The sequence below is a fragment of the Syngnathus typhle genome, linkage group LG6 (assembly GCF_033458585.1).
Source record: "Syngnathus typhle isolate RoL2023-S1 ecotype Sweden linkage group LG6, RoL_Styp_1.0, whole genome shotgun sequence".
NCBI lineage: Eukaryota > Metazoa > Chordata > Actinopteri > Syngnathiformes > Syngnathidae > Syngnathus > Syngnathus typhle.
In genome coordinates this window covers 12210353-12319320 of record NC_083743.1, presented here as the reverse complement: position 1 = coordinate 12319320, position 108968 = coordinate 12210353, and the positions used below count along the sequence as shown (strand labels likewise).

Genomic DNA, 108968 nt, shown 5'->3' with positions numbered 1-108968 from the left:
TTATTTCCATCCTGGCAGTGAAGAAAGCAAAAAGTAAGTGGTTGCAAAACAGTGAAGTTGGAAGAATCTAATCTGTGAAAGTAATTGGGAAATTGTATAAATTTGTGTGAACCCAAAGGAAGCGGTGGCTAACTGAATTCTTAAAAAAATATATATATTTTACTTAACTTGGTGTGTTGTTGACAATAGGCTCACTTTCCACACAATAACTTGCCGAATCTGCTTTTCTGTTGTTTGCAAACCTAATGAACTTTCATTTTTCTTGTTGGGGTTTGTTCAAGGTTGCATACGGTCGCAAAGATGTTCGACAGACACTCGTCGTGGTCGCAATATTTTTTTTTGTCAACGTTCGCAAACACTCGCAAACCTTTGCCACTCAGTGAGACCTGAACGTATAGTGTCTTGTGTACACCTGATGGTGTCAAGCAACATTGTGCACTATCTTTATGCAGCTCCCTTCCTGAATCTTGTTAGATTGTGCACATGTAACCAATTTTGCAAATGCACTGAATACACAATATGTATATGCAAAAAACTGCAAATTTGCTTCTAAACTTTACAACTTATGGAAAATTGCATGAGCTCACCCTCGTGAGGCCCACCCTTTGTATCAGTGTTGGCAGTTCCTTCCTCAATTTCACGCAGCGAGAAGTATGTTCCAATCTAAAAAAACTAGCAGAATTACCTAATTTACAGTCTTTCAGTATTTACCAAACAAAAATATGCGAACAGAACGGAAATATCAAGATTTGTGATTGTTACTCTTAAATGTGTTTCACACTTACCCTCATAATTGGCCCAAACCAAATTGGAGCATATCGAGGGGAAGAAATACAAATAAAATCATTCTTAACTCACCACACAAAGGCTGATAGGCCTTTTGGTGACTGAGGAATCAAGCTCACTAATGACAGGTTATGTTAATATGTGTGTGTAAATGGCTTACTGTTTTATATGGTACATATTTCTTCTCTTGACAACTCTTGCTGCTTTTTGTTCTGTAATGTGGAAAAACAGAATGGTTTATCTTAGCTTAAATCTGTCCTGACCTGAAAACAAAGAAGAAAAAAAAAGAAAAACAAAAACAATGTCTTAGTGAGCAGCTGTGTTTGGCAGTAAACATTAATTGGTGGATAAGTACAAAAAGCTTTTCAGACTGTTTCAGGAAATATGACCTCCATAGCAGTTTGCAATACAAACAGCTCCAAGCTGAGCAGGTACTCCCCCCACCCCTCGCCTTAATTTTAAGGGTCTGTTCCTTCAGCTCTGCTAGTTCTCTTTGTCCTTCATCATCTCCCGTGTTTAGGGCGTGTGTAGGATATTTAGCAGGCATCACAGCGGTGAGCCCACCAATATCCTGTAACCCCCTCCCACTCCCACCACCTTTTGCATCCTGTAAAAGAACAGCATGTGCAGAATGCTGATTTAGGTGGGACATTCTGACTGCCAAGATGATATCTGATGATTAGGGACCAACATGCCCCCAAGGCCAGTTGCCAAGGATATGAGAGAAACAATAACGGCAACAAACAGTGAGTTCAGACAAATAAAAAAATCCACAGTGCGTCACTGGCTTCTTGAGAGTTAACAGGCGTTGGATTGAACAGGGAGAGTTGACCTACATTGTGTGTACTGTCCCCCAAATCAGCCTCTTTCCATTGATTTGTTATGCTAAAGTCATTGAGCATAAAAGTTTCCAATGTCAGATGCATGAAAGGACAGATGAAACAGTTGAAGAATGAACTAAACTGGTATTTTTGCCCAATACAAATTTAAGATTGATATATCAGAAATCAATATATATTATATAAGAGAATGTCCAACAAAAAGTTTGCGTAGTGTACATTCTCAGTCATTCAGGTTGAATCAAGTGGACTGGCCACTGACCAAGCTCACTCCAGGTCAGGTATGTGATCTACTTCGATTTAGCCGTCGCACTACTTACTTCCAATACAACAAACGTTTTCTACATGCAAAAACATGGCGGTGCCATGGGTTCACCAGTTCAGATGTCAATATTGAGGTCTTCTAAAAATCTACTCCCATCACACACTAGAAAACAAGCTAAGGGTGAACAGAATCGTCAAGGACAAATCAGAGAAAATCCCGACAAGGAGCAGACTCACATCATCCTACTAATTGTGGGTATCCAAATTGGGGCTTTGTCTAATCTGCCAAACAATTGAGACATTTCTCTTAAACCTGATGACGGAAACAGGATATTGTTTTTTCAGAGAAACCCAGAAGGATTTTCTTCAAACATAACCAACCAATGCATTTCAAACCCACTTAACACAGTGAGCAGCTTCTTCAGGCTCAGAGTCTGCTGCTCATCTGCATCTCAAGAATAAGAGACATTCTTTTGAGGACACCAAAGTCCAATTTCTGGATTGGGAGCACCGCTAATTTTAAAAAGCTGTAAATGACGCAATCCATATTTCTCCAAAGAGAGCGAGAGGTTTAAGTATTTGCGTTTGTTGAACGTGTTGGTTGCGATTACATATAAAATAAAAGCATATCATCCATGATGCTCTCTAATACAAGGTGGAGTGCATGAAAGGTGAGTGACAAATTGCCAAGTATGCGACAAAGGTTTACAGGCTGACTGCACAGGGCTGGAATGCATATCTGCTGAGGCTAGTTTAGCTGTGCTGGGCTAAGCTGCATGCTGTTAACTGGGCTGTTCTCTTAAAGGCTCTGTTCTCTGCAATAATAAGGATGAATGGAGAGCAGCTGTTTGGGGTCTAAAGTCAAGCATAGGAAGCCCAGTTTAGAAAAGAATGTGGTTGAAATGAATGGCGAGGAACATGCCCAAGGCCATGTAGCTACAAAAGAAATAGTGCCTGCTGCAAAGGAGCCGCATCATACTGCATATGTGTTCTGTAAAAAAACGCAGGTGTATAAAAGTTTTTTCATGAATCTGGAGCAAAGCTCAAGCATCAATCATTCAGCTCCTCTGAGACGCCTCTGTTGACACTCCATGTGACTCATGTTCCCGCAGCAGTAACATAACGTATCGCAACCAAGTGTGGAGTCAACACGAGAGTTGTCACAGAGGGTTTGACGGCACACAGTGATAATGGCATTGCCTATTCTCCCTTCAAAAGCAATCGGACCTTTTCATGTCATTTGCCAAATCCCGCAAGCTCCCTCCCGCACCCACTTCAGTCGTTTCCATTCTATTTGCTGCACTATCTCAGTTTACAGATCAACCTCGTGCTGTCTATGTGACCACTCCCTCGTACCACACAACCAGTTTGGAGGTTGAGGGAAAGGAGCAGAGGGCACTGAGGAAAAAGTCAGAGAAACGCAAGTGAGACAGGGGAGGGTGGGATGAGTTTCACATCACTGCAATAAGCTCTACACATTCCTCAGGGGCTGTGCATCCTGTTCTCTCAGCCCCTTCCAACCTCCAAGGCTCACACATCATGCCGCACGTACACACGTCTCAAACCCTCCGCCCAAAACGGTGCCCACTCTTCCTCTGACTTTTTCCGCTCTGCCCAGTACGAGTGTTCTTATCACTTTGGCCATTCTGAACTCATTCATGATAAAACACATCAACATATTTGGAGAGGAAAAGTTGTATTTACACAGCCACCTTTAAAAGTCTAATACAATATATTGTAGAACTTTGGATTTTATGGACCAAGTGTTTTCCTCATTAAGCGACATAAACTTTAGTCTGAATCTGAAAATTATTATCCATAAAATATTGGGGCGATCGTTGTAATATTGTCAGAGGTTGGAGTGAGCATAAATAGAGATGTAAACATACATGTTAGCGACGGTCCGTTTTCAGCTATTAGCATTAACATTTACATGTTTCCCACTCCCTACAATCACAGTACAAACGTGGAGGGACATAGTCCATTGGGGTTGGCAACTAAAGAGGCCTTTGATAATCACAGGGCCCCAGCATTTCTTGTGCCCCCTCAAGGTTGAGGTCTGAAGACAAGTCTGTCTTTACTGTACTCATAACTTCTGCTTTTCCTCATCCATTGAATTGGCTGCAGGCCTTTTGGAGCATACAAAGTCCAATGTCATGGCAAATTGTAACTGTCAAAGACAAACCAACTACAAGCTGTCATACATTTTCCACATAAGACATTAAAAAAACGTGTTGTTTTCCCACAGACATATTACAACGACTGGAAGCTGTTCTTTCTGCAGAGAATAAAACGAAGGCATCGTACACGCGAACGTTTCTTGACAACCACAATTGAATGCGATACTCAAATGGCCGCCTATTTTCTTTTTCCCACAGAGTTACTTCCTCGATCACATGGGAGCAGACATGTCTTGGAATAAGGGACTGACCTTTGACCCAGATTCATCATATTAATATTCTGAAGGAATGTGTTGCCTTTTGTTATTTAACTGGCACATTTGTCATGCGCGTCTGCAAAGTAAATGCGGTGTGCTTTATTAAATCTGTACATTTCCTATTGTGTTCATCCTGGTCATATGCTTATCTTTCAGCTCACCCATCACACTAATGAGGTCAAGCACTATGGAAAATGGCTGGCTGGATGGAAACGGATGGGAAGCACTTTTCTTCTCACTATCACAAGTGAGCCCACGTTGCCTCCATGGAAGTCAGGCAAATGAACCTCTACAGTGTAGGGCCTACACCAGGGGTCACCAAACTACGGCCCGCGGGCCGGATACGGCCCGCGGGACCGTTTAATCCGGCCCGCCAACCCTGAATAAATTGTATTATTAAACTTTTTTTTTTTTTTTTTTGCTCATTTTGCCTGCAATGACTGCGTTTCCCCAGTAGATGGGGAAGCGCTCGCCTGCGCATTTACTACCGGAAGCCGTGTCAGAAAGCTCGGTGCACACTCACAAGTGCGTGTACGGACATGGCGCACTCGCGCTCTATTTGTATCAGTCCCGAATTTAGAGCGTGGGCTGTGACGACAGCATTCTTGTAATTTGCGCGCTGAGCTTTCAGATGCAGTTTTGCGCTAAAGCCACCCACAAACCTTCCCCTGGAATCCTTCCGTTAAAATGTCGCCCAAGTAAAGCAGGGTGAACAGTGCCGAGCGTTTAAAAGAGTTGCCAATTTGGCTCGACGTACGCGACGTGACGTTCAGCCACATGAACGTCAACATCTACCCGTCACAGATCGAGGTAAACGGACCAACACCTCGGATCTCGCCTAAGAATTGCCACAACAAATTTTACTCCAGACTATGACGCACTATCAAACTTTAACAAAAAAGACAGCAGTATCTACAAGCCTACTGGAACCTACAAAAGGATTATAAGGAAGGAACACAGGAACTTTAAGAGACTGCTCATGTGTGTCAGAGAGGTTCTGCTCTGACAACTGAGCTGAACTTTTATCTGTTAAGATTGTGCATGGCACAACAGAAAGTTAATGTTCCATGGTTTTTTTTCTATGAAGAACCCAGAGAGAGTTATTTAGTTATTTATTTCCTGTTTTTTCTGTGAAGAACTCAGAGAGGGTTTAGTTATTATTTATTTCATTAATAGTGTTATTATTTGTTTCCTGACTTTTTTTCTGTAAAGAACCTGGAAAGGGTTATTAAATAACCGTTATTTGGTTATGTGTGGCTTTCTGGAAAACAATAATTTTTTTAAGCTCCCCTACGATCGTCACACTTTTTCTGTTACAAACTGCCACCGGCCCGCCATCAGAGAAGGGAAAGGTTATGTGGCCCTCACAGGAAAAAGTTTGGGGACCCCTGGCCTACACCATCAGTGACTCATGCAGTAATGATAGCTTAATAATAATAAAATACTTATCTTCCTGTGGTAAGTCAGCCTAAAGGTATGATCATATACAACAAAGAAGTCATGAGCGATAACTTCAAAATCAGTTGACTGGTTTCCCATTGCATTCTTCTTAGAGATGAGTCATGCAGAAAAGCCTCAAAGTATTACTGGTAATACCAAGCAGCAAAGACAGAAGATAAAACAAGTGCTCATGCTCAAGAAGTAGACTCATATTTGAAATTTATTTTCAATGTCACTGCTCACTTGTAAATTCTCATGAATGCCACCCTTGTCTTGCTTGTTATGACTCAATGTTATGCAAAGTTAGCTTTAGCAAGATGTGACTTGCAGAAATGGAAATCACATATCACCTTATGAAGAGAAACGTGCCTGAATATGGATGGATGGATGGATGGATGGATGGATGGATGGATGGATGGATGGATGGATGGATGGATGGATGGATGGATGGATGGATGGATGGATGGATGGATGGATGGATGGATGGATGGATGGATGGATGGATGGAGTTTTACGAGAGCAAAGCAATATATTAGCGAGAAAAGTCAATGTTTTGAGTAAACCAATTTTATGAGAAAAGGCCTGATTAAAAAGAAATGATTTTTGCAAGCTCAAACTTGAACCATTACAAGTATGATGTCGGGATTATATGAACATATTTGAATATGATAAAAACTATGTCAACAAATAAGTGCTGATTATCATTTTAGTTACACAAGAAAATGACTTCACATTACTTTGTAGAGCATGTTTCTACCTTTGACGTACTGCTTTCGCAACGTCTTCTCATTGATTTACTGATGACACATAATCAGGACATAGATCAACTTGTGACTTAGTGCATTCGTTGCTTAAGTACACAACGTATACTTAATACTTAATATACTTAATACACTTAATACTTATAGGATCAAACCGACAACATTGTGGTTGGGACCAAAAATATTCTTTATATTATCTACTTCATTAAAATGCTTAGAAATTTAATTGTGCACAACAACCGAAATAATACTACAAAATGTCATGTTGAGTCAGATTAATTTGTTTTGGGATGAGTTAGATAAAAGTATTTGTTTTTATTAAGATGTTCTGTTAAGTTTTACTGTGGCAACACACATTGTTAAATGAATACTTCTTTGACTGTGACAATCAGAATTGAACACTTTTTTTTTGTGAAGACGCAATTATTCTTCCAGCTATTAAATGAGATTGTGTAGATTTACCAAATCTTGTTGCCAATTTGGAGTACAACATAAAGTCAAGCACTGAATGACTAAGTGAGAAATGTTACTTTGGCAGTTTCTGCTGCTCTCATGACTGAGGCCGTCGGCGAGAGAGAGGATCATGATGTTTTAACATGTGCTTGTTGAGCTTCAATTATTGAGTCAGGATCCACAGCGCTGCAGCACGACTGACCTTTTCAACTCGGCACAGACGAGCAGAGTTTGCATGCACACTGGCATGCATGCGCCTTCATGCACGCACGCTCCATATGGCACAATTAACCTTTTGAACTTCAAGCAGACACACAGTCTGAAGCACGCACGCATGAACATACAGAGTCGCACATGCTTAGACTTAAACATACAACGCTGCATGCTTATGTTAAAGACTGTCAAATAACTCCTTGATCGGAAGCCTCCTTAAAACGCCACATGACACAAGCTTTGATGGGTGAGGGCGGAAGCGTCGGGATTCTCACGAAAAAGAACAGCTGCAAGCATGGGAGGGGCAAAAAAAGAAAAAGATCAATTGCCTCAAGCTGGATATTTTAAAGATTAGGACTATTAGGACAAACAAAGAGCAGAATGCAATAAAATTGTCATATTAGAACATTGACGACTGTAGATTTGTATTTGTAGCCTCTAACTTTTATGGTCTTTAATTAGAAAAATATTTTTGTTTTAAATGCATATAAAACACACAATATAAAAGTTGTATGCTGTGCATTTTATTGAGTCCTATTTTATTGGATCCGAATGCTGGCTGGTGCCCATGTGCCACACATCTGTCCGTGCACAATCAACTGATTTCTAATGAGCTGAGATCAATCGGTCATGTGAAGAAACCACACTTGTACGAATCCATTTGTTCCACTCCCTTCTCAAAACCACCATGCACATGAGCTGTCCCAAGATGTCAGGCAGGGTATGTGTAATAAAACCATCTGCAAAATGTTTGGGGTTGAGTGGTGACAAGTTGCCTGGTGAATCTAAAGTCCAGGACAGAAAATGAGTATCAACTGACCTCAGTCTGGAGCGCCACATAGATCTGCTTTGTGGAGTGACAATGATTCCAAGGAAGCAAAGGTACCGGCAAGAAGCAATTTGAAATCAACTGGCACTTCAGAAACTACGAGAAAACGTGGTAGTACATTATGCTGTAACAGGATGGAATCTCACAAAGTCCCCCAGTTCAAGAAGGCATGTACAAAAGTATCTTAAGTTTGCCAGTTACCGACCAATTGACGGCTTGGGGAAAAGTGCAATGGTCAGACAAAACCAAAGTTGACCTAGAGTATTTGGCATCCACTCGACTTGTCATGTTTGAAGGAAATAATTAAATCTAAGGATAGCACGAAAAAAATGCATCTGCAAAGACAACCATGGCCGTCGAAAGGCTATGAGGTTCTTGTTTTTCTTTTTACTTAAGAGTTCCTTTATCTCGTAGAGGGACCGATGAAGGGAGCCATGTATTATCAACTTTGAAAATTGTGTCTGTGAGGAAGCATTTTGAGTAGATTGAGTGTGACCGAGTCAGACTCCAAACCTCAACAAAGAGAAAAGCTTCAAGTTACCGATCAGCAGCAAATAACCTTGAAGGATTGAGAGAGTTTCTGCAAAGAGGAATTGTCCAAAATCCTTCCTGAGCTGTGTACAACCTGGTGAACAACTAAAAAAAGTTGCATTGTTTTGCTTGCCAACAAAATTTTATGTATGTTCATCTATGGGATCAAATTTTACTCAGAGAAATGCACATTTCAAAACTTGTACATTGTGTTTTTATGAATTTTGACTGCTATTCTGTCTATTTCCACAAATAAGAAAAAAAAAAAAACATAAAATGTGCATTGTTAATTTCTTCAAAAAGAAGCAATCTTCGAAACGTATCAAACAACTATTCCCCCACTGTTTCAGCTTCAATAAAACAAAAAGCTGATCCCAGCTCTTAGTTTGATCAAACTCTGTCCTGCAGCTTCCACGTAACCAGTGTTCCAGTGGTCTTACCTCACCAAAACATTATCTTACAAACAATTGCATCGTGGGTTTATTTGACTAACTCCACAGTGCAGACCAGTACTCTAAACACATTACCTCAATTTGATTAGAATCTTTCCGCCTGTTGGCCTCCTAGTAGGCCTGCGCCTCAAGTCTCTTTGTCACTCATGTCGCTCTCCCTGCCTCCTCCACATCTAAGGCTCACATCCCGTGAACTCCGGTTATGGAAACCGGAGATGACAGCAGGGCCGGTGGAGCAGAGAGGTGATGGTGAGAGGAGCCATACAAACTGTGGAAGAATTAGATAGGCCTGCGTTTGTATCTGCACAGATAAACAACAGTGAGAGTGAACAAGTGAATGAGTCATTTGATCCCCGTTGGGAGTTCTGGAGTGTGGCGCAGTGGACGTTACAGGACGCAAGTGTCTATCCAGCTCAGGTTAGCTTGCGTTTGAAGATGTCGGAAGGGACAAAAGCAAGACATGGTCGTAGTCAAACTCAAAGCTTTTTGGAAATGCGTCATACAAAATCAGAATTATGATTCATATCCACAATTTATTGTTTTAGAAACCCACTTATATATGTTTTTACTTTACTTTTAAATGTTTTAATTTTTTTCTGCTGATGTTTAATGCTGTCAAAGTACATTTTAGTATATTTTGTAAGATACTTTTTTCTGATTTCCTTTTGAATGTCCTATACAATGTCCTGATAAAACTGCTGTGCCTATAGATGTTGTCGTTACCTGTGTGAAGCACAATGAGTCGCCTTGACGCGTAAATGTAAAACAAGTCCATCGGCAACCAAATGTAAATCCTGAAACTGCGCAAAGACATATTATGCCCCATGAGTGCAAGTCTTACGCCGCTGTGCAAAAAAGTTCCCTCAGTCTCATTTGTGTTGACACAGCCCACAGTAGGCAGCAGAGGTGAACATTGGCGCAATTCCATTTTACAGGACAGCCTACCCTCCCACCAACCTGCCAAAAATTGCTGCTCTAAACATGGCTGTTGGAGTTGATGTTAACTTTGCTTTAATTCCTGATAAATGGGGTATTTTCAAGCAAATCATGTCACACACACAAGACTTCTGGGAACTGTTTTCATTTGTGATAAAATGGCACAATATGTCTCCTCATTAAGGATTGTACCTGCATGTAATTCTTTTTTTGATGGAACTGATTCATTTATTTTCCGTTATTTCCTGTGGGATAAATTGCTTCCGAATCCAATCATCCCAGAACAGATTATATACGGCCTTAGAGATTCTCTTCACTTTTGTTTAATAGCCCAATGTCCCAATACTTTGTCTGCAATGTCCATGTCTGTTCGCTGTTAACTGTCAGGTTGCGCCTGTTTGGAGATTAAAAAACAGCTGACTGGAGGGAACAAACTGGATGCCGAAGTACTCCGTTTCCTATGGTTTCCTTTATTGTACTTAGAGGAAGTATTAAAAGAGCACAGGGCAAAATGAGAACATAAAAAGATGTGTTGGAGATAATTAGGAAGTTCTTTTGAGGATGTCCGAACCGTAAAATGAGTGTAATGGTCAGAGTGGACGGTTCCCTGGCTCTCGTACGCGTACAACACAAGGCTCACACATCGGCCCGAGATACTTTTTTCCGGGCTCGTCCATAATGGTGCCTAAAGCTCAGCCTTAGGCTGGGTCTTCAAGGTCACAATCTGTCTCTTCTGAAGGTCGCTCAAAGTTCATGACATGAGCCTGACCATACTTGGCTGCTGCTTCTCTTAAAGGCTTAGAGCTGAAATTTGAAATGATAGAGAGAAAGGAGGAAGAAGAAAAAACAGCATCTGGAATATTCATTGGTTGCAGCTGGGCATTGTTCGAGCAGTGTTGACCTGGGCTCGCATGTGTGTGAAATATGGATGTGTATGAGGAAAGAGGAACTTGACATTGGGACCACTTTATTGTGTTTGCTCTCAATATGTGACAAGCTACTGGGGCACCATCTGACTGAAAAATAACCTCAGTCGCTAAATATGTGAAAACCTGAGGTTGTCTATTCAATCATTTTCAATATTTTGGTGATTATACTTATTGAGGATGAGTATGGCACAATGCCAGATGTCAGAATGACACTTTGGGCAAAGGTATTGAAACATCTGGTCAGCAGCAACTGAACATGGAAGATAAAATGGAACACACACATACACACACACTTCAGTGCTCGTATCCCTCCTTCCCTTCTTGCACATCATCTCCTGCTTTGCTCTGCTAACCTCAACCAGCAGGTTTACAAAGAAGTGCTTTCTGTGCGCCGGCAGCAATTCCTGGAGGGCATTCAGGCAAACAAACCAGCCAGTGCCCGCTGTATGACTCATGAGAGGCAGCTCCAAAGACAGCAAGCGAGAGAGAGAGAGAGAGAGAGAGAGAGAGAGAGAGAGAGAGAGAGAGAGAGAGAGAGAGAGAGAGAGAGAGAGAGAGAGAGAGAGAGAGAGAGGGGAGGGGTAGAATTGTTAATATGAGAGGGCAAAAAGGAGTTTTAAGCCGTTAATAGCCGATGAGAGGGGGAAGGTCGGGTAGGGAGTTCGAAGGGTGAAGAGAAGGAAGGGCGGGATAAGAGATTAACAGAGGGAGGGGTGAGGCAAGAGAGACTAGGGGATGAGAGCAAAGGAGAGAAGGAGATGGGGGCAAACAGAGGGCAACCTGCGCAAGCTTGCATGCACACGAGAGGAGCAGACAGGCACGCAGCCCAGCGAGAAGGCACGAAGAGAGCAAAATAACTGCTCCCTAACCCCCCACCACTTCATTGCCTCACTCCATTTAGATAGATAGATAGATAGATAGATAGATAGATAGATAGATAGATAGATAGATAGATAGATAGATAGATAGATAGATAGATAGATAGATAGATAGATAGATAGATAGATAGATAGATAGATAGATAGATAGATAGATAGATAGATAGATAGATAGATAGATAGATAGATAGATAGATAGATAGAAATATTTCATTAAATATTGAATTACAAAATTAAATAAAAATAGATAAAGTACTAGTTCTAATTCCATTAAGTAACCAAAACATTGGGAATCCTATCCCAGGGTCTGTACAAAATCATTCTATATTCCATGTTCTACATTCTATATTCTTTTGATTGGTTTTGTCTTTCTGCAAGTCCGCAAAAGTCCACCATGTCAACAAGATGTACTGTTGTGCTGGGACAGACGGCGACGACCCCCCCCCCCCCCCCCCCCCCGCCCCGACCGCATTAGACACGGCACTCACGTCATACCCCACTGGGTACGGCTTTGGGTGGGTAGCCTAAAAGGGTGTGTGATGGGGTGGAGAAGGGTTCTCCCCTGACAGAAAGGAGCCAATAATCACACGATGAATTCTCTCGGCAAGCTCTGAGAGTAGTGTCACAGTGAGGATATTTTAAAGGATTTTAAATAGTTAACATGACAGCTGCATAGCTTATCATAAATAATATAGTACTGTGAAGAGGAGCACGATGGGAAGTTCGTGTGTTTGCCTTCAAAAATATCCAAATACTTTCTTAGTTTGTTTGTCAATGTGCAAAGGCACACAATATGTTATTGAGTGGTGATTTCTTTGAGGTATTCTTGATTCAATCAAGTTCATGTTCTGTCGGAAACATAAAGTTTAGCGACAGCTGTAATCAATCCCCTTATGTACTATCAAATATCTGTTAAAAAAGAAAACCTGAAAAAATAGTTCTGAGCTTTGAGAAATCAAATTCTAGTTGTTTACTTCAATTCTTAAAAGAAAAAAAGGTTTTGGGGGTTTACTGTTAGGCTTGAATTAAGGTGGCCTGTATGAATCTGCCAAAACATTGTGTGCTCAGTAAAATATATAAAAAAAAAAAATTAACAAAATATTTATCACCAACATGTCACATTAAAATAAATCACATTACAGCATAGATGCTTTTACATTTTTTATTCAATCCATGTTACATTAAACTAACATAAATAAACATTTTTTATGAACAAAAGGCACACAAGTTCAAATATAAACAAAGAACGTTTGTACAGTTTGTCTCAATCAAACTTGTCTACAGTCTCTGAACACAAGATAGTGTGTGTGTGAGAGAAAGTGGGAAAGAGTGAGAGCGAGACAGACAGAGGAGAGAGCGAGTGCGAGAGAGAGAGCTAAAGAGTGTGCGAGAGAGCGAGAGAGCTAAAGAGTGTGCAAGAGAGCGAGAGAGCTAAAGAGTGTGCGAGAGAGCGCGAGAGAGAGAGAGAGAGAGATGTTTCATTGCTGCGGCCTCAGCATGAAAACCATACACTTCAATTCCCCCTTTCGGAAACTAAAGCGGTGGGCGCCAAGGCAACAACGCCAACCAGGAACAGTTGCAACTTCGTATGAGTCCTCCGCCTGGAGGTTTACAGTACGTCGATGTCCATTTGGAAAAAGTCTTTCTCAAAACACTCGTCCACTGACCGGGTTGAAGAGGCCCCGCGATTTATGTTCACTAAATAGAAACACGCAACACGTCGACTTGAAACTTGAAAAAAACGTAGAGGCCAGCTGCAGGGAAAACACACAAGGTTTTTTTTTTTTTTATGTTTGTTTTTGTTTTTTTGTTTTAACGAACGGTGTGGTCCGAGTTATTGGAAGCTTTAGTTGCTTGGTGCTTCCTTGAAATACTCAACTCAAAAAAGCCAACCGTCTACTACGGTGTGACTTGCAATGGAACTGTGTTCATTTACAGCCAAACGATTAAGTGAAAAAGATTAAGGGGGATAATATTTGATTTTCTTGAATGATCTAGTTAAGTTTACATGGTTTAAGACTTCAGCCAAGCACGGCTGTTGCCAGCTGGCATCCACCTTTGAATGCTCAGTACGTTTACATGCACACATTCATCAAGTAGTAAGTTCTACTCTCCGTGTACTGGATATACACTCTTGTGAATTTTGTGTAATCCAGTTTTGGGTAGAGTGAATTGGAAAAGGAGCAATAGGGGTTTCAATCCAAATCCAATGTTTACTTGTAATTAGTAATGCAGTCTTAAGGGTGTTCTCTCGTGTATGTCAATGTGACAACGCACTGAGTGACAAACTGTTGCCCCTCAACGGTCCAGTTGTATCCAGTTGAGTCCGGTTTGGACTTGCTTGTGGTTCTTGACAACAGAGCCCAGTCCCGTTGAATCCACTTGACAGCTTTGTTTGAAAGTGTTTTTGCTTTAAGCCGTTAGGTGAAGTTAAAGGAGGCTAACCACCTGAGCAGCCTAAAAGAAAGTGTGCTTAGAGGGCTACCGTGCTGGATACCTCCTCATAATGAATGATGAAGTACGGGTAGCTCTGGTCGTCGTTGAAGATGACATAGATCTGAGGGTCAACCCAGTTGTCCACGCAGGAGTCGTACAAGTCACTGGAGGCGTCGCGGGGGTTGATGGGCGGTGGTCGGCGCATTGAAGGGTTTCCTACGATGTACCTGCACAGAGACGAGGGCACGTGGAGTGCATGTAGACAATTAAGAGCATTACGTGGTTTTCAGACGAACCACTGTCTGGAGAGTTGCGGAATAATTCAACATCTAGAAGGAGACTCGTCTAAATTTAATGATGACACGGCTGCCGCTCTTTTGTGTGCTTAAGGAAGCTTGAATAATACAAGCATCAGAGCATGAATCTTATGCGGTGAACGTATATGAATTGAGTCCATGCAACTACACTATTTGTTTGTGTAGGCCAAAGGAGCCGTAAACCAGAAATCTTGGCGGCGCTCTCTGGGGTTATAAATAAAATAGATTACATTGAGCATATTTACCGCCGTGCACCTTCAAAGCATTAGAGACAATGTCAGTGTACAGTTCTCTTGTTTTGAATGACTTGACTTTGTGCTGGTGGTTCTTTTCACAGGCAGGAAACCTCCTACGTCAATTTAATATTTTCTACCTATTGATAGTTTTGGGTCAGTCTCCATGTGCATCTGCAATTCTTTAAATTACTGACCAATCTAAAGTGTGGAAAATGTGATGGAGATGTGAGGATTGATATGCATTTTGTTATACTACAAATATATTTTGCATTTCAAAATGAATTTTTAGGTGATTGTCCTCTACACCTAACACCAAAGAAAAAAAAATCCACTATTTGGATTTGATGATCCAACACACACCTGCCAGTGAGCACTTTGGCCAGGAACATGCAGTGGACTCCTTTGGCAGAGCGCTTGGAGAAGTTGTGCGAGTAAACGGCCTTCCGGGCGAAGTAGGAGCCCTGACCGAACATGGTGGCGTGTTTGCCGCAGACCCGCGGGTCAAAGTTGTGCTTGCAGATGCCCTCCACCACGTCTGTCGAGGTGCCGTGGAAGAGGTGACGCTCGCTCATCATCATCATCTGGTCCATCCCGGACATACGCCTGGACATGTACTCCTTCTTCCTGTTGGAGTGGACAAAGAAGCTGGGTCACACATTGACATAAAATAATTTGTGTTAAACGTTACATGCAAAAAACATGTTGATAGACAAAAGCAGGTGATAAAGCTTGAATCCCAAAGTTGTCATCACGACCGTGTTTGCTCTAAAACATTCGGCCTAATCCGTTTCTTGAGCAACACACGCACACAATTCGTTTGATGCGAGGGGATCAATCGAGCATGCGCAGGGGAAAGCCAGCTCGGCGGTGACCCTGGCATGACCTGCTGTGATCCCGCAGCTTGGGACCTGACACAGATGGCCACGGCATGCATCCAAACAGCCGGACGTGCACACTCACACACACACACCCTATAGTTTGCTACCATCAGATTTTATAGCGCACTGTGCATTCCAGATTGAGCCTTCACGCCTACCCGACTGCAAATGCACATACACACACATACAATTAGACACACACGCCATGAAGGATTTCTCTGTCAAAACAAGACAGGGGATGTAATCAAGCGATGTTCAGAATGGGGCCTCACTCTCGGAATGACACAATGTCAGTTATTGTGAAACCCTCGCAGTACCAGTCTGAGTGTGTGTTTGTGTCACCGCTGATAGGACCTGCCCTACCACCACAGCGGCTTGCCCACTACGCTCACAAACGGAACATCACAGTCACCCAAACATCACCCCATCCGCTTTATTCGCAACTCCAGCTTGCTCTCACGAAGCCCAACCGGCGCAAGTTCCATTTGTTCTTTCTTCCTCTTCCCCTTTGCAGCGTTTCAAAGCCCGCGCTATGTAATCACGTCTCTGTGAGAATCAAGTTGAGTGTGAAACGCTCGTTCAGCTCAGCAACTAATATGTGGATGACAGGGCTGATGCATTTTATTTCTCTGGTCACAGCAAAAGATGGGATTAAATGCAAGACTGCGTCATTATCATCCTGCACAGGTCAATGACAAAGCAATTTGTTGAATTTGTATATTGTTGCAGCATTTCCCAAATTACTTTCAGTTTGAACCCTCTGTCAATCCAAACTCACGGTAAAAGAAGCATAAGGATAAAAACACAGTGCTTCAGCAAGCCAATAAAAATGCCGATTCATGGTCTCTAAATTTGAGAAACCATAATGTCATATTGACATTTTTTGCTTTGGTTGATTGACAGAGTTCAGCAGTGAAACACACATTTATATTCATCCTTAATCCCGCAACAAATTAAATGGGAACGGCTGAGTGAAAAGGACTGATGGCGGGATCCACAACTCACCTTTTGTACTTCTCCCAGAGGAAGGGGTTTTGTACCCGGAGTATCTTAATGATCCTGAACTTGGTCTCCGCCACCGTTTTGTGGAACAAGCCGTACACGGTCCTGTAGCTGCGGTCGTCGCGGGACACGGGCACCTGTAGGAAGTCTTGGCTCACGGCCATGGGCAACCAGGTCTCAGGGAAAAGGCTTGGCGGGTTGGTGGTTGTCGGGGAGAGTGACTCCGACTCCGGGAGATCCATTAATGAGGTGAATAAAGCAAAGAAGGAAGGACTACACAGTGGAGATGAAGAGATGCCACCCAAAGTCCTAAAACAGAAGATACAGTTTGTTTTGCATCTAATTACATTACGTGCATCATAACGACTAGGCTATATTTTATGACCATCTATATACAAATTGAAAGCGTCGTTGACACCATGCTGCTTATGTTAACAAATGACTGGTTATTCTAATGAACATTCAAGCCCGGCCTTCCACAATATCCCTCTGGCTGTCAACACCGACGCCAGTGTGTAGCTGAGCCGAGAAAACAGCAGAGGAGAAAGCGAGACACAAATTACAGATTGCGGCACGGTCAGAAAAAAAACATTTTGTCTGTCATGTGGGTCACTATTGGCGATTTGTCTGTCAACTTCCAGCTCAGCCACTGAAAATGCAGCCAGAGCCATCAGCCATAAGAACGTGAGCTGGGTTGTGCTGTCAAAAGATTTTGATCAATTTGACTCCAAATCACACCGACAGTTTTCCTCGTCCTGTCTGTCTGGTCTCGATCTTGCGCCGCGATCGGCGTCTCGATCCCCACGGGGCTTTGAAGAATTGACACGAAGCAATTGTGAAATGAAACAATAATAAGGGGCCGGTCGAGTGGAAAGGAGGGAGAGTGTCACTCAAACAAATGACCTCAACCTTTAAGCCTTAAACACACACGCACGCACACACACAAAAACACAAACTTGTTTTGGACACTAAACGCTTGGGACACTGCATTCACTGGAAACTCTCAGGAACAAAATCCCTCAGTTCAAATTCCAGCTCACAGTCACGTTTCACACTCCATTCAACCGGTCTGGAAACCATTTAGCGCCCTGCATCTTTCACTTTCTTGGCCGTACGCCTCGCTTTCTCACTCGCTGCCTCTGCGTGTCCTCTGCACCCACCATCTCATCTTCTTCCCTCCATCTCTGACACTCCTACATTTTCCCTTTTCATAGCTGCCAGGTCCTGAACGAACAGCTCGTTCTAATTCACTCAGTGTGGGATGAGAGCAGATGACTGGCGGGCTGCCGAGGACGTGAAAAACTCCGCAAATGAGGTGAGATGACACTTGTTTTGAATTTGCTATCACATTCTTCTGGACTATCACTGCAGCGAGAGGTGGGAGTCGTACCGCTACGTGAGAAAATGGCTGCAAAGAGAAGTGGGAGCTCTCAAATCAGCTTATTTCTATCCTTGGTTTCCTCTTTTGTGTTGTTTTTTCCAATGAAGATTTTGTTTGAGATATTTTTCTGTTCCCGTCTTACTAAGCCAGTTCCACCTTTGCATTCGGAAAACAGCATTGCACAGGAGAATTTGGTGACCTGATAAAAAACCCTAATTGAAATTGTTTAACAGCGTACACCAAGCAAGTTTTGAGTCTCAATATGGACTTTCGCTGATGTCTGTGACATGGCATTATTTGGATGATAAACACAACAGAAGTTCAATCTTTTACTTACTCTAGGTGGGGTGAGAGCATCACCGAAGACATGAACATAGGCCGCTTCTTGATCTGTCGCCTGAAGCCAAACATGGCGTTCTGCTGGAAGCCCTCCCTGATGTTTAGGATGTACTGGTTCTGGAGCGTAATAAATCGCACCTCCTTGAGACCCCTCAGAGTTGCCTTCTCTATAAGCTTCACCACAGGCTATCGGAAAGGAAGACAAGATGGACATGGAAAAGAAGATCAGTAAGAGTGTTTTTCTTTGCACAAGTCAATAGAGGAAAGGGGGGGGTCATAATAACCTCACACGAGGTTGATTTGTTTGGGAAAAAATGGTTGATAATGGCTGTGTAACAAGTTTCATTGTCGTGTATTGGGATCAGCCTGTATTGATCCTACCACAGCCGCTGGCTAACTGATTGATCGAGGCAGAGTTAATGTGTCTGCCCTCGTGGTCATGAGCGTGCCTCACCTCTGAGTATTCCCTCCAGCCAAAGTTGTCTCTGCAGTAGTACTTCCACACTGTGTGACAGCTAGGCGGGGGGCTTGGGTTCATCGCGGTTATGGCGAGAGGATTGGCGGGACTGGATAGTCGGCGGACACGATCAAACTTCACGTCACAAACCCGCATGGCTCCAAAGTCCAGGGAAAACACAGAGCCCCTGAAACACACAGCAAAAAAAGAAAGATGTTAATGAAGATAAATCTCGATCATTTGAATTCATGGGGCATGCGCCTCTGTTGTTAAATGGTCGCAATTCACAAAGTAGCCTTGACGTGATGCTTAAGAGCAACGTGACTGTGACAGTGAGTCAGTCTGGACAAATACCACTTCTGCATCACGTGGGAGTGAACAAATAGAAACTCATGAGTGCCATAAATAAAACACAAAATATGCACAGCATGTAAAGAGTTTATACACAATGAATCACATGGTGCGATTGATCATGTTGCTTTAGCTTTAATTTTGGTTAAGAAAAAGGTGTTCGCAATGTAAAACACTTCTGCATTGAGTCAAACGTTTTCTTTAGTTATTTGTTTAGCAATGCAGCCTAATTGCGAACACGTGTATAATATGTGGCTTAATTGAATCCAGCATTGCTTTTGGAACGACAAACAAAAGTGATTTCCAGCTCGGTAGAGTCGTTGCTCAAAAATGCATTTAGCCTCGTGGATATTGGAAAAAAAATACTGTAGCTTATGCATAACCTCTCTTAAGCTTGCTCTGTCTCACGAAGTGCGGGTCATCACCTCATATTGTGTGTTTGGGGGGGGGGGGGGGGGGGCAGTCTATCTACACTAGTCTGCCATATGGCCTCTGGCAAATAGCGCTTCTGGGTCAGACAGAACACTTGCATAAATATGGGCAGTATGTACATACTGGCACGCTAAGCCACAGACAGTGCTGACGTGCGCATGGGCGAACCCATACATACGCACGAAAGCATCAAGAAAACAATCACGCTAAATGTCATTTGATTGTCCCATTGATTGACAATGATGGGAGTCTGTCAAGCTAAAAGCAAAAACTGTCTGGTCTACTCGAGATGCATGAGAGGATGAAGGCGCTCGGCCATGTTCTCACTAAAAACAGATGAAACAGCTTTTTCAAACAACACACCTTCTCCATTCATGTGCAAATTCACTGGATCGTGTCCAGTGGGCCTACTTCACAAACTGCATTCCTGGTAAATCCGGTATCTGCCCAACCAACTCTCACAATCAGCAAAACAGGTAAACCTCACACCAGACTTACTGTCATATTTAAATTTCTCGAGCAGGTAAATTTAGGGTTTTCGTAAGCTATAAAATGTAATCACTGAATCAATTATGAAGCAAGGACTTGTTTATAACATTGCATGTATGAGTGTTGTGGTCCAATGGGTTCATTTACCGGCCACTGCACAACAGCATGACAAAACAAGGTGTCGAGTCATGCCTCCACACACTTCTCGATCGACTGTATGCACTGCAAAAACGGCGTATTCTCAGCGCTTCTACTTGGCCATCATGTGACTGAATAAATGTTTGCAAGAGGAAGTAAAACTGGAATGATTACACTAAGAATATGCAGAGTCAAAATAGTAAGAGCTTCATGCAAATTTTCAAACCATGTTCCAGTAATTTCAAAATGTTTGACGATGACATCGAAAGTTGTGACTGTAATTGTGGACTGAGAAAGAGGAAGAAGAAGGAAGCAGCTGGGTAAAAAAACAAGAAATGCGGGAACATGCAAAGCACAGGCGAGTGGATTCAGATAAAAGCACATTCGTAATTGTTTCTGTGTTTTTGATTGACTGCTTCTTTCCTTTTGTTTTGTATGGAAGCCCTCCGGATGCAGCTGCATGTTCCCACCTCGGAACACATACACACAGCTGCCGTTTGAACACGTACAGTATATTCTGTTGAACAACCATATTTTCAAATGTTATTATGGGTACACAGAGTGCACTTTACAGGCAGCGTTCCCGCCTCCCACATTCCCTTTGTGTCTCCCACCGTGTGGCCCTAACAGACAAATATTTGGACAGCAGTCAGTACACTCAGTGATTTTCATCGACGTTCCGCTGAGCTCTAGCTGCCCTCCCTTGCTCCTAACTGGTTTGTAATGTTCCAAAAATAAAATTCCGCCGGTTAAATTAAGTGCACTCAAACGAGGTGCTCGGGACACGGAGGCTAATCAAATGTTGGAATGGGACTTTTTTGGCCCTCACTCTGGCAAGAGCAGCTTGATGAGTTACACCAAATAAAACATCTGCTGACTTGAACCGAGGTGTGCTAAAGGTGTGGAGGCAGGCTTCGAAGAACAACAACAAAAAAATGGCCAAACCTGCTCTCTTACTAAGCGGCTGAATGTTAATTGTACTGCGATACTGTTGTTGGAAAAAGAACAAGCCTTCCCCCCGTGTGAAAAAAAGTTCAAGAAAACTGACAGTATTGGGGGGGGGGGGGGGCGATAAAAAAAAAAAGCTGTTAATTCCCATTCCCACCCCTGCATGAACATATATACCTTCTAATTTTCTCACAGCAACTCACACAGACATACAAACCCACACAAGAACCTGCATACCAGCATCAGTCATGCCAGTGTGAACGTCACAGACAAGCAAAAAAAAGCGCTCACTCCCATGCATTCTTTAGACCGACTCATGTACACACATGCAAGTCTCATCCAGACATGCCCCGATAAAAGAGTGGATAAGATCTGCTGACAAATGCTTCTTTCACACAAATATACACACAATACGCCCACGACACACAAGCACACGCGCACAGACTGACGTCATGCTTTTCAATTTTAAAAACTGACACATTTTTAGAATTTCTACCTATAAGGTGATGTTTGTTTGCTGGCAGAGTGTGTAAATGCCATCTGGCTGTTGACAAAATTTTGGAAGGGCTTGGACAATGATCAACAATCTGCAATGTTTTCATGTTGATTTCGATGGTTAGAACTGCCTCTTTGTTTTCAGGGTGAAGTTTTATTCATATATTGAGGATGTTTTGACTAACACTAGTTCAAAGTGTCTAATATTTCTACGACATTTTGACTCGGCATACCTGAACCGCATTTTTAATTATTTTCAATACTGACTGTTTTCATTGTTGGTCAGTCCAAACATTGTTTATCTGACGGATAGAATCAAAACATGGACATCACAGTTTGTTTCAGTTAACATTAATAAATAATTGCTGTCTTTTGGACATCCATCAAGGACATTAAGACTAACAGAGAGGCTGAGCTACACCTGACCTCACCCTCCTGATCCACGGTGTGCATGTACACACACGCACACACAGCTCATGTTTGCACAATCGCAACAGCATAAACGCAAAAGACAAAACAATCTAGTTTTATATGAAATTTATGACATAAATCAATGTGCCTTGACATAAAAATTGCACACATGCACTCAGACACACACACACACACGCACAGTGTGTGGTGTCAGGTCACTTTGCCCTTAGTCCTCTGCGACTCTTAATGTCAGTTAATGACAACCAAGCCTTTTATCACCTGGCTAACAAAGGAGCCCTATCTCGAGCTCTCATTCGCCCGCAAACACACACACGCAGACACACACACGCTTTGTCACGAGGTCATGCGAGAATTAGCAGGCCGTCTTTCAAGTCTGAAAATATGCCCTTATTACGGCATACTACAGGAAATGGCCTTGAGACATTCTGTTTTCTAAATCTAACATCACATGCTGTGTTCTAATCATGGCTGGAATTACAGAAAGTACAGACACCCTCTCTTGCATATAAATATTCAGATGTTCAGCAGTATAGTGCTGTTAACCAACAACTGGCCTGCCGGGATTAATACAGTGTAACTTGTCCAACCAGAAGTGATGACGTCAACATTCCCGCTCACTGCTGACTTCATGACTTCACGGTGGAATAAGCAAACCCTTGCTTCCAGTTTGTCATATGGCTGGGATTAACCTTTACTGTGGATAATTCACACATGGGAACAGTGTAGCACTCGCACTCGATTTGCGACACTTTATAAGAATCAGAAACGTTGCTATAACGATGGGCAAGCTTATAAACTCAACTACCGCTCTTGACCTGCCTATTGGTCTTATCATTTGACTGAGGTAACCACAGTGACCGACCGTCCAGGGCGTGCGTACGTGCATGATCTAATGAAAAGACCAGTCGAATTGAGCCTTCATAGAACATCATCAAAGAGACGCGGCACCCGGCTAGCGCAGCAAAAAGCTTTGACAGAACTAAGCGCTGAATGCACCAGAACTTTAATAAAGTCACAGGATCAACTTTTAAAAATCGCAAAGCCACAATAAGCACATGATCATAAGACACAATTTACCACCAGTCAAAGGTCAGCCCTGATAATAAATACTACACTTATTAACATAAATGTCAAAAGTCGATATAACCGCATGACAGAGATGATCAACAAATTTCTTGTTTGACTACAACGGACAATAAGAATTTATTGACCACTGACGATAAGAATGTATTGACCACTGAGAAAATAAACACCACATAATTAAACTTTATACGCCTACACAACACAACTTAACAGCTGGGTCAAAAATAATAACAGCAACAGGACTAATTTGGGTCAAAAATTGACTGACCCACTACTTGGGGCAGTTTGATCTAACTTTCTACGATCTAGGTTATCAAGCAACCGCAAAAGTTGGGTCAAATTGACCCAGGTTGATCACAAAGACGTTAAATTAAGATAAAATAAATCAAACAATAACTTTTAAACAGCTTTCTAGATTGTTGGGGTCAGGTCAAATTGACCCGAGTAGGTACATTTTTGACCCATCATTTTTTAGGAGGACTCACTGATGGTGTAGGCATACACTCGCCTGAGTCGTGCGCGCCAAAGTGGCTGAAATAAGCCGTTTTGGGGTTATTTATGGGGTTATGGGTTTATTTTTAGGCCAGAAGTTACTGTGGGCGAACAAACGAGCATTGTGAATGAGCTTGGTTCTTGTACGAATATGTGCTTATAATGACAACGAGGGTCACATGAACTCTCCAACCAGGGATGGGCAAAATACTAAAATATACTAAATAATACTCAAAATCAATTAGGCAGTTCACAGTTTTGATGATTGTGTGGATAATTGATGACTAATTTGAGCTTTAAGCAAATGAGGCAAAATTGGCTGCAAACTGTAAAACAACTTAAGCTACGTTAACGAAGACATTTGCCTCGCAAGTCCTCGGAGGAACAATAATATGCTCACTAAGACGCTGGCATTGAACAGAAAGAAGTGGAAGAAAAACCCACTGAACATTAGTAACCATTTGATGCAAATCATTTTATTTATCAATGTGTTAGAATCACTTCTTGTCTTTTTTTTTTTTTTTTTTTGACATGTTTATATTAAGTGCCAGTGTTCCAGACATTCCATTAACATAAAAATTATAACAAAAAAAGACATATGTGTTTATTACTGAAGAGTGACGGTATTTTCATGGCCGGATGTCGCACAGCTGTCTCCGTCGATTACTACATGGAAATTGATTTTTCACGTGTAGCTGTGCATCTGTTTCTACTTGTGTGTGTCTCTTTCACTGATATTGATAATGGGTATAAGTTTGGAGAGGCAGGAAGTTAGTTGTCAATATTGGTAGGAAAAAAAACATCTTATGTAATATGTAAATATTGGGATCTTTGTGGGGGCGAAATGGAATTTCATTTTAAGACCAACCCTTCTTTCATCCCCTGAAAATGACAAATTGATGTACTACCTGAAGATAACTGCCTAAACAAGCCAGACTTGCTAAGTTGTTGGACTTGGGAGAGGTATTTGTCATGCTTTAGTGAGTGGTCACGTGCATGTGGAATGAATATGTTTCAACTGAGCGTTACGTTTTCACGCTACCGAGTCAAACTTGCTTTATGGAGTTAGGTGATATTTCTATTTGCTGTCAGAACAAAACCCAAACCAGACAACAAATGTACGGCTTAGAAAAGATGTACATATAAAAGCGTACATTTATATGAGCTTGCATGCTCCAATCTTTGTGTCATGTGCAGTTTCTGTCACAGGAGCCAGCTGAGCCTGTCTGGGAGAATGAGGGCGGAAAACATTCACACCGAAGTTGGTTTGACATCAGCAGGTGCATATCCTGTTTGAAGAGCACTTTGCATAAAGCTTTAGTTGGAGCCAACAACTCTTACATAAATCTTTGTGCATACAAGCAGAGCTAAAAATGAACACAATGGATCAAAGTTTCCGTGGGTTCAGATGATGAAGCACTGACTACACTCTTTTGGCTTATAGCGCACCAAACGACGTGGCCAAATCCGACTGAACTGCAAGGTGTGCAGTTTGGCAACTAGTTTTCATCAATGGACGACAGGGGGCCCCTGGCTTGATTGCTGGTGAACTGTGTCGCAATGTCTCAGATTCTAAGAAGTAGCATTCGATTAAAAATGCCAAGTAATTTTTCATCAAATTGTTGTTAGCCACTTTGCTCAGTGTACGGCGGGCCGTTGGGAGACCAAAGGATCTGGCATTTCTATAAAACAATAAACATCTTCGAAGGATTGTGATTGATGAGTAAAATTGACTATAGTGGAGAAAGTACAGTAACCTGTTTATATATTGACAACTAATTTCCCACAACTGCATATCCTGCCTAATACCGCAAATCCAGGGTTGAACCTTAGGATCTTCTCCTAAACTTCAAATCCATCTTTGTGAGACTGGTCCTAAGTAATGTTTGTTAAAGTGTAGAGGACAAAACGAGTACTATGGTAACATAGTAAAATGCCTTGTGAATCGCTGAAGGGGCATTCAACCTTAGTGAAGAAATAAACAAAGAAAACTAGTGGATTTTCCTTTATTTTTCCACCATTGCCTTGAATTAGACTGGTGATAAGCCAGATACCGATAGAACATCGTATTTAGTTTGACTATATAATTCATTTGACATTTTTTTAGTATTCATGTTGTGGTGGGGAAGAACTATGCTAGCTTATGTAGAGTTTTCTGGCACCTCTTGTACTCTGATTGCGGAGGTGCAGCGAAACTTAAGATGTCCTGTTCCTGCTGCATACAGCACACAAAGGAATATTGCTTAAACGGACAAAACTCTTGTAAACAGCTTCTTAGAGGTACTTTTCCCATTTCGAACAAGGTCACTGTGCATGTTCTCATTGTGTGTGACTATGCATGCATACAGTACAGTTCCGCAGGAAACGGCATTCTCCTTTATGTCACCGTAACATTGCTTTGCAAAGTGCTTGTATGTGTGTGCGTTAACTTTGTGGGCGTGTGACAGGAGAGTGAAAGAGAGGTTTATCTCTGTCTGCTAAACGGTATGCGTGTGAGCCACTGAGCTTCCCTCTTCTCGTTCGTGTGAGCATCTGCGTGCCGAGCAGGGAGAAAGAGCGAGGGTGTGTGTGTGTGTGTGTGTGTGTGTACGAGTGTGTGTGTGCATGTGCGTGTGTGCTCCATTGTGTGCATGTCTATGACCGAGGGAGGGATAGAAGCTGCCAAGTGCGGCTGTGTCAGTGACCGCACAGGGGGGTCATAGAAGTTCACCACGCTCTGCCATGAGTGCTCTAAAGTCTGCTTAGGACAGAGCTGCAGCCAAGCAGAGGACTGACTTACAGGAAATGAATCACAAATATCACAGTAGGGAGAGGGGAAGTCATATGGTGAGAAGCCGATAGATTACCTTTGTACACAATAATAGAAAAAACAACCCCGCGCATATAATTAGAGGCTTAAGATGATATTAAAGGATTCAAGTCTTTTTTTTTTTTCCACGTGCATGTATCAAATAAAAGCCACATTTACATCCACTTGCACTTGTGCATAGCAGCCCCCAGTTTGTCAGCACTGGTGAGGCCAAAGAGGAAAGCGTGCAGTGTTTCCAACACAATGAATGAGACGTTGCTTATCAACAAGCAGCATATCAACTTACTGCAGCATTGTCGTCATGACATGGGCACCTATTCATTTACCATGCAGTATCCTTTGGAAATACTTGCAACATGACAGTATCTGGCGCTCGAAATGTGTTATAGACCTCCATTGTGATGCATCTACTCGAACTTATGAAGCTGCAGTGTATCATTTTTCAGTGGCATAACGTCGACATAACTTATTAGAAGACAAAAGACATTACTAATTTGTAAAAATAATCCAGAGCCTTTTGGCATGAGAGCACCTGCATTTCATTCTGACACTTGAACAACTAAGGGAAACTCTGCCTTATCTTGAGAAGAAACAGGATATGGATTAAACGTTAAGCTATTTGGATTCGAAATGAGCACCATTTACATTCCATTACTTGAGCTGCCAAGTTTTGACATGGATGAAACTTATATATGCGCCTAACATAATTTATTTCAACTATAATTTTCATTTGCTCAAGCATCCGGAGTCAACATATTATGCCAGTAACACTGTGGCGACCCGGACTAAAATGAGAGTCAAACAACAAGAAGCTAAATTGTCATAAATTACGGTTGAGCATAAGTTTGATTTAAAGCTTTTGAACTTAAAAAAGGGATAAAAATGAGATGAAACAATATTTTCAGACGGGGTATTGTTTGTTCCTAATAGTTGTGGGTTATCAACAAAACCTTTTCAGTGAGTATAGAGCCATTGTAAAAGAAAAAAACAAAGACTTGTGCCAAGTGACAACACAAGCACAGGTAATGCAGGGGCAGTTAGAGACGATCATTATAAAAGTGAGACACTTACTGATACTTGAGTCTGACTTGGTCATTGTCCGGGTTGCAGTAGAGTCTCTCCAGCTGTTCCTGGGCTTCATCGGCTATGCTTTGCCACGTCTGAGTGTCTCTCCTGCGGATCTGCCAGTGGTAGGGCAGGACGGTGTGGTGGTGGGCGCAGTCACTGCCGTAAACGCACTGTCCTTGGAGGAAATCCACACAAATGTCCACCGAGTCCGACTGGTGTGTGTGATACTGAAGCTGAGTGAGCAGTTCAAACACCAGGTCCAAGGAGGCCTCTTCACTTTTATCCTGAAAAAGCACTCCTTTGTCAGGTAGTTGGGCTTGGGAGTAGGGTAGTAGGGGGTGGGAGTCCTGGAGGGCAGTGAAGTCTTTAACAGGGGGGGGATTTGGGTGAGCTGAGCGGTCTTTACTTTTGATGGTTCCCTCCTGGTGAGACGCTTGGGGTGCGACTATGGGAGGGACATCCCTGCTGGATGACGTTATTGTCCCCGTGCTTCCCGCAGCCCTGAGGGCTGCCTTGGGTCGCTCCCCCCGCCGCTCCGTCTCCTCCAGCTCCGCAGTAGTATCGGCCATCTCCACATCGCCAGTCCCTGCTGCGGCAGCGTCAGCGACCGGCGAGTCTTTGAGGCCACACACTGGGCCGATGCAGTTCTGTTTGGCCGCGACAGCCGCGCAAAGGTTCCCCGGCGTGCGCCCCGCCTGACTCCTCGGCACAAAAACACCATCCCCCGGCATGTCGCCGCTGAGCAGAGACGTCAGGATGGGCTCTTCCAAGGCGCGGTGTAGGCATTTGGTGTCGATTTTCCTTTGCTTCTTTTTGAAATACGGTTTCACCAAAGGTATTTTGTCCGTGAGTCCCACGATCGATTGTTCCGTAAAGTCTTCCCCTTCGTCCACATTTAAGCTCACATCCAGCGAGATCCCAGTCGGTACACCCTCTGCGGATTTCTGGAGAATGTGCAAAGTTTTATCCATGTTGCACACCTAACCCTCGGCTGTCCTGGATGGAAAAAGAAGATAAATAAGGTAGTCATCAAAGGTCACTCGTGTCTATTATGTTTGAAGTCTTTTTCCAATGTGAAATTATCCTGGCGTATAAAGCAATGATTAATAGGTTTCTTCGCTGTTAACTCAAAACTCGCCTTTCCTTTCCTGGAAAGAGAGCCCGCATCGCACCGTCTGTGCGCTGAAACGAAACTTGAAAGTGCATTTAACACCTGCGGCTGCGACCCGACGATGAAACAACCGAGTGGATCGCACAATAACGTCAAAACAACTGCGTCGTACAAGCAATAAATTGGGCAAAACCAGCTATTTGCAAGCAGCACATGAAGCGGAAAATATATGACTTCATCCTAGTGAGGTGGGAGGGGGCAAGAGAATTCACTTCGTTTCTTCTTTTTTTCCTTATCTTGTGATAATTATATGAATCCGCTTTTATTGGAACGTTCTGGGTAACTTGCAAAAATCGGTATTGCTCCACGAAAGATAAAATCACAACTGGAGCACGGAACTACTCCCCACCTCCCCTCTCTCTCTCTCTCCCGGGACGTGGTATTTTTGATCACGAGAGTCCGATACGCAGCTCCGGGTCGGCTACGTGCCGTGCACACACCGCTGCCCCCGCGCAACTTTGCACGTAGCGCACCGCGCGCACGCACACACGCACAGAGACCATATCCACTGCGGCGGAACAGCGACAAAGACCACGCCACACCAGAGCACCAGGCGCTGCCTTCTTTCACCCACCTTGCTCGTAAGCTTGCCCGCATCATTTAAGAAACGTTTCTTCGTTCGAAACGAGGCCTACGTAGGTAGTGACTTGAGTATATTCCTAAATAACATCGGCATCACGTACAGACGTCCTGGGTACACCCACCCCCCACCCTTAGAAAAAGAAAGAAAAATACTCCCCTACCTGTGCGACAAAGTCACTCGATCGGGTCTCGGTGGTCTTTGGTAGGTTAAAACCGACGAGCACATCGGCGTAGCCCGGTCGGAAAGCTCCACAAGATCTGTGCGCGGATAAAACGGTAGTCCGGGTAAACCTCGTCGTGTCTCTCCACTGGCCCCGCCGCTCTCATGCTCTGCCTCTATCTACCGCATGTCCGTCCGTCTCTTTGTATCCTTGATCCGTTTGGCATATCAAAGAGATCAGAAAGCTCAAGGAGAGGAACTCAGCTCAGCTGTGAGAGGAATCGCTGTGCGGTACTGTGCTGAATCTCCTCTGCCGGGACAAGATCCGCCTCCTAACCTGCAGGAGGTGGGACTTGAGATCCGGACTTGAGCAGAAGAGTCCGTCTAGTGGTGGCCGGAAGAAGTTGCACGAGGGTGGGAGCCAGCAGGCGCCTTTGTTCCCTTGGTCCTGCATTAACAATGGCCAATTGTCTGGTCCATGTACTACTGATGCTGAATTTGAAACCTCTTAAAGGTGGCTGCACACATTACTGTGTATGATTGCACACATAAGCACGCACAAAATAGCATACTGCTGGTATTACCAGGCCTAGACACTGAAATAGGACAACAGGTTTAATCAACATTTTTTACATTTATGCAGTCATACGTCTTCAATCAAGAACTGACAAAAGACAAAAAGTTGAATTGGGAAAAGCTAGGGGATTTCGTATCATTTTGTTACTTTGTTGCTTTGTTTGTTATCAACTTGTTACTTTGTTGTTATTTGGAGGACTGATTATAGAAAGACACTTAGTATTTCATTTTAAGTGGTGCTGCAATGTTTACTCCATATATTGCAAGACAGCTTCTATTCACTTTCCGTTTAACCGTAAGTTATTTTTCTTTTCCAGGAACCTGCTGAGCTGCATGGCCTTGTGGCCACAGTTTCATTGTTTGCTGACAAGGCAGTTCCACCAAAGAGCTGCTGTTTAGAAATACAAATTTCTCTTAAGGGTGTTTAATGAGCACTAAATAAATTCTGGAGTAATTACTTTCTGACTATATATTCCGAGAAGACAACCACAGGAATTACGGGTGTTTAAAATTATAGCAAAGAGAAAACATTCCATCTTATACGATAGACTATTTTACTTTAAATAAAGAACCTTTCACGTTCTTCTACATTTTCTTCAGATTTATTTTTTTCACCTTCAAGGAAAAAAGATAGAACCTTTCACAATCCATTTTTTGTCACTTACAGGAAATAAAAATAGAATGAATCTGTTGCATCCTGATACAATTAACATGCAGAGTCTGTATGATAGCATTATACTTGCGTTTTTGAACACGTATTGAAGTGTTAAACTAAGTTAACTTGTTCTAATATGAAAATTAATGCAAATGCTACCTCTGATAAGTGACAGGCTATTTAGTAGCACAAGAACATTTTTCACAGTTTTGATGACGATTAGACTCAACTGTGGCTGAATTCTTGTGAATAAGCTGTTTTAGATGTTCATTGGTTTGTAGTCTGCCTCGGCCGCTATGCTATGAGTTGAACAGTCTTTTAAATTGCACCTATTATAACTCGTAGTTGTTAGAGCTCAAAGACCGCAGTTGGATGGGAGGCAAATCTGTTTGATTAATTGGGTGTTGTTGTTGTTTTAAATATAAACATAATGCACCATCAAACTGTATGCAAAATATTAAATTTTGGGGTGTTGATATTTGGCAATTCTACATCAATGGCCCACATTTGCGAGAGTGTTTTGTAGTACACTATAGAAGGCCGATGCCTTCTAAATAACACTCTGATCACTATTCACACACATTTTTAACCTTCCCACCTAGTAAGTCCATGAACTTTGAAGATAAGGACAAACTTTTAATTTTGTGTGTCACAGTGATTTTGACTTGATTTTGAAGCCAAATGATGTGCAACCATATTCCAGCAAAGTACTGATGCTGTCAAAGCAATAGAAATGAAAGTCGTTCATTGGGAAAGTACAGGCTTGCCCATTATAAACAGGGAGTCGTTCATGTATAAAAGAGTAATTGCCTGAATGCATACCAAGAGATCTGGAGCGGTCTTCCTTGGATGACATGCTTAATACAGACGAGCCATTGTTCAAGCCATAACTTGTCTGAGAGGACGCTTTATCAAAGGCTAACTTGCTGATGTCAAGTAGCACTTTGAGCACATGAAATACAAACAAAATCAAAATAAAGCCTCGCAATGATTCTTTAATACAGAGATATTGTAGTCATAGCAGAGACCGAGCAGTAAGATGAGTTCGGGGTGTGTTTATAGCATGTGCAGACATTTTTATTAGCTGCATCACTGTCTGACAAGGGGGTCAAAGGTCAAGCAGTGAAGAAAAATGAGGTCAGACCACAGCCACAGTGGGTTCACCCTGGAATAAAAAAAAAAGTCAAATTGTTTGGCTTTGCAAATAGCAAAAGTCGCAGGCGTGCCGGAGCCTATCCCAGTAGTCATCAGGCAGTAGGCGGGGGACACCCTGAACCGGTTGCCAAACAATCGCAGGGCACACAGAAACAAACAACCATCCGCACTCGAACGCATACCTAGGGGAAATTTGGAGTGCTCAATCAGCCTACCATACCGGTTTTTGGGATGTGGAAGGGAAACCGGAGTGCCCGGAGAAAACCCACGCAGGCACGGGGAGAACATGCAAACCCCACACAGGGAGGGCCGTAGGTGGAATCGAATCCGCACCCTCCTAACTGTGAAGTAGCGTAGATGTTTTAGCGCTTTGGATCTTATCTGTTCACATGCCTGCACATATAACTGTAGGCATGTTCCAGCCCCTCAGCCTTGACACGTCTTTTATGCTAGATACGGTTCTGTGCTATGGGAAATAATGATGGGTCTTTACTTGAATGAGAAAATGTATTAACCACGCCTCATCGCATTTTGATTAAATACCAACATTTTGACACCATCGGCACCGGGTTTCAAAATAAACGGAAAATAAATTCTTAAGTGAATGGGAAAAACAACATTTATTTTACGCTCAAGCACAATCCATAGCAGTTGAAAACCCTCAAATATCCTTGACCAAAATTAGACCAATGTTAAAGCAATAATGTAAAAATAACAACATAAACCCGATTGATTAACATTTAGGTAGTGTTTAAATTCAGAGCACAGGCTTACGGCTGTGCAAAACACATTAACACACACACCTTCTGTGTGCTTTTAAAAATATATCATTAAAAATGAAAATTATGACGCAATCAATTCATTTACTTGGACCAGAATTCGGAATGTTCAATGTATGTTGTCATATTTATGAATGAATCTGTATACCAGCGCCTGGATCAAAGCTACCAAAGTCACGTTATACAACCTGCCCCGACTTGGACCTGGTTTCATTGTCAGGTGTGCCTGGGGCGTGTAATGGAAAACGGCCTTGATCCACTGGAACACCCAGCAAGGCATAGCGCAATCGGTCAAATTCCAAGATGCGGTAAACTAGAGTTGCCTCAAGTCAAATACTATGCGGCACCGGTTTTTACGTGGAGCGCACATGCTCCTGTCTATGAAAATAGAGCCCTTAGTAAATTTCTATAAAAAAATCCACTTTGATTCAATATTTTATATTTCATTCCCTTTCAAACAGTTAATTGAGACACATTTTACACACCAGCTCTTGTGTTAGTTGCTCCAATTCTTTGCAAATTCGTTGTAGCACACAATCATGATTCTCCCCATTCGTCTATTGGGCGTATTTGTTTTGAAAATAAACTTTCCATAAAGCAAGAGAAGAAGTATCACTTCTTTTATCACATCTGTAAGATGTTCTGGTACGCTGATGTCACTCTGTGCATCTTTTGCATTAGTGTTACTTCCAGCACTGATATAAAGTATTGCGGAACAAATTCTTTTCTAAAGGTTGTCAATCAGAAAGCCATGTTTATTTATATGAATCAGTTGAATAAATGGTCACATATAGCATACAGTTGATTCAAATGAAATCTACTAAAGATGCTGTCAAAGTGAAACCAATGTTTGCTTTTAACGGCTACTTAGATTCGTGGATATTGCCACTCCAAGCCTGATTGCAGCACATAAACTAGTATTGTTCACAACAGTGCTGACATCGACGGGGCTGTCACTAGTGCAACTGACGTTCTTTTGTCAAACACGCTGATGCAGACAGGCCGCATAAGGTCGCTCACACTCTCTGTTCCCTCTGCATCATTCTGATTACAACCAGCAAACCTCCAGAACCAAAGAGAACCCCAGTGAAATCTGTGGAGGGCAGGCATGTGAAACCCAATGCAGAGATACTGAACATCACAGTTCAGCACTCAGAACATTGACACATGAAAACTCAGAGGACATCTTCAGAAACCTCAGCAGCAAACAGACAAAGACAAAGAATTATTCCTGGCCATGTGTTTTGCTCATTCTTTGTTTTGCCCTGTATGACAAAGTAAATGATGGTGGAGCTGCTATGCTACCGTATTTTCTGCACTATAAGGTGTCCATATATAAGGCGCACCGGATTATAAGGCGCACCTTCAATGAATGGCCCATTTTAAAACTTTGTTTATATATAAGGCGCACCTTCAATGAATGGTCCATTTTAAAACTTTGTCCATATATAAGATATATACATTTGGCCCGCGGGCCGGACTTTGGACACGCCTGCTGTAGTGGCTCAATGTTGGTCCATATAGAAGGCGCACCTGATTATCAGGCGCACTGTCGGCTTTTGAGAAGATTTGAGGTTTTTAGGTGCGTCTTATAGTGCGGAAAATACGGTACTCACCTTCATATTGCTGTACTGTACCGTACACCATTTTCATTCAGTTTAAGACTAAGTTTTTTAAGATTGTTTTACAAAGAACTTTTTTTTTGTTTTACACCTGCGTGATGTTTAAGAATCATAAAATATTACTGAAAACACAGCCTGTATCATTAATAACTGTTACTGACGCTTCGACTCTCAATATTCTAATTTACTGTTCATTATTTGCAGTAGGAAACTCTGTTTCAAAATCTGAATAAATCCAATGCTCACCAATATCCCAAAAAACTATTAGAAACTGGAAAATACTTAACTCTGTTTAAACCAGTTGGTATACTTGCAAAGGATGCTCTCCTATTACTTAAAGCAACAATTCTACAGCAAACAGGCTGTTCAAGAGATGTGTGTGGAACCTGCAAGAACAATTAACTAAGTGTTTAGTGTACATTCCTGCAGGTATTGTCTGTGTGCGTGTTATGGAAGGAGTCACATGGAGAAGCATGCGTAATGGGGGTTTTTACAGTTGAAAAAGCAAGGGTCACATTTAGTGCTGATCTCTGCCCAAACTCATGTTGAGCGACCACATGATCTTTATTGCACACCACACTTCAAATGTGCATAAAACAGACGGTGCGACCATCTCGGTGTCCTTTTGTGAAAGAACCCGATGACCTACCCACCCAATCCAAGTTCAAAGCATGCTATCAAGGATTTCTGCTGCTATGGAGACCTTGCAGGAATTTGGGTGAATGAGTGTGTGTGTGAGTGCATGTGTGTGTGCCTGCGTGCGTGTGTGTGCGCATGTGTGTGTGATGATCACTACCAATAGACTAGTGTTGGTTAAGGTTCAAGGGGAGTAGCAAGCGTGAATAAGGAAAAAGCAGAAAGGGTGAAGAGGAGGGGCACAGCGGAGGTTGAGGGTCACCTAAACACAAGGCTCCTTGGCTGAGTTTCCCTGGGTCAGAGCTTTGAGGGCAGGAAGTAGCACAACATTATATCCGGCACTTGAGGTTGGGACCTCCCAACCCCCTCTTGTGCCTCTCTCACACACAGGTCACCCAGTGTGCCTTGACAATGTATGTTGATCAAAGGCATTTTCTGACTTTTGGGTCGAGGTGGGGGTGGGATATAGGAGATTAGCCCTGGAGGGAGTGTGTGGTTGTGTGTGTGGTGTAGTGTGGGTCAGCCGATCTTATTTTACCAAAGCCTGTTGTTTCTAGTTCTAGTGACGTAGTTCATTCTGTCCACTGTTTCGCAATACTCTGGAATTCAACAATTAAGACACTAGTTGAGTGACACAAATCACACACGTGATATGTGTAGTTTCTATTTTTGTGTGCAAAGGAGCTCAGCCTTGGCTTTTATGGGTATGGTGGCACTCAAAATCAGAGAAAACCAAATATGGATCATAGACAGGACCCCCGTGAAAACCTGATGATTCATCACAAGAGGCTATCACATCAATAAATAAATTCACAAATGCGCAAATGTTTCGCCACTTCTTAAACAGGTAGTTTCCAGCCATATAGTGCTTTCTTTTAGCCGATAATAATATATTTATTTCCTTGTAAATTTAAACATGCTTTCCCATGTCACCTTTTGGACATAAGTTGGACATAAGTCAAAATGGCACTACAATAGACAGCAATTATGATATAATCTAAAGTATTGGTTAAAAAAAATCAGATGATTTGTCACAATAGCAATGCAAGAGAAGGATGCAAAACTCAATGCAAACAATCTTATTCTAATGTCATGCTCACAATGTTATGAAACCATGGACTTTATAGTATTTGGCATTTGATGCACGCTGTACTTTTATACATTTCATACTTCTACAGCACATTTACTCACTTGGTTCTCATGTGCATGCATCATGAAGGCAGACAGCAGAGATTTTTTTTCAAACAATCATTTCCCCATGTTGTTGGCACTTAGTTTATTTATTTAGAATAACAAATGTCAGCTCCATTCTTCATCGTATTGTTGTTGTTGTGAGAAAGAATCTGGGCACAGAACTTTGCTTGCCCACTTGCTTATCATACAAGTAACACCAAAGATGATGCGATTTTCATGCTCCAACTGAGTAAGAGACAAAACACACATCGATAAGATAGATAAATGGAATGAAAGGAGATAAAAAAATAAGGGGTGATCAACTTTGGGTGTGGAAACCTAAAGGGGAAATCTTCCATTAGTCAGTAAGTATAACGTGGAAATGGACTATAAACTTTCCAAGACTTACAGAACGCTGTGTTCTCTGGCACAGGGAGATAACAGTGAAGGTGGACTGAGAGGCTGGGCAGGTGGGTGGACATGAGCCAACACGTCGCATGGGGAACAAACAGAGGGTTCCGATAAGCCGAGCGCTGAGAGAACCAAAGGAATTTTAATGACCCACAAACCAGCCCGGCAGGTCTGTACGACTGAAATGCCACACATACCTTGTGTGTTCTTCTCCTCTATACATCCACAATTTCACATAGGCTCTACCAGTTATTGGTCTCCGATAAAAGTGTCATTTTATGGCCAAACAGTACTGTAGCATTATTGTCCACCTTGTTGTGTAATGGGATTACAAAACTCCCATAATCCCGTTTCTGTTCTTGCAACCAGCGGTTCCTGTTTAGTTTTCCCTTCCCTACATCAGCTGATTCCACAAGCTTAACTTTGTTCCAAGAGTGTTGTGTGTGTGTGTGTGTGTTTGTGTCTGCGGATGTGTCACGCACTATGATTCGCTGCTTTCCTTTCTCAGTCAGTGATCCTTTTCGTCATAGGCGCAAGCCACATTCGCTCCGTTTCATTTTGTAAGTAGCTGATTTACACTCGTCATTTGGCTGGCAGCGTGCAGCAGTCGCTTGAAAATTTCCAGGGTCATGTGACTGGTACTTGTGTGAGTTTTCTTATCATTTCTTTTAGCCTGCTGCAATGCTCTGTTTGATTCAAGTACAGTGGACCTTTGGAAGTCCAAACACAGGAACCAGGAGGGCATTCCTCATGCTGCATTCAAGGAAAGTTGGAAGTCGGATTTATCCCACTGGGAATTTGCTAGTTATGACCTCAAAGCGTTTGAAGCACATGTAAACAACAAAGATGACTGATTCCAATTGGTCGTTTTCGTTTATCATAACACACTTTCATCTCCGGCAAGCCTTCTTCATAATTTTTATTTAGATAAATAAGTGAATGTCATATCTTCAAAGCATTTCATTAATTTCACTAAATAACTTTATGCAGGTGGATGCATGTCTTCATGCAATCAGGCTTTTTTTAATAACTACATAATAATGAATAAAAGGGACAAAATATACTATGTTTATAACCCTCAGATTTGTTTCAAGCATTTATTGTCCTCTAAAAGTGTAAAAAGTATCTTAGTATTCTTTCCTTGTTTCACTTCCTGGTCTATCCACAGAATTAACATTGTCAACAAGAATCAGCCGTAGATAATGCACTGCTTCTGATTGTTGCCTTGACCGTAAAATGAAGTCTTTTGTGTTCATTCCCCTTCAAAGATGAGTCATTCCAGGAGTATATTGAATAGGTTTCTAAAAGAAGACGTGAAAATATACTAACCCCTGGCCTTTTGTTCTTCATGTCATCATTCATGAGTTAGATCTCGTGATGTTTGGTGGTGTTTATTTTGCTTGGTATTACGGTAAATTCCGTTCCGCTTCCCCGTTCTGAGTAGCGTCCTGTACTTTTACTGTCTGTATGCACACTGGCTTTTATTCGTTGTGTTATCTATTTCTTTATTATTTATTGTTACTCTTATTATTCATTGTTTGTGCCTTCTTGTTTTTTATATTGCGTCGTTTACTTGTATGTCTATCGTGTAATATGTCTTGTCACCGTGGGATAGGGAAAACGTAATTTCGATCTCTTTGTGTGTCTCGGCATGTGAAGATGTTGACAATAAAGCAGACTTTGACTTTGACTTTGAAAAAAAAAAATGACAAGGTCAGTGTGAAGTTTGATAATTGTGTGTTGCCAGATTCACCAATTGTATATGGAAATAAAAATCAATCAAAAGACATAGCTGATTTTTTGTTTTCGTTTCTGATGACACAATCAGGTGACAAGCTTCCCCAATACACAACATCCATATTGGAGGTGCTTTTTATGTTCCCAAGAAAAGACTTGGCCTTGTGATCTTCAATTTGAAAGTTTTCTTTCAAGTGTTTCAAGAAACCTTGGTCATCCCTTGTCCAGACCATTGCTTCAGCAGGGAATAATGGAATTGGAAACAATACTGTAACCTTTGCCATGCTAAAATGCTCCAATATCTGTACAGACAATGTTATACAGCAAGTAACATTTTAACATTCTTAACTTTACACGTGTAAAACTTTGTACGAGTACTTCTGGTCGATAAAGTACGGCGGCATCTGAGTCGAGGGTGGCGTCAAGTCCCGTGCGATGATGTATTCTTACACTGCTAATAAAGCAAGTTCATTGCGTACTATTTGTAAGATCGAAATCTCATATGTCAAGACCATTGTAAACCAAAGACCTCCTGTTCTCACCATTAATGTGACATGAGGTAGTACAGAAAGAGATTAGTGGTTGCGGCCTGGGAGGTGTGTACAGTACGTGCTGTTCTTTTTTCTTTTTTTTTAATTCTGAGTACTGAGTAGCCAGGAAAGAGACACATGGTTTCACTTTCGTTGATATGCTTCCACAGCCTTGTGACAAACAAGGTCGATTTCCCATTCATGGTAATAATGGCACTTTTGTTTTTGCCATCACTGGTGCTAAGCAATGGTGGTTAAAAAAAAGCTGTGCAAGGCAGCTTCCATGCTATGCGGAAGGAACGTTCATTTGCTTTTCAGCCATGCTCTGAACTTATCCTGCGAGTTCTTCTGGTCTGTGGGTTCATAGGATGTTTAGTCAAAGATAGCTTTGTTTTGGAAGTGCTGCTTAATGTTATTAAAGCCACAGTCTCATAACATATGAGACGCAGCAGGGTTGAGCTGGTTCCTGGAAGAATAGAAAAGTACTGGTCTATTCATTTATTTTGAAATTACTTTTTGATTTGACTTTTAGAATTTTAGAACAAGCCATGCCACATGTCTTCAAAAGCTGCAAATCTCTTACCGTAAATAAATGGTGTGATCGGCTCATTATAGTCATGGGATGACACAACAAGCACTACAGTTGTACTTACTGACAATTGTTGAGTAGTGAGAACACAGTGTGTGACAGCGGTGCACGTGATGGGGGGGGGGGGGGTTGGGGTACCGTCTGTCTGACAATGCATGCTCCTCCATTTCAAGACATCTAAAGGAATTAGGGCCTCTTAAAAAAAATGCTAGACCAGGTTGGGCTGGAATTGACTGACCAATCAGCAGCAAATTTCTCAATTGTCACTTTGCCCCTGAGTGGGGCCAATTCTTAAACCAATTGATTTGAAATTCGTTATCCAAGAGCCAGCAAGCAGGCCTTTGATAATCAGCATTTTCAGTCTTCTGATTGACTGAAGTTATTACGGCTAACTTTGAGGAGTAAAACTGGTTGTCATGTTATTAGAAAAATATTGGTTTCGTTTTGCTCCAGGGAATATAGGCACACGTATCACAGTTGCATTAACGGGGTTCTATAATTTTGACGCGATAGTAGTTGTATTAAGAGGTGCTCACTAAGGCCCAGATACCAACCACTGTCATATTATATTTCTTTCTCTTGCTACCTCCTCATCAAGAGGAGCAAAAAAGCAGAGCAAAAACAAAAGCCTTTGGCTTGAGATTATGTTTCATGTATATCAATTGAAGAAGTGGTGGTGACACTTTAGGTTTGTACCCGGGAAAGACTGGTCCAGTAAACGCATCATTCTATTGCCGGGAAAAGAGGTGATTGACTGCTGTGACACATCAGGTACGTAAATGTGTTTCACACACAGTATGTACTGCAAACATAAACAGAAGATCATGCACAACACCTTTATCGGGTCAGCTGTGTGGAGATACACCAGCGGTCATCCATGATGAACAAAACTAAAACCCGTGCAAACACGTGTGACTGTTCACCTTTTGCTCCATCGCTCTGAGTTAATATCTAACACTGGTTGTCATGCAAGCGCAGACACACATAGAACAATGTCGAGGACAATGCTTGAGTGTGTACACTGCGGCCTTGCTAAGAGACAGAGGGAGGAAGCTATAATCGAACGATCTATCTGTTCTGCATAGCAACAAGAGGTTTTGCAGTCAACACTGGGCTGTATCCTGGAATAGAACAACTGTTATTCAATACAATTCATTAAGGACTGTAACAAATGTGACGTTTCCTGTCACAAGTTCCACAGATGTTACTTCCATAATGTGCTCACAGAAAATGACATATTTTAAGCAGTGATAGTCTTGTGATTTTGTGTGTCATTTTCAAACAATGTGTCAACTGTGAATGTTTTAATTAAGAGGTAAAATCTAGAAGCAGTTCAACGACAGAGAACATGAAATAAAATGAGATGGGTTCAACCAAAATCAAGGACAGACAGCACAAAAGAAGTTAGTGTATCTTTCTAAAGCGTGCCGTAAATGTGAGAGGAGGACTCTGAAATAGAGACGGGAGTGGGAGTAACCTCAGCAATAGGAAGGAAGTGGGCGATAATGTGGAAAATGTTTAGCCTGTTACCGACTTTGTTCAAAGAACCCCATGATTCACTCGAGGGTTACCGACCTCTATGGATAATGTAGAGTATGTGCGGTGGAGCCATTTTCATCCATTGTCATGCATGATATTATACAAGACCACAGTATAGTAGCTCATGTGACGTGCATATTTTCCTTTTACCTCATTTTTTTTAGGTCTCCCTCCGACACTAGTTTCAAAAGAAGAACCAGCCTCAATGAATGGAATTACTGGCTAGAATATACTGTATATTGGACTCATTTAGTTGTTTTTAATGATGTTTTTATCATTCGCTAGATTAGATTGGATACATGAAAATCTTATGAGAGCTATTATCAAGTGTTTATATCATAAAACAGATGAATGGATAGAAAGATGGGTAAGATCCAATGTTGCAACGTTGACCCTCATCTCCCAACCCCAGCTGTCTTTCAGGGAATTACTGGGAGGCTTCCAGGAACATTCAACATTGTATCAGCAAGCTGTCACAGCCTGATACGGGGTTTGAAGAAAAAGAAGGCAACATGACTCTCCTTTGAATGCTCTGCTTACCTAAACATCAATTTGGATGACAACTTTTACTTTCTCTGTTTGTCTATGTTGGGTCTCAACATCAAAAAGTAAAATCGACGTGTAATGGAGTAATGAAATGCTACAAAACATCTTAATATTGTTTCACCCTTACAGATCAATAACAGTATTTTCCACTAAGCCGCTCGGATTGCGAAGCTGCTGCATAGGAACTTTTGGGTGACCTCCAACAGGTGAAATGCAGCAATTGGAAAGGCACATAATCACGCATCAAGTTAGTCAACTGAGCTGTAAACAAAGACCGGTATGTTCTTCTCGGGTCTCCTGTACAGACTTGCAATTGCTGCTACTTGCATTCATCTTAGTGGATTCTGGCTGTGACTCCATAAACTGACATCCACTCATTTTGTCAATAACTTTTCCGTTAAAGATCTGAAAATGATCAAATTTGGCCCAACTGTCAGTATGTGTGGACCCCGTTTTAAGAATGAAGCAATAATGAGGCTAGAGACATGAAGAGTGACAAGGTGCCCTTTCACGAGCCATCAAACTGTATATACTTCCTATGCATAAAATAAAAAAAAGCAAATGTCCTTTACCAAATACCAAATGTCTGTCGCTTCCACAGGAAGTTGTTATTCTCCGGCATTAATGTGCGAATAAGGACAGACACAATGAAACACGCCATGCTTATGCTGGTAACGCTCTCTCGTGCATGTCATAAAGGCTGTCTGCCTTACTGGTGTCAGAGCCGTCTATTCTTCATGCCAGCAGCTTCCTGACCTACTGCCTAGCGTGCTTCTGTCTGCATAAATGTGTGTGCGTATGTCTGAAGGCTCCAGGACTGCCAGCTGTACGAGCAACATGCCCAGGGAGAGCATCGCCTCGCGGGATAGACCGACAGAGGCCGCGACCCACCTCTTTCCACGCTAACACTTCCATGTTAACACAAGCCCTGCGTGCATGTGTGCTTGTGAGACAGCATTCAATGCAGCAGTGCTGGTGTGGTTGGCAGAGGTGACTTGGAGGGCTTTCACATTTCATTAGGACAACTGTTCACACATGTAAACGCACACAAGCAGTTGCACATTTGGCCCACCTTCTCGTCCACTCCTCATTTAGCAGCCCATTCATTCACACGTTTATTGCCTATGTGCTCACTTGCAAACATGCACAGAACTCCTCCCACAAGAGTGTAACCTCTGTCTCAATCACTTACACACAAATCTTCACACTCTGTCATGCAAACATGTCAACTTCTCTTTTGGGACCTGGACATGAACTCTCGATTCTCACATGCATAACATGCAACACATCCTCTAGTTTAGTCCAAGTGGTACACATGCACACCAGCAGATTAAGTCAGTTTAAGGTGTTTGGTAAACATGTGCGTAAAAAGCCTAATGATATTTTTCACTGTGCCTTCTCATTCCATTGGACAATAGAAACAATAGATATCAAAGTCAAATCACGCTGCTTTTCAACTGCATAACACTGGAATGACTTTTTTTAGTTGGCTTTATTTAGGGCCATCTGTTTACTTCTCAGAATGTACGTAACTGCTGGCTGCAGTAAGGAGAGAAATTGTACTCAAGAGGAGACTTAGGTCAGCAAGAAAACAGGCCACTGCGGCAAAATGGTGGCTGGAGTACAAAACTGCAACATCCAAAGCCAAGGAATATATCGGGGTAAGTTTGTTTGGTGCATCCCCAGATGTTTCAGTGTTACGAGGATGATCCATATGCAAAACTAGCAGTGGTCAACATTGCCTAGTTGGTATCACTTCGGCGCACATTGAACTCGGGTGAGACATGGAATTCATTTTTGTCACGTCAACCTCGTGAAAAAAAAAAACTGATCAGAAAACACCCTCTTCTTCCTTTTCGGCATTGTTACCATTTTCCGTTTCTTGCAAATGTTTTAAATGACATTTGTATTTGGAATCATATTGTCAGTACCAAGGTTATAGTTAATGAACACTAATAAAACAAAGCTAAAACTAAATTTGGGAAAAAAATGTTCTATAATAAAAATGAAACTGCTTAAAAAATGAAAAAGTAACTGAAACTACAATTTACATTGATCCAAAACAATCACTTTTTATGTATTTATTTTATATTACCATTTGGTCATACTCACAAAAAAACATCAACCAGTTGACAATTGGTGAATTGTACTTTTCTGTTACTCAAAATGTATCAACCTTTTATTCCCACAAATAACACAGAAATTAAAAAAAGAAACCTAAGTATTTTTAATCATAATAAGAATTATATTTGTGCTCAAAACGAATTATCCCACAAAAAACATCATCTTTATTGAGCATCTGATGTTCAGCTCACTTGGCTAGGCAGAACATCCACGTTGAAGTACTTTACATAGCACAGAGACATGCAGACTACTTTTAAGGAATAACTCAAGAAGAATTGCGTTATCTCACACATGTTCTGCAACTGCAGCATCAGAGGACTACAGAGGCTTCTCCATATGGTGTGCTGCACAAATCAGAGCTCAACACATCACAGGCATGTTGGTAGGTTCACCAGAAATTATAGCCAACAGCACAGCTGCAAACAAACACACATACGAAAAACATCCTTTAATCTGGTACAGGGATGCGGCGCCACGTGTTGTGAAGGCCCACTTCAAATTAAAAATCCAAGCAAGGCTAGTGGGTTGAATCGGAACCAAAAGCTACCATATCAAATTGAATCGTAATCCCACTGAATCAAACCAAATCAAGCGGTTTCGCTTGTACCACTCTTGAAACGTACTCCATGTATGGAGATACATATGCCTCGAGTTATTTCACACCACTGATGAATAGTTACTGAATTGATTGTATCAATAGGGCTTTGATGGTACAGTGTGTTCTGGCAGGGAAATCCAGCAAGTAACCGCACGTTACAGCACACAGGAAAAATGCATGCAGACTTGAAAATGAGATCCCACATGATTTTGAAATGTGACATTTGTAGGACCCAGACAAGTGGATGTTTATCTTTAAACAGTCTCCTATAAATATTTCAATTCCCAGTTCAGTGAAACGAACAACAATGAAATTTCCAAAGTCACTATGACAAACACTGAATAAATATTTGTCGGGAACATTCACCCGGCTGATTCCAGGGTAGTCAACCAATGGCCAAACCATCTCTCCAATAATTTTTTTTAATCACACAACAGTCTCTGAAAGACAGCTGAAAAACATTAGGTCTGAAATTATCACATTCAGAACATTCTCACAAAAAGTTTGTTCTCTGCCCCTGCGGTTGTTGTGTATTCACAGCCAGAGTAAATATTGAAATAATCTAAACAGGTGGGAATGATCTGTTCTTGTTTTTCTCTGATGGAATGGAAAAGGGCAGTACATGAAAGATATTAATAGTGCACACTGTTGTGTAATAATGTTTGCAACTTTGACAGGCACCGAGAGAGACCGAGGTAATCATTTGCATTGGTGTGAAATACATGATCTTATACTGTGGATTCATTCAATTGTGCTACTAGTTTTGATAAATACCGCATCGCCACAATATTTATTAATAAATGAATGCCCATCTGACAATAGAAAGGAAAAGAAAGCATAATTATCTTTGAAAAGTTGTTTAAAAATTTTACTCTTGTATAGAATCTCATTAGGTTGTCATTGGTGAGTATGTGGTGTCTATACCTGAATGCTCCATTTAATTTAATTGTAAAGAATAATATAATAAAGTAAGCGGTGAAAATTTGATTTCTACATTTCATTTGCAATCCAGCCATTTTCTGGGTCGTTTCTCCTTTTTGGGGTTATGGCTGAGCTGGAGCCTATTTTAGCTAAATTTAAACTTGTCAGCCAATCGTAGGGCACGTAGAAACAGATTCAAGATCACACTCACATCCTCATACTATTTTCAAGTCATCAGTCAACCAACATGCATGTTTTGGGAAAGCAGCAGGAAGCCTGAGTACTTGGAGAAAACCCACCCCAGCTCGGGAACAATATGTCAACTTCACACAGATCCTGAGCCTGGAATTGAACTAGCAAACTCAGAATTGCAGACCACTAACTCACTGTTTTGAATACAGCAAATTTTTAATTCTACATTATAGTCTACACACATTCAAATACATCCTGCATGATACGGCACAAGGCAAGTGTGTACTAATATAAATGTGTGTGCGTGCTTGCAGACATGCATGCGTGTGTGTGTGTGTGTGGCATGGACTCCTACTACTTTGTTTGTGCTGTGTCCAGCACTTCCTGCTTCTTTGTTTATAGCCCTCTGCTGCTCTTTTCACACAGAATTGATAAGAAAGACACATTTTAACATTTTTTGGCAGGCAAGTGGACACACACACGCACACACACACACACACAATTCTCTCAAATCCACTGTGATGACCTTTCAGATGCCAAATGCTCCACTGCCAAAATGTCAACATCTTTTGCTGCCGCTTTGCTTCGGATGCAAACTGAGCTGGCAGCAGGTTAGCCCTCATGTCGCTACACATTGTCTACATACACACAACACATTATGTGCAGAGCATCTTCAAGCGTGAACATGAAGAGACTAGGCGGATTGTTTTGATCACTGTTACAAAACGTGACACTTTGTGGCAGGGTGGAACGTGTCAAGTAAGAAACTTTTCAATTTGGGTGAAAATCCCAATAAAGGTTTAAGCATATACACGTCTTCCATTCCAAGGGTGGATTTACGCTGCAAGTCCAAGAGCCCAATTCTGATTTACTTAACTGATTTTGTGACTATTTCATTGATTCTCAAAGTTTTTACACCAAGTACGACCTCAAAAAAAATACTTGCCTTACCAAGTACCATTTCAATGACCAACATCAAAATATAACGGCACAGAAGGCCCATGTGTTAACTGTACTTAAAGATAGGAAAATGAAACCCCCCAAAAATTACTTAGTGATTCAATTCAAATTGCTGAATGAAGTTATATCAAAATTGTCCCCTAATAAAAGTTTGAAAAGAAACAGTTTTAAATGATTAAATAACTTCAAAGAACTTAAAAGTTGAATACAACTGAACTGTGTGTATCATACTGGATAAATAAAAAATAATAATATAGAGGACCGCGAATGGCACCACATTTGTAGAATCACATGTGGGTAACCGCACATCAACATCAGACAGTGAAAACATGTAATGTAAAGCAATACACGAATCACACACTTAATAAACACTGATTTCTTGCCCTGTTAAATCACCAAGGGCAAACTCCACATGACTCCTCTGGCTGCTCTCTTCAATTACTTTGCTTGTTTAAAGATAGACACGCCTCTGGTGGACTGATGTAATTGTCTAAGATGTCTCTGTAACAGCGGGTGTGTTTATTTGTGTTGTTTGGCAAGGTGCAGGTGTGTGTATATCCCATAGATAGGTGTATTTCACTAACGCCAAGCTTGATGAGCTACAGCCAATTTGTGACCTAACGCTGTATTTGCAATGGCCGGTGTCTAGATTCCATCCATCTAAGTATTTACTAGACAGAAATTGTGTACACCACAAACTGGTCCATTCCAATCCATTTTTTTTCCAATTCACATAGCTTTTCATACATATCTAAAATGTCACCAAAACAGAACCTTTTGAATCATACAGTACAGTGTAAATCCAGCTCATTACACATCTCTACAGTGCATTTGCTTTAGAGTTGAGAAGAGCAGTGACAACCATGATCCAGAGTGAAACAGAATGGGTTCTTTACTCTTATTGTTGAAGGCATTCATTTGTAACAAATTGAACTGATGAAGAACTGTGCAAATTGATTGCATGGTCTGCGTTCACATGAAGAAAAACAGAGCAGCCTGTTCTTATCTGCTTATTGTATGAGCACACAGTGAAATCTGAGGTTTATCGAAGCGAAGGAATGAAACCACGTGATGGTTTGTTTTGGGACTGAGCTCTGCCTGGAGGGTCACCATAACTTTGCGGGAAGCTGAGCCTGTGTCATCGCAATCCGGATAGTTTTGTATCTCAGCGCCCGTGTCTGGCTGACCCAATAAATAATCTCTACACCTCCACACGTACAGTGTGAGTCACACCTCTGAAACACGTCTGCACTGCTAAAAGGGGAAAAAAGCATAATTTTGCTTTGCTAAAAATGTATTGCCTCCCAAGAGTACAATTGATTTTTAAAGGACTAATTAGTTGTGCCTGTGTGCGTGTGCGTGTGTGTGTGTGTGGTAATGGAAGAGGGTGGGGCTGCTAAAATAAGTTTACATTTGTTCTCTTTGGTCACGTGTACAAGCACATGTGCGTGCTGGTACACACGCACACAGCTAGGAGGTGAGGAAACATTTTATGGCCAAAGTAGGCACAAAGTGTAAACATATGTCTTTTAAGTATTCCACTCCCTTTTCATCCCTTCATCTCACTAAAAAGAACCCCCTCTAACATCCACATCCTCAACTCCAGCAGATCACGTACTCTTCCGATAGAGTCAACAGAGAGTGGTCATTAATCACAGGACACAAGGACATGCACTACCAATGAGAATTTGCAACCATTTAGGCAAAACTTAACTACGCCAAAGTTGAGGTGGGTTCTTTGGCTAATGTAACATAATCAAAGTGGTTGTCCATTAGCAGCATTGTTGATTATTTAAGATTCTATAGAGATCTGGCACATTTAGCTTTGAATTTCACACCTTAAAAGGGATATAATGTTCTTCACTCTTTTTTGTTTGCGCACTAAATTCAGAATTAGGACTAATTTAGAATAAGAAGTAACCAAAAATGTTTTTGGTATCCCCGCTGAGATTCAAAACCTAAACCTCATAAATGTGAGGCAGATACATTTCTAGGCCTGCTGCCATGAACATTATCTGCGGCAAAATTATAATATAGTAGATCCAAATGTCCCTGTGGTCGCTGGGATTTTTTGTTTTGTTTTTAGTGGTTAGTGGTCATTTCATTTTTTCACAGCTAAATACAGCACCACTGTCCTCAGCTATAACAGAACATATTCTTCTTTCATTGAGCCAACATGAAGAGAGACTTCAGTAATCACACGCAGGACACAAAGGAGGTACACAAATAATCGACAGACATTATGATGTATTCAAGTTGAAAATATCAATCAGCAAACATGCCAGATGCAATCCATTTAAGAAATATGCTTTCACTTCTTTTCCGTCTGTGCCCACATTGCGAAAATCTTTGTGACACGTCTGGGAGAAATAACTGCACAACTGCATTCAACTAAGAGCTGTGCAAATCTGTTGTGTTATTCTGCAATATAAAGTAATTTTAGGTGCTTTCGTGGCGAGACATAAATGCTGCTTGTTCTGATCTAGTTATAGTCTCATTTTATGAGGAAAGTCACAGTCATGGACTCCATTAGCGCCTTTTCAGCTTTAATAAGGAGAAGAAAGCTGTGCACTGTGGAATGCGCCCATTCTTGTGGAGGAAATGAAGGAATACAAAAGACATGCCCATGAGCTCCTTCTCTGTGAGCCGTTTCACTTTGGCCACAAGACACATGTCAGCGATAAAACCTTAATAAAATTATATTTTGCTTCGAACCATCAAATGGAGCATGTGACCACTTGTCTGTGTGCTTGTACTTGAAACCAAATGTATCAAGCAAAATGTTAGTTTTAATGAGTGGTGGCGTGTCGCTTTTTCAGTTCGTTGCTTCTGCTTCTGAAGGGTCAACTCAATACACCTCTGAGATGACGCTTAATATAATACATTATAAGAGACATGCACTAACCAGGGGTACACAATGCCACTCTGAGGTCGTATGCCTCGAGGCTGTACAATTTGGAAGTTGACCAACATTTCAGATAGGCAAACGGTTTGAACTGCTGTCATTTATGAAATAGTGGTCAGTGATCATGTGTCTCTTCAGTTCAGTTCAGTGAGCATCAAAGCGGTTTTACACAAGGGGTTTGCTTTATATTTGACTTTTCGTACTTTTTATGCCTCACATATTCAAAGAGAAGGCCTATTAAAAGAAGCGATAGCAAGCAGTCACACATTTGATATTAAAGTTAAACGGGGAAATGCATCTTCGTCCCAAAATCTTTTGTTTTTTAATATTTGTTAAAAGTGCTGGTATGACCTGACAATATATCAGAAAATCCTCATCCCCAAATCTTTTGTTTTTTAATATTTGATAAAAGTGCTGGTATGAGCTGACAATATATCAGTAAAAAAAAAAAGCAGCCCTGTTTGGCCCCATCTTCCTTCCTAACCACTATGCCTTAGGCAAAACAACCAATCAGACATAATTATTATTATTGATATAAAAATAATAATAATTTGAAAGTAACAGCAATTTTTTTATATTATTGTTGCAAAATCAGAACAAATAAGAGGTTGCCCAACACCCCGTTTCCAATGTAATTTGACATCTACTATTGCCTGAGAAGGCTAATGTCACACCACTATTTACCCTGAAACACTAACACATATACACACGCACACACAGACGTAGTGGCATGCAGATGTAAAGTAGGACTCCCACATCTTAGCTTCAGGCAAGCGTCACAAAGTCATTGAAAAGGAAGACAAGGGCTTTACTTTAGGTGATCTGTCATACACACACTGCAGGCGACATTATTGCCAGACACACTATACTGAGGATGTCTAGCGTGTGCATGTGCGTGCGTGCGTTGGTCAGTGTGCCTGCGGTTTCACCAAAGCCAAAGTAATCAACATGAAGGAGAGTGAGTGAAGCTGGCATTGTGTTGGCAGGCCATTTGGAATCTCTTCCTGCTTCTCCTAGTTTCCTCCCTCTTGCACCCCTGAAGTGCACAGCTAATCCTTAAGCTCTACCCCCATTTAATGACAGGGACATCACGCAAACCTGCCTGGATGCATCACGCTCGCTCTCAAGCTCACACGCACACACGCTGCTTGCTGAAAACAGAGTTAAGAAAGAGAGCAGCGCAGCGGGGGGGCTAAGCTATGATGTGGGGGCAGCAGCAGGTCAAATGTCTGTCTCCTTATTTCCAATTGGTCCACAGCAGCAAACAACATGTCACATCAGTGGCAAGCTTTGGATGACAACATAAGGACGAGAAAAGAGTCGTGCGTAGCTCATGATGACCTCGTGCAAATGGTTACTGGAATGTTCCTGAGTCATTTTCACATTCAAGACTTGAATTTACCTACTACTGGAGAAATCATGAACATTTAATCTATTTTCATTCATATTCTCCACGTAGTCACATTGTAATGGATAGCTCCCATGTATTGTATGCAATGGAGCACTCGGGAAAATTGAAAAGCAGGATGGACGCTTAAAAGGTCAGGCCTTGAAGCATTCCAGATGGAATTAAATTTAAAATTTCGGCTGTCGACCTAAGTAAGGTGTTGCGTAGCTACAGAGATGTGTAAAATGTGCAATTCCATTACATTAAACTATAAATTGCATTTAACAAAGTAGTTTTGATGCACAATGCGTTTGACTTTTACTTGAATGATTTTGTTAAGAAGACTACTTGAACAATTGAGCTACAGTCCACTCGCTACTTTTATTTTCTCTATTAATGCATGCGGAATCAATTTATTTTAGTTTGTCAGAGAGACATGTGTCACATGACTGTGTTTCAGCAATGACGTTTGACCCCATTTGACAAATCTAACGGCCGCGCCAGGCAGTCACATGACCGACCCCACAAAACATCTTCTCAAAACAGTCGGCCCCTCACTGCTGAAGCCAGAGGACAGCTCTTACATTGCCACTGCTGCTGATAAAGTAGTTTATTCTGCTGGAAACATTGTTCTCAGTGCCCATTAAAAAGATAGAAAAGAAACTATGTACAAATCCAAAAATTCTCCAGCGCTGTAGGTGCTGTTAAAATACATAATTGCCAAACTGAAGGTCAAGTATGTGTGATGAATATCAGTGGATCGCACCATTTTTTTATAGATTCTTCAAACAAATAAACAAACAAACTAGCAAATTGTACACTAACAAACAGACCAATAAGACTACTGGATAGTCGTGCAAAAATTGCCTCCTCCTTGACATTGGTATTGCAATGCATAACGCTTATGAGTTTGGTGCTAGTCTAGATGGCACCAAGTTTTACTTTCATAAAACTATCTAAACAAATTATAACATACGAAATATGCTGGAGGCATATCAAATATACTGAAATACACGGCCTTCAGCGGCCTTCAGCTCTCAGTAAATGCAGGCTTTTAATTGACTCGACTCTTGGAGACGATTAGGGCCCCGCAAACTATTGAACGGCCCCCGCTAACTATTGAATGTCAAATTAGGTGCACATGAACGGCTCCCGCAAACTATTGAATGTCAAATTAGGTGCACCGACACCTGGCTCCTAAAACACATAGCCCTGCATATCCCCATCCACAATGGCCACAGCCAGCCAAAATGGCCCCAGCCAGCCAAGATGGCGCCGCCAGCACATTAGCATGTACATTAGCATAACAATACCCCGTCTAAGATAGCGTCAGCCAAAATGGCGCCGTCTCGGCCGGCGCCATCTTGGTGCCGTCTAGACTGGCACCAAACCCATTAGCATACACATTTGCATAACAATTAACCAGAGATGGGGACTCGAGTCGCTGTGACTTGGACTCGAGTCGACTCGAGTCGCTGTTTTGATGACTTGTGACTTGACAAAAAATAAAAAAAACTTGAGACTCGACTTGGACTTGGACTTGGAAGTTAAAGACTCGGGACTTGACTTGAGACACGATGACTTGAATGACTTCAGTGTTATTTAGTTTATGTTTTCAGTTTGAATATAAAATTACTAATAATACATTTAAAATATATAATATCGATAACACAGTAGGAGCGCAGGCTGAAAATGGCGTTGTCATGATTGGATCACTACCCTGTCAATCAATCAGTCGTGCGCTCTCTACGTACCCAACGTGTTTATTCACCTTCGGCTATCGTAATTACCTTTATGACGGCAAAAGACGGACAGCAAAGTGCAAGATATGTAAGCTCTGGTGTCTCCAGATGTTACAGATGAAACATCAAATGTTTCTAATGCTCTTTGATACGTTTCTTCTTTCAGATTTTTTTCAGATTCTTTTATCATATTTGCAACTCAAATGTATCAGACACTGTCGGCAGACGTTGATTTGTTTAGATTGAGCTGTCAATAAATCATTGTATGAGGTAATTTCTTTTCTTTTTTATTCCATGGTGTATCTTGCTGAATATCAGTCATTACAGTGCAAATCCAAATTATTGTCATCTTTTTTAAACAGGTTAGACACATTGGACAATGATGGTTACTTAAAGTTACTTATATCTTGTCTTTTCACATTACTAAAATCAGATTCTGCGGGTAAAATTGCAATAATAAGGTGACTTGACCTATTTAAGGACTTGATTTGACATAATCTGTGACTTGACTTAACTGGCCCAAGAAAAAAATGACTTGACTTGGGACTTACTTGAGACTTTAAGGTTAAGACTTGAGACTTTCTTGAGACTTGCATATGTGTGACTTGGTCCTATCTCTGTAATAGACAAAAAAGTGTTATGCATTGTAATATTGTTGTTTGACTTTAACCTGCATGTTGTTAGTTGTTTCTAAGAAATTCTAGTTTGTAAAATGTGAATAGCAAGAAGTAGAGAGGCACACTTCTCCATTAATTCATAAATTGATGAATGACTCCATGGCTGCTGAAATCATGTGTCATGCAAGCATCAGGTTTATTTTCTGCTCTAAAAGCATCTATTCTGTCCAAGTAATATTGGTGAGGGAGTCCAACAATGCTGATTTTGCAGTAACACAAGTTGGTTTAGCAGAAAAATACGCATGAGTCATGATGAAGTCACATTTCTGCCAAGAAGAGAATTGCTGTGTCATTTTTTAATGTTTGATTTCTTTGTTGGCACTGCCGAAAGAGAAAGTTGATACCACTTTATAGAAGGAGGTTAAGCATCTTTCAAGTCATGAAATCATGTTGTGTGCGTGCGTGTCCTGCATTTTGGATTTTTCATTATAGTTACAGTTTTTATTTGGTCTTAAGGCCGTCACTGACTGTAAGCCACTCATGTAAACTAATTATGAATCCCTAATAAAAATAGAATTACATTAAATAAAAACAATCAATCAAAATTCTTCTAACCACTCTTTTTTTTGATGTAGCTATGCAGGAAATGTCAGATAATTTTAAGATTTACTCAAATAATTTTTACCGGGTGATTACTTCCAATGTTATTTTCTGTTAAAATGCTTGGATTGTTACTAAAGTATCGTTTTCAGGTACTTCACAAGCCTTTTTTTTTTTCTCTTTTTCGACTTTAGGTATTCATATGAAATAAACTATTTTACCTGTAGAGGGCGACACTGTAATTGTACGCTATATCCCGTTCCTGGGCGAAGAATCCAAAGAAGAAAGCGAGTGGTACACTTCCGGATTAATGCTGACGCGTCCCTCTTGAGCTCTCCTAGCGACGTGTCAGTCCTCTTGTGTCTGCAGCCGAGCAGTCAGCTAGGAAGATCAATCGCTCCTCACAGTTATGGCGCCTAAAGTCAACAATAAACAGCAGTCAGAGGAAGATCTTCTTCTCCAGGACTTCAGTAGAAACCTATCGACAAAGTCCACCGCGCTCTTCTACGCAAATGCTTTCATTGTTTCTGCAATCCCCATTTGTGAGTATACTTTGCAGCAGCTAATTGCTAAATGCTACTCCACGACACTGTCAAGCGTCAAATAAATAATCAAAAGACGTCGCACACGATACTAAAACTTTGTACAATTTGTAATTTTCCACAAGTGACTTATAACGCAATGATCAGATAACGTTAGCATAACTGTGTTACTACAGGTAAGCTTTTCCATAGATAACAAAAAGCAAATCACTGAAATGTGTTTGATTTGGTTCTTGTGTGTTCCAAGGGTTGTTCTGGAGGATTTGGCACATGGATCTTGTCCAGTCTGCATTCTTGTACACTGTGATGACTCTGGCCAGCACCTACCTTGTGGCTTTTGCCTACAAGAACGTCAAGTTTGTTCTCAAGCACAAGTAAGATGGACAGAACACCGTATTTCAGTTGGACCAATATAAACAGTGTCCTTAATGTGTGGACACCTAACTGACAAATATTCAATTGGTGTACTGTAGTAACAAAGTATTGTTTCTTCATTATGTGAATTTAATGCAAAAAACACCCATTGGTATCAAGTGTAGAAAACACATTTTTTCCTCTAACCCCAACATCAGCTCTACAGATACCATGTCTACTTTCTATGTGAGACGTGTTGCGTTACCGTCTCCTACCATGACACGTGGTGGTCATGTTTGTTGCAAAGGTCATTAAGTGTCCTGTTGTTTTGAGGCATCTATTTGAAGTCAGGCATAAATTTGGCACTTGTCAAACTTGTTTTGTTGCGATTGGATTGCTTTGATTGCACAAATCACCAGCTACAGCCGTCGTTTCGGAACAATCCTTCTCGCCACTTCTTGTCCAATTTCCTTTGCCGTTCCTTTCAGAGTTGCGCAGAAACGTGAGGATGCTGTTTCCCGGGAGGTCACCAGGAAGCTTTCTGAAGCTGACAATCGCAAGATGTCCCGCAAGGAGAAAGATGAGAGGTAAAATGTGCTGCTGAAAATGAACACATTGTTACTTTCTCACAATATATATCTATTTTTTATTTTCTATTTGCTCAGGATTCTTTGGAAGAAGAATGAGGTAGCCGACTACGAGGCCACCACCTTCTCCATCTTCTACAACAACACCCTCTTCCTGGTGCTTGTCATCGTGGCATCCTTCTTCCTGCTCAAGAACTTCAACCCTGCCGTGTATCCTTTCTTATCATCCTGCACAAAAGTGTTTTATGTCAAACAAACAAGAAGGGGAATTTTTGCCTTAACGCACTATTTCCCTCCCCAGCAACTACATCTTGTCAATCGGCGCTTCCTCGGGACTTATCGCTCTGCTCTCCACCGGATCTAAGTAGATGATGATGGAGGGAGGAAGGGTGGGATATTTGGGTTGAGTACTTTTTACTAAAGTTGGGAATTAGGAACAGTATCACATTTCAACTTCATGAAATTCATGATCAAAAATCTGGAAGCTGTCGCTCCAGGTGTATCTTTTTTTTGTAACAATTAAAAAAAATAACCCATCATATTTGATCACTGTGTGTGTGTTGATGGATCATTTTCTTCATTCTTATTTGGTCAGCCTGCTAGTTTTGATGATACATTTTCAGATACTGTAGGACTACAAAAAATGAGAGACTTTGTTTCCTTTGGCAAAGCCTTTATTCTGCATCTCATTATTTACAGATAAATGCAGGTGGAATAAGATGCTTACGTTTGACGTGGTCTCAATGAAAACCACGTTCCCATTCACAATTAGTGATATCTTTTCAGTATAAACAAGAATGGACATGTGTATTTTAGTTTTAAATGAAATAACCTTTCCTCAGACTACTCAAGTCTCTTCGACTAACATAACATTAACTTTTGTCCCCCCTCATACTAGCATAATTAAACTCCTCATCCTTGGAGGCTCTCAAGGCACACAGTTGAGTGGTTTACACAAACTCTTCTTTCCACAGATAATTATTCTTTCCACACATAATCTGTTTACGTAGGACAGGCCACGTTATCTTTTACAAGTGACATGACCACAGCACATCACAGTAACCCACCTTTTTAAGTGATCTGTTTTTTTCTGCCTAGATTGTCAAAAACTGCATTTGGAACAAAGTGATCCAATACAGTAATGTGCAAACACTGACCACAGTTTAAGAGCCACTGCCATATAAAGACCAATAAATTGTCAGATTTAGGTGGCGCTATATTCTCCACAAGAACAACCGCGAGAGCAGACGTGACAACTTGAGTAACTTGTCAATGAATCATTTCGTCTTACAAATGAAATAGCCCAGTGAGCACTTTCATTGTTACAACCTGAATGTCCTTCAGCATACACTTTGAGAATGAGCGACTCAACATTGCAATGTCAAAATTAACTATTTACATCAAACACTGTATTAACCAATCACCATATACAGTAGTGTACGATTTTCAAATGCACAAGGCTTCTGGATGTTTGTTGTTTCACAGCATACCCTAGTATTCTATAAATTGTACATGAAAATTCAACTACAGCTCCAAATGCCACTACAGTACCCGTGAAAATGCTTGTGGTGTCAGCCATTTTAACATAAAGTCAGTTAAAATCATTACGCAAATAGCCATGTTTGCTCCATCAGGTATACATTTCACATGAAACTAAGATGAGGAAAATAGCTATGAAAATAAATGCACCTAGAATGATAGGCTTTACCGCTCCTGTCATTCAGTTCCTCCATTGACCACATGGGAGCGACATTTTTACATTTGGCCAACGGAATCGTGAAATCCTTTGCCATAAATTATGGGGGGACTCAGCAGTAATCCACTCGTTTTAATTGTGCTTTGTGGTACCGAAGCAGCAGACTAAAACATGCATCTATGTTCATATTAAGACTACATAGCCTTTTTATACAGGCCTACTAACTGCACACAATCAAGCTATTTGCAAGATTGTAAATAATTAAAAAATATCATATTTCTTGTCTCCAGATTATCATTGATTATTAGTACTAGTCTTTAATAATTACATGATTCATTATAGTTTGTGCAAATTCCAGAACTATGTGTAGAGCTGGTAGGCCTTCACATTAATCAGTACACAAGAAATACTTCAAAATGGTTGGTGACCCCTGATGTAACCAGTGGGAATTAATTAAGACAAGCAGGTTTGAATCATTTGGGACCATACAAGTGGGCACAATGCTCAAATGAAAGGCCCTTTCACACTGCTTATAAAGGAATCAGAAAGTTACACTTTCATGGATGTCCTCCCTCTGTAGAAGATGGAACAAGTGCACAAAGGTAGATGTTAAAAGAAAACAAGTCTACACACCGCTGTTAAATGCCATTTTTTCCCCCCTTCCAGATGTGCTTTGAAACTGCACTCTGTGAACAGCTTGCTCTTTGAGAAATTTCTTTTTGTGTCTTACCCTCCTGATGGAGGGTGTCAATGATGGTCCTCTGGACAGCAGTCAGACCAGCAGTCTTCCCCATACTTGTGATTTAGTTTACTGAACCAAGCTGAGTGTTTTTCAAGGCTCAGGAAACCCTTGCAGGTGTTTCAAGTTAATTCGACGTTCAAGTGATTAGTTGAATACCCTACTAGTTTACTTTTTCATGATATTCTAATATTTTGAGATAGGATATTTGAGTTTTCTTAAGCTGTATGCCATAACCAGCAATATTAAAATAATAAAAGGCTTGCAATAATTGAGTTGATTTGTAATGAATCCAGAATGTATGACATTTTCGGGTTTTTAATTGCATTATATATTTATTATATATATATATATATATATATATATATATATATATATATATATATATATATATATATATATATATATATATATATATATATATATATATATATATATATATATATATATATATATATATATATATATATATATATTTATTATTATTATATATAGATAATTTGGCCTTTTCTATGTGTGTCAGTCCCGCTTAACATTTCTTGTTTACGTCGTTGCAACTTTGCATCATGAAATGACCAGAATTTTTTTTATGTTATATTATATATATATATATATATATATATATAGTTAGTTAGTTGTATGAAGACTTTTTATATTCACTGTTTCTGTTTTGTAAGCTGTCTTTGAAAACGAGCTCAATCATGCCAATATCGTGCTTTGCTCTTTTCTGTGTGAAAAGCAAAGGATGACAAATGCAGGATCTTCTGTTCTGCATGGAGGCTTAACTTTCATGCAAGGCACTTTTTCTTGAAATGCTCCTGATATGCCATTCACCATACTTACATAGAGACGTCACTTGAGAGCATGGATAGGCTAAGTATGATATGTGGGACACATACTGTACAACCATGTATGCTTTTCTTTAATCCAACCCACCAATCATTTACATGACCAAGAGTAACCCTGTAATATTTGCTGCATTAATTTAGCTGTTTGCCCTAAAAAAAATAATGAATTAAAATAAATTCTAATTCATCAAATCAATGGCATCTCATTCAATTCACGTAACCGTTAATAACATAACAAAGCATGTAAAGAATTGTACCGAGGACTACCGATATAAATTATTCTTGTGGGAAAATCAAGAGTTAGTCCCTAAATTATTATTGACCTAATTAAGATGCAATTTTGGGGTTTTCCCATGAGCAGACACCACAGTAAGTTACTCGTATTATTTGTTTGGCAAAGTTTTTACAAAACATGACCTTCCTGGCACAACCCCGACATGTTTATGCCAGTTTGGGACTGGCACTGACTGAGTATTGTGGCACTGACTAAGAATTGCCATTCAAACCACTGCAGGACTACTAATTCGAAAACTGAAAATGAATTGTTTATTATTAAAATACAACTATTTTTCTTTACATAATTTTACATTCACATTGTAACCTTTTTCTTTCTTCATCTACTAATGACGTGGCCCGTATGACCACTCGTTGCACACTTAGGAAAGCGAACAAATGCAACTGAACTGTCGTGTGGGATATTCTAAAACAAAATTTCATTATTGGTCAAGCATCTTTGTTGTGATTAAAAAATTAGAGATGAACGGCGTGGCAACTCCGAGATGCAATCAAGAAAGTACGTATGACTGCCACCATATCAAAACAGTTCGTATGTGTATATTGTATATAAATATCCACACTTGTGTCTTTATTTCTTGCCTATTTCCTCTCTTTGTGTTATTATAATCAAGCTACAGCCATCACAGCAATCTACTTCTTTCTTTACAATGTGGCAATTAGAACAGTGGGGGTGACAGGGTCAATCGCCAGCGTGCCACCAATTGGTTTGCAATTGTCCAATTGTGTTGCAATCAGCAACGTCACTCGGTACATGTTAGGCCTGAAAATCAAAATCAAATGTGGCCATAGAGCACAAACGTTTGCCCACGCCTGCTCTAGGAATACTGTCCTGAACAGGCTGCGCCACATGTTCCGCCACATGTTCCGGAGTGATGGTAAACAGGCCACTTTGACTAAGCTAAACTAAAAGCGTCAATGAGAGGCTTGTCAGGTTGCACCTGAGGTGAGCCTCGTGGAACCGTGCAAGACGGCTCACACCGACCAAGACATGCAATGCGGGGTCTGTTCCAATCTCAGGCAGGCCACAGCAGGTCTGTAGTAGCAGCATGACAAGTCTGGAGCAACCTTGACCTCTTGGTGGTCCTACAAGCAATGTCTAGGAGCGGTAGTCCTTCTTACTGTACGGCCTGTTGCCCAGAATGTGGTCGATTTCAGACACCACGTGAGACGTCATCTTGGGAAGGACCTGGATGGGGATGCATAATTGACACCGGGAGGCAGTGAGAAATATACATATATACGATAACGTAGAGTACCGTGGACGGAATCCTAATGAGTAAAATGGTTGGATGGATGACAGGGACAGTTTTAAAATGTGCAAAAGCTGAAAGGAAAAGGTTTCACCTGTATGGCCCCAAGGTTCTCTGTGAGCTGCTCAGGGTTGGATGTTCCCAACAGGACTGAACTCACACCTTCATTCCTTAAACACCATGCTGCAGACAGGACAGGGTGGAAGCATGAGCTGCTGCAGCAATCATGAATACGTCCCACTTGGTGGCACACCTTTACTTTTTATTATCTAGAACTGGTTAATTTGTCGTGTTTGAGTTTTAAAAGAACTTTCCCATTATGTAAAGCTGCAATCTTGTGAGGGCATGTGTTTTGTTCAAATATACAATTTTCGATTCTCTTTGTTTTATTTTAAATTTGACAGTAAACATCAATTGTGTGTCGTAATTCCAGACTATAAACAGCTATTCTTTGCCCAAACTTTGAACCTTACGTTTTATAATCCAGTGCATCTTATCTATGGATTTGTCATGACTTTTGTGATCTTGTAAGATGATTTATTTTGTTAGTACAGATAATAGAAATGTGGACATTTCATTTAAAACACCTGCGGTTTAAAGTCCAGTGCGTCTTATATATGAAGAAAACAGGATTTTCCACAAATTTTAGCTGGTGCGGTTTATATTCAGGTGCAGCTTGTAGTCCAGAAATTATGATATCTTAAACAAATATAAACTGCTGCTTGATGTGAAGTGTGTTACATTTGAGTTTTCTGCTACCATTTACAGCGCAAACGTCAATTTATTTTTTTCACAAGCAAAATAAATACATACAAATAATACGTTGATCGAACGACAGCTCATCTCTCCAAAAATGTGTTAATAGGGTCATTTATAATTTTAGATCCAACTGTATGTCTTTGACTCTATCTATAGGGTTGGTGTTCTTGGTTTACTTTTAGTTGCAATAGTATAATTCTGGCAAACACGAACGCAGCGGACAGGCTGGTCTGACTCACCCACAGCTAGTTGAGGTAACGTGCAGCCCAGCTTCTCTGATATATGGTTGAGCTCTTTCAGCTTAGCTTGCTGCTTTCGCCCATCTTCGCTCACAATTTTTTCTTTAAGCCATTGATACGACTAGAATAGCGAGAAAGAGGGAAAACAAAAGGCAGAGGGACTTTTTCATTCAAATACATTTTCATTAGTTTTCTGAAATAATTTATCATAAAAAGTAAGGTTGATTGGTTCAACTTTTCTTCGTTTCATTTGAACCCACTCCAAATTTCATCCATCTTCAATTAACCTAACATTGTGGAAGAACCAGGAGAAAAAAACTCACCAAAATCCAATTAGTGTGCATACCTTCATGGAAGCCCTGGAAGATTCAGGAATACCATTCTCATATTTCCCTGTGATGATGCCACACGCTAGCGGTGACCAAGTCATCGCTCCGACTCCTGCAGCAGTAGACAAGAGGCACGTTAACATAAGAACTGTGAAAATATGACAGGATGACAGTGAAGAGTCCTTGCCTATCTTGTGATAAAGTTCAGGCAGTTGCACTTCAACTTTCTCCCTCTGGAAGAGATGATACTCGGCCTGCTCACACACCGGAGGGATCAGATTAAACTGTCTTGCCACTGAGTACGCCTCCTGCAAGAACAAAGACGCAGTAAGAATTGGGAAGACTCATGGACTCATTAGTCTGTTTCTTTGTCACTGTAGAAGACAGGAAAGGGGGGAAGAAGCAAGTGATGGGATGGATTTAAAGAGAGGGAAGATGGATTAGAGAGGGCTGACCAAATGGTGGCAATCATCCACTAATTCATATGTCAACAAATTAATATTTGTCACTTGTTCTAATTTAGTAGAATCAAGACTAATTCTAATTTTGGTCAGCAATGGCTATTTATTACAAAATGTTCCATTGCAAATGTAGACTAAATTGTTTTTTTATACCATGATCTCCATGGCCGTCCATCGAGATGTTCCCCAGTACATTGCCATGCCTTGGTTGATCACATAGGTCATGGCCCGGACGATCTCTGTCAGATAAGAGCAAACTGTTAGTTGGCTGCAGTGAGTGGGATAGTATTTTGAAGCGTCTGTTTTTGTGTGTGTGTGTGTGTGGGGGGGGGGGGGGGGTCCTAATGCAAAATTTCAGTATGAATTAATCACTGATGGCTTTTTCACATATTCAAGAAAAATATATTGCTCTCGGGAGATTTTCTTGTATTAAAAAAAAAAAGGGTTTTCACCGATATCTTTGGTTCAAAAGTATTTTCTTTCTAATGTGTAGGCAGTAAAAAAATCCTAATTTGCTTTTTGTGTTTTAGTCAGATCATTTTTTGCTGATGGGTTTAAAACATTTCCAAAAGATTGATTTTTGCTAAGGAGAAATCATTTAGTTTGGTTACAGTTTTTCATGCAGTATGTGTTTTATCATGGTTGCTATGGCCGTATTACATTATGGTTCAGAACTACAATGAATAGCTTCAATCTTGGCCTCACAAAAGGAATTGTGAGTGGGACTGCGTAAAGTGTCTACCAATGTATTCTCTCCAAAAATGTTAAGTAAACAACAAATGAATCCAGACGGGATAGCACACAATGCACGGTTGCATTTTTCAATGTAGTTTTCTGACAACTCGTTACCAATCCCAATCCACCATCCTAACAATCTCACGTTGAGAGGTTTATGTTCAAGCTTACCGCAGCTCTAATGATGCAATTAACCTCAAACTGTGCTGACAGCATGAGCCAACAAAAACTCAGACTCGGGACTGTCATTAAGGCCATTCATCATCAAGCCGGCATCACTCTAATTGCACCGCAATCTCCCTCATGGATAGCATCACACTTATTTTCCTGTTTCTACAGAAGGTAAGTGCAGGGTTGTATTTAAGCAAAAGACATGGAGAAACTTTAGAAAATGGACCAAAGGTTTAATTCTACAAAAGAAATAAATGAAGTATCAGTGGTTCCTCACTGTATAGAAATTAGAATTGTTGTATACCTAAACGTTTGAGACAAAGTACCACGTGAGCAAGGTAAGCTTCATAAAGACACATTAGGATGACTTTGGTGTAGTAGTTTTTGATTGAATTCAAAATATATTGAAATTATCCCGAAATAATCCTTAGAGGGAAGCTCAACATGCACTGAGCTGACAGCGAACCAAATCAAATACACTCAGGCATGCAAAAAGAGATGCCAGCGTGAAATGGGTACACAGAGTGCAGCGCCACTTAAGCTGGGGGGGGCAGAGGGCCGGTCCCCAAGGGCACCTTGACAGTAGCAAACAAGTGTCTGTCTAACAACCAGTTGCCATATTTTTGTCCACAGCGGGACTCTAACCTAAAGCTCAAGAACTTAGAGGTGAGATACTCCCCCACCTAACAGAACCCAGACCTCTATCGTGCAACTGTAGAATGAACTTAAACGGAGATTGCTATCCTTGACTCTAAGATTTTGTAGAAACACCTCCCAGAACAGTAGAAGTTGATATTACACTCTAAGTAATGGACATGTTGACGTGATTGCAATTTCACAGGACCCTAGTGTGGTTACTGCCTCACCTTCCATTGGCGTGTTGGTGTCAGGGCGGTTGGCAAAAACGACATCGACGTACTCCAACTGCATCCTTTGTAGCGAGCCTTTCAGACCTGGGGAGCACACGTGAGGGTTCATTTAGACCACAGGTGTCAAACTCAAGGCCCGGGGGCCAGATACAGCCCGCTACATCATTTTATGTGGCCCGGAAAGACAAATTGTGTGTCATTACTAGAATAGCAAATTGTCTTCACTTTTAATAATATATATTTTTTGAAATAGTTGACCAGTTTTTACTCGTCTGATTTGAAAACGAGTTATTTGTCAGTTTGTTTTGTAGCTTTTACTGTATATAATGTGAGGTGCTCATACATTTATTTGGGTTGACAGTCATAATGGCCCTCCGAAAGAAGCTATGACTACAATGCGGCCCGTGAAAAAAAAGAGTTTGACACCCCTGATTTAGATTAATAAAAGCAAAAAGATCAACAAGTTGTAATGCTTGAGGCATACCTTCAATAATATGCTTTCTAGACAGGCCTCTCTCTGTCTCTGCTCTGATGAAAAAAAAAAAAAAAGATTTGCAAAAGTTTCCAACATGGCGGAAAGAAATTGCAGCGTAGAACTCCTCACTTACTTTCCTCCCCAGTAAAGTTTGGTTGTAATGACCAAGCTGGATCTCCTACAAAATAGCAAAACAGAAAATAAAAGGAACCTGGAAAGATGCTTGCTGTATTGATTTTAAGCTCAGCGGTAAATAAGTTTCAAGATCGATACAGCGTCTCTTTGTCTGTCTCGAAATTATTATTCTAGTCTTCAAATCAAATGTTTTGCTGTCTACAGTCACAGTTTAAGTTTAGTTGCTTTGGCTTTCTTGTCCTCCTTATTACATTCACAGACTGTTCTTGATTTTTTTTTTCCAAGTCACAATACTAAAATGGATTGTGTTCAGAAATTTAAATACTGTCATTACCTCCAGCATTTCTTCTTGATAATGGTTCCAAGAATCACTTCGGCCCTGCAAGGCAGAATGAAAAAAACTAGAACTATATTTCGATTTAGTTCATGTACTTTTACGAGTAATACACAATGTCGATTTTGGATTTGTCCTAATGATATGTATTTTGTATGTTTGAGCTGTTGTAAATCGAAAGCAGCACAAAGTCTGAAGAAAAATTCAATTCCCGTTGACATCTATACTCCTTACATGTGAGTTGAAGCATAAGTGCGGAAAACCCGAGAAGTTGGAACAACACCCACCTGCCGCCCGCATAGACTTCAGCTGTGTCAAACAGATTGACCCCGTTCTCGTAGGCGATGGTCATCAGCTGCTCTGCAACCTGGCAACATAAGTTGAACCGTGAGGACGAAAAGCTAAATTCCACAACAAGATAGATTAAATATGTACCCAAATAGATTTTTCACACTGAGGAAGAAAATGCCACCTTCATATTTGAATGCAAAATACCGACAAACAATAAAAGCAATTGTGGTTTTGATACAATTTTGTCTTCCAAGTAATATAAAAAAAAAAAAGGAACTTTTCCTTCTGCTCAAATAGCAATGTAGCAATAACTGCATTTTCTAGTTTAAGTTCAATCTTACTGTCATATGTAATTGATGAAGGCTTCCACCAAAGGTTTGCAGTAAATATTCTTTGTGTACATGCTTGTGGAGCGTTTTTGCTGCAGGCCAAATGGATCAGCTGTAAAATTCAATAGCTTCCCATTAAATGTGTTTATGATGAAAGATGAAAACATGACAAATGCATAAAAATGGGTGGTAATGATTTCTAACAAGTTCTGACACACCTCGTATACTGACTCATCACTCGAGAGTCACTGTGAATTTGCAGAGCTACTTGTGGAGAGATTTTGTGTTTAGGTTGTTGCTGCTGTTTATTCTCAGGTGGTGTGGGAACACTTGAATGGACGTTATGCATCATCCAGTGAGGAAAACCAGAATACATTTTCTTGGTTGACATAAAAAAAAGGCTACTCAAACCTCCCACATGCCAGCTTCATGACTACACAGTTAACAATTCCAATTTCCAACTTATCATTTGTCTAAACTATCGTCTGTGATTGCTGCTGCTGGTTCTGCTGCCCATGGAGGAGTAAAGAAAATCACATTCATTATTTAATGATGCAAACGCGCTCAATGGTGTCTTTAAGACTAGCCATCTGTTAGACAAGCCTTTGTTTTGCAGATATCACCATGATATATTATAGCGGAGCCTAATCCTGATTGTGCATCTGCTGACCAAGTGCTTTAATATAAACAGAGAAACAAATTGTCTTTAATTAAAGGGCAACAATAAAGTCCACCATGTGGAGCCAGTGATCATTTATCACAATAAAACGTTGCCAGCAGGTATTGTCTAACAATGCTTGTGTGGTTGTGCCTAATCAGGCATAGTGAAGATCTGTTGACGTCAACATAAAATAAAGAAGGGGTGTTCCTAAGAACGATACACACATAATGGTAATCAAGACAAATGTTAGTACTTTGACCCAGCAAAGGACTAATTGTTGGATAGTTCTCAAAGATTATCCAGCGGTGCATATACAATTTCCATAACCTGGTTAGAATTCAAACTGTGGAAGAGACAGTATGTCACCAGTGACATTGAACTGGGGAATAATAGCTGGGAGGAAGACATGTGACTCCATTGCATTGTCTTTAGGGTAAGACAAATAATATAGTTACATAAATGTACTGTTTGTGTGTCTCTTGCATTGTGTGCGTGCATGTGTGCGAGAGATGCCACAACTGGGCATGCAACACACCTTGCAGTTTTCTACTTGAATAAAAGCATGAAGGATTGGATAGGGAGAAAAATAACATCATACCTCATCTGTTATCTGACCCCCAAACGTCACCCATGTTCCTGGCGAAAAAACAGAAAGTGACAATAGCAATTAGACTTTAAATAGCATTTTGTGACATGCGTCATTTTGTAAATTGTGACCGAGAGTGTAAACTATCAAGGCTGTCATGTCCCCAAGAGAAACAGTGTATCATTTTATGAATGATTAATAGTGTAACTGCCTGTTAGCGCTTTATAATAGTGATGCTTATGTGAGTGAGCGGGTGTTCCCGTATCTTGCAGCGTGTGTAATACGCGCTGCTGATTAGAACATAAACAATGCTGATGACATGCAAAAGGTTAAGACACCACAAGCTGAGAAATTCCTCAGCAAATCCCCTCAGTGAATTATTAATATAGCTCTGATGTGAGTGAAAACGCTTCCCATTCAAAAGTGTTGCAGCAATCCAGAAATTTACATTGCCACAAAATTGTCTGCGACAGGAATGCAAATTTGTGTCTGCTTCAAACTTTCAAATGCTGCATGGCTTTTAATGTTGCTCAGGGGATTGTAAGATTTGCTTGAAAACAGATAAAGAAGCAAGTCTGAAACTTCTTGGAGAGGTGACCTGCCGCCATCCTATTTTATGTACTTTTCCTTTTGTTTATTTTCAGGGAAAAAAAATGCTGAACCAACAAATGTTTCTTTTTTTCTCAGAACCATTTATTTATTTATTTGCTTCACACACAAACAGCATACTTGGTGATTCATTATGCAACTACACGTTTAGCTAATAAGCAAACTCTATTTTCTCCCAGTTGCGGGTTTTGTTCCTAAGCAGAATTCATTAGACTCAATCGTGCCTTAGGGAAGAAAACATGTTGTACGATGTGAGCAACTTCTCACCCAGAGTCATCTGGTGAAGCTTCCAGCTCCTCTGCGACCAATGAGGACAAACACGAAAGAAAATAACAACACAATCTCACCATGTAGCAATGTTTCCTTTCACACTCCCACACATAACAACTCTTATATGTCCACTGTTGACTTGTGCTGCTCCAGTGTCATCGAGGGATGAACAAGGCCTAGTAAAAAGGCAGTTAAGCACATGCTCAACTTTATGACAACAGAAGCCACACATTTGGATTGGAACAGCTCCTCTGAGCTGTGATTTAGTCTCACTTACAGATAATTCCCTTGGATGCGTTGTGGAAGCGCAAAGCAACTCCTGCTGTTTTCGACATGTGTAACATCTCATCACTGGTAATGGGGGTTGATTTGAAATTGTTGAGGTCCGTAACCATGGAAACTTCACGACAGTCTCAGCTATTGTATGTCCACAGCCATTATGTGATTGCACAGTGGAGTGTCTTTGCAGTCAATATTTCTTGTCTACATTTCCCACTCACCTGTGAAAAGTGTGTTTTGAACATCTCTCTGCAAGCGTGAGGCTTTTCAGTCAGCCCTTAAAGCTATTTCCAGTGTGGCAGAATTGTAATTACTGCTACGGATGTCCAGTTGGTGTTTTGTGTCTGAGTGGGAGGCTCAGTGTGGGATGAAAACCCTGCAGAGCTCGAGTGTCAAGGCCAGCGCACATCAGAGATCAGCAGAGTTTTGGCTCTTTGATGGAAATTGAATCCCCGTGAACGTCAAACATTGCTTTTTCTCTGCGCCGGTGGATGAACGTTAGGTTGCTATGCAACAACTGTAAATCGGATAACTTTGAGAGGGTTGCTCCTGAAACCGAGAGGATTGGAAGTCAGAAAGCGGGTTCAAAATTTACACCTGATTCAAGCAAGTTATAGTCACAAAACAGAAACCGGAAGTGGTAGCTTGTTCCTTGAGGATTGCAGCCTCAGATCTCCATGGGTGAAACGATACAAAATCGCAAATGCCAAATTTTTAAACTGACTAAACCTTTGGATCTATTTTTGGGGCCGTCTACTGCACTGCACAATTCTTATTGACTTCTTCAGAACAAAATTCGAATCACCTTTTGACTACTGTTCTGTTTTTTTTCTGCCTTGTCTACATTTCGACTGCTGCTTTCAGTGGGCGGAGAGAGCAACATAAACAGCATAACTCCATTTAAAAATAATGTTACACTTGGGCTGAAAATTCAACTTCACAACTCACGTCAGTGACTTTTTGGTTATATAAACTAGGCAATATAAGATAATACAGTACAAATGAATTCATTATGGCCTTTATGCTTATTATACATTCACAGGACATCTCATTTATTTTGGTTTAGAACTTTTGTTGTACTTTGAACTACTTTATAATTAGACACCATCATACTGGGAGCTGTTGCTAATATCATTTCCTACTTAAGCTTAATGAAGTAAAATGAGTCTCATTGGATTTTACGGACGAACCTTGCCAGTCAGCGTCTTCAGAAACGAGAGCGTGAAAGGGAAGAACTTGGGGAGGTGAAAATTTGACACGCTCAGTGAGTGAGAGGGTCCATTAGAGGATGAAAAGCTGCAGTAACTTGTCCTCCCCAGCACCCATCCGTCCTCTCACTGCCTTTTTGCACTGTAGGAGTTTTCATCCAGAGCAAAATATTGCAAGCATTCATCAGTCGATGGCACGCATTAATTAAAGCCCTCCTTCCTCTGTGACAAGTAGGCATCATAATTGGAAAAAAATAATGAGCTCGTGTACAAGTGCTGATGGTCCTGATAATGCTGATTATAAATCCGTGTCTCTGTGTGTGTTTGGATGTGCGCAGTCCACAAATAATTAGCATCTGTTGAAAGCAGCTCAAAGCTTATAGTGGCCGTTCTGAATTGCTTTGAAAGGATAGATGCCTGCAAAGTTTGGATTGATCACGCTAATCATCTCATTTTGTCAACAACACCATCCGACACTCCAGGCCAATCGCGAGTTGAAAATAGTAACTTCAATTTCATTTAAATTGGGAGCAGTTTTATTGGGACTAAGGAAGTTGCTTCTATTTGACAAATGAATTCATTTCATGCTGGATGTGGTATAAGTTCTTTTCATTGTCTGGGAAATCTTAATAGCCTTGAATGGCTCACATTATGCAATTAGAGACTAAACTAAAATTTAATAAAAAGAAGTGAGCTACAGAATGCCAACAACGAAAAAGAGGCATACAGTACTGTGCCCATCTGAAAAGCTGATGCTGAACTTTTGAGTTGCTTGCTTTGAAAAAACTGGATAAAGATTCAAAGAAAATTAAATTGAATTGAATTGAAAATCCCCCTCGTAAAGAAAAACATTTTATTCATTGTTTATATATTATCAAAATCATTTTAAAAAACTAACAATAGGCTTTTGGAGCGTTCAATGTTGGAGGCACGACTCTAATTTCTTCTTTTTTTTACAGTGTCGTCTTTTTGTTGAAAATCATGCATGCAGTGTGCACAAAAAACATCCAACAGGCATGCACTCAGGGGAAAGATGTCAGTGTGAAGGCCAACTTGACTGTGTTGTTCCCCTAAGCAGTTTGGGGGCGTTTAGTGCCTCGTACAAGGGCACCCTGACAGGACGCAGAAAACATACTGGCTATCCCTGTAGCAACAAGTCCCATTGTGTATTTTTAAATTATGTACATATACACATCCGGTCTGATCTCGACAACATCTTTTCTCTATAGCCCGTCTCGCCCTGTCATCAACGTGCCCAGCCAAGGCGCAACGTGTGACAGACAGCTGCCATTCGGTTGACCTTTTCTGTACTGCGCAGCTCCATCAAATTGAAGCAGACCACTTTGACTAATGTGAAGCAAACAAGTCAAAAGCAAGGTAGCTGTCACAGTCATAATGGCCAATGGATTTGGATTTTCTCTTCTTTTTTCTTGTTAAAGGTATTGGTCGATATGGGACACTTATTCCAAAGAGAAGGACCTCGCTAGATAATCCTAATCTGCTATGCATTTCCATTTTTGTTAATCCTAATTGACTTTGAAATTCTACAGCTCTTTATTCACAAAATGAACATTTTTAATGATTTGATTCACTGAATGAGACAAGGGCAAGGTGAAATTTACTTACCAAGTCCTAGGCATGACACCCTTAGTCCTGACTTTCCAAGGTTTCTGTAAGCACAGAAGAAAACTACTTAACTCAGTGGTACTTTAAAACACATTTGCATGCACACCGTTTCACAACGAAAGAAATATCTGTCAATCCAATATTCCGAGATTTTCATTAGGCTCACGTCATCAGACAACATCACATCTGCAATGAGCAACTGTTTACCCGTCAGCAAAATAATTGGAGTTTTCACCAATCTTCCATTTTCACTCGCCTGTCAAAATCACTAAAGTGATTTATTACTGACGTGACTTCACTGCCATTTCATATCGGAATGCTTAATTGGACATCCGAATGAAACCATCCTACGGTAATCAATTTTTGATGATGCACTAGATCCCCACAAGACACTTATTCACACCAGCAGCAAAACAGTGTTTGTGGGTTTAATCCCATCGCATCCTGACGTTGATACGCATGGATTTACATCATGACAGCCCAACACGTCTCTTGTAGCTAAGACCTACCTAATGAGATTTTGTATCGCCTCCAGCAGTCTACAAGTACTTTTGTTCGGTGTTAGTGGCTGTCTCACTCCCGTGATAGTTGAAAATGATTGTACATCAAACCCAAAGAGGGTGATAGTCCAGAAAGTTAATATATGAAGGCAATTATTTACCATTCAATTACGCAATCTCAGTGAGAAATAAACAATTCAGAAGACAACTAGCAACAGAAGGGATTTTGCTTGACCTTTGAGGTATCATTAGAGGTGCTCCAACTTTTTTTAAATTTTCTTGGGTCATCTAATTGGTTCAGTAGGCCTACATGAGCAGGAGAGGTGTGATGAGAATTGGAAGAACGACAGCGCTGAAGCTAATGACCAATGAGGATATGCAGATAAAGATGGGGTAGAAGATAATAGGATTCCCCACTTGTAAGAGGCATTGTCGTCATTATTTGTAATGTTTCTCAAAAGGCTCTTGCAAACACTTAGAGGCCGCACTCACCACCTTCCGCTTAGTGCACCGCATGTATACTCACGCACGCACAGTGGGCAGCCATCCTGGGCCATCAAATATTTATTGAAATTTTAAACCCCTGTAATCGCTTTTCCAAACAGATCTTGCATAACAAGCCTCCCTTGTCAATGAAGCTATTCATCTTTACCTAAACACGTCTTCATTTGCTACATGATGGACAGTAATGACTTTCTCTATATATCCCTGCCGTGATGCGATTTGTCTCTTGTTGCAAGTGAAGGAGATTCTCCCCCTCACCATTTTTGATGCATGGTTTACTCCCCAGCTTTATAGCAAAATAACGTTGGATGATAATTCCAATTAACTTAAACTGCAATCGGTCAAACCACCAAGTCCATATGCATCATGTTACGTCTTCTGACATTTGAATACAGTGCCATGTAAATGAACAATAAAGGTTGACGGACAAATAGTGGACATTTTGTGAATCATCACAGAAAATGTATTAATATCATAACCATCATAATTCCACACAATTTAGCTTGCACCACAAATGAGATCATAGTTCTGTCAATTGGCCAAAGTCATACAGTATACTTCATTCATATGAGAATAAAAAAGAAACATCTGAGGTAAATTACCAATACTTTGCTGATTGGGAGTATGTTATTGCTCTATTTTTCATTGACTGTGTCCTGAGTTACTCCAAACAAAATCCAACATCATTCATTTCAATTGAGTGCACTGCGGATGACAACCTTAAAAGCTCTTTTAACTATCACAAAGTTCCAGCTGTCATACCGTCTGTCAATACCGTGCAGGCTTGATGTACCTAGATTTAGAAATAAAAGGAAATGCAGAGGTGACAAAACAAAAGTGTTTGTGACAATGATAAATTGCACCAGCCACCGATGAAATAAAGCATGCGTGCGTTTGACAACAGGCATCATTCAGTAATTAAAAGAAGCAGTGATGCAGTGGGAAGTTGGAGACTTACTTTTTGTCCAGGACAGAAGAAAGGAAACATTAATCATACTATAACAACTGAAGAAATTGACAGACCCGAATATGAAAAGACGGTGTGTTATTCTGTGTGTGGACAGCCCACGACATCCAATTAAATGACCAGAATCAAAGTGGGCATCGTTCTTGAGCCAAATGAATTGGCCCTCATTTAAATCCATGTTGAGTCAGCTCCATATGCATCCTGGGATTAGACCTCAATAAATAAACACTTTGTAAGAATCTCTCCGTTCAGCTGTTTTGTGACCCACTTGTATTCACCATCAGTAAGACTAGTTTCAAAGAGCTGTGAGCCACAGATGCAGGAAGTTACGTACAGTACCACTGAGATTTGGAAAAAAAAATTAAGGCTCATAAAAAAAGAAAAAAACCAGTTTCATTAACAAACAATTGTGGAAGAAAACCAATCACGACATAGAAAATATTTTTTCGTTCACCACCTTCACTGTGTGTTTAAGAAATAAATCCAAATATTGTTTTTTTTTCCTGGGACTGATTGTCAACCAATCACAGGGTACATACTGGAAATTTCCCATTTTCTATTGATGCTATCAATAAAACGCAATGTAAAAAAAAAATGGATGGTACCGACTGACGACCTGCAAATCTGAAAATCTTCCCCCAGATATGTTTAGAATGAATAAAACCATCATATTATATCTGTGAAAAATACTGTATTAGCATCGGTGTGCGCCTTAAGGTCTAATTAAAACCCTGAATCGAATACAAGTGACTTTCTTGGATAACTTCCGAGAGATTTTACAAGCAGTCATCTGCAACATACCGTGTTCATCATTTATTGATGAATGAACTGCTGAAAATATAAAACCACTGAGAGCACCATAGTGGGTGGGAGGTTGTGTTCTACTCTATATGATGACTGTAATGCGTTATGTAGCTTGAATCCAGAACAGCTGCATTACTCCAATTATCAAGACCCCTCAAATGACCTTCCACTTCCTCTCCGCAAGGTTGTCGAACCAGCCTTGTAAACTTTTCTTCCTTACTTAGCACCCTGAGCGGCTCGTGTCGCCTTGCCCTCGTCTCTCCCCGGTTCTGGATTTTCTTTTGGCTCAGTGTCTCCCTATGGTTTCATTATCGAGTTTGCTCAGCTTGACTGCTGCTTCCCCCGAGCTAACCGCAGCCTTGTTGCCACCAAGGCTTAAATAAAATATCCTTTTTATGACACACCAGGACGCATATTTCTCAGTGGTCTACACTAGAGTTCACTAATCCGTTTAACATATTGCTTTTGTTCTGTCTTTGGATTCGGAATAAATCCAAATACGCGGTAGCAGCACACACTGGCCAATCCTCCTGATTTTCCAGGGTCTCTCATGTATTTAACTGCAATTTTCCTTCGAGTGTTACATTTGTCCCTTTCTTTCATGGTTTTGAGGTTTTGCCATTATTTATTCACTTGCCTTGGATTGTGCTTCATCACAACTGTTTTCATTCGGATTAGAGTTACAGCCACTTTTGTCTTTCGTCCAGTGTTTTCTCCGTTTTTCAGTCTAATAGGTTACATTATAGGTGAAGATAATTGCCAGTCATCATGTGGATGGTTCAGATCATGTTTGATCTGCTACATTTTTTATTTATTTTTTGCTCTATTCATATTCAGTTGAAAAAGAAATGTAACCCGTCTTCGGTGACCAAAAGTCTTTTAGTTGGATATTCTGTGACTAATGCTAGCACACACTTGTGATCAAATAGCTAAATGGATATACATATGTAGATGTACAAAATATAAACTAGTATATATTTGTTTATTTTTAACAGTAGATGAAAAAAATTAAATATAGTAAGTGCATGATGGCTGAAAAAAAGTGACGTCTACTTTATTGGAAGAAAAATAAAAAAACATAGCCAATCCCATTTCAACCCTATACTAAGGTATTCACATAAGTATAATATAATATAATTCAGTGTTCTTTTTGAATCACTTTTAGGAGATCACATCTAATTGAAATTCAAAGTGATAGGAATATGAATGGAGGCAAGGCGGAGGAGCAGAACACAGAGTGAGTATAACACTGTGAGAATGTAATAAATCACTTTCACGTTATTTAAATTTCAACAGTAGAAACACTGTGTCACTGGTAATAATGCTTGTTACCACTTAAACTTTCAATGAATATAGGGTGTTGTATAAAAAAATATATACGTACACGCACATTGTATTCCAAATCACCATATAATTTATATTCTTACATAGTGACATCATCAAGGCTTATATGGTGCCAAAAAGTGATAGAAATCTTGCAATTTAAAGACAACAAATTCTTACCAGCCAAAAACAAGAATGCTCTGTCAACCTGTGGTTACATTTATATGCAATTTTAACAACTGTTGTTTCTGCATTGTTTTTATTTTACCACCCAGCATCCACAAGTCTTCATTTTGCACAACTCAAGCAGATTAATGATTGTACTTCTCCGTATGTGAGCGTCTGTTCAGACAATCTGCTGGATGACATAAATTATCATGTTATATTACTTCCACTGTCAGATCCAATTATGGTGAAACATAGTACGGCTCCTTTTGACTTTGCGTTTAAATATAATAATAATATCGCAACAGCCTCATGAATGACATGAATACTCATCTGTAGCAGGTTGATCTTCCGAACCGCTTATCCTCACGAGGATCGCAAGGTGTGCTGAAGCCTATCCGAGCAGTCAAACTCTACACAGGAAGGCCAGATCTGGAATTGAACTCACAAACTAGTGCTATCCAGTTTGAATGCAATCTATTTATTATATCTTAGTCTTGTATGGAATTTAATATTTTATTTACAATTCAATTTAAATTGTGCCATTATGCAGGAATTCATTTATTTTGTAGTCAGCGAATGTAGAGAAACAGCTGACACAGTTAAAAACCAAAAGATAAAAGCATGTGACATCATCCATTCATGTGATTTCATTCATGCTGGAAAAACAATTTTGATCCAAAGTTCTATTAGACAGACTTCTAATCAATTATTCAAATTGATAATATTTCTTTCATCATTTGGCTTACACATTACATCTCCAAAATGCTTTTTCACTGCAATTTGTGTGTTTTATTACTTTTGCTCAATAAACAAAACAGAATAGAAAAGGATGAAACAATTAGTATTCAGTTATAGTACGGATGAAAAGAACACAAGGAAGACGGAATATTAAAATTAACATACGCAGATGCAGCGATGTTGTGCTTGCACATATTCTCAATCGTTATCTATTAAATATTTTCAATTTTCACGTATAAACAGATTAATAAACCGTGTTAAATTTACCAAGACAAATGCTTACGCTTACAAAAATTCCCATGTCCCACATAGAGCAAAACACCAGCATGTGCATTCTCTCATAAAGCCATCGGCGACATCTACTCATGGGAATTGGAGAAAAGTCAGAGCCAGCAGATTTTGTGGCCACTGGTGTGGCTGGTTGAGACACAATAAGTCCCAAGGAGCTAATGAGCCGAATTGCTGGATGGATTTTCATTACTCCTTTATATACTGCACATTGGCACACATAAAACAATTGTCTGATAGTGGATATTGAGTAGTGCGTGTCACATAATCAATTACTCACACTGAATGGATACAATATTTTTCTAGAAATTAGTTATTGCTGTTCATATATAGTACACACACACACATATTGCTAGTAGATGAATACACTGAACCAACCAGTAATTCCAAGTATTCTAGAGGGAATCAATTAGTGATGCTTATCAATTAGGTCTATGACTATACATTGCAATCATATGCAAAAAGTAAGTCTTGTCTTCTTGTGCATTTTCCCGCAAGTGCTTGGCCTCATTTTCCTATCTGCATAATGCATATTCAAATACACGGTCGTCTTCTTCTATATACTTGGGGCTTTTGTAACAGCTCGCTAGCTTCTTCTATATATTTGGGGCTTTTGTAACAGCTCACTCACTTCTTTTAAAACACTAGGATTTACAATACCGTGGCTAGCATTTGACATTTAGGGTATACACGCTACAGTGATCAAAACAATACCTAACACAATCTTGGTGGCAATGAAATACCCCTCAGGTATAAACACATCTGTATTACAAATTGTATCTATACTTTTTAACTAATGATTAACCTTTTCTTTCGCTTATTCTTTATTGTATTTCTCAGAGTGGATCCTAAAACTTGATTCTGAAACGGGGCAGTTTGGACAATTGCAAAGAGGACACTCATTTCAAAGCCTTGACAGAAATGTGGACGCTTATACTGTCGCTGCAAAAGAGAGCCCAACTCTACATTTTCCAAAAATCTTGAACTTTCCCTTGTAGTGGATGCAAACAACACACAGTATCCCAAACTGCCAATACTTTGGTCTCTCTAATGCCTTGAGCTATCATGATCCTGTTTAAAAATTCCACCAGTCCATCAATGATGCCGTTGGATGCTCTCATCAAAATGAGGTCTGCTGCATGCAATGAATGCAAAGTACTAATGAGTTCATATAGACACTGACCATACTAAGCTTCACCACTGCATTATTCACTACATCGCTTTCTAGCTCACTCGGCTGTGACCTCACTGCAGCAGCCATTATTATAGCCACTGCAGCCTTTTAGATTTGACCCGTTTGAACTGAGGTATGCTCCTTCAGCCTCAGCTTTAGGCACACCTGCACAATCTTAAGAGATCCAGTGCATTTGAGTGCAATCATCTGAGAAGCAAAGAAGCCAATACAATAAATAAAATACAACATACTTTAAAGTATTTGTCAGACCAAAGTACCTCTTCATGTTTGGGTTAAGAGCAGTCAAAAAGTGACCATAGTGAAAATTCTTCATTCCTCCCTTATGTGCTTTCTAGGTGTTGATCAAATGTGCTCATTAGTTTGTCACGGAATGAACATGATTACGGCCATAATGAGGCCATGCAAGCGCTTTAATAATGTGCTTACAACTTAATGAAGCCGTTTTTGTCACGAAATTAAAAAAAAATCAGTATCTCCAGGGCCTTATTTATTTCCTATGTCTTTCTAGACATTTCTTGCTTTTTTTTATCCCAAAGGTCTGTCAACACACGTTATCTCATTGTCGTGGGTCCAAAGATCAAGGCAGGAGAAGGGATAAAGCTAGGAAGGAACTGTAATTACAGGCCAAGTAAGGGGGCTTGAAATAGGAAGGGGGTTGTTCAATAAAGCTGGAGTTGGCAACATGTGATACTATGTTGTCATGCAATTGTATCCGACACTAATCACAAGTGTTGGAGGCAGAGAAAAATAGTGGGATGGCCAGAACTGGAAAGGCAATTAAGCGCAACAGATGTTGGAGGTTCAAACTATCAAGGTGAAATAAATGTTATTTATTTAATGTCCCAATATCACCACATGCAGGTTAGCATCCACTAGTTTGTCTCTGTGATAAACTCATCAAGATACATGCTAAGGGTATTCTGACATAAAAAAAAAAAAAAAAAGTAAAACGTCCTTTAGTGCCAGAGAATAGGTTAGGATGTGGCTGGGGGAATGTATCAGGCCAGATTCAACTGCACGAAGCAAAAGAACAAGACTTGCAGAGCCTCTAAAACACTAAAAAGTAGTCTGACCGAAAGTGATTAAGTGGCCCCAGTCAGGAATTGAATTCATTAAATGAAAGGATCTCATAGGGTGGCCCTTCACCTTTTCAGAGGTTCATGAAAAAAAGAGGCAACATTGTGAGTGAGCAATCTAATGCGAAGTTGGTTTCCTGCGGATTCAAGGATGTGATCCTAGAGAGCAATCATTTTTCAATATTAATTGTTAATTCATTCTGCTGATGAACAGTCAAATGGTTGACTGCTGACTTGACTTGGAGGTCAGCGTAATGATTGCTTGTCTGTAAATGTGCCCTGCAATTGACTGCTGACATGTCCACAATATAATCAGCTGAGATAGGCTCCTGCTACCCACGGCCCTCAACGGAATCAGCATTTATAAAATGGATGGATGGATCCTAAATGGGGAAATTCATTCATTTTATTTTCATGGAGTTCAATGAAATTTAAATGACTTTCTTTAAACCAATAGTGTCATCTAGAGGAGTAAAAAAAATACAACTGGTTCATAAAGCAAATTTGAAGCTTCATTTCCCATCACAATAGATTCTAAGTCTATTCACTGAAGTCAAGTGAATCCCCTGAGTTTAAAAGAAGTGTCATTAATGTCAAAAGCAGTGCGCCAATGTCAAACTACTAATTGGAAAGATTTACTTAAATGCTGACACATAACCAGATGGGAAGACTGTGGAGAGGGAGCAGACCGAATCAATATTGGTGGAGTTTGACAATTTCCTGAGGGGGTCCCTGGCATACAGTATGATGGAATATATCTATCAGCTCTCAATCACTTCCTCTCGTCTTGTTTCACTCACTCACGTATTTTACAATCGCACACTTTTCAATTTCCTTTTAATTGAAGTTGTGCCATTTCCCCGTGCATGTGTGTGGATGCGTGTGGGTGTTTCACACAAAAGCAGCTTCTAAAAGAAGACACAATCCCCTCACTCGGCTGAGAACAAAATAACAAATTCCTACCAGCTCGTTTTGTTTTGTTTTTTCACACCACATTTGTACAGACTTAACCTCACATCTACAAACACCACCGTAAAACCGCTGCTAAGACACGCAAACACACGTGAGACAACCCCACATAACAGAAAGCCTCCCGCTCACAGTTTTATCTGTCATTTGCATCTCCATGGAGACAGAAAGTCAATTACATGGCCTTCATATGCATACACACCCGGTCCTTTTATCTGTAATGTAGCCTGGAAACCAATACACAAACACATCGTCAACATCTTTTCAAAGGCTTCTTCGTTTTGATGCTCTTTATTTTAGCTTTCTGATGTCTTCATGCAGACTTTTCAAAGAAGCATGCAATTTATGACTCATTTGATGCTTCATATCACATTGCATCCATCTCTTTTGACCTCATGTCTGACATTAATGTCGAGTTACTCACAAGGACATGAATACAACCAGAAATACTACTGCAAATATTAATCCATCGATGTGAATGATAGAACAAAAAAAGTAAAGGATAGGATTTCTTGGCAACAAGAGCGCTTTGGTTAGTTGTGTGGTTTTATGAATTGCGGCACCCATATTTTATTAGAATATGGCCGAAAAGGTCCATGAGGTTCCGTCAACTTTTTCATCGCTGCTCAATTGCTTCGCTAATGATATCAAGCGCTAACTCATTTACATGCATCACTAATGTGGCCTTTTGCATTACTATGCAGTGCAAATATCTTAGCAGAGGAAGTGTCATTAAGGCTTCGCCGCAAAATGAACAGGATGTGAAGATTCTGAGTAGAACATGTACAAATGATGGGAGAAAATTATGTGACTACCCATTTGACTGTATAAAAATGTACTTTTAGTTGTGTTTGTTTCATAGTTTAATTTATTCTTTGATATGCTGAAATTGATTGTGTTAAAGTTAAAGAGAATATGAATTTTATTTTGTTTAAATTATTTATTTTTTTTGCTTTCATTCCCTCTTTTCCGAAGAACTGTGAACATTACAAAGTGCAGGTTATTGTGACACGAACTGAGATGAGTCCAGTTCTATACTGGGATTCACACTGGCTGCGTTTATTCAACCATTGGTATTGGCCAAACATTAATAATATTGTATTGCTACTCTGTGATTCCCATCTTAAGTGTTTTCATTGCCACCATGGAATTAAAGCCATCTGCAGCAGTCACAATATGTGTTTAACAATATACACCTCCTCCAGCCACTGTCTGATTGTCGTCAGATGGATTGTGTAAGAATCACTCCCATAAAGTTATAGTGCACCTTGTTAAATAGCATCTTGCCGCTACGCTGTTTACTCACTGGACTGGGAGGAAAGGCGCACTTATTCCAAGCGAGGCCTTGTCAGATGATTGTCCCTTTGAACAGGCTTTTGGTTGTAGTAGAAAGGGGGAAACGGCTCTGAAGGTGATTTATTATTGAACAGAAATCCTTGAAATAGCATTAAAAGAGCAAAGGGGGTGTTCAGACAACACCGCTTACATAGCCCACAGGTAAGTCGCACAAAATCAAATAACCAAACTGATGTCATCCAACATACTCCTCCTGAAGTCTCCCTTGCAAATGAGTTACGGTTCAAATTGTAGAAAATTCAATAAGGATAACTGACAGACAGCTTTCTATAAAGCAGCAAAAGGAAAGAATACACGCTGATTAATGTAAAACAATGTACAGTCTTCATCATAATTTAACATGCTTATGGCAAAGGTACCACGATGGCAATGGAGGGTAATCATGTAATGACTGAAATGTAGCTAAGCGAGCGAGTGAATGATATGCTTGGAACCCCAGGTAACGAGACAGATTATTGACTGTTGGGTATTTTATGATTTTTCCGGGATTTTGTTTTTCCATATTTCCACCTGATCCCTGTTAGTACACAAAACTTTTATCTGCATTTTTCGTAGAATTTTGGCGCGTTAGAAAAGAAATAAAACAATTTGTTTTGCGAACCCCTGAGATACCCTTGGCAAGGAAAAGGAAAGGGAAAAGAATAGTGTGAGTAAGTGACCTAACCACCACTTAGATTGACCTGTAGCGAGACCAGTAAACACAAAGTCTGAACAATTAAAGATTTTGTAAATAGAAAGGCCCTTAAGAGAAAGATCTCAGCGTGAGGTCATGAATTCCTTTTAGGTTTTAAAATCGTAGACCGCATTTATTTATTTGCCTTAGCTTGGGTTGCAATGATATGCTAAACCCAATTAAAGGACAGTGCGTAGTTATTGTCTACTACAAAGACACATCCACATTTATGCATCTTTTTGGAGAATCGTCTGATTTCATATTTAAGAAAACAAATCTGAGTGTGATCTGAAACATCTTCAGGTATAAGAATACGTGTCAATCATATTTGTAGACAAAGCTGACTGTTCTGACAAAAAGCATGATGCACCCATCTGTCACCCACATCCATGTTGAGAAACGTGAGCCAATCAATGCAGTAGTTTCGGATTATGTGTGACGATCAATTAATTATTTGTAGCCATATAAATGTCTTTCAATGTCTGATCCACCATTAAATAATAAAGTGTCTTGTCTTGCTTCCTGCATTTTTTTTTCAATTCAAGAACGTTTGACCAAACCCATAGAATGGTCTCAAAGCTCTCATTACTGATTACTGATTACGGTTTGCATATTCTCAATACATTGAGTAACTTGAGTAGGGTTCTAAAAGAAACGGACAGTGTTCTTAAAATGACCCGCATTCCAAAGCTATCACTTACTGAACTTGAATTTTGCATAATTCTCATCAGTACAGCAGAGAGAGATGAAAACAAAACTAATTGACGGACAATGGCATGTGCTGCAAATGTCAATATTTTCGCTGTACCTTCCCTGTCTTAGTAAAGATTTGCATTGATCGCCACCATCAATCATAAAATCCCTTAATAGCATCACTTTCCATCTGCAATCTGTCACACCCCCACACTAATACACTGTAAAGAGCATAAGAATATGCAAGCGGCATTCTACACAGGATTCTCAGCTGGAGACCGAGAAAGTCAAACACACAAGTTGGCAAGTTGGCAGAGGTCAAATCGGATCCAGACGTTCTGCCCACGCTGCAGATCTGTGTCATCCAAGCACAGTAAAAAGGCATGAGGGTGTGTTTTTCTCGTGTGGGAGAGAAGTAGAGGCATATGAGCTCTTTTCCATTCATGGTGCTTGAAAGCAGATGGAACATTAGAGTGTTGGCAAGGAAAGACAAAAAATGAGGTGAGAGGCGGAAGGAAAGAGGAAAAAAAAGTTGCTTGCTAATGAGAACCATCAGGTATCAATCTGGGCAACTTGTATTCACAAGTCTTGTCATGTTTGACATGAGAAGCTTCCTCACTAAAGTCTCCTCACATTGTGGTTAAAACCAATGTTGCATTTGAAAATATCTGTGAAATACCAAACTCAAAGTTCCTAACATTTCCTTTTTGTCAACAAAAATGTTATATACTGATAATAACAGCTACTGACCTGGCCAAATAGTGAGCCCATACTGCTTTGCGTTCCTTTAGTTAGTTATGGAATGATAAGGATAAATTTGTCTTTTGCAGGATAAAAATTATTTCATCATTCGGAAACATCAAACAATAATGGAACATAAAATATTTGCAGGTGGGTAAAGACACACCTGTACTTCATGCCCGTGTGTTTCCCGGTGGACTCCTTGAGTGAAATGTGCCGTGGAGTGAAGGAGCCAAAGCTGCGAGCGATGATGGCCACCGTGCGGAACTTGGCCCTGGCTTGGTTGACCACACTGGGGCTGGTGGCGCTCTGCTTGCTGTGGTCGCCATTGCCCCGCTTCAGGTTGTGGTCCGTGCAGGCGATGGACACCTGCATGACTGGGGCTCAGTGGTGGGGGAGATCAGACTCTCTTCGATCCTGTCTTCTTTTGAAAAGTCTGTATGTTCAGGCTTAAGTTTTGCAGGAGACAGATGGAGTCTTCGTTTTCTGCGTTTCCATGTGCATCAGCTTGCTCGATGAAGCAACATAAAGCTCTTTTCTAACGCTCTCCTAATAAGCCTTTCTTTGTAGAAGCAAAAGAAACGAAAAGGTCAGCCTCGAAAACTTGGCATTTCTTATTTGCTTACTGTGCAATCTGCAAGTTATCCCCTTGGTGGACTTTCTCTTCACCAGTCTGGTGCCTCTAATGCCGCTTCCAGCTGCAGAATGTCAATCGGAGGAGCTGGAGGGAGCGATGGAAGCAAGCGAGTGGGAGAGAGAGAGAGAGAGCGAGAGAGAGAGAGAGAGAGAGAGAGAGAGAGAGAGAGAGAGAGAGAGAGAGAGAGAGAGAGAGAGAGAGAGAGAGAGAGAGAGAGAGAGAGAGAGAGAGAGAGAGAGAGAGAGAGAGAGAGAGAGAGAGAGAGAGAGAGAGAGAGAGAGAGAGAGAGAGAGAGAGAGAGAGAGAGAGAGAGAGGCAGAGATGCTGCACTCGTGCTGCTCTCACTCTGGAACGTGTGATGGTGTATGAGAGAGGAGGAGGGTGAATGGGAGAGGGTCAGAGTGGAAGGAGGGAACAAGATGGGGGTGGGGGAGTCGCGCTGAGGTCCCACCAGGGTGCACGGTTACATCGATGTCATCAGCACTTTACCAACTCACTTCCACTTCTTCCAGTTTCCGACTCAGGATTTTCAAACAGACTTCCCGCTGTCCCCAAAAAACCTGCAGCTAGGTCGGATGTTGCACTTGCTGTGCTTCCTCTGGTTCTTGTTTTTCCACAGCAGCTCCATCAAAAAGGTTTGCGTTACAGCGCGCCTCCCACTCCTCTTTTTCCTCCTCAGCTCGCTGTGCACCTGTCTCACTCGTGACACTTTCCTCAGCTGCCCTACAGCTTTGAACAATCACTCACATTCTATTTCTGTTTCTATTTGTCCAATTTTATTCTTTTTCTCCCTAGTAGTCACTTTAATTTGCTGCCTGTCCCTGCTCTCTTTGAATGTTTTCCAAGTACAAAAAGCACTGTGGGCACTGTCTTTTGAAGTGGAGCAAAAATGGACTGCATCCTCCAATGATTGAAAATAAAAATCACTGAAACGTTGCACAAGCCAGAATTTGACAGGAGAATCCAGTGCAAACATCATTTCCTCTCCCGATCCCCTCATACATGCTCTACATAGAACTCCCACAGGCAGCCATGAATCAAAGTGAACTGGCAAGAGTTGGAGGTTTGAAATGGGGAACATGTAGGATTTTCAGAATGTGAAGAGAGAAAATGACTTCAAGCAACTGGCAAATCAGGCTCAGGTGGATCACAACTAATTGTACCATCATGTAATGACTGAGATGTAGCGGAGTGCGTTTTTTTTTTTTTTTAAATAACCACATTCCTTTTTTTCTTGTGGGCAAAGAGCGGCAGGCAGTAAAATTAAATTGTATTTTTTTAACAAGTGACTCGGCCAATGTTTGGTTTGAAGCTGTTTTGCAATTGGGTGTGAATCAAGCAAGCAGTAAAGAAATGAGGAAATGAGTATAATAGAGAATGTTGAGCGAAGGCAGATAATGGTAAGCTTTAAATTAAAAAATGGAAAAGAAAGGAAGGAGCGAGGTGTACCGCAAGGTGTATGGTGTGTTGTATCTTGGTATTTTTTTACTTTCAGTCTCTGGATTTACAACTGAATGAAGAAAATCCCATTGTTTGGATCTGCAATATTTGCATTGATTTAAATATAGAAAGGAGATCATTGTTTTTGCCTTGTTTCAGCCTTGTCTTGTCATTTTTATCTCAGAGGAGCTACTTCGGCAAGCACTGCTTAAAAAAAAATCACATGTACAGTAGATGGATTAAATCCATCGCTTCTATTTCGTATGAATTCCCAAGCATCTACATACATTCCACTAAACCCCATCATGCTTTATTCTCTAGTCCACCTCGATTATGTTTCTCCCGACCCCCCTCCAAAAGTGCTGAGTGGTGTGTGGATGCGGAGCGACTCACTGTGCTGGAGTGTGTAGAATACAAAGCTAACAAAGCAAAACAGCAACACATTGAGGTCAGGCTGCTTTATAACTCCGCAAAACTAGCACACACGACACACACTGCAGTATAAGGCCATTGTCCAATGACACGACTTACTGAGAATGATTCCACTCTGTTGTACTCATTACCCTCAAAACCTCTTTTTTTTCTGCAGGAGTCATTCACGACATTACTGCTACTGAAACAGTTCATGTAAATATAATTCACAATGTCATTGAGATGGCTATGCTGTCCCACTTCAATCTACCCGTCATACCTATTAGGTTCGTTATATTGCTTCAATAGTATGATTTTTAAATCCTCCAAGTGCTAAGTAAATTCTAGAATTTTGCAATAAATTGTGGAAAGGCGGGGCATCCATATAGTTTGGTGAGTATTATGCCTTTTCTCAGTTTGGTCTTATGACACAAGCAGACAGGGCAACATCAGCCGTGTGTCATGTGACCGCAAACTGCCCAAAGGGCTGAACTGTTCTCACGCTGAGCTATGGACTGAAGCGGTTGTGGCAGCTGTACGGGTGAAGGGGGTTTTGGCATTCAGAGTGGACACTGCTGTAATGCTTCAAGTGAAACGCATTTGGAATTAAATGTTGCCCAATGCATAAATTGTTCAAGGGTTGCTGCATTTGAAGATGACTGGATCGAAGCTGTTGATATAAATGCCCCATGGGTTACTTGTTTTCTTTGACAATTTGTGGCGCTGACATCAATTGCATGACCAATCTCTAAGTATTTAAACTCACCCAATCTCATCTTCGTTCATTTATTCATCTTCCGAACCGCTTTATCTTCACGAGGGTCACTCAACAACAGTCAAGAATAAAAAAAGAAATGGCCTTGATTCGTGTACAAATTACGCCTCTGCAGTTCAAATCCACTTGTCATAATCGTGTCATTAATGCAGCTATGTCATGTAATCAGCATGTCGACCTACGACTATGGAGCAGACTCATGGAATGAAGGTTCCTTCTTCGTATATGACTATCACCTCTGCAATAATCTATTATTAGTAGGGCATGCATCCTGGCTAGCTCAAAGGTATGTAAATGATGACACGCATTACTCCGGGGGAGATTTAATCACGGACAATTTGAAGCGTGACAGCCAAGACGCTGTGTGGCGTGGATGCCAAAGTTATAACAAGCCTGTGATGGGTCCTGGCTTTAGGAAGCTATGAGGCTATGATCCCATGTGTCTGTAGTGAGCCTCACCCATTTTCAGCACCATCTACCCACTCAGTATGTTAGTCAGCCAGAGTACAGTGAGTAAATTGTACGGTGACTCTTCACTGAGCTGCATAATTGGGTTTAATAGACTGTAATTGTGCTTCATTTCATACAGAGGCAACAAATTGAGAAGTTAATAAATACTATAGGTGGAGAGAGCAAGGCAATGAAAAATAAAGTGCAGGTGCTGTAAGACACTCTCGAGTGGAAAGAAAGATGACAAAAGCTAGGAAGAAATTGTACACCTCAGCGTGAAATTGAAGTTTTTAATCTTGAGTGGTTGACCAATGACTCGTGTTAAGGAAAGAAAAACTACAGCAAAAAAAAAGCATCCTGTACTTTATATTGACATTAACCTTTAAAATTGAACTACATTGCTCCCTAACAGAAATAGAGAATTTCTTGAATAAAAATAGTGTCTTGTCACACATCCTGAATAAATTAAAAAACAGCCGACGGTTTATTCAAACATAGCTTTGAGGCAAATCAGGGCCCACAAATCTATTTAAATCTCACAGTTACTTTTGGGCTAATGAGGAGCGCTACCAGTTTGATACACACTTCTGAAATAACTAATTTGCTCACATTAATTTTAATAATGTTACTGTTATATGTTATTATAAATAAATAATGTGAAAACACCGACCATGTTAATGATTTCTCACGATAATTAAAAAATAGGGAAACGAGCCCAGGCCTATAATCCGCCATATGTTTATGTATGTTCAATAACTTGAACAAAATATATATATATATATTACTTTATTTCCATAAACCTATTTCATCCATCCAAATTGGTAGTAAAATGCTTTTATATAGTGATCAAGATAATTCTTTTTCAGATGCAAAAATGTTTTGCTCTACATTCTGCCACAGTACAGGGATGCTTATAAAAATATATTAAAGATGACGATAACACTAGGAACGCATTCAATGAATTGATTCCTGCAGTAACCTAGACTTGCGTGGGCAGAGAAACGAAGATGAAGACAACTTTTAAAAAAGGTCAACTTGTGTCATTTATGACAAATGCTTGCCATAATAGTTCTTATCCAATTTGGACAATGTAGCCTAATGAGGATGTACTCCCACGTTACAGTTTAAGACTCTTCAGATATGGACACTCGACGCTGAAGAGTGGCAACAACCACTGAAAGGTATCATCTCGCTAATAGCATTGCTATGGAAACAGTATGGAAGTGTGTGTTTGTGTGTGTGTGTGTGTGTGTGTGTGTGTGTGTGTGTGTGTGTGTGTGTGTGTGTGTGTGTGTGTGTGTGTGTGCGAGTGCCCAAGAATACAGTAGCAGTTCTCTTCAACAGAGCAGAAAATTCATAGCGAATAAAATCACGCACTGGCAAGTACATTTTTGCCAGATGGCAGAAACCCCATTTGGCTTTAATCGTTTTTTACGTCCCTTTTTAAATTTTAAGACTTTTCTGGTGAACAACTTTTATTGTTGTCATGCAGTGTTGAATAACACACACACTCACACACACATGGACTCTAGCAGCAAAGTTAAAAAAGTAAGTACTAAAATAATGAATGATAAATAAATGAATACATTTGAAATGCTTGATCCACATTCATTAATAAAAAACTGGATCATCATCTATGTTAACAATTGGCTTATTGTTGCGATCCACCTAGATAATAGAGTTTTTAAGCAATTACATTTTTCTGGGATTTTACAGTACATGATATGCGCATATTTGAATTTAGAGATGTGTGCTTTCAGTACAATACCGTACCGCGTTTTGCAATTTAATATTTCTTGTTCCCTTCAGAGAATTTGTGCCATTTCAGTGAATTGGTACCATTTGCTTTTTGTAACTCTGAAGGTAACTTTTTTTTCAACTCCATTGCCCCTAATTTCATTCTGAGTGCAAGTCTAGTGCAAATCCCAATCTAACTGCTCATAGGTAGAATTTTCTTTATTTTGGTATTTTGCGAGAGTGTGCACTGGTAAACCCGTACCTCGGCATTTGGGGATGCGCCCTTTGGGCATAGAAATATTATTTTCTTGTCCAATTCCTATCCATTGTGATGTGTTGGTTAAACATGACTTAGTGTGAACTGTAGGGTGAGTTTTGTGAGTTGTGTTTTGTTTTTCAGAAAAAATACATTTTGTGAATAGGTATAAATATATTGCATGGTAATTTTAGGGAGGGGGACCGGCAGAAAAAAAAAATGCTTCTATTCCAGTGTCCAAGGAAGTTTCAATGAACCGGAAGCGGAATCTGTTGAGATTTGGCCACGGTAGAATTACTTCAATCATGAAAGAGCAGAAAATAAAACCCACGCCAAGTTGATGGGAGGCTATAAAGTGAGTGTGAAGGGTAGCTCTCATATCAATTACAGGTGCTTGACATTGGCTCTGTTAATTATCAACAAGCGCGAGGGGAAGGAGTCAGCACCTCGAAATGACGATGAAGGCACTTGGATGTATCTGATTTTAAACACCGGGATGTGCACGGGGATTTGTGCCGTGGTTGAACACAGAAAGGGAATTTCCGTCATTGACGGGGATGTTCAGTGGAACATTGGATTGTATCTCTCGCCTGACTGACTTGCATTGTCCGCATCAATGAGATGGATGAAATGGATGGATTTTCCTGCTTAATTTATATTCCACAAATGTAATATTAATCAGAATGTGTTTGGCTATATTGAGGCGTATAAATATTTTTTATTTGACTTGCTGTTTAAAATTGACTAACCTCCTTTTAAACACTTCGGTCAAGTTTGTTTAAAAGTTACTTTGTTTTTGTTTATTATTATTTTGTAATATACAGTATTTTGTGTGTATTTTATACAGCTAAAACAATCTGGGGTCAAACTGAAAATGTGACGACAATGTATGAACCTTTTACAGGCCAACAGATCATGAAAATTATATCATAATGTCCATTTTGTGTTGATGCAGATCATTGATTAATAAATGTTAAAAATTAATTGGGGTCAAGCTGAAGCCTACAAAAACAGGAAGGTTAAGTGGTTGGTGACTCATTGTTTGAAAATGGAAGATATATTCAAGGATCATCTTGGGAAGCAGTTTCAAGTTTGATTTCTGACATTTTACCGTTTACTTTGCTTTTGGAGGACTGTAGTGAGCAGTCCCAAATTGCTGCATCCACACTGCAATGCTGCACCAAAGTGCGGTCACGGTGTGTGAATGGTACGATATTATGTCTGTACAATATCTGTAGGATCGTATATATATAGGCAGTTTGTTGAGGTGATTTGTCACTCTCTTCTTCAAATAGGCCAGAAGGGAAAACATTGTAGCTTTTGCTTACAAGTTATAATACTGTAACACAGAGCAATTCAATCCAATTGCACACACACACACACACGCGCGCGCATGCACGCACACACAGGCGCTTTTTTACTGCAGTCTGGAAAGACAGAACTAAAGTGCTGATACAAGTCTTACCTTTGTATCCGTGTAAGGCTACACAGTGACCCATTCAATGTAATGTATGGCCATATAATGGAAAGTTCAAAAGGGAAAGATGCAGAAAAAAGGAGGAAGCAAGCAGAGCAATATGGGGACGATTACTTAAAACCAAAATTTTCCTTGGGAGGGAAATAGCCACACTAGCTTCAGGGAGCAGAATTGTGTTCTGGAAGGGTATTTTTATTTTCTCTTGAATCATGACTTGAAAGATCTTCCTTCAATCTACGATAGGTCACACTCCAGCAGAGCACACCGGCATCCTTTAAGAATTTCATTTTCAAACAATTACTCTTCTCCGAGCAAACACACAACACCAGGAGACCGATCCCATGCATCATCAGGAGTTGACATTAGATGACTGGAAATCAATACGAGCACTGACAAAGCACTGCTGGGAAATATACAATACTGTTTAAGGTGATGTCTGTGCAGTAACCAAGCTAAAACCAAGCTTTCCAAGGCGACCGGGCCTTCTGCCATACAGCCCCTACACTGTGGAACTCCCTCCCCGACCACCTAAGAGCACCCCAATCCACTGACTCTTTCAAAACTGGACTTAAAACTCACCTCTTACCGAATGTAAAGTGCGTTATAAATATAATTTATTATTATTAGTAGTAACAGTAGACCTAGTATTTGTCACAGTGTTAATTTTAGATCCACCTTTAAAATTAATCATAGGAAGTGATAGTGTCCACAGAGACTGCTGTTGAATCTCACACTCTTCTGCTCATGCACACACAAGCACACACTCAAGCATCAATAGCATATCGCAAGACCACGGCTCCCTCTAACGGCAAGTCTCGCAACAAGCAGCCCTGTCAATCTGCTTTGTAGATACTTGAGGTTTTCTATGTAATGTGTAAAGCATCCCAGTGAGCATGTGCACCCACATATTCTTCTCCATTTCCCTCCTTCTTAATGGCACCACTTATGTTCTGCTTTATCGCTCAAAATGAGACATCTTCCCTCACTATATTGATTTTATGTGCACTTTTTGGCAGGGAGCTGTAGCCTGTAGGCGTCATTTGCCAAAATCTGCAGGATACAGTGTCACCTTGAAGCAGCTGAAGCATTTCAATTAAAGTATGTGTGCGTGCAAGTTTTACTTCGGCACAATGCCATCCTTTCTCAGGGCAGTGTAGGGCAGCAAGATGTTATCCTCAGGCAACCATTAAAAGATTCTGCCCTTTCAATAACATATATTAGCAATTATTTTATACATCTCTGCCGGGAGAGAAAGACTGAGCTCGTGACACCTTAATTACACCCATTCATTTCATTTTTATACTGCACTCTTCTCATTCAAGTCGCAGGAGAGATGGAGCCTATAGCTTTGATGACATTAGACAGCAAGACGCATTCAAACTCATGAGGCAAACATAGTATTAACCAATAACTCATTATGCTGCTTATTTCAATTGCACTGAATTTGTACAACTGGGAACTGATCAAAAATACGACTCCAAAGTTGCACAACTTTTAAGTTGACTAGTGTAATGTACACCCAAAGGCAAAACTGTTGATACCACTCTGTCTATGGAAAAGAAATAATAATTATCCATCCATTTTCTGTACCGCTTAGTCCCCACGGGGGCTGCGGGCGTGCTGGAGCCTATCCCAGCTTTCATCGGGCAGTAGGCGGGGGACACCCTGAACCGGTTGCCAGCCAATCGCAGGGCACACAGAGACAAACAACCATTCGCACTCACACCTAGCATAATAATAATAATAATCAAACGAGATGGCACGTTCCATATGGTAAGTTAATTGAAGGCGCGTGTTTTATTTTGTTGTTTTTCGCCACTCAAATGAGGACAGGCAATATGGAAGATGGATGGATTTTAGATCATAGACTCTTGGGACGTGCCATGTGAAACTGAAAATGGGGTGTGTACTGTAATGCAAAGATAAACCTACTTAGAAACAAAGCTAATACAACAACAAAAGGTTCTTAAATGAGTCTCAATCAAAGCGAATTTGAGAAATGTTTGGAGCCTCGACTTGGCCTATTCTAAATTTGAGTGAGGGGTTATATTGGCACTGGCCCCTATTGGACTCGCCAAAAAGGAGATTAGGAAAAGTAAAGCTCGAGATCCAAATATTTCAAAGGCTCTTCTTGGATCAAGTACCAGACATTCACATTTTTCTAAAGATACTTCAGCTATGAGATGTTTGGAACTGAGTTTACACTACACAACTTTATTTATTTATATCTTTAGAGTATGAGAAATAATTATTATGTTACACCTTTCCGTCATGTACGACAAAAAGTGTTTTACTTCTTTGCTCAATTCAATAGCAAGTCTGACTCATGCTAAAACATCATCTTTACTTTGTCCCACCTAGATGGAAAAACTAATCCAACTGGAAAACGTTCTTTGTTCATTTACAACTTGTGAATTGAGTTATAAATACTTAAATGACAGAAGACAGAAAGCAAAGTAGTAGCAAAGAGACAGACCCACTGAAATGACACTAATGCTGTCACCTTCACACTCTGTCTGCTCTGTCAGCACAGTTCATTTAATCTGATGGATTGACAACCATCCAGATTGTCACCACATACACACACGCACACACGCACACACACACGCACACACATCCGTGAACACATGACATATGCTTTCTAATGTCACCAAGTGCACCCCAGAGGTCTAAATATCCCCTCAATGTCACGGCCCTTACTAACATGAGGCTCCCTTTTCCAAACATATCGTGCGTGTGATCAAGCCATGTCAGCAACTTGATTGAATTGGTGTCCACTTTAATTTGGCATGATTAAATGTTAAGCTGCAGGCATTAATTTGAGCATCTATTAGCATTTTGGTTAAAAGCGGATGTACTATCTTTATGCAGCTGTTTAATTAATTTACATCCCTTTTCGGTCACTCCTATAACAGCGACACAAAGTAACCCAGAATACTGAGTGCCACTTGATTGCGTAAAATTATCCCCTTGCAATTGACCTATATGTATAGAAATAATTGACACATATCTATCAAATTAAAAGAGAACTATGGTGGAACCTCTAACAAAAGAGTTGCAACACCAATCGGATCTTCTGATCTTCTCGTTTTCTTTATGTACTGTTGGGACCGCTTGTTGAACTTCATACTGCAAGCTTTATGAAGGAGGAATTCGGGAATTGATGCTATATATATATATATATATATATATATATATATATATATATATATATATATATATATATCAATATATTACAGTCAATAAATAAAGCTTGCATCAATATATATATATATATATATATATACATATATGCAAATAAGAATAAGAATAAGAATATATATAAATATATATATATATATATATATACTATTATATATGAACATGAATAGATCAACATCCACTCTGGTTCCACAAAGTTTCTGTGAATTGCAAACAAGCCTTTGGGGAATGCAGCTGCTTTGTGATATGCCGTACATACATTAGTACAAGGAATTGAACATAAGCTTTCCAACACATATGCCGTACACACTCCTGAACGCACATATGCCACGATCCCAGGGCTACGTGCTAACGGTGCACGGCCATATGAGCTCCTAAAGCCAGGTCGAGCCAAAAGGAATACAGCTTGCCAGCGCAGCGATGGAAGGCTTTGCGGTTTCAGATTCTCATTTCTTTTGCACCAACACAACAATGGATTATGTTAAGGTCAAGTTATTTTTCCCTTCATTGATAGTTGTTCAAATATGTTGGGAGAATTAAGAACAGAAACAGTAGATAGGGCTCCTCGCATAGATTGTTTGTTTCATGATGACTGGATGTAAGAAGAAGCTGGTGTCTCTTGTGCTCCTAAGTCGTATTGATGGTTTATTTTTCATGTCTCATTTCAAATTTATGTCAATTGTCAATAGCACCTGTCTTATCAGCACAACTCTCCTTCCACTATTGTGTTGATCAATCAAGTGTTGCTATATCTTTTTACATATTAGTTAGGAATTCATGGTTTTATAGTGTACGGAACTCTTAATTCTAGGTAGCTTTATACTTTAAATATGTTGAAATATAAATGCTATTATTCCAAAGATACAGTCAAGAATCTAGCCACATGTGCACTTTCATGAGACCACAAACAAGAGCTGGATCAAATATTTTGCTTTTACAAAGATGTTCCACTTGAATTGACGCTGTCACAGTTATAAATCTGACAATGTGTTCATTGTTGTGGATCCACTTTGCACTGCTGCATCATATTTAGATCTGTGCTTAATTCTGTTACCTCACTTAATTAGCATGTCAGAGATATTTAACCCATATAAGAGTATCATGTTTGTATTGAGAATTACATTTTTATAAAATGGATTTAGATTAAAAAAAGAGAAAAAAAAACAATGACCATAATTTGCTCATTTGCATGGAGTAAAAAACAATGACCATAATTTGCTCATTTGCATGGAGTAATTGCGGCACTACAGTATGCATCTTGAATAATTTGTTAAGACAGTGAGTACTCAACTGAAATACTGAAGTTACATGTTTAAGACAAGCTACATCTTCCTTCCAAAGAATGAAGCATACATTTTCAAACATAAAAAATAATAAAAAACGTGGACTTTTGGACGGTTCATTCTGGGATCAATCAATACTCCTTGTGGTGCTATGATCAAACATCTCTATTTAAAAATAGACATATGGGACTATAGATTGGTTTAGTGGAAGAACTGCTGTTGTCCATTCATCATTAATTTTCTACAGTGGATTGGGGGGAACACCCCCCCCCCCCTTCCATAGTAAAACTCCACACTACAGATTCCCTTGTCATTACAAAACAATGTCAACTACTCTCAACATTAACAAGTGCAACCTCTGAGGCGCAAGTATCAATGCATATAAATAAGCAAATACACTTTGGATTCACCAACGGAAGGAGACCACCATCTGTTGCAACCGCAACGAGTATTTGAGTTTCAGAAATAGCAACAGTACATTTTAAGGGTTCTGCACACACACACGCACACACACATAAACACACGCACGGGGGTTTACCTGTACGCCATGCCCGTCTGGCTCTTAATGGAGTTGTGCAGCGACAGCGAGTGGAAGTTAAGAAACTCCTCCAGCTTTTTGAGCTCTCTGGTATTCTGCGGTTTGTTGGCGCTCCACAGCATGAGAGGCACGCATGCTCGCTGGCCCGATCCCGCACACGTCTGACCCACCGGCCTCCCCTGACCAAGGCCTTGGGCCTGCTGGACCGTGCTCTGCCTTCTGGACGCCTTCTGCTTGGGGTTGGGGATATCCGGGCAAGTCGCTTTGTACAGATACATCTTCTCACTTGATCCGGTCCTTCAACCAAGTTTGCTGTGAGCGGGTCCCACTAACACGCACGCTGAGGATAATCCAGGTAGGCCCACCGCCCACACGGCGGTGGGCATGTGAGTAAGGCTCAAAGCAAAGTGAGTGATGTGTCTTTGGATGTATTCCCACATCGATTAATCCTCTTGTTTGGGGAAAAAAAAAAAATCAAAGGAAGAAATGCCAAAAATTCCAGTTTATGTGGAAAAAGTCCATAATGAAGCTGCTGATTGTCACATGTGCCCCTCCAAAGAGGGCTGTCACATGTGTTCAATATGCACATGCAGATGAAGAGAGCAACACATAGATGCACTCTATCTCTCTGTGCTCTCTTTCACGCCCAACACTTTACACACACACACACACTGTCACTTTGCCCCCTGCACAGCCAGTCTGCATTAGAAGCACACTTTGCTTTTGCTCCCTATTAAACGGTCTGGGAATCTGGGACATTTTTTCCACCCTCCCTTTCTCCCTCACTCCTTCCCTCCCCTTTTCATTCTCACTCTGTTTTGATTCTTTCTTTCTATCTCTCTCGCTATCCTTTTACCCCTTTTCTCTCCTACTTCCTCTCATCCTCTCACCCACCCTCGCTTCCTCCATCATCCCCCTTTTGTGTCCCAGTATTCCCTCCCTGTCACTTACTCCTGATCTCCTCCCTTGACTCTCCTCCAGCATTTCCTCTACCCATTTTCAGCTTCCTCATCTGGAATGCGCCATTCTTGAAGGTGTTATTATTATTTACACATATTCACCCCCAATCTAAATTATTGCTTTCATCTACGCCTGTTTTCGTTGGGGTTTTTTTCAGCAAAGACCGCCATCTCTCCTCTTCCTAAACAAAGTACACTACGATAACACACATACAGACAAGCACAGAATGTTCAGCGCATTTGCACACTGTCTGGCGGCAATGTTTTTGTAATGAAGTGAACCACAAAATATCATGGGGGAAGCCTCTACTCTGCTCTGTTTATCCCCCCCCCCCTCTCTCTCTCTCTCTCTCACTGTCTCACACATGCACACAAACACACACTTGCACAACATGGAGTCTCACACCTCTGACCTCTAATTGGGAATAGACAATGAAATCATGTCTGGTTCCCCAGAGGATTACGACTTGGGACAAATGTCATTCTTGCAAATGAGATTTGGTTTCAGACACGCAATGTCAAATGTGGAATTCTAAATTGTAATTGTTGTTTCGCAGATTCTTGTCATAATCATTTTAGCAAGGGGGGGACCGCAGGAATGTTGCCAGTCAAAATAGATTTAAAAGATTGAATACCGATACTGAAAAACACTAAAAATATATTTAATTAAGATTGTGTCATCTCCTTGAGTAAAAGACTTGACCGATTTTTGTTCAAATAAAATAAAATAAAATAAAAAATGGCACTGGGAAGAAAAAATAGTAGCATTTTACTCAGAAGTGTACTCACTTTTGTTGCCAAGGGTTTTGACGTTAATGGTTGAATGTTGCACAATATTGAGGGGACAATACTGTTATAAAAACTGTACTCTGACAACTTGTAGCAGTGTGTCTGCATGACAGTCCTTGAAAATGCATATAATAAAACCTTTTTAAAAATGTGTATTTGCTTCTGTGATACAAAGGTAAGTCCAGGAAAATAATTAAATAAAATGTGACGTTTTTCCTCACATACAAAGATTACACCTTAAACACAATCTCAGTCACTCAGTGGTTTCAAGCCTAACAAAGGGGCAGCTGTGTCGATTGTCCAGTAAGAAGAGTGGAAAAATTGATCCTGCCTGGCAGAAATAATGTCAGCTGAGCTTATGCAACGTGACTGACTGTGTTTACAGTTGTAAGAATAGACACCAGTGGTTATTTTGTGTTTGCAGCAAGTGGGACAGAGTCACAAAAGACCCAGAAGATAGGGCTGTGGGGGAAAACGGCCTGTTACCTTTCACTCATTGTCATATCTATTTAAATTAATAAAAGGTAGTGAATAGAAATAAACGGCACCTGGGTAGTATGTAATGACTTGGGGTCTTAATTTGTTCACTGTGTGAACTTTCTATAGTTTCTGCTGAATATCACTTTTCTTGTAACATCCATCCATTTTCTACCACTTATCAGGGGTCGGGTCACAAGGGGAGCAGGGAAACCCAAAACCTCCCACTCCCCAGCCTCAATATGCCATATTCTGTAATCAAATTGAACTGAATCATAACTATATCCTCTTTTTAATTATTCTTTCTACATCAGATTCATGCTCCATGAGACTAATTAAGCTTTTATTCTGTGCCCCACCACCTACACATACTCATTCCCAATACAACTATGAAACTCATACAGTATCATGCATATTTTTGATAAAGAGCAACTGAGCTGAGTGGTAACACAAGAGGGGAAATGTTACTTTTTTTTTAATATCATGGTATTTAGCTGTGTCTAAAGCTACTGTATGTTCCACGCTATCTACCAGATTCCTTAGTGTGAAATCATCTTAGTATATAATGATCTTAAATGAGAACACTCTTTTTATTTCAGCCGGCTTTATGGCAGCAATAATTAAGCCAGTGATCAGTTTCCAACCCTTAGGGGCTGTCCTGCTCCTATTTAAAACCAATGTGGTGGCCTACATTTATGACTAAAGCCCAACGTTATTATCACTGAAGATCTAAACTCGCATGATGCTGAAGAGCACGGTAGGGATCATATTTTTAACACTTAAACTAAAAGCTATCCAATTATTATTGATCTTTGCAAAGTTATTTTTTCACTCACCCAAAGTAAACCCTTGTTCAGACCATTTCTACATCTTTTTTCAGCCGCGAACTATAAATTGACCCTTAAGGAAAAAATAAAAATAAAACTTGTAAATAAAAAAAGAATGGAAAACCGACAACCTCTTACTCTGCTATGATTGTGAACAATCTCAATTTAGATTAAATGTATGTGCACAAAATACAATCTGAACAAATTTCACCCAAAAAATGAAACGGTCGAGTCCATCATACATTCATGTTTAGAATCAAACTAGCATGAATTGCTCTTGACCCTGGGGGACAAGGCACAAAAGCTATTTTCAGCTCACTTAAAGATCCCTGGGAAATCTGTGGTTATATTCTGCCCCGGTTTTTTAATCTATACTCGATTAATGGGAATAATTTGGATTGCTCCGCCGTCCCTCCTTGATAAGGTTTTTCTAGGGTTTTCCCAGTGGAGCGCGGAAGACAAGAAAGCAACAGGACCGCAAGCAGTGCAAAGGTTTCAACCTTTTTCATGGTGACACCACATTGCCTTTTGTACAGTCGCACGACTGGCAGTGTCAACCAAAAAGGATGCAGGAGCGATGAACTGGATTAGGAACGTTTTTCGTCACAGGATTGTTTTACCATAGGAAATTGGAGCATTTTCTCAAATTCACACTCATAAAGATTCCTTTTCAAAATCTTTATAGTACACGTAGGATGTGCTTGCCACATGATTGGGTTTGCCTTGGGCCCCTAAATGACTAAATACACTCCTCCATTCAGTTGGAATTGGCTGAGTAGGATTGATGGAGGAATCTGAAGCACTGCTTTCAATATGACATCAACGTTTTAAAGAAAGAAACACACTTCCAAAAATGTCCCTCTTGGTGTAATGTTTCACTTTGCTGATTTATGTGCAGGCAGCATATATCCAATTCCCACTCAGTGACAGTGTGAATGTGAGTGAGAATGGTTGCTGTCGCTATAAGTGCCCTGATTGTGATTGACTTTCAGACAAAGTCGGCTAAGGTAGCCTTGAACGACCCAAGATATTAATATAGACATAAAATTTGAAAACTATATATTTAAAGGCTAAGTGGTAGATCGATTTCCTCCTTCTTCTTTTGAAAATATAAAATGTGCCAAAAGATGTGGTTTTTATTGCACCTTTAAGTTTATTTTGATATCTCAGTTTTTTTCTAAATGAGTTAGTGAACAGAGCCAAAATTAGAAGAGAACTATGAAAGAGGGAAGGCCATTGGAGACAAAAATGAATGTGGGGTTTTAAGCTTAGATGATTGCTAAGGGGCACAGAGCGATTAAGAGTTTGCAACAAAAAACAGAGTGTGGGAAGAAGGGAAGGGACCCACATTATCTACAAGTGAGAAAACAAAGACATGAGATAATGACTATTATATTCTGAATTTCATTAGTTGAGGTTGTGATCAGCATCTCTGAATCGACGTCACCACTGGTAAGCAATCCCACGCTTCCGCCACCTCAATATGTTTTGTCGCCATGGTGTTAAGCAACATCAACACGGTCAAATGCAGCGGGACGAATGCTGCCTATTAGCAACAGAGCGAGATCAGGTGACACAATCCTTAAGTCGGGTCCGATTTTGGCGACACACAACACTCACAAATTAAATGATGGGCCAGCCTGACAGCCTTGCCCAAAAATACTTTGGCAAATCTATCAGCTAAAGTGAGGAACAATCAGACCAAAATTCAGCTTTTCTAAATAAGCCAGTAAAGGACAGATTACTGACTGTCTCGAAAAGATGATCTTGAGCTACTATCCTGTGGTTATGGGGTCTGTAAAGATTTTTCTCTCTCCCCACCCTGCTCAGAAAACTTGGAACTGCTATTTGTAACTGTTAACCCTGTTCTATATTTGCAAACGCAAATCCTTCTGTGTGGTCAAGGCCAAGTTTGGCTGAGCTACAGACTTTTTAATTGGGAAGTGAGACGGAACATGATAGCCAATTAGGAAGCGAGCTGAAGCGTGTGCTCTTGCCGTACACAAATAGAGGAATGACCCAGGAAAACTTATTGAACAAAGACAATTATTCACCTAGCTTCTTTTTCTTACAAAAACACTAGATAAAAACAGCATTTTTTTACCTTGCCAGTCAGAATGATTGAGGTGGACCAAAGTTTATAATATCACTTTTGGATATCATCTCAAACATGCTCCACACACAGACACGCACACACTTGTCCCCCTTGTCTTATGTCTAATTTAATAATCAATTCAGATTTGTGTGTATGTGTGTAGTCTATCGGATGTTCCACCCATTATTTTTTCTTCCAGTACGGAATGTGTATTGTAGGTACTCACCTGTAGGGCATACCCGTCTTATGAGTGACCGTTTCCTCTTTCCGCAGTCCAAACATTTTCAGGTACCAATTGCTCTCCATCTCTCTAAGCACCGCTGCTCTGTTTTGATGAGGCGCTCCCTGTCGTCCAGAGTAGGCGTTGCACTTGACCTCGGTGGAGTTACCGTGACCTTTTGTCCCACCGGTAGAGCTCACAGAGTGTTCCCGGTGTATTGGGGGAGGCTGGTGTCCCCCGACCCCGCCTCCGCTGCTCCGAGCGGCTATCATGACTCCAAGTGGTATTCGGTTGGACCAACCTTATCTACTCTTTCACCATCCTCCGCCGTCAGAAAGACTCACGACTTCCTTAGTCTCGTTTAGCATGTTTGCTCCAGAGTGCACTTCACCCTCTTATAGCCCCATCCACCCTGAAACAGGATCTGGGTTTCCTTGTCTCGTCATCACTCTGCGCTGGCCTAAAAGGAGGGAGACAAACATGCCAGGGTGTCAACAATACACTTGTACCAGGGAAAACACACACGCATAGTTTTAAGTTTTAATTTAAGTATACCTAAGTACATCTACCCCAAGTGCATTGAAGGATGGATGTCTACATGTACACTAACGCATTTGATCGTTTTTTAAAATGACAACTCTATATTTACACACCTTCTAGACTTGTTGGAGGTCTTAGGCTTTAAACACCATTCCTTGTGTCACAAGACTCTGGGATGGTGCGTGAGGAACACCAATTGCATGATTACTTTGACTACTCGGTATAAGTTATGTGACATCTCGCAAGCACAACATGGGACATCAGTATCCATTATCTACAACTTTAAAACTATCTCTTTGTGAAAATACTATGAAACAGTTTGGAGCTTTGGGTTTCAAATAGCGTGGCGTAGGCCATGTGGACCATTGATTTTTTTGGGCTTCACCGGCTTCGTCCCACATTCCAAAAACATGCATGTAGCTTCATTGAAGACTCTAAACTGGGAAGGTGTTAATGTGGGCGTGAATGTTTGTTTGTCTACATGTGCCATGCGATTGACAAGATACAACCTCTCTTTCTACCCTAATGTAGAAAGTTAAAAGATCAAATGTCCCAGTGTTTTGACTGACTGGTGCCAATGTGACTTGTCAATGTAGGTAGATGTATGCTTTACATCAAACACAGCCATTTCTTATTCTAATAAATCCTAAAAAAGGGAAAGATGGGCAAAAATCGTACGTGTTGTCTGGGTTTGATCCCATGACGTAGAAGGCTGGATTGGCCAAAAGAGTAGCCCCATGATCTAGATAAAATGGAAGGATTAATCAGATGAATTCTTATTCTACAAACACAATAGGATATTCATCTTAAGAACAATAATACAAAAAAAAGGTGCAAAGAAACTGCCTGTGTTTAGTCCCCCTTTAAAGGTTAAACCAGCACACACATACATTCCGTATTGGTGCCAAAATTCAGCAGCTCTATCGTCGTAGCCTAGAGGGTTACTCCTCTTTAGCACACATCCTCTTAGAAGAAACTGTTCATTTAAAAGCCATGTGCCATTATGTAATAGTGTGGAAAACCTTCAGCCTACATTTCCTTTATTCTTATGCAAGCTCTGGAATTGCACAGGAATTTAGCTTGATGTATAAAACACAAAATAAGGGTGAGGCTAGTTTCGTACAGACAACTGGAGCCTGATTTATTAAGATCCTAAATAGCGGCATGTTCACTCAACTGAAAAAAAAGCCGCTATATTTGTTTGTTTTAACTTACCCCAACTGAATGAATCGATGTACCCAACTCGAGGAGCCTTTGAAACTTGAGACAGCAGACCCCAAAAACTTTTGTGGCGGAGGCCAGCACCGATTGAGCTCTCCCCGTCACCTTTCATGACAACAATATGCCATCTAATACTTTTTTTGCAGATTTGGAATGACATGCTGGAGAAACATAGTAGCACAACCATTTTTAAACTGAATGAGTTTATTTTTGTGTGTTCTTGCACGCAATGTTACTTTGCTGTTTAGCAATTTAGTGCTGTTCTTGAATGCTAATTTATATGCCTCAAGTTGCCCATATATTACCAGTTATCTCTATAGCCTCCATCTGTGAGTTTACATCATGAAGTAGTCAGTAAGATCAGTGTCAACCTAAGAATTTTCTTAGGAACAAAATTAGGAAAATACTTACAACTTCATGAACGCGCCAAATTTTTCCAGCAGAAAAAAAACCATTGCATTACTTGTTATACTATATTTCCCAGTATATATCACAACACACACTAATCCAGGGCTCAAAAGATTCTTGACTCTGTTGAGCCATGAGGAAGACAACACACCACTGCACTGTGTTCTATGCAAGCACTCTCACAATGATCCCTTGATCGTGTTTACAGTGTGCTTGAGCGCCACGAACAGGTGAGGACCATTTCTTTTATTACTCATCTTCATCTGTAACTTGAATCAACAAGTGGAGGAACAAATTCAGATCAATCCAAGCACGGTGTGAAAGTTCACCGCCCGGTTCATCTGTAACTTGAATCAACAAGTGGAGGAACAAATTCAGATCAATCCAAGCAAGGTGTGAAAGTTCACCGCCCGGTTCACCAGAAGGAAACGTGCAAATCAGTTACTTTGACCTTCATAGTTAATTTTATTGAACGCGACTGGACATGCATGTGATATTTTAGGAAGCAATGGCCACTCTCGGCTAACACAGAAATGAATATATTATTGTGGGGATCTTGCTAGCATTTTCTTCTTGAGAAAGCTACAGCAGCTAATATCTAACTGTCCTATTTAGTAGGACATTATGGGACATGAGCACCTGCCATCAGACTCAAAGGTTTTTGTTTTGGATCTCGACTAAGTCATTTCTGTGTTGCGCTTGAATCTTCTGTTCATGTTTACGTACATTTTCCGCGGTTGTTCCTGCTTCGTTCCACAATCCAAAAATTCAATTGTAGATGACATTAAAAAATAATTAATTAAATTTCCCGGAAATGTCAATGTGAGTGTAAATGGTCGACTATAAGTACCCTCTGATTAAATTAAATAGTGGTATACTCTCGCCTAATGTCAGCTGTGATAGGTTCCAGTTGCGACTCTAATGAGAATAAGCAGTATAGAAAGTATCTATATTTTTGCCATAAAAATTTCACTTCTATGAATAAAGCCCTCCTGCCCAATCAAATGCATTGTCCTAAAAGAAGCATAGTCGGCGCTACATTTACATAATAGAGAGACGACACAAGCAGCACATCCATGATGGCGCATATGTGCACCTTTTAACATGATTTAGCAGCTGCCCCAGCTTGTCAGCGAGCAATAAATTCTAAACACATTCTTTCAGCGCTCTGTCACCAGGAGAATTTATGACTCTGACAACTTTGATTGGACACGTTCACAGCGTCACAGATTCCTGGAAAGGCAGGTGCTCATGAACACGTGAATTCACAAACGTATTGCACCAGTGCCACACGGTAAAACAAAACACTGGGTGAACATATAGGACAATATTATGAGGAATATATGTATCTCTTAGGGCCCTATTTTCAAGCTAAGTGCAAGTCTCGCACAAAATACACTTTATGGACGGAGTCTAATTCCCTTTGGTAACTTTGTAGACATGCCCTGTGTTTGCGCCGTTGTGGGAGTGAACACAGCCAACTTGCTCAGTGGCTCCTCTCATTCCTCCTAAATCCAGCGTAGGGGAGGCACAAGTCTACATCGTGGAAGCAGAAACGGACTTTCTGGAGTCTATGCAGGAGATTGACACTCACAAAGTTTGTTTATAAGGACGGTTCGATTCAGAGGGTTCAGGGCATGCTGTCGTCATATTTATGAAAAAAAATACAATGACATCTACGATTCTGAGATGCGGTTTGCCAAACTTGCACCCGTATGAAAATTAAAATGCACCAGCTTTTACACCCAAGCACACTGTATACAAAAATAGTGTCCTTTGTGTCAAAGTAGTTGTAATAGTTTCTCATTCATGTAGTCCTTTAGAGACATCCATAAATCACTTTAAAGCAGCATAATGAATTTGTCCTCCGCTTCTTATTGTCATCTCACTATTAAAATTTCTTGATGTCTCAATATTGCCCCTGGTAATTGATACTGTTGTTCTGGGGCACTTACAAGATATTAGTCAAAATGCTCATGTATTGCTTTCTTCAGTTTAACATTGGTTTAAATATATTTAATTTGTTTTCATTGACTTCTACTTTGTCTATAATAAGATGATGATGATGATCATGAGTCATGATAGGATGTTGGATATTTGTTATAGATTAGTTTTATTTTGTTTTTGTAAAACATCAGACTTGAATAGCCCCTCAGAAAGTATCTACGTAATGCCGCTTGAGCAGTACACATAAAAGTCCAAAATATGATTCTATTTATAATCTACATAAATAAATGCAGGGTGTTGATATCCTGAGTGTAATTGGCTAAATACATGTTCATAAATTAACCATTGGGACTAAATAAAGTCTTGGGCCCCAAGTAGGGGATAAAGTGAAGCCACATTTACTTCCATTGGCCAAGTGAATTAATGACCTTAATTATCATTGTATGTCATAGAACATTGAATCTCACCCTGTCAAGCTACACCACATCCTATTATCTGTCACCTAATCATCAATGGGGGTTGATGCGATTGTAGAGTTGACCTCAGTGGCGTAGGTAGCGAGTGACGCCGACGTCCCAGTCGAGGTTCCATCGCGTGGTTTGTCGCGGGGTCTCATCATCTCCTCAGTGTTGCGTTCAGGTTTGAGCAGGAGAATGTAGCACTTTGGCAAGAAGATGCAGGTGAGCAAGCCAAAGCTGGACGCCAAAATGGCAAAAATCTGCACGGCCACCATGAACTTGCCTCGTGTGCTGAGGTAAGCTGGGACGAAAGATATCCACACGATGAAGAAAACCAGCATGCCGAAGGTCACACACTTGGCCTCACTGGAACGCAGCATTGGACATTTGCATGAAACCAAACTTTTATGACTGTTATGTTGCTTAACCTGAGAACTGTACTCCTCTCCCACCTGAAGTGGTCTTCCAGTTTTCGAGCCAGAAAAGCGAAAATGAAAGCCAGCAGAGCCAGTAGGATATCGTAGGCAAAGATACAACAGATGAAGACCACAGAACCTTCATTGCACTCCAGAATAATCTTTATATTCTGAGCTGAAGTGTTCTTCATAGGATAGGGCGGCAGGACGATGAGCCACACAGTACAAGCTAAAGCCTGTATGGAAAGTTGTTTGGTCATTATCGCCGACACTACAAGATCAAAAATATATGATTGATTATTTAACTAGAGACACATTTGCTAATCCAGTGTTTTCCGAAGGGTCTCGGTGGAAGTCTGTGCCAATCAATATAGCAGTTTTCTCGTAAGATGGGGATGGGCAGGTCAGTGCAGGAATCCAAGATGACAAAAATCTGGATGGTCACAATAAAAATAATTCAAAGATAACGATGCACGTTTTGTTTTTTACCTGAACAAGCGTCGCCACAGCAGCTATCACCCTCTGGTGGGCAAATGTGAGGATGTCAGGCTTGACACGAGCAGCGAGGCTATTCAGGTTTGTTGTGTTGCTTGCGATGACGTCAGGGCCGCCACTGTTGGCTGCTGCTTCAGCTGCAGCTTTGGCAGCTTTGGCAGCAGCTTTGGCTTTGGCACGGGCTGCTTTTATAGCCTGCGCTCTCAGCATTAGCAACGCTGCTTTGCCTGGTGTAGAATGATAGAGGTAATAGAGTACAAACAGTCTATCACACAGGAGACAGTACTGGAATTGGCTCGAAAACTTCTCTCGTCTTACCCATAAGCGAGGAAAGACACAGTGCGAAGCCCAGCGCCAGAGCTACTTGGCTGGTCATGCAGCTCCAATTTTGAGGTTCTCCCAGAAAAACAATGGAGCAGAGGAAGGTCACCATCAGCGAGAAGAGCAGCGAAAAGCTCAGCAGAGCATCGTTGGCTTTCACCAGAGGAGTGCCAAAATGTACAACAAACACCACCTACAAATCATCAGCAGCACTTTTAATGGAGCTCTGCAGTCTTTGCAAGTTGTATTACCGTAATTTTCGGACTATAAGTCGCGGTTTTCTTTTCATAGTTTGGGTGGGGGGGCGACTTATACTCAGGAGTGACTTATATACATATATATGGTTTTTTTCACTTTTTGGGGCATTTTATGGCTGGTGCGACTTATACTCCGGTGCGACTTATACTCCGAAAATTACGGTAGTACTTATTCTCACCGCTATAGCAAAGGTGACAAGGGCTCCAAAGGCAGAGATGACAATAAGAGTGATGCCAAGTGGCTCTCCAAAAGCCAGGAACTCGATGATCTTTGGCACGCAGGCATCGTGAGCGTCATTGGACCAGTGGTCACCACCGCACAGGACACACTCACGGGCATCTGTCCACAACAAGAATGAGGAGATGCTGCAAAGGGTTTTGAAAAAATGTGCATTTTAATTTGCACAAATGTCACTGAGGTCATCATATTTGACAGCATACCACATTAAACCTATGAACCAATGGAGGCCTGGAGTTAGATTGCGTTAAGGTAGATGATTTTTGTATTTTATATTTTGGGGAGCAAGAGGACATGGTATACAGACTCGTCATGTTGCTAATTTCGCCATCGGCACACGGGATGCAGTCGAAGCAGCAGACCGGCTCTCCCTGTCGGATCCCTTCCCTGGTGCCAGGCTTGCAATTCTCACTGCACACTGACCGAGGTGGCTGAAAAGCACAGATGCAGTTGCATGACATTTCCTGGCCTAAAAATTGAAAAGAAGTAAATTATGAACAGTGTGCAACTGACCTCTAATGCTTCATTGTTCCAGACAATGGAATCATTCTTAATAGTCATCCTCTCCTCTGGGGCCAAGGAAGCATTGTATTGCCCCACGGTCACATATAATATTCCCCCGTTACTGTCGAGTCCCCAATTGATGATGTCGTAATATCCCTCCACATCTCTGCCGTCAAAGTAGACCTCCTCATCTGTGTGTGGCACTTTGAAGCGCACATTCTTCAAGTAGTACATAAGCTATAAACAAATGTCAGATTTCAATCAAACACGCACAAGTGGCCACCTCTCTCAAACGCAAACATGGCAAAGCGAAAAAATGGATTGGAGAGAAAGAACAATACCAGTTATCTGTCAAGTTTGGCCCGTATAAGGGATTGATTGGACAACACAGAGAAAGTCACGTACCTGCCACGGCTCAAACTTGGTGATATCAGCACAGCCGATCCCAATGAATGGCCCGTGTCCCGGCTCGCAGTGCTCCAGATTGTGCAGAGCATGGGCAACGGCATACACCGCTTTGTATACGCTGTGGCGAGACATTGCAGCCTACCATGACAACTCCATAATAATAATAGGACGACAATGGACAAAACCTACATTTGATAGGGGACTGGATAATGACTCAAGAAGCTAGAGTGTGAAGTCACCTGTAGGTGATTCGGAGCTGAGAAATGTCAGAGTAGGTGTTGTTGAGCTGAGCTAATGACTCGCTGCCAGTACACAAACCGGCGGGAAAAGCCTTCGACATTGTCCCGTTGAACACCGTGGCCCTTTCTTTGGAGTCTCTTAAAGCTTTGCCGTAGTCTAACGTGCAGTTGAATAGCTGTGAGACACATTTCAAGTTAAAGTACAGCAAGCTAAACATTGACAACATTGCAACAAAGTATCAGATTTGACACTAAGCTCAGTTACGGTATTACTACACTGACCGTCTCCCAAAATTCCTCAGTGAGAGGATCGGCATAGGGATCCAGATTCAGTAAATGTCGCTGAAGACCAGGAATGTCGGCCCTCTTCACCCCAAAGCCAATCGTGCCGCCTAGTACAGAGCTCACCTGCGCCCAAATAGTTGAGCGCATGTCAAAATGGTGATAACGGTGGCTTGACAACTATCGGCTCTTACTCCGGGTTGATTGATAAGGGCTGAAGTGACCCAGGCCTCACTGGCGATCCAAGTGCGATTGGTCACGTTTTGCCGGATCAGCTCAAGCACCAGAGGACTGAGGTCTACGTCTGAGGAAAAGACGACAACGATCTTTGCCGTGGACTCAATAATGGTTTGGACGATCCGATGGATGTCTTCAGGAGAATTCACCTGCAGAAATCATTTTTAGAAAAACACAAAGTGAGACAAATGACAAGAAACCGAAGGTGAACAAAATCACATATTAAGCACAATATCACAAATCACATACCTTAGGCAGAGTTTCAGAGAAGGAGATACAGACGCCGGCATCTTCTACCTGCTCTTTGAAGTCTTTGATGCCGTACTTGCCGTAGTCATCGTCTGCCGCTATGATTCCGACCCAAGTCCAACCAAAGTGCAGCACCAGCCGGGCCATGGCGTCCGACTGGTGCTTGTCGCTGGGAATGGTCCTCAGGAAGGTCGGGAATTGAAACCAGCTGTTCAGGGCTGAGGAGGACGAGGAGTAGCTGACCTAAAGAATAGTTGAACAAACAGGAAGTTGTAAAATTCAGATATTCACCAAAGATTTGGAGAAACTACATCCCATGAACCTTCAGTTCAGTGATCTATTTTTAGCCTGGTCACGATACACAAAACAGTAATTTGGCTCATGAATTAATTAATGATGACAGTTTGAACCTCAAACACATTATTTCCAATTTAGTAAAATCCAAACAAATCATTCAATAAATAATGGTGTTCTGGTGTTGGCATTCCATGCTGCTGTCATATAGTTATTTACCTGTGGAAAATGGTAGAGTCCGAGGATCCTGGCTGTGGCGACGGACAGGTCAGAGCCTCCCGCCCCAACAAGAGCTGCTAAGGGGGGGCCCGTGCCACAGCGGTAGTTCGGCACGGCCTCCTCTTGGCCGGTTAAATATGTAAGGGTGCCCTCCACGGCCTTGGAAATGGTGAAGCAGGAGTCATAGATGACGTAGCCCAGGTCGGTGTTGGGCAGCAGCTCATTCATGTTGTTTATTTCGTCGATGGCAAACAACATGGTCTGGGTCCAGCGGAAAGTTCGGTAATTCATTCTAGCGTGTGATGGGAGAATGAAGCTCAAATGAGGTTGTTCCCCCTTCAGAAATTTTTATACAATAGTTTAGAAGCCTTGAAATTGATGATAATCCAATGTTGATTCGCCAAACGAGATTTTATAAATATTTAGTTTCATTCTTGTTATTACGGCTACTGAGCGCAAATCATTTTAGCAATTCGGCTTAATTGATCCCTGAGGTTTTACCCTTTTATTTCTCAGGAGTAATTGAAGAGCTTGAAACAATTAGCACATTT

General features: G+C 40.7%; 4 protein-coding genes and 1 long non-coding RNA gene across 7 annotated transcripts; 2 read left to right on the top strand and 3 right to left on the bottom strand.

Annotated features, from left to right (window-relative positions):
- Nucleotides 1–12896: 12896 nt before the first annotated feature.
- tiparp (TCDD-inducible poly(ADP-ribose) polymerase) lies at nucleotides 12897–29770 on the bottom strand. The gene is made up of 7 exons (XM_061281368.1): nucleotides 29446–29770; nucleotides 27535–28527; nucleotides 18792–18981; nucleotides 18336–18523; nucleotides 16621–16926; nucleotides 15098–15361; nucleotides 12897–14411 (listed from the first exon to the last, which is right to left on the bottom strand). Exons 2-7 carry the CDS (start codon nucleotides 28500–28502, stop codon nucleotides 14222–14224), a joined length of 2106 nt encoding a protein of 701 aa, XP_061137352.1. The 5' UTR covers nucleotides 28503–28527; nucleotides 29446–29770; the 3' UTR covers nucleotides 12897–14221.
- Nucleotides 29771–36362: 6592 nt separating this feature from the next.
- LOC133155830 (uncharacterized) lies at nucleotides 36363–38238 on the top strand. Its single transcript, XR_009714737.1, has 2 exons — nucleotides 36363–37011; nucleotides 37124–38238. It is a non-coding gene; the product is annotated as an uncharacterized LOC133155830 (long non-coding RNA).
- Nucleotides 38239–53756: 15518 nt separating this feature from the next.
- Nucleotides 53757–55467, top strand: ssr3 (signal sequence receptor, gamma). Its single transcript, XM_061281411.1, has 5 exons — nucleotides 53757–53980; nucleotides 54228–54354; nucleotides 54823–54921; nucleotides 55000–55131; nucleotides 55223–55467. The coding sequence occupies exons 1-5, from the start codon at nucleotides 53848–53850 to the stop codon at nucleotides 55287–55289; spliced, it is 558 nt and encodes a 185-aa protein (XP_061137395.1). The 5' UTR covers nucleotides 53757–53847; the 3' UTR covers nucleotides 55290–55467.
- A 2418-nt stretch (nucleotides 55468–57885) lies between these two features.
- kcnab1a (potassium voltage-gated channel subfamily A regulatory beta subunit 1a) lies at nucleotides 57886–102038 on the bottom strand. 3 transcript variants are annotated; one of them, XM_061281389.1, is made up of 15 exons: nucleotides 101857–102038; nucleotides 99691–100144; nucleotides 70118–70161; nucleotides 66138–66175; nucleotides 64546–64625; nucleotides 64259–64303; nucleotides 63923–63967; nucleotides 63799–63842; nucleotides 63312–63398; nucleotides 61693–61778; nucleotides 61266–61386; nucleotides 61096–61190; nucleotides 60750–60870; nucleotides 59846–59934; nucleotides 57889–59687 (listed from the first exon to the last, which is right to left on the bottom strand). In XM_061281389.1, exons 2-15 carry the CDS (start codon nucleotides 99954–99956, stop codon nucleotides 59598–59600), a joined length of 1251 nt encoding a protein of 416 aa, XP_061137373.1. In that variant the 5' UTR covers nucleotides 99957–100144; nucleotides 101857–102038; the 3' UTR covers nucleotides 57889–59597. The 3 variants fall into 3 exon arrangements, with proteins under 3 accessions (XP_061137370.1, XP_061137374.1, XP_061137373.1); XM_061281386.1 differs by lacking the exons at nucleotides 99691–100144; nucleotides 101857–102038 and adding an exon at nucleotides 94318–99641 and having other exon boundaries at nucleotides 57886–59687; XM_061281390.1 differs by lacking the exons at nucleotides 99691–100144; nucleotides 101857–102038 and adding an exon at nucleotides 82279–82824 and having other exon boundaries at nucleotides 57887–59687.
- Nucleotides 102039–104008: 1970 nt separating this feature from the next.
- Nucleotides 104009–108708, bottom strand: LOC133155804 (vomeronasal type-2 receptor 1). The gene is made up of 13 exons (XM_061281363.1): nucleotides 108392–108708; nucleotides 107905–108121; nucleotides 107613–107804; nucleotides 107419–107544; nucleotides 107137–107312; nucleotides 106895–107015; nucleotides 106499–106726; nucleotides 106293–106416; nucleotides 105927–106087; nucleotides 105488–105683; nucleotides 105164–105396; nucleotides 104711–104910; nucleotides 104009–104624 (listed from the first exon to the last, which is right to left on the bottom strand). The coding sequence occupies exons 1-13, from the start codon at nucleotides 108706–108708 to the stop codon at nucleotides 104303–104305; spliced, it is 2613 nt and encodes an 870-aa protein (XP_061137347.1). The 3' UTR covers nucleotides 104009–104302.
- Between the last annotated feature and the right edge of the window lie 260 nt (nucleotides 108709–108968).

Coding starts and splice junctions, on each gene's coding strand:
- tiparp (XM_061281368.1), bottom strand. CDS start 28,502: ATGGATAAAACTTTGCACATTCTCCAGAAATCCGCAGAGGGTGTACCG. Junction 16,927..18,335: donor ATGCTCTCACCCCACCTAGA/GTAAGTAAAAGA, acceptor CTTCTGTTTTAG/GACTTTGGGTGGCATCTCTT. Junction 14,412..15,097: donor GCCAAAGTGCTCACTGGCAG/GTGTGTGTTGGA, acceptor GTCTCTGTGCAG/GTACATCGTAGGAAACCCTT.
- ssr3 (XM_061281411.1), top strand. CDS start 53,848: ATGGCGCCTAAAGTCAACAATAAACAGCAGTCAGAGGAAGATCTTCTT. Junction 54,922..54,999: donor CGCAAGGAGAAAGATGAGAG/GTAAAATGTGCT, acceptor CTATTTGCTCAG/GATTCTTTGGAAGAAGAATG. Junction 55,132..55,222: donor AAGAACTTCAACCCTGCCGT/GTATCCTTTCTT, acceptor TTCCCTCCCCAG/CAACTACATCTTGTCAATCG.
- kcnab1a (XM_061281386.1), bottom strand. CDS start 94,595: ATGTATCTGTACAAAGCGACTTGCCCGGATATCCCCAACCCCAAGCAG. Junction 66,176..70,117: donor GGTGTCATGCCTAGGACTTG/GTAAGTAAATTT, acceptor TTTTTTCGCCAG/GAACATGGGTGACGTTTGGG. Junction 59,935..60,749: donor GTTACCTCAACTAGCTGTGG/GTGAGTCAGACC, acceptor TCCTGTCTGCAG/CATGGTGTTTAAGGAATGAA.
- LOC133155804 (XM_061281363.1), bottom strand. CDS start 108,708: ATGAATTACCGAACTTTCCGCTGGACCCAGACCATGTTGTTTGCCATC. Junction 107,313..107,418: donor CTGAGGAATTTTGGGAGACG/GTCAGTGTAGTA, acceptor TGTGTCTCACAG/CTATTCAACTGCACGTTAGA. Junction 106,088..106,292: donor CGAAATTAGCAACATGACGA/GTCTGTATACCA, acceptor TGTTGTGGACAG/ATGCCCGTGAGTGTGTCCTG.